This window comes from Mustela nivalis (assembly GCF_964662115.1).
Source record: "Mustela nivalis genome assembly, chromosome: 10".
Lineage (NCBI taxonomy): Eukaryota > Metazoa > Chordata > Mammalia > Carnivora > Mustelidae > Mustela > Mustela nivalis.
In genome coordinates this window covers 91155125-91299303 of record NC_139029.1, presented here as the reverse complement: position 1 = coordinate 91299303, position 144179 = coordinate 91155125, and positions in this window count along the sequence as shown.

Sequence of the window (144179 nt, the reverse complement as noted above, 5' to 3'; positions counted from 1 at the left end):
CTTATTTCACTCAGCATAATCTCTTCCAGTCCCGTCCATGTTGCTACAAAAGTTGGGTATTCATCCTTTCTGACGGCGGCATAATACTCCATAGTTTATATGGACCCCATCTGCCTTATACATTCGTCCGCCGGAGGGCATCTTGGTTCTTTCCATAGTTTGGCGACCGTGGCCATTGCTGCTATAAACATTGTGGTACAGATGGCCCTTCTTTTCACGACATCTGTATCTTTGGGGTAAATACCCAGGAGTGCAATGGCAGGGTCATAGGGAAGTTCTATTTTTAATTTCTTGAGGAAGCTCCACACTGTTCTCCAAGGAGGCTGCACCAACTTGCATTCCCACCAACAGTGGAAGAGGGTTCCCCTTTCTCCACATCCCCTCCAACACATGTTGTTTCCTGTTTTGTTAATTTTGGCCATTCTAACTGGTGTAAGGTGATATCTCAATGTGGTTTTAACTTGAATCTCCCCGAGGGCTAGTGATGATGAACATTTTTTCATGAGTCTGATAGCCAATTGTATGTCTTGATTGGAGAAGTGTCTGTTCATATCTTCTGCCCATTTTTTGATATGTTTGCCCGTTTCGTGTGTGTTGAGTTTGAGGAGTTCATTATAGATCCTAGATATCAACCTTTTGTCTGTACTGTCATTTGCAAATATCGTCTCCCATTCCGTGGGTTGCTTCTTTGATTTTTTGACTGTTTCCTTTGCTGTGCAGAAGCTTTTGATTTTTTAAAATAAAGTCATTGGTACACTTGACGAGGATAACCAAAGACTTTTACTAAAAGTAACTGGAATGAATGAACATCTACTTAATACTATGTTAACATTAAAACCTACTTAGCACTATATATCGATGGTAGTTGAAGAAGTAAAAGTAAATGTTTTTTTTGTTAAAGATTTTATTATTTATTTGTTGGAGATAAAGAGAGAGAGCAAGCATTCACAGGCAGGGAGAGATGCAGGCAGAGGGAGAAGCAGGCTTCCCCCCTGAGCGGGGAGCCCGATATGTGACTCGATCCCAGGACCCTGGGCTCATGACCAGAGGCCACGTCAGATACCCAACTGCCTGAGCCACCCAGGTGCCCCAAAGTATAATTTTCAAGCACAGGGTCTCACGTCAGTAGCCAGTGTTGACAACATGATGCTCTTAGCCCGTTGTGATGGAATTTTTCCCGGAGGTTTCGGGCAGGAATGAGGTCTAGGTAAAGGAAGCACCTTTGCAGAAAGGTATAGGCACGAATTGGCAAATGGGGGCGTGGGGTTTGGCGTAGAAGAGGACTCTCCCTGAGACCTGCCTCCAGCCCCCATAACAAGGGGTTCCGGGGCCAGTCACAGGGGAACTGGGTCCTCCGTGTGCCTTTGTTTCTTCATTTGTGAACCAGGAAAAAGGAAAGCTCCCATGAACAAGTGGACTGTGAAGACTAGAAGTGCTAATATGTAGGAAATCATGCGTCTCAAGAACTCTAAGGGACGTCCATGATCTCAGGGAGTTTCCAAACTGACTAAACACCGGACTTTAATAAGAAGATTCCAGACCCCACGTCAGCCCACTGAATCAGAATTGCTAGAAACCAAAAGGACGAGGTTGCATTTGTACTAACTCTCCGAGGCTGTTCTGATACAGTGATGAGTATATGAGTAGGGAACACTGAGTCGTATAACGTTCCTCTAAAACAGCAAAGTGGGAATAGCAGAACGCGGATCTTTTCTGTCGAGTCTCTCCGCCAGAGGAGTAAAGGAGGAGGACTCTGCAATGGAAGGAGACCTGGCCCACCTGACCCCATTTAATCTTCGCGCAGTTTCCATGTTTGATTAGAAAGAGGCCGCCAGGTGAATGGCACGAGGTCAAGTCAAAGGAATCTATCAAGCAGTGCTCCATCTTCTGAAACTTGTTTTTACCTTTCTGAAACTTGAATTTCAGTATAGTTATCTTACAGTGTTAACATAAGTTTCAAGAGTAGAATGTGGTGATTGAACATTTCCATACATTGCTCAGTGCTCATTCGCACAAGTGCACTTGTTGACGCCCTCTGCATTCCCCGATTCCCTGGTCCCCCTCCCCTCTGGCTACCACCAGTTTGTTCTCTCTAGTTAAGAGTCTGTTTCTTGGTTTGTCTGGCGCCCTTTTCTTTTGCTCTGCTTATATATTTTGTTTCTTACGTTCCACATACGAGTGGAATCCTTTGGTATTGAGCTATCTCGGACAGACTTAATTGACTTAGTACAATATACTCTAGATGCCCCTGTCTCATTTCAAATGGCAAGATTTTATTCTTTTCTATGGCTGAGTAATATTCCGTGGTATAAATATACCGCATTGTCTTCACCGGTCATCTATGGACGGACATCTGGGCTCTTTCTAGAATTTGGTTATGCATGCATTCGTGCTTACTAGTGCTTATGTATTTCTGAGAGTAAATATCCCGTAGTAGGACTGTTGGATCGTAGGGGGGTTCTGTTGTTACGTTCTTGAGGAACCTCCATACCATCGTCCACAATGGCTCCCCCGGTTTGTGTGCCCAGCACTAGGGCAAGAGGGTTCCCTTTTCTCCGCAGCCTTGCCCACACTTGTTCTTATGTTTTGGGTTTTAGCCATTCTGACGGGGGTGAGTGCATATCTCATTGGTTCTTTCTGTTGCTTGTTTTTTGTTTGTTTGTTTAAGATTTTACCTGCTTCTTTGAGATAGAGAGTATAAATGGGGAGGAGTCGAAGAAGGGGTAGCAAGCTCCCCACTGAGCAGGGAGTCTGATGTGGGACTCGATGCCAGTGAAACGTGGTCCCTATGACATAATCAGAAGAGCAAGGAAAGCAACGTACACATAGAGGGGTCATCTAGGAGTCAGGGATGTTAAGTTCTTGAGGAACCTCCGTACTGTTTTCTAGAGTGGCTGCACCAGTTTGCATGGGCACCGAGAGTGTCAGAGGGTTCCCCTTTCGCTGTACTCTTGCCACAATCTGTTGTTTCCTGAGTTGTTACCTGTAGGCATTCTGACTGATGTGAGGTGGTATCTCACCGTGGTGTGGTTTGTATTTCCCTGGTATGGCACTCTTACTTTCAACACTCCGTAAAACTGGTGGTGCAAGTACTTTCTATTCAGTGAGGATGTCCTCGTATGCAGGCAGTAGAGAAAGAGTATTGAATATGCAACCCTCACGGAGTCCTCATTCCCTCCCTAGGAGTCCTTTGAAGTGAACTTCCCCGGATGAGAGATGACAGAGGAGACTTTGACTTTCAAACAGCTGGTCACTGTTGAATAGACTTACTGGCATTTGTACGACACAACTCTGGGAGTGGAGTAGGTGGAAAAATAGGATGTAGATAACATCTGTTTCACTGGGCGGGAACAGTAGTATACCAGGTCAGGTTGATACAGAAGGAAAGGGAAAATACAATAATGTCAAAAGTTTGAGGTCGAGAGATCCCTTCACACTGACAAACTGAAGGGGAGAAGTTTGGCAAGCTCATAGGGAACCAAACATGTCCACGGACTTTCGGTATAATGCTCAGCCCTACGTATACGACCTTCCTAAACGGCAGACAGGCCTATAGGCGCACAGGTGCACATGCAGAAAAGAAAAGAAATACCACAGAGAGCTAAACACAGAAACATGTCCTCCCGGTAGGGTACGTAGAGCCTAAAGGTGATGGAGACTCAGTGTAACTGTGACGATGAGAACCAAGCACATGTCCATGAGCATGTGTCCCGATCCTCCAAATGACCATGATAGGGAGAGCTTAGAGCATCCAATGTCAATAACCCACAAGTTCATAGTGGTTGTCCGAACCAAAAACTTTAATGACATAGAAGGGGGACAGAATGTTCTTTTCCACAGTGCAGTGCCGTCCAATACACATTGTATAGATATCCAAACATCAGAATTCTTCCAATGTACAAACACAGATAGGGTTAGGAGATACCACAGGGAGCAGTAAAAGATGGCAACATGTTAGAGAAAGTGGTTAAGAGGAGAGGCTCGTCACCCATCCTCAGGGTCCACCACGTACCAGATTCCCAATTTCAGAAAGCAAAGCATGTGTCTTGCTGTGAACAGATCAATCTGATAGGTACTCTATAGCAATGCAACCAAAGCTGCTCTCACAGGAGTGGTGATGGGCACACTGGACCTTCTTGGTCTCCGGGTAGGCTAGCCGGGACACATGCAGCATTAACCATGGAGTGTCCTGGCCCAAGGCACAGGCTGAATTGAATCAGGAGGAACTGACCAGACAACTTCAGAATGTAGGCCATTAAGCTAGACATGTGGCCTGTCCCCTACAAAAAAGGAAATGTCACCACCACCGGAGACAGCCACCTAACGGTGAGGAGATATTTTGGGTTCTGAAGGAGTAAGAAAATACAGCAACACATTCTTGTCGTCCTTTGGAACCCAACCTATCTCTCCTCCATGTTGCTGTCTCTTATTTGTGGTGACAGGGATTTGTGAAGACAGACAGACCGGTCATCTGGTTCAATGGTCCACATCCTGAAGGTGTCTGATAACTCCCTCGTGCTCAAATTCAGGCTGAACGTCTCCAGGAAGAACACGATGTAGTCAATGCTGTGTGCTTCTGGCATAGTCCAGTTGGTGGCCCAGAATGTCCAGTGTGACATGTGGCCTCTTCCCGTGGTGCTGCTGACTCTGGTTCTCTGCAGGATGGAATTGAGAGCAGCAAGACTGAAGGTCTCTGGAAACGGGGGTGTGATGTAGGCAGGCATTGGTCTCCTGAGGGGTTTATCACAACTGGAGCTGAAGGGCAAGAAACTCTCTCCTCCAATGGGTCTCTTGCAGTAAAAATCATCGAGAATGGCTTGGGATTGTGATGTGGATTCTCAGCAAAGTGTCTCTCCCGTGCTCTCTTTGGGCTTTAACTTGATGTGCTGCTTTAGATTTCCTTTCATCCAGTGGAAAAAGAAGGGGTTTTAGGATGAAGTTTCAGGATGGGGTTTTCATTCACAGAGGCCTCTCTTTTCTTAGTTTCTGCAGTCTTTGGCATCTGAGAGAGGAAGAGTGAGAGAAATCAAATGTGAGTCTTGGTCAGATGCTACTGGTGGCTGAGCCTGGAGGGGTGGTGGCCAGGTGACAGAGGGCAGGAGCAAGCTGAAGGCCTCTCCAGAGGAGCAGCTGCAGGGGGAGCTGCACCCAGGCAGAGGGGGAGTTGAGAGCCCCAAGTCAGAAGTCATACCTTCACGAAACCGATAGGCAGCCTGTGTTGGAGGATGCAGGGGCCCCTGGGCTCCCCCAGCAGGGGGCTAGTGATGTCCCAGCTCAAAGCTGCTGTGAGCTTTTGCCAGATCCCAACTACCTCCTCCTCTGCAGCCACTTCCCCCTTGAGCCCCTCCATCAGAAGCCAAGTGATGGCTTGCCGACGCCTCCCGGGGAGGTGGGCACCTAGCACGCACCACGCGCGTTCCGAGACAGGCTGCTGCAGGAAGCAGGGGACCCGTGGCAGCCAAACACATCCCCTTTTCACCCTTGTCCCAGTCTTCTGAAAAGGAGGCCAGGCTTTGGAATGAATCCTAGATTGGGAGAGCCCACAGGGGCCTATGAGTATCTCCAACTTCTTTTCTGCCCTGTGCAGAGGAGGAGCTGTGGCCCCAGGGGCTAAGGACCCCCGAAAGCCATGTGACCTGTGACTGAAAAGCCTGGGCTGAAAGCCAGGCTCAGGCCCTGTGCAAACCTGTGGTGGGGAGGGAGAGGACAGCCCCTGATCTGCAGGTGTGGGCAGGCAGTAGATACTGATGGTCACTTTTGGCCTCCCAGGAACAAGCCCAAAGGTGCTGAGGGAAGAGCCCGGGGAGGAGAAACCCCAAGGGGAATTCACAAAGGACAGCCTGGGTGTTATCAGGGATACTTCATTTTCCCTCAGGGACAACAAGGGTCTCTGAATGTTATCTCACACAGGATAGACCTTGGGGCATTTGTAGGAATAGTCTGAGTAGGTATAAGCTTCAGCAAAGTGTAAAGGGCACATGGAGAAGGATTCATGTTGGCTTTCTAGATTCTCATCCCTTCTTCCCCCAACTTTCCATAAGCGTAGAGCCTCTCATGGATTCCAGGGGTGTTCTGATGGGCCTGCAAATGGATAGATAGGAGAAGGAGTCCTGAGATTGTTTCCTGAGATGTTGTATAATGACACCATAGGATTCTTTTCTTTCAATCTGTCGTGGACCTGTCGGGGAGCTGGCAAGTCCTCGTAGTGACTTTGTGAACCATGGTTTTGATTGCCACAGGAAGCAAGAAACCTGAAATTCCTCAACCTCGATCAGGGAAGGGATCATGTTTTAGACACTGGGTTTCCAGGCAATATTCCTTCCTCATTGTATCGTGTATGATAGGGGCTGAGGAGAAGCTTGACCCACCAGCTGGGTCCCAGGTGAGGGTTCTGTGTCCACCTAGCTCAGATTTCCTGAACGTCCCAAGAGGAGAGTGCATGTGGCAGTGACTCATTGAGACCTCGGACCTGGGAGGAGGAGGCTTGGAATTGGAGAAGCAGGGAAGGAGGGCAAGGAAGCCAAGAAAGCGTGTGGTTTCTGGCAGAGCTCTAAGTGTTTGATGGGTGTAATAATGCTGCTCTGCTGAGGAGGGCCATGGGGCCTGCTTCGCCATGGGCGTGGAGAGAGGGGAGAGGGAATCCCAGGGCAGCCCCGGCAGGAACACAGCAGAGTTGAGCTGCATCCCGGTGATGGAGACCAAGGGCCGGCAGGGTGGCAGCCCCCATGCGAAACCGGGGAAGCACCAGCTGTGGGAATGGCCGAAGGAGGGAGAGCAAGTGAAGAGACAGTGTGTGTTTGGTCGGGGGTGTTGGAGGGGTGGAGCTCTAATCAGCAGGAGAACAGTAGGAGTCCATGCCCCAAGCGCCAAAGGCATGATTACCTCTGGGCCCTAAGCTTGAAGACCAGGGAATCTGCATGCCAGTCTCCACTGGCCAAACTGCAGTATTCTCTTGGGAATCTTCTGTTTCATGACACGGAGGGCTTTCATGTGGCCATGGATTTGACAGCCATGCTGTCTGTCCCTCGAGTCCTCACCAGCATCACGCTCCAGCTTGGGAGGGTTCTTCATGCACATGGAAGCATCCAAAGCCAGTTCTGCAAGGAAAAGCACATCGACAGGATCCGCTGTGATTCATGATCTTTCTGGACCTCCACCTCCATTGATGTCAAAGAAGGACAGTGGCCAGAATGAGAAAGGCCGTCTGACAGATCACAGGCCCGTGGACACAGTTTGATTACTTCCGGTTTTGGCTCTCTCTCTCATACTCAAGTAAGGCTCACTGGGCCAGGAGGCCAACGGGTTCCCAATGGACAAAAGTGAAAGCACGAGAAACGATCGGTAAAAAGAAACAGTTCTGGGAAAGAGAAGTTTCCACACACAAGGAAATTGTGCTGGAAAGAGGCTGTACTCTTGTCGAGAAGAGACTGTAGAGCGCAGCAAAGTCTAGGTTGCAGGGAAGCCTTTCGGGGTCAACCAGGGAAGAGCACACTGGGGAATGCATACAACATGCATCAACATGGCCAGCGTTTCATACCTGTGCACTACGTATAATATACACACCGAATAGACAACATGTGTGTGACCTAAGATAGAAATGTCTGTGTCTGTATGTATATATGTATGTATAAGGGAGTCAGTGATTAATGAGGGATTTGCGGACAGGCCCAGAGCATTCTACCCCCGCTCTGCTCAGCTGCATCGAGCAAAAGAAAAGACACGGAATGCAAAAGAACGAGAAAAGCAGTGGTGAGAAACAGGTGACCATGGACATGTTCCATGGGGGAGTCGGTGGGAACAAGTCAGAGTAAAAGCATCTGCCCCAGCGTGTAATTGTGTATTCACCCCCAGCTGATAGGATGAAACCTAATCCCCCAGTGTGATGGTATGATGGGGTGAGCCTTTGGGAGGCAGCTCCTCCCCTAGAAGGGATTCGCGCCCTATAAAAGAGACCTCACGGGGTTCCGTCGCCTCTCTGCACTGTGAGGACAGAGCCAGAAGGCAGCCACCTCTGAGCCAGGAAGGCAGTGTCACCAGGCCCCGAATGTGTCCCTGATTGATGGTGGTTCTGGCGCGCCTCCGGAACGGTGAGATACCGATTTCTGTTGTTAAGAAGTCAGCCTGTCTGAGGCATTTTTGTTATTATAAGCAGAGCGGACCAAGGAGCTGGCATGGAGCTTTTTTTCTTGCTCAGGCCTCCATGGGAGGTGAGTCACAGAGAGAGGGAGGGGGCCAGCGGGTCGGGGCAGGACGGTGGGCGCCAAGGAGAAGTGACAGGCCGCAGGGAGAAGACAGTAAGGAGGGTGAGTGCTAAGGCCCTGGTCCGCGCTGGGCTTCCCCGAGCACTCACTGAGCTCTTTCTCCAAGGCCCTCCCTGGTGCCACAGTGCTGCTACTGATGTGGCCTCCCCCTGGGAACGGCATCTCCTCAATTCTCAGGGAGGTCAGCTCCTGACCGAGGAGCCCCAAGGCACCCCAGGCTCCAGGAAGGGACTCTGAGTGCTGGTGGGGAAGGAAGACAGGATGCAGAGGAGGGTGGAAACGCTCAGTCTTCAGGACATCTGAGCAGAGGTGGATCCTGAGGAGCAGGAGGCTGGGCATGAGGCCCCGGAGATGAAGGGAGCAGATGGACTAGATGGAGGACCCGAAGAGAGAGTGACCTGTATACTTCATGGGGTAAAGTGGACCCTTCTCAGCTTAGAAAAGGAAAAAACAAAAATCAGTAGTACGCGGTGTTGCGAGGCCAGTATTTCTACAGTGTCTGTGAGCACCGAACAGGGCAGATGGGCTTGACGATGCTGAAGGAGAGAAAACTGGGCGCATGAGCCTTTCTGAGAAAGGCAGGCAGGATGGGGTCCGGCGATAGTAGATCTGCCTAAAACTGCTCTTCCCCACATGAAACAATGCCCTGACACCATTTCCAAGAGTTGAAACCCCACAGGCATCTGAGGATTCGATGTGACAAATTCATACATATTGTCATGCAATTTTGTTGCATCAGGGCCCCTATGAATTGTATTTCATGTTCCCAAGAACAATGAGACGGAGACCCCATTTTTTGTGGTTTTCAGTAAGCGGACTGAAGGGAAAATGCATGAGAAGAGGCGGAAGTTGGCCAGTTATACAGCCAGGAAGTGGCAAGGCCAGTACCTGGTTCAGAGCTGATACTGAACACCAGGCTCTTGCTCACCTTGCTGTATTGCAGCATCGTGGGGGCTCAACCTCATCCCATTGCTACCTGTAGCCACAAGTCTGTGATGACCAACACAGGGTCTAGAGCTTCCTAGTCACCTTCCCTCTCACCTCGGAGCAGTGGCGGTTGGTCCCCAGAACCCATGTTGGTGCCCAGGCTCCCGATGGCAGAGGAGAGGCTGAGCCTGGCTCTGTTGTCACCACGGTCCAAATGCTGGTCCAGCTGCAGTTGCAGGGAATCAGCCACCGGGGTGCTTGGCTGTGTCTGTGCCCCGGAACTTTGCACCTGTGCTCTTGGGAAAGTCAAGTTTCCACTGGATGGCCCTTGGTGACAGGGAGACTGCATCGGAGCTGAAGCGAGAAGAGATTTCAATGGGATCCATCCCAGGGCTCCTTAGCGGAGTGCTCTCAGAACACCCATGTCTGATGCCCCCGCCCCTCTGTGAGACCACCCTGGGAGCAGGTACAAAGGCAGGCATCATGGCTATGAAGGAGATGTCCCCATTGTCTCTGAGCCTGTGGATGCTGTGTTGGCAGGTGACCAGGCTGCAGAGTCCCTGAGGTGAAAATCACCCCCTGACTCCGCAGGGCCTTCGGATGGGCCCAGTAGCTCACGCCTATCATTCTGTTCATAGTAACCTTGGTGTGAGAGCCTAGAGAGAAGTTCCTGGAGAGTTCTCAGGGCTTGGGAGAAGGAGTTGTCCATGTGTAGTGGCAACAAAGAACGGGGGAAGAAGTTCAGCCTCGAGGCTTCAGGTACCCCTAGAAGAGGGAGTTGCGGAAAGGTAGCACGGGCCAACTTATGGGGCCTTTTCCCAGCTCTGAAGCCTTTTGAAGCTTCTCATCTGCAATTTCTGTCTGCCCTTCCGTCCGTCCACTCATCTGGATTCTATTGCCCCTTGGAGAATGCTAAATAACCGTGTGTTTCATTTGTGCCTCCCAAATTGCTGTAATGCTGAGGATGCCTGGTCTCTTTGGCCCTCGGGGAGGACGGGGAAACTCGGGAGAAGGTAGTCCTAGGGCGGAAAGGCTGTTACTGTCCAAGTAAGGTTGAGGGACAAAACATTTCTTAGGCAGTTTCACTGTACCATATTGATCCAATAAGGAACATCATGGACTCCTTGCTGGCCCTAGCACATGTTTTGTTCAGCAGAGAAAGTCTCCTAACAGGGCCAATTTTTCTCCCAGAAGGGAGGTCCAGAAAATAGCCTGAGCGGGAAGAGACGGGAAGTGGATTTTGGCCTGCGCCCCTGTGTGAGCGTGGCCGGAAGGGGGTCACACTCAGCAGGCTCCACGTTTCTGAAGATCCTGGAGAGGGAAACAACTCTTTGCTTTGCCCCTGAATGATGCCCGTAGCCACGTAAGGTGCACAGGCTGCTGCTCATTTAGAGGGCATTATGCCACCAAGAGTGGACACGTGACAGAAACCGTATCCAAGCTGGGAAAATATCACTGATGCTGCACAGAGGGTGAAAAGCCCACCATCCACGGGGGAGGAAAAGCGGGACTAGAGCTTTGGCTTCACTGAATCCATGGGACAGGGGACAGACAGGACTGGGTGCTCAGGATCTTCCATGTAAATGCTCCAGAGGAAGGCCAACACCCGGGGAGAATGAAATTTGAGCTCAGCAGAAACAGCACAGACGCTGCCCATAGGGAGCAGCCGCATAGCAGTGTGGAGACCAGAGAGCTTGCAAGAAGATACACAGGACGTACAAGTGGCCATAGAATTTCTTGGGTCTAAAAAGTCTCTTCTTGGAAATAAGAGGCCTGTTACCAAGATGCCTCCAGGTGAGAGAGCGGTGGCTGAGGTTTTGTCCCTTTCTCTCCATTTCTCCTCTCTCACCTTACTTGGTCCCAACAGCCTGCTGCTTGTGAGGGGGCAGGGGACACAGGAATAGTGTGGGACAGAAGGAAAGGAAACTTGTCTGACCCACATGATGCCTTTTCTTTTGAAGTAGGCTCCACATCCAGTGTGGATCAGAACGTGGGTCTTGAACTCAGAACCCTGAGAGGAGGACCCGAGCGCAGATCAAGAGCTGGAGGCTTAACCCCCGGGTGTCCCAGTGTTTTGAAAATAAAATCCAAGAGCATATTCAAACCAGTATGGGTCTACAGGGCCTGTTGGCAGGGATGCATCTCTCAGCCTATTTATGTTGTTGTATACAGAGAAGACAGGCTTCCTGGGACCCTCCCTTCCCAGGAAGTTTGTGCCCCTCACAATGGGGTTACTTACCATCTACATCCAGACCCTCGAAGGTTTCCTCCTTGTCACGTGTAGATGAGGCACTTGTACAAGGCCTCCAGGTGTCTGGCAGGTGATGGCCAATTGAAGAAGTCAAATGACATTCATCCAGAGAGTCCTGTGGGACGTCATTCTCTTCTACCACGGGCAGCTCCGTGCAGAGCCTCGAGTTACAGGGAGGACTGGAGATGCAACAGGAAGGCTGAGTCAACATGGAGTCCCAGTGGTTTAGGGCAGCGGGGAGGACGGTGTGGTCACAGAGAACAAACGGGAAGTCCCCATCAGGGGAGAGGAGCCATTCTGCCTCCCTCTGGGGAAGGGTGTGGATGAAGCAGGGATAGATCAGGGAAGGAGAGAGGGAACCAGAGCAAGAGGTGGTCAGAGCATGGCCAAAATGGGAGTTTAAAGGAAGAGAGTCTGAACCTCCCCAGTGCACCACCGTCCCAAAACAAACAGCACACTCAGAAAACAAGAAAAGCAGCACCAGCACTTTGGCCTACGTCTTGTTGAAATTTGCAGAAAGGAGCAAGACCACCCCAGGCTATGGCAGCATTGGAGATTCCTAGAATGCTTGTGTGTCCCACGAATTTTATTTTTTTCTAAACAGTTGTCTTGCCATGAATTCCTACCCACGTCATAATGCAAAAGCAGCAGAGGTAGATGGCATCTTTGGCCTGATTTGGATCAAAGCGTGACCGTGAGAAGGCAAGAAGTCCAGTGTGCTTAATATACTTGCATCAGGGGACTGCAGACTCCAGGCTTGGGAGGGATTGAGAAAGGGGCTTATAGTAGTGCCCCCGAAAAGCAGAAACCATTGCTAATGGCCCGTTTTGTGCATGTGAGAATGGGTGAGAGAGGCATATTTAGCAATTTCTAGATTTGCCTAGATCACCAGATGTCACCATTGAATTAAAGCCCATGAATCTTCAGAGTTACCTGGGGCATATCGGGTCTTGGTCTTCTACCTCCAAAAGATCATTGTGATTTTCTACAACTAAAGAGAGACAGGGCCAGTCACATTAAACGGAATGGCATCGGTACGTTAAAATAAAATATCCGCTGCAGCTAACACTCGGGCATAATTTTCCTTAATGGGGCAGAGGGTAGTGTGAGAGAAACCCTCCAGGAGGCCTCCGGGAGTGCCTTGGTAATGTGTCACGGTTTGCTTTCCTTAGGCCTCGGGCACGAGCTCCCTGATGTGGTGGGGCCACATGGAAAGAGTCTGTGTAGAGTGAAACGTGTGTTTTACCATGGATTCTGGGGGAGAGCTTGTCTGAGTTTTAAAAACGTACTGCGTCCTTCTCACCTTACCTTATCTCATGAGATGCTCTAGGTGTGATGGTTGAAAGGCATTTAGACATAGAGACCAGACTGATGGATTGAATCTGCAAACCCTCAAATCAAGAGGAATCTTGTGTGTACAATTCCTTCGAGTACACAGACGTGGGAGCCATGCAAGGGGAGGGGGAATGGCCGGGCTCAGCCTTGCTCAGGGAACCATTCAAGCAAGCTGATGGCAGAGGTGTGGATGTCCTGATACGGCTGTGATGACTCACTGAATCAGAGCAGTCAAACCAGGGAAACGACAAAGCCAAAGATGCAGGTAAAGCTGACAGCATCTTTGAAAAGGGACAAAGAAAACAAGGTCCATTGTATGGGTATAAAAACGAGAGCTCTGGAGATGAGGAGAGACAGTTAATGGAAATCAGGAGCAAAGACACCTGCGGCGTTGCATCACAAATGAGTGTGGGTTGTGATATCTACCTTGACTCCAATGTCCTAACCTATATCAGAAGACATAAGCAGAGCCTGGGATGAGGAATGAAGGGTGGGTCTGTGCCTCACGTGATATCTGTGCTGTAAAGACTGGCCTAGCGCCTGACTGGGATCCCTATATCTACCCAACTCCTACACAGCAATGGCACATCTCAGCGTAAGCAGAGGTTGGAATAGCAAACATAAGGGGTCAGCGAGGGAGTCGAGTTGGAGCTTTCTCAGCTTGACAACGGAGGACTCACTAGCTACTTCCAGAGCAGAAGAACTGTCCATATCATCGAAGGAGTTTCTGTCAGCCCTCGTAGAGGTCCCATGCAGGTCAGCCAGGTCACGAAAGGCTGAGTGAGTCAAATAGCATTGATCCAGGGAGTCCCATGGGGGATCCTGCTCTTCCAGCTCTGGCAGACACAGACTGGGCCTGGGAGGGTGGGGAGATCAGAACATGAAAACAAGAAAAGGAGTCACCCCATAAAACTACGCTTTCAGATGGGAGGCCGAGAAGTAGAGTCATAAGAAAGGAGCACAGCCACTACTCACCGCAGAAACTACCCTGCTGTTTCAGGGACAGAGTATGGCTGCTAGGGGGAAGTACAGATAGCCAGAGAACAGAAGGATCTCAGGGTAGAGGCGACAGATCTAAGCTTCTGAGCATCAAACTCTGAACCATGGTGGAATAGAAGTCGAGGCTCAGAGTATACATCGACCATTTTAAAGGTGGCTTCGACACTTTTGCATAAATTCTGTGGCTGTTACGTTTAGGGACCTAGTGAACACAGGATGCCTTTTCAAAGGCATCCTCAGCCTGGAGCGATCTCGTGTCCTCAGTGCCTCTTTCTCTAAGTACGGTGACGTGATATGACGTGACGTGACATGTTTCCTAGGTATTCTTTTTCTACAGTGTATCCTTAATGCGGTAAGACCGCGGAGGGAGACACAGCTCTGCCCCTCTCTGTGGATTTAGTGAAAGAAGAGAAGAGGGCAATGCTGAGAATCCCACCGACTAGTCAATTCATGCAGGTCAAGTGACTGCAGGTGACTGAAATGGAGGAGTCCAAAAGGAAAGGAGACGTGTAACACAGGGAAGACACACATCATGGTTCAAGGAGAGGGTTTGTGTTTGGAGAAGGGATGAAAGTGATAGGTTTGTCAGTTTCTATTTGTTCCTTAAAATAGTCCTTCAATTCACCACTGAAGGAAGGCAAGGTTCTTCAGAATTACCTGGGGCCTAGGGGGTCTTGGTCCTCTTCCTCAAAAAGATCATTAGGACTTCCTAGAAATTCAGACAGACAGGGCCAGTCACTTTGCACAGATCACCACTTGTACATTAAAACCAAGCATCGACTACAACTACCATATGGGGAGAATAATCCTTAGCGGGGCAGAGGAAGGCATGGAAGAAGTCCTCCAGGAGGCCTCAGGGAGTGTCTTGGGAATTTGCCACAGCGTGCGTTCCGCAGCCTTTGGGCCCGAGCTCCCCGTAGTGGTCAGGCCACAGACAAAGGGTCTCTGTACAGAGTGACACATGTGTTTTCCTACAGGTACTGGGGAACAGCCTCCCTCGATTCTAAAACCTTATTGCAAACTTCTCTCATTACCTCACCCCATGAGATACTCTAGGTGTGATGGTTTAAGGACATTTAGACAGAGACCAGACTGACGGATCAAATCTGCAAACCCACAAGCCGAACGGAATCTTTTGTGTACAATCCTTTGCGCTCCACAGACATAGGAGCCGTGCACGGGGAGAGGCAAAGCCCAGGCTCCGCTTTACTCGCGGGAAGCATCTAAGCCAGCTGATGGCAGAGGTGTTGATGGCCTCATACAGCAACGTTGACTCCGTGAAGACAGCCAACACAGAGCACACAGACAGTGGGGATGAGAGCAGTCAAACCAGGGAAAGGACAAATCCCCAGACCTAGGAAAGGCTGATGGCATCTCTGGACGGGCACGACAATTCAAGGGACATTGTATGGGAATGAAAAGGAGAGCATGGCAGATGAGGAGAGACATTTAATGGAAATGAGGAACGAAGACAGACACCTCAGCTTACGCAGCCGAAGGGAGTGTGAGTTGTCACATCTGCCTTGATTGCAATGTCCTAACTTCTGTCAGAAGCCCTAAGCAGGGCCTGGGATGAGGATCAAAGGGCAGGTGCATTTCTCAGCTGAGGTCTTTGCTGAAAAGGGTATCCCAGAGCCTGACTCTGATCCCCATGTCTACCGGGCTCCTACACAGCGGTGACACCTGTCAGCATAAGCGGAGGCTGGGATAGCAAACCTAGTGGGTCGGCCTGGTGGTCGATTTGGGGCTTTGTCAGCTGCACCATGGTGGACTCACTAGCTACTGCCAGAGCAGAAGAGTTGTCAATGTCATCAAATGAGTTTATGCCAGTCCTCGTAGAGGTCCCTTGCAGGTCAGCCAGGTCAGGAAGGGCCGAGTAAGTCAGATAGCCTCCATCCAGTGAGTCTCCTTGGGCGTCCTGCTCTTCCAACTCTGGAAGCTTTCTGCTGGGCCTGGGAGGGTTGGAAGATCTGACCGTGAAATCAAGGAAAGGAGACACCCCAGTATCCTACCTTTGTTAATGGGAGGCCGAGTAGTAGAGTCGTGAGAAAGGAATGCCTCCCCGCAGAAACTACCCTCCTGTTTCAGGGGCAGGGTATGACTGCTAGGGGGATGTACATATAGCCAGACAACAGAAGGGTCTCAGGGTAGAGGCTACAGATCTAAGCTTCTGAGTAACAAACTGAAGGATGGTAGAATAGAAGTCGTGGCTCAGAGTATGCATCGAGGGTTTGAAAGGTGGCTTCGACACTTTTGCATAAATTTTGTGGCTGTTACCTTCAGGGACATAGTGAACCCAGGATGCCTTTTCAAATGCATCCTCAGCCTCGAGCGATCTCGTGACCTCAGTGCCTCTTTCTCTAACTACTGTGACGTGACGTGACGTGATATGTTTCCTAGGTATTCTTTTTCTACAGTGTATCCTCAATGTGGTAAGACCGAGGAGGGAGACACAGCTCTGCCTCTCTCTGTGGATTTAGTAAAAGAAGAGAAGAGGGCAATGCTGAGAATCCCACTGACTAGTCAATTCATGCAGGTCAAATGACTGCAGGTGTCTGAAATGGAGGAGTCCATTAATGAACGGAGACGTGTAACACAGGGAAGACACACGTCGTGGTTCAACGAGATGATTTGTGATTGGAGGAGGGATGAAAGAGATAGGTTTGTCAGTTTCTAATTGTTCCTTGAAATACAGTCCTTCAATTCACCCCTAAAAGAAGCCAAGTTTCTTCAGAGTTACCTGCGGCATAGTGGGTCTTGGCCTTCTTCCTCCTCATGATTCAGTTGATATTCTGGAAAGAAATACAGTCAGCACCAGTGAGTAATAAGATCCCCTCTTTCCATTAGTAATCCAGTGTCTGATGCAATCCAGGTATTCAGGTATGCATAATGTGGGGACAGATTTAGTGAAAGTAATATTGGAAGGTGCCCTCCCGCATTCCCTTGTGGTTACTGCCTGGATTTCGGAGACTGAGCCATCGTGTACGAGATCATCATGACAGTGTCCCCCGTCGGAAATCGGTGTACACACTTTAACTTCTCTGTCCTCACAGATTCTGGGAAGTAAGCCTCCCTCTGTCCTACAAGGAGTACTGCAGTATTCAGCCTCTCTCATCAGAGGCCGAGTTGCGGAAGCCTTCGTGGCACTTTTACACTGAGCCTGAAGAGATGGAAGGCAACTACAAACCCTCAACTTCATGTGAGTCTTTGGGGCTGCACAGCATGTTGCCCCAGTTCATGTGGGGTTGGGGGGAATGCTAAGGCTCAGCTGTGCTTCTGGAAACACACGAACAAGGTATCAGTGGAAGTGCTTGTGGTGGGTTTTTGGAGAACCGTTTTGGAAGGCAAGCCATCCTAAAGGACTAGAGAATGGGGCTAAGAAGAGCAAAACCAGTTAACCTTGGACAAGAATGGCAATTGACTGCTTCAGGCTTGGGTTCCTCAAGGACCTGGCTCAGAGATGAAATGGACAGGTTATTAAAGGTGAGAAAAGAAATTTCATCCAAATGAGGTCTGACAGATACCTTCTCTTGTCCTCTTGCTGAGGTGAGTTGAGTGTGTGGTGCCTGACGTGGGCCCCGGGACCCGATGGAGAAGCCAGGGAGACATGGGCATGCCCTGGGAGTAGGAAGAGAGCAACGTCCCCAGACCCACCTGATGTCTGGGCTTAAAACTCAGTTCTAGAGCCCAGCTAAGGGCAGTATGTCTCTCCCAGGCCTGCCCACAGGGATGACCTCTCTGGGCACAGCAGAGGTCCGGGGTACAAAGAATAGGTGATCTGTGTGGGAGTCGTGTTCAGTTGGAGCTTTATCACCTTGACAATGGAGTACTCACTGGCCACTTGCAGAGAGGAACAGACTTGTGGGTTCTCCGGTGAGAAGATGGCGGAGCTCCTGTAAGGCCAGTAGGAGTCAGACATGTCGGGAAGCACTGAGTATGTCAGGTAGCGTTCATCCGGAGTGTCCCGTGAGGTGTCCTGCTCTAGCAGCTGTGTGGTGAGCCTGCAGGGTGGGGAAAACTGAACATTAACCTCAGAGGGATCTGAATGCTATGTCCTGTCTGGCTTTGACAGAAAGCAGAAGGGAGTGGTCCGGAAAGCAGAGAGGTTGAGCCATGAAAGAGAGAGAGAGAAATCTTCTTGTGTTTGTGCGACAAGGTGTGATTGTCACAGGGGTAGCAGATAGGAAGGACAATAAGTGCTCGCTATACAAGCCACCAAACTTGTGAAGAGACTGAATGATCTCTGTGCCGTCCAGCCATGACTCACTACGTACAGAGTCCCAGCATGGCGGCTTTCCCAACCCTTCATTCAAATGGCTTTGAGTTCGGCACGTAGTGGCCAAGCGGCGGCTGCTCCGGGGGTTAGGAGGCCGTCCCCGGGACCTCGGGCCGCAAAGGCCTCTTTCTCTCAATATTGTGGCGCGATAGAGGATGTTGTCTCGTGGCTATGATATTTTCATGCTATGCACACATGTCAGCATGCTAAATCGAACAGGCAGAAAGTAGACATGCAGGTCTGTCTAGAGCACAAAGTGGAGAATGAGTGAGGACAGTGAACCCTCTGACGTATTAGTTCTGACTTCGGGTTCCTCAACTAGAGAAGTACTTCAGAAACTGGGAGCAATCCAAGTAACACAATGAAGACCGAAAACGTGGTGAAAACGGATCATTTCTCATTGACCCAATGGGTAAGAGAGCTCTCTCTATCGAGCACTTTCTGCTTTTCCCTGGTTGCCACTTTGGAATTCATAGCCCCTAAGTATTCAGAATTACCTAGGGGCAACGGAGTCCTGGCCTTTCAGCCCCTCCTGATCCATTTGGTTGTCTGCAAATAAACAGAGAGGAGTTACAGTTAGAAGATTCCCCTTCACAGATGCCCACTCCTATGTCCCATGTAGCTCAGGGCAGAGCTACAAGCAGCGTAATTACAGGCAAGTGTGAGACAAATCATCCCACAGAGCTTAGGTAGGGCCCTGTCCACTGGGATTGCTCTCTTGAGTCATTCGACAAATGTCCCTGACGTGCCAGGCCATCCTCACAGCATCCTGTCTTGAGTCTGTGCAAACAACAAACCGATTCTTCTTCCCTGAGATTGTGGGGGAAGCAGTCCCTGGCTGCTTCCTAGAGGGTTGTTGCGGTATTTAGGCTTTTTCCACCTGAAATGCTGTAGGTCAGTGGTGTAACGGAATCAGCCATTGAGATTAAAGGAATGAATGAAATCTATCCAGCATCAAACCAGAATAATCTTCGAAGCTGCAAAGAAACGGGCTGTGTATGGGGTAGGGAAGTTTCAGGATCCTGCCTTGCTTCAGAGAAACATACACTGTACGATACTCAGTGTTGTTTCTTCTTCTCCTGCTTCTTCTTCTTCGTCATCGCTGTCGTCGTCGTCCCCCTCGTGGTCGTAATTTTCTGTAAAGAAATCCAGAATTGTCCCTTCAGCTATTTCCCACATCACTGCTCTAAGCCCTGCGGCTCCAATGGCCCGAGAGACAGAAGTGACTTTGCACAACTAGGGAGTCTTCTGAGTTGAGGGCAGTGTCATTAGGAATTGCTGTGACCTGGGTTTCTGATCCATCAGAAAGGTGTCTCTGATTTGGAGGATCAGCACCACTGAACCTGGGCAACTATTTCTACGGTCTCTTGTTGTCCATATCAGGGGATGCTCGTCCAGGGTCAATCTTGACTTCGGCAAATCGTGTCGTGCAGCATGCCCCCAGTCCCACCGCACACACAGACTCTGTGCATTCACGGCTGTCACACGGAGCCTCTTCCTTGTCTTCATGACAGGACCACCCCCTGTCCCCCATCCCTCCACCGGGGATTTCATGGATAGCCATGTGGGCTTTGGTGTCTTCAAGGGGACTCTGTCTATGAAAAGTGTTCCAGTCTCAACTGGGTTCCCACCTCCAAGTCCTACTGCATCCAGTACCTCATCCAACTCCACACTGTCAGGGCCTTTCTTTTAGGTGTGAAGTGCGTTCAGTAATTTTCCCATCTGGTGACTACAGTGGCAACAAGTTTGTTTGAAGTACATACCAGATGAGGGAACAGCTATGGAGAAAGGAAAACTCACTCTCTCCCCTAGGCTTAATACAGACCGGGCTGAGTCTGGGAAGCTCCCACTTCTGCAGGGATCCTTGCAGGCTAACAAGGATCCCTCCTGTCACATTCCCCTTTCCGGGCTCTAACACTGGCCGATGCTTCCTCCTACCCGAAAGGCTGTGTCCCCTCAGGGAGGCAGCAGACAGGTGGACCAGGGCGACGTGCCCCCCCGAGCATTGCTCCTCTCTGCTACCACCTCCCAGTCCTGGTCCTCTCAGGGCCCCACGTGCGATGGGGAACCCAGGACAGCCGCTGCCAAGAGTGTGAGGGCAGGCGGGGCGTCTCTTGGCAGCCCAGGGACTCGGAGCAGCACAGTGCAGTCAGGGGTCTGTGGCCATCTCACCTGGGCTGAGCTTTCGGGCAAGGCACTTGGCCAGCCTGCGTCCCTCAGCCAGTTGCCCTCGCAAGCCCTGCCCTTGGGGATGCTCAGCGCCATCATGGATGAGGAGGGCTTCCAGGTGCTGAACGAGCAGCTGGGAAACCTCTTCCCCTTCCCGCAGCTTCTTATATAAGCGGGTCAGTTCTTTCGCCTGATCTTGAATCAACAGATGACATACCTTAAGTTGGGAGAACACAGAGAATGTTCTAAAATGCAAAGGTGTGAACAATAGATAAGAGCTTTCATAGAGATTTCTAGCAGAATTTCCCAATGAGCCCTCAAAGCTGGATTCTGGCCTGTGTGGTGACGTGTCTGTGGCAGAGAAAGTAGAAGGTTAATCCAGCCTTCCTCTGGATCAGAGTGTGCTCCTGTTCATGCCCTGGACATCCCGTGTATCTTTCCTCCTGACCTCCAGAGCTCGCTTCAGAGACATGCCCCTTCAGCTGCTCACTTGGGGCACACGCATTTCCCTGGAAAACTCCCTAGGGGGCAGCGTGCCGTGAATGGACACAGTGCCAGACCCAGAAGCGTGGACAGTTTGGCTGGTGTTAACTGGTGTGCCAGGAGAATGGCAGCGTCCAAAAGACAGCATTTGTGGGAAGAGAGGATGGCAGGCTGTCGTCAGCCAGGGCTGACCATGTGAAAGGTAAAGCATGTGTTGGTCTCGTAAGCTTGTTCATGTGCTCGCTGTGCCAAAGGTCACAAATGGTCCCTTGCCCCTTGAATTTGGTGATGTTGATATCCTTTTTTAAAAAGTTTTTAATTTTTAATTTATTCTTTAGCCTAACAGTCTTCATTATTTTTCACCACACCCAGTGCTCCATGCAATCCGTGCCCTCTTTAATATCCACCACCTGGTACCGCAACCTCCCACCCCTTCGCCACTTCAATCCCCTCAGATTGAATTCCTTTTTTAAAAAAAGAGAGAATGAGGCTCTGAGTCACTGGAGTCCATCGTTTACCAATCACTGTGGTCTAAATCGTCTTAGATATGTCTGTATAATGTGCCTGCCATGACGGTTTCTGCCCTTCTCTGGGCCCAGACTTGTTGCTGCCACCAGTCAGAGGGGCCCACGGCATCCCTCCAGCCTCCCACACAGGGCCCTCCTTACCTGAGCTTCTCAGGCAACGTGTCTGCCCGCTTGCCTTTCTCACACAGCACCTTCTCCCCCAGCACGGATTTGATGAGGTCGCTCGACTTTTCACACTCTGAGAAACAGAGATGCCTGCCTCAGTGGAAAGCTGGACATGCTGCTATGCCCGCTGCTTTCAAGGGAGGAGGCAGGCTGCACCCTAGGACAAATAGAACCTGGCAACCGGGCCGTGTGCTGGGAGCTCCACGCCTCATTGCGGAGTGTCCCAACTGCTAGACACTGGATCGCTCCCCGTTTTTGAGGCCAGGAAAGAGCAGTCCCGAGATAGAGAGAGGAGCTCCACTCCATGATTAACTGGTATTTGGCAGAGTCAGAATTCGTATCCCCCGACAAGCCGCAATCTTGGCCACACTAGCAAGCCTCGCTGCCTCTTCATTGAACACTAAGGAGGGACCTTAAGTAAAGCCCCCAGGATGCCAGGACCAGCGGGCATCCCCTGAGCTGGGATTTCTATACTGCACAAGTGTCTCAATGGTAAAGCATCAGCCAGATACACCAGTGTACACTAGAAGGCAGGAACCCAGAGAGACGTGAAAGGAACATGGCCAAATCCTAATCACATTTATGGAAGTAGAAGCAGTAGAATTATGAACAGAGTTTACATGCTTCCAGGCTTTGCTATGAGTGCTGTACGAGAATTTCCTCAGTATTCATTGTGACTGAGAGAAGTAGACCGCAGGACGGTAGTAGTCTAAGAGACAGGGAAACTGAGGCACAGGAAGATTAGGCAGCAGGGATTTGAGTCCAGGCGGACTGACCCAGAGCCCATGCTCTTCATCCCTCTGCTGAGTTACCTCCACCCCAAGCCCTTGGGTGGTAACTGTTTTCATCATCTTCACAACTGGCTTCCCTCAGTTAGGTTATCAGTTAGGTTTATCAGGAAAGTTGTAGACAAAACTTGGCTTGTCCTTCCATGAAAGGTCATCATCTCTTCACTTTCCTAAAGAGCAGGTTTCAATTCATTCTTTTTGCCGCCTCAGTTGTTTTCAATTCCCTTCTGTATGGAAGGCAAAGTGTGAGCAAATGGCAAAAATTCAGCCTCAGGACTCCTTCCCGTCATTGGGTTGTGCGCGTGCCCCGATCTCTGGGTTCCTTCTGTCTCTGAAGCCCCGTCCTCATGAACAGGTAGCTGAGCTCCCCAATTCAGCCTGCCTGTGGGAGAGGGCCTAGCGCACCCAGTGGCTTGGGCGGTGTCTGGGGCTGGTGTCCCCCTCTCACCCTCATTCTCACTTGGCCAAGCATCTGGTGGCCTCGGCCTGGGCCTGCTGACTTTGGCGCGTCACTGAAGGTTCTCCAGCTCAGGGGTAGAGAGAGGAGGTCGCACAGATTGTCTTATGTTCCCCCAAATGCTGTCAGCCTTACCACCGGGCTTCAGATGTCCTGCGTGGACTTGGAAGCAAAAAGCATAAGCACGGGTTCCCTCTCACCTGGGGAGTCCCTGTGTGGATGGCGTCCCTCATGGATACCGCAGTTTCGGGGAAGGCAGGCCCCACTTCCTTCTCCTTGACAGCACGTAGTGTCACCCGCTGTAGTCCTCCCTCCTCCCCACGACCCCGGTGCCGCCTTGACCATCAGCATATTTCCTCAGTGCAGCCAGCTCGGTGCTTTGCCGGTGGGACACCCGAGAGCCGAGACCTGATGGAGTTCCTTAGTCCTACGGCAACTGAGATGAAGGACTGCTACAGGACAGACAGGGTCCTCACAAGACCAGTCATCTCTGGGTCTGCCCCAGGAGTCAAGAACTGGGATGGAAACTCTAAGCCACCCTATAGGTCACTGCTAACATGGGGAGGATGCTAACATACTTGTCTTTGGTTTTCCCATCCTCAGCTAACAGAGGGCAAATTCCCACTTCACCTTTCACGGACTGTGGTCAGAATGAAATTTGTGTTGTCACTGGAAATGGGGGAGAGAGCATCTGGAGAGGCTTTGCATTTCTCAGAAGGAGAACACAGAGCTATGGCTTTGGGGACCAAGACTTGGCAGGACTTACTGTATTTCCGCAGTTGGTTGGCCAGGGAGTAGGCCGTCGCTTCGGATACAAGGAATTTTTCCTTGAGGTCTAGGAAGTCCTGGGTGGATTTTTCCAGCTGTGACCGAAGCTGCCAGTTGACTTCCTGGAGGCTGCTTTCTGCCCCTGCCTCGGACAGAGGGCCAGGATGGGCTGCCATGGCGACCCGTGGCAGTAGAGATAGAACTGGGGACCAAAAAGCAGAAACCCAGACTCACGGTGGGTTAAAAACCAGTGACGCCAAGTTGGTTTAATCAGGACTGAGGGGTGAGGTTACAGGAATCCTTTACTTACTGTTGGGAACAATTGGAGCAACAGCCCACAGTACTTGAGAGACAACCAAGGTTCAAGATGCCAGAGGTGGGAGCCAAAGGCACTGCTCGTATCTCCGACTCCAACCGGAAGGACCGAGGGAGCACCCAGAATGCCAGCTACTGGTCTGCACCAGCACTAACTGAATAGAATGTCCAGGGTGTCAGTGGAACCTGGGGAGCCCCTGCCTTCCAGTTGCCGAGGGGCCATGCTGATACACAAGGCTGCCTGGTCTCCCGTGAAGGTGACCGTTGATGGGGCCCACCCCTCAGTGGTCACTGTCAGTCGTTGTCTACCCTTGTGCTGATTCCACAGTTTCCCTCTCTTTCCAAAACAGTGTCTCAGCATAGTGCTCATTATTCGTTCCCTTATGTGTGTAGAATAACGTCAGGCAGAAATAGCGTCCCACGGAGTTTTCTTTGTTCTTTTTCTTTCTCTTTAATTCTTGGAGAGAGAAGGGGGGCATGGGTAGAGGGAGAGTATGTGATAAGGGGCTCGGTGTCAGAACCCGTGAGACCTTGACCCGATCCTAAACCAAGAGTCAGATGCTCAACCAAAGGAACTACTCAGGCGCCCTTCGCAACAGGTGTTCTTAGGGGCTCTCCTGAACTCATCCCACTTCTCAACAGCGGTTCAACAGATCTTAAGGCTTTTCTAGTGAGGGAAATGTCTAAAGTCAAAGCCTATCTGGATGTTCTTCTCCAGGTCTTCTCTAGGTTTTTTTCTCTAGCCATTAAAATACAAGAGAAACATGCTAGCAGTTTAGCCATCTTTAGTTGCTTTGTATTTGAAAAGGTTTTCAAAGTATTCGGCCTTCCTCCATTTACAATACTTTCTTAGCATGTATGTAGTAAATAAAGCTTTTTTTTACAGCAAAAACTAAACAAAAGAAAGCAGAAAACAAGGATGAAAGAGCCCCAGACAGATGAAAATAAAAAGCCCCCAGGAAAACAGCAAACAGAACCCAGACTTAGTGTATGCAATGAATCTTGCAAACTGTTTCTGGGGCCCCTGGGGGCTCATCTGGTTAAGCGACTGCCTTTGGCTTGGTGGTGATCCCAGAGGCCCGGGACCAAGTGAGGCATCAGGCTCCCAGCTCCATGGGGAGTCCGCTTCTCCCTCTGGCCTTCTCCCCTCTCGTACTCTTTCTCACTGTCTGTGGCACGCTCCGCTCCCCTCCAATACATAAATAGATAAAGTCTTACAAAAGGAGGAAAAGAAAGGGAAGAAAACGGTTTCCTGTCCCAAGTCTGTCAGTATTCTTCTTACTGCAAGTCTGTGTTAGGTAGACTTGTTTTCCCATTAGGTGCACATTTCATTTCCGTTTCCTTAGCTATTTACCTAAGAGTGGGATTGCTGCGTCATACGGAACCCCGTGTTTAACTTTTTGAGCAACTGCCAGCCTCTTTTCCAAAGCAGAACAGGGACACCCTTTTACATTCCCACCAGGAATATGTAAGAATTCCATTTCTCTACAAGCTTCCCGACACATGTATTGATTGTCTCTTTGCTTGAAGTCATGGTAGTGGGGCTGACGTGGGATCTCACTGTGCTTTAGATGTGTATTTCCCTAGGGACTAATGAAATTGAGCATCTTTTCCTGTGTTCATTGTTGCAATGGTATTGTCCTTTTGAGAAAGTCTACTCAAGCTCCGTTCCCCATTCCTATATTGGCTGTCTTTTTACCAACTGCTGAGTTATAGGAGGGTTCTTTACATGCATTGTAGATAGCAGACCCCACTTTTCACTTCACTTCCTCGATAGTGACCCTTGAACCAAAAAGCTTTTAAGATGATGAATTCTAGTTTATCTGTTTATTGTTGGGTTGCTGGTGTGGTTTTGCAACCAGCTTCCAACCCCAAATCATGAAGATGTAGAAGTCTGTGTTCCTCAAAACATGGCTTTTGAAAGAGAGCTTGCCTGCCTTTTAGTAGTTGCTGGACATTATTTAGTAATGCCTGTTGAGTGTTGATTGATATTTCTCTCAATGGATAGTCTTGCGCCTGTTTTCCCACCTGTGGAGCGTGCCAAGGCCTGTAACAGAGATTTTGGAAATGATATCTGTGAACATCCTGGCTTAGATTCAGGGGTGAATCCTGGTTCTGCAGTGGAGCTGGTCTTAAACTCAAGCACATTTGTACAAATTGCTCAGGCCGTTTCGAGCTGAGTCGTTGTTGATCTTTCTGTGGAACACCTGTGTGCTAGTCCAGATTGTGTAGGGCCAGAGTGGACTTTCTCAGTGGCCTCCACACGGAGAAGACTGCCAGGATTGGACCTCGTCAAGACTTTCATCTCGGGTCTACTGGAATGGAAAGTAGACCTGCTTCAGGGTTTTGGGAACGTTGTTCCACGCAAGTTGGTTCCTCTCCTTTTTTTTTTTTTTTTCTTTAATGTGTACATGATTTCTTTCTGGAAAAGGGGAAAGGATATTTATTTCCAAACAGCCTGTCTGTTCTTTGTCAGTGGTCTGTCTGTGCTTTTGAAAACGTGTCAAGGAGAATTCCAGGTCAACTATCTTCTATGCAAAAAGTATAGTTCCTGTACAGTATCAGGTGATCATACTTAATATTAGGAACTATCTTGTAACTCAGATGGTATTGTTTCCTGATGAGAAAAAAAAAAAAACAAAGAACACCAAGCTTCCCAAGATCTTTGTCACAGGTCCCAGGTCACAGCTGTAGTGAAGTGAGGAGCGAGCATTCGAAACCTTTTCTCAGGCACCTGTTTGGCTCAGACAGATCAGCATGCAAGTCTTAATCCCTGTTCAAGTCTGGATTTCAGGACTGGAACCCCATGTTGGGTCCTGCTTAAAAAAAAAAAAAAAAAAAAGAAAGAAAGAAAAAAAGAAAAGAAAAGAAAAAAGAAACCAGTGTAGCCGGTATCCCATTGGGTTTTCCTATGCTTATGAAGCAATTACCATATGCTATGGTATCTCGTTGTATACTGATTTCTTTCCCTCACGGCTAAAGAGTTGTGTCTCTTCGTGGGCTAGTATTAGAACCAGTGGTACGTCTTGTTTTGTGAAGTTTCATTTCGAGTCTTTTGGCCATTTCTTTTATTCTTTTGATGATCTTCTCAGACTAGATGATACCCAATTCTGGAAAAAAGTCCTTTGTCAGAGAGAAACATGCTTCTATACTGGGCCTTCCATTTATATTCTCTTGAGGTTGAGATGAAGATAAATAAATTCATTTTCGTATCCCCAGAAATGATGCATTGCCTCTTTTGACCTTGCAAATCATATGGTTGATTTTGGGGGGAAATATCAAAACCACTTATTGAGTTTCAGGGTATGAAAGGTTGTTTTTGTATTTTAAAGTGTTTCTACAGGGACGCTGAGATATAATTTCCATGCAGTAAAGTGTATGTAATTAAAGTCCTACGTCTATTAAGTTTGAGCATATAGATGCATCACCCCGGTAGTGGAGGCATCTATCGCCCCCACAAGTTTCCTTGTCCTTCTAGCATTTCCTCCCTCCCATTTGCACGTCAGGAAAGCATTGATTGGCTTTCTGTTACAGTAGAATTATTTGCAATTTCCAAGGTTTTCTCTTAACACCATCGTATGCTATGTAAATTATTTTGTTTTGATGTTTTCTGGCTCTGAGGTATTATCAGAGCAAAAGAACATGTCTTCCCATAGTGTTATGTAAGCGACGAGATTACTCTGCGAAACCGCATAGTATTCCATGAGCTGGATATGTCACAATTTGTGGTGGTCATTCCTCTGTGGATGGAGATGAATGACAATTAGAAATAGTCAGTAGCTTTTTGGGAATGTACCGTTTCTTTTTTCATTTGAGTGGAATGGGGGTGGTCTATGGTAGGTATAGGTTTAATATTTTGAAGAATTTCTGGACTGTTAGGGTGCCTGGGTGACTGAGTGAGTTAAGCATCTGACATGGATTCTGGCTCAAGTCATGATCTCATTGGTGGCGAGACAGAGCCCCAGGTAGGGCTCTATGGTCAGTGGGAGTCTACTTGAGCTTCTGTGCCTCTCCCTCTCTCTCTGCCCCTCCCTCCACTCACTTTTAGTTGCTCAGTCTTTAGTCAATCAAAGATACAAAAAAATAAGAATTTCCAAACTATTTCTGCAGTGGTTGTAGAATTTAAAATTCCCATGCGCAGTGTATGAGAAATCATAGCAAGGAGGTGACTTTGCTCCTTGCTATGACTCCTTGCTATGGCTCAGAATGGAGATTCCATTCATTTTTGCCATTTTCATTGACAGATAGTGGTTTAAATTTCCATTTTCCTAATAACTAATGATGTAGGTCGTGCGCTATTCTTCCATTTCTTCCATGTGTATTCTTTGCTAAAGTGTTTTTACAAATCTTTGAATCCATTTTATTGTATGTCCTTTTTGAAAGGTTTTATTTATTTATTTGCAAGAGAGGGAAGGGGAGCAAGAGCAGGGCTGTTGGGTAGGGTGAGGAGGCCAGAGGGAGAGGAGAAGCACTCACCCTGCTCAGCGGGAAGAGTGATGGAGGGGTCGGGGGTTAGACCCCACGACCCTGAGATGGTGACCTGAGCCAGAGGCAGCCACTTCACCAACTGAGGCACCCAGGCCCTTTTCTTTGACCCGTTTAAAATTGGATTGTTTGTCTTCTTCCTATTGACTTTCTTTTTTAAAAAAAATTAATTAATTTATTTTCAGCATAACCGTATTCATTATTTTTTCACCACACCCAGTGCTCCATGCTATCCGTGTCCTCTATAATACCCACCATCTTGTACCCTGACCTCCCACGCCCCCTGCCCCTTTAAACCCCTCAGATTGTTTTTTAGAGTCCGTAGTCTCTCATGATTCACCTTCCCTTCCAATTTACCCCAACTCCCTTCTCCTCTCTAACTCCCCATGTCCTCCATGCTTTTTGTTATGCTCCACAAATAAGTGAAAAACCATATGATAATTGACTCTCTTTGCTTGACTTTTTTCACTCAGACTTTTGAGCGTTCATTCAGTGTTCTCTTAGGAGACCTTCAGCAGGTATGGAAATTACACCTAGTTTCTCTCTATGTGTGACATGGCTTGGGTTCTCTCACCAATGTCTTCTGAAACACCAATGTTTTAAATTGTGATACAGTCCAGTTGATCAATTTGTTCTTTCATTAGTGAGAATTTTGGTATCATATCTAAGAAAACAATGGCCAGGGCCTCCTGGGTGACTCAGTTGGTGAAGTGTCTGCCTTTGGCTCAGGACATGATTCCAGGGTCTGGGAACCAGCCCTGCATTGGGCTCCTTGTTCAGCAGGGAGCTTGCGCTTCCCTTTCCCAGTGCTTCTACCCTGTTTGTGCTCTCTCACTCTGCTCCATAAATAAATAAAATCTTAACAAAAAAGAAGAAGAAAAAAGGAATAGAAATGCTTCTCAGCAACATCTGGCATTGTCTTTTGTACAGAATCACACTCATTCGTGCAAAATGGTCCCTGGTTTGGCATACATTGCCCTGCAGACTAGTCACATTGATGACCGTTTTATGGGCTTATGAACCGTGCATGTGTCTTCTTTGGGAACATGTGTATCCGAGTCTTATGCTCGCTTTGTATTAGCAGCGTGTTCCTTCTGCCCATTCAGTGAGTTCAAGGTACCCTTATGTCTTGCGTATGGGAGTCCTCATTGGGTATTTATCTGCAAATATTGTCTCTTTATCAGTGTCTTCTCTGTTTCTTTTCTCAGTGGTAATGTTGGATGCAGCAAGGTTGTTCATCTTAAGTTTTCTTGTTACATATTTTACTCTTGCTCCAGTGACAGAACTCTTCACTAAATGCAAAGTCCTGACCATTTTCTGTTGCGTAATCATCTTGAATGATTGCTATGGCTCTTCTCCTTAAGTCTGTGGCCATTTTGAGTTCATGGCTGCGAAAGGGGTGGTTTTCAACAACCACTGTAGGGGAAGTTTGTCCTGATAGGGGCAAGAGAACCGTGAGGTAACTTGTGGTCCTGAGTTAGTCTCCCCCAGGCCAGGAAAGGGGATGTCACCCTCCTGTACCTCTTCATGGGCATCTGAGTGCCTTTGGGGAGGAGAGTTAGGTGGTCCTAGTGGTCATATTCGGCACTTACACCCCATTCTCTCAGACTGGCTAACTGGGTACAAAGTAGCTCCAGGAGCCCGGGGCATCCTAGTCAGAGGTGTCTTTAGGAGCACAGACACACTGAGAGCCAGAGAGGATTACATGGAAAGGATAAAAGAGAACCCCGGGGATGTGGTATGGTTTACTATAGGGTCTTCCTTCAGTGGGGTGGGAAATAGGACTCCCACACACCAGCAACTCAGGAAACATGCCCAGAGGAAGTAGGGCAGATGGAAGGCAATTCCCAGAGTTTGATCTATTTTTGCCAACATGAAAATCATGATATGTGCCTGGATATCAAATGTGTATGAAAGGACACATGGCGGGCTCAACTCTTCACCTCAGAGACCTCATGTTGGTGATGGAGACTAGCTAAAAAACAAAAACGAAGACACACACAGAAAAATCAAAACACAAAAAAAACAAATAAAAGAAATAAATAGGTGCGTGCATCAGGAATCCAGAAATACCCCCTAGCCCCCCTCCCCTCCCAGGAAGGAAAGGATGTGGTCAGGATGATGGGAGGCTCAGTTACTAAAGCGGCTGCCTTTAGCTCAGGTCATGATTGCAGGATCCTGGGATCAAGCCTCACATGGAGACCTTCCTTGGCAGAGAGCCTGCTTCTCTCTCTCTCCCTCGGCCTGACACTCTGCTTACTTGTGCTATCTGTCTGCCAAAAAAGTAAATAAAACCTTTTAAAAAATAAAGACAGGAAGGAAGGAAGGAAGGAGGGAAGAAAGACAGTCAGACAGACAGAAAGAAAGAACAAAAGAAAGAATGAAAGAACGAAAGAACGAAAGGAAGAAAGAAAGAAAGAAAGAATGGGGAAGCTTGGTCCTTGCAGTTCAAGAGCCATTCTGAGCCTGTGGGGAATCCTAATTATTGGTCTGCATTTCCCAAGAGAAACCCAGAGACCCTACCATTTTAGTATTTGCTGGGTTTTCCATGTGCACTCAGAAGTGCACTGGCTGAATAAAGTTGGCACACTAAGAACAGAAGGAGACCAAGAAACAGAATGTTCCCTGGATGCACCACATTATTGTCTGCCCTCACTGCAGTCTCACTGGAAATGGGAAAGGGCAATTGAAATCCCTGGTATTCAACACAGGTTTGGAAAAAAAAAAAATGGAAGGTTTGGGTTCACAGTTTAAATTACTGTATTCTCAGTTTGAATCTGAAGGCAAGTGGAAACCCTGTTGAACATTTTCTGACTTCTGTGGTGGAGATAAGGGCTAACACAGAAAACAGCTCTACACATCAGAGTAACTTTGGTAACTTAGTATCTTTCCATTGACATGGTTTTCTTTCAATCTTCTGATCCCATGGTCTCCTGCTTGAGTCTAGACATATTTGTGCAACGAAGATGATGTCAATACCATACGTAAAATCTGTACCCCCGAATGTCACAGTGCTCATACCTAATGGTACATCGGGTCCATTTCTAAGTGCCTGTAGCTACGTTATGGCTGACTCCAAAGGCAGCCCATTGTACCATGTGTAGACTTCTCTCTGGCCCCACCTCCAGGGTCAGCAGTACCTCAGAGCTGTCTCCATTCCTGCGGAAGGATGTAGGTCAGGTAGAGAAATGGAGGGTGGTCTAGGCAACAGGAACAGGAAAGTAGGCCCCTAAGCTGGTTGATTCCAGAGAGGACAATTGCATTGTTGTTGGTTTTGTTTAGAAGTTTTTATTTATTTTTTCATTTCCTTTCAGTGTTCCAAAATTCATTGTTTATGTACCACACCCGGTGCTTCATGCAATACGTAGCCTCCATAATACCCACCACCAGGCTCACCCAGTGTTTTTAAAAAGCATGTAATTTCCTTATTTGAGAGAGAGTGCTTGAGAGAGCAGGAGTGGTGGCCAGGGGGAGGGTGGGTGAGAAGGACAAGCAGAGTCACCACTGAGCAGGGAGCTCGACATGGGACCTATCCGAGGACCCTGGGATCCTGACCTGAGCCAGAGATTGAACTTAAACAAATGAGCCTCCCAGGTATCACTTGAAATAATTAAAAAAAAAATTTGCTGCACTTAACATGCAGCATGTATTAGTTTCATGTCAAATGTTGGTGTTGATTTTTATGTCTTCTTTTTTAAGATCTTCTTTCCTCCTTTCTTTCTTTCTTTCTTTTTCTCTTTCTTTCTTTGCTTATTGTGTATAAGAAGGTTGCTGGGCATTGGGAGAGGGAGAAAGAAGGCAGATAGAAAGAAAGAGTAAGAGAAGGAAAGGAAGAAGGAAGGAAGGAGGGAAGGGAGGATGGAAGGAAAAAAAGAAAGGGAGAAAGAGAAGGGAGAGAGGGAGGAAGAGAGAAAATGAAAAGGTAAGAATGGAAGGAAGGAGGAAGGGAGAGGGGAAGTATGGTGGAAGGGAGAAACAGAAAGAAAAGGATAGAAAGAGAGAGAGAGAGAAAGAGAAAGAAAGAGAGAAAGAAGAAAGAGGAAGTACCCAGGTCAGTTTTCCTTGTGAACATCTAGTGAAGATCCTGTTCGGACAACCCGGAAGCTAGTGAGCCCTGGGAAGGCCCCTCTCTGGCATGCGCTCAAGAGGGTGTATCTGATGTGTGTAGAACTATTTAAGGAACCAAATTTAGAATCCATTGATTAATACGGCCACATTTCCTAGAAGTGGTCACATCAGCTGTGCAAGCATGGCCATGGGAAATCACCCCCAAAGAGCTCCATGGTGTGCACCTGGGTGGCTCAGTGGTTAAGTGTCTGCTTTTGGTTCAGGTCAGGATCTCAGGGTCCTGGGATCGAGCCCCACATCAGCCTCCCTGCTTAGTGGAATGCCTGCTTCTCCTTCTGCCATGCCTCCTGCTTGTGTTCCCTCTCTCGCTGTGTGTCTTTTTCTGTCAAATACATAAACAAAAGTTAAAAGAAGAAAACTCAGAGATAATACATTCTTGTCTGGGTCAGAGCGTGTCATCCTGTGGGAAGCAGGTTCCTGCAGTTAGTGTTGCCGGGATCTCAGGTGCTTTGCTGGTACCTCAGAATTTGACCCTTGAAAATGTGAGTAAACTTGATATTGCGTATGATTTATGATTTGGGGGACCGGTTTAGGAATACACCCCTTTATGTCATTCCCATATTTGTTGGATGTGTTCTTATGGAATGCTCTGAAGTTCTTGCAGTAATTTGCATCGGCCACAGTTAAAGCAGGATAATGTGTGCACAGAGTGACTGGTGGATCATGGATTTTGGGGCCGTGATGGCCAAATCTGTTGCTGAGGTAGCTTCCAAAACCATGTATCATGCCTTTGCATGTGCCTCTTTGCAACTCGAAAAGCCCCAAGGCATATTGGCCTGCTCCTTTGTGGACCTTGCCATCAATTCCCTGGAGGTTCAGGAGCATAAGAGCTCTCAATCTCTTCTTTAAGTTTGGATTTATGTAGTTGACAGTGACAGAGAGAGAGAGAATTGAAGGAGGGGAGCAGCAAGGGAGAGGGAGAAGCAGGCTCCGTGCTGAGCAGGGAGCACAATGCAGGGCTCGATCCCAGGACCCAGGGGTCATGATGTCAGCTGAGGCCAGACGCTTAACTGAGCCGCACAGGCACCCCCTCAGCTCTTACTAAATCCCAAACCTCATCTTTCGTAACTCAGTATCTTGTTTGGTACAATTTCCACAGGCAGGGTCTGCAACTCAGGGGCACTTCTTGGAAAGCAGCAGAGGGAACAGGGTCTGGTGCTCTCACAGGAGAAATGACTCCTAATCAGCAGACAGATCTGTCACCTGAAAATAAGGCAGAGCGCGCACAGATGTGAGAACCACCAGATAAGGAGATGAAACCATTTATTTTAATAGTTTTCCATCACTTGAAAATGAAAAATAGATCAATGGAAAATATGAACAAGGCCCTATGTATCTTTAAGAGAGGAAAACGACGATGTGTGAAAGGCAGTGTACTGCAAGCGATTGACAGCATTAGAAGATGCAGAGTAAGACTATTGATAGGACCGTATTGACTCTGTAGGTCTCTCTGTAGTATTGCAGTAGGAACTACAGTAAATCATCCATACATGCACACAGGGGCTTTTCCCATGAGGTCTTTACTCGCCTACAGCAGTGTTTTATACTTTTCAGCAAACAAGTCTTACTTCTCCTACAATGAACTGATGCCTGAAATTTTTACTGTTTTTGGTGCTACTGTAAGTGGCATTGCTTTCTTAATTTCCTGCTCAGTTTGTTCCGTGGTTGTGCATAGAAACACAAGTGATTTTTGTATAGCTGCTACCCTGCAACCTTATGGAATGTGTGTATGGACTCTAATATGCTTGTGTGTGGATGCTTTGAAAATTTTCTGTATTTAAGCATGTCCTTTGTAAGTAGAGATGCAGGTTGACCCTTGAAGAATTGCAGGGTTAAGGGTGCTGACCCTCAAAGAGAAAAGCTCTGTGTTTAAGTTTTGACATGCCATGACTGAGGTAGTAAGAGTCACCTCTTACTACCTTAGTGAAGACGTAAGGAGATGATTACGTGCTCTTGTGCAAGTCTGTGGACTCTAGACTGTATCCATCAAACAAAGTAAGCAAGAGGAAAGAAATGTTATAAGGACAATCATAAGGAAGAGAACACATTTTTAGAGTAGTATGCTTAGTTGAAAAAAAATGCACCTGTACGTGCACCTGTACTTGCGGTTCCAACCTGCGGTGTAAAAGGTCAACTGTGGTTTTGTTCCTTCCTTCCCACAAGTCTTTTTTCTCACTTTCCATTTTGAAAGATATTCTGGCCGAGTCTAGAATTCTGTCCCTCTGCCTGGGGACACGCCTGCATTTTGCCCGCAGGGAAGAGCAGCGACAGATGCGAGGTCCCCTCAGGCCTGGAGTCTTGGATCAGCACTCATAGGGATAGAAAGAGTAGCGGGAGCCCTTGCTCTTTGCACACCGACTCCTACTGGAAGGAACGCAGTGTCCCCAGAGGCCCCTGTACAGAATGCTCAGGGCTTTGGAGCTGCCCCAAGCAAGAGGCCAGAGGCCATCTCTCCCTCTCACTTTCCCAACTTCTCTTCTCTCTTGCCTTCCACACTCCATGTTGCCAACTCATCCCCCCCATCCTCCTGCTCCTTGTCAGCATTCCAAGGACATGCCTCTCCCTGCCACCAGCATCCCAGGCTGAGGCTGTGGAGCTCTTCTGGGTGGGGAGCTCAGTGCTGTTCCAAGACTTGCCCTCTCGCTGTTTCTCCCATGCTTGCTTGAATCTAAATCAGCTGCCTGTCCCAGACTTCTAAACGTTTTTGCCAACAAGAAAATAGTGGATGGGCATCTGGGTGGCTCAGTGGGTTAAGCCTCTGCCTTCGGCTCAGGTCATGATGTCCGGGTCCTGGGATCGAGTACCACATCAGGCTCTGTGCTCGGCAGGGAGCCTACTTCCTCCTCTCTCTCTCTCTCTCTCTCTCTGCCTGCCTCTCTGCCTACTTGTGATTTCTGTCTCTCAAATAAACAAATAAAATCTTTTAAAAAAAGAAGAGTAGAAAGAAAATAGTGGAGGTTGTGTGTGTGCTTGTGCGTGTGTCTGCGTGTTGCCTTGGAAATCATAAGGTGCTGGATCAGGAATCTGGAGTTCCTCCCTCAGGAATGGATAGGGGAATGATCTTGGTCCTTGCAGATCAAGAGCCATTCTGAGCCCTGAGAGAATTCTAAATGTTGGCTGACACTTCCCAAGATCAACCCAGATGGCCTATACTTTGGGCATTTGTTGGGGTTCCTGTGTGTGGTCAGAAGTCCCCTGGCCAACCAAAGGTGGCACACTAAGTACAGAAGTAGACCAAGAAGGAGAATATTCCCTGGAAGACCACATTACTCTCCTCCCTTACGGCAGTCTCTCTCTGAAAATGGGAAGGGGCACTCAAAAGACCTTGCATTCAGTAGAGGATGGGGAGAAAAAAGTGTATCGTTGGGGTAACAGTTCAAGTTACTGTATCCTTAGACTCTATGTGAGGCCATGTGGAAACGCTACTGAACAGTTTCTGAACAGTTTCGTGGGCTATGCCCAAGGGTAGGAGGGGTTAATGGAGACTGCGATTACACAACTCGGTGTAATTGAGCACCGTAATATCTTTTCCTCTTCACATGGTTTTTCTTCCATTTTGTCTGAGGCCAGGCATGAATCTAAACATATGTGTAAGAAGTTCATATCAGAAAAGGTGTACAAAGCCCACAAGCCTTAATTGGGCGGTACTATATCCTCATGGTGCTCTAGGCGGTCTTCAGACTGTACGTAGCCACATCATGGCTGACTGTGAATGCAGTCCCTTTCTGGGTATGTGTGTTCTTGGTGTAGGCTCTCCCCCGCCCCAGCCCACAGGTTAAGCGGTCCCTCTGAGCTGGGTGTGTCTCTGGGGGAAGCATGTTGTTCCAGTAGGTAAGAAGGGGAAATGGGGGGATGGGGATCCAGCAACAAGAAAGCATGCTCATAAGTGGGTGGGTTGTAGAAAGAAAGGAGCATGCTATTTCCTCTAACAATATGCATAGCTCTCTGTCAGAAATCTGGCCCTGATGAAAGAGCAATGCTGGGAGAAACCGGTGTACCCTTTGTCAGGAAATACTTGAATTCCTGCTGATCTATCCGCTGTGCCTAAAAACTCCCCCTAGACAACTTGGGGAAGAGAGGAGAAACTGTGTTCCTTTTAGGTGTTATGATTTCCCTTCAGCGGGGTTGGCCAGGGAAAGAAATCTATTCAGGGTGAGAATCTGGGAGAAGATACTTTCAAACGATATATCCGATGAAGGGCTAGTATCCATAATCTAGAAAGAACTTATCAAACTCAACAGCCAAAGGACAAATAATCCCATCAAGGAATGGGCAGAGGATGTGAACAGACTTTTCTCAAAGTGGACATCCAGATGGCCATCAGGCACATGCTTAAGGGCTCCACGTCACTCAGCATCAGGGAAACTCAAATCCAAGCCAGAATGTGATCCACCTCACACCAGTCAGAATGGCTAAAAAAGAAACAAGTCAGGAAATGATGGATGCTGGCCAGGATGTGGAGAACGGGGCACCCTCCCACGGGTTTGGTGAGAATGCAATCTGGTGCAGCCACTCTGGAAAACAGCATGGAGGTTCTTCAAAAAGTTGAAAATAGAGCTACCCTGTGACCTAGCAATCACACTCCTGGGTATTCACCCTAAAGATAAAAATGTCGTGATCTCAAGGGGCATGTGCACCTGAATGTTTATAGCAGCAGTCCTCACAATAGTGAAACTAGGAAAGAACCTTGATGCCCATCAACAGATGAATGGAAGAGGAAGAGTTGGTATTTGTATGTATATTTGTGTATACACACACACACAGATACACACACACACACACACACACACACACACACACACACACACACACATACACATACCCGCACCATGGAATACTATGCAGCCATCAAAAGAAATGAAATCTTGCCATTTGCCAGGACATGGATGGAACTAGACGGTATTATTTTGAGCAAAATAAGTCAGTCAGAGAACGACAGTTATTATATGATCTCCCTGATAGAAGGTTCTTGAGAGGCAGTGTGGGTGGGTTTGGGGAGTAGGGAAGGAAAGAATGAAACAAGATGGGATCAGGAGGGAGTCCAACCATAAGAGACTCTTAATCTCACAAAAGAAACTGAGGGTTGCAGGGATGAGGGTTGCAGGGAGAGGGTGGTTGGGTGATGGACATAGGGGAGGGCATGTGCCATAGTGAGTGCTGTGAAGTCTGTAAACCTGGCGATCAGAGACCTGTATCTCTGGGACTAATAGTACATTGTATGTTAAAAAAAAATAAAAAATAAAAAATAAATATTAAAAAAGGATAAGGGACCTGAATGGATATCTTTCCACAGGATCATGGAAAAGCAAGTCAAAACCACAGTGAAATATTATTATGTCACAGTTAATATTGCTACTATAGGAGAGAAAAAAGAAAACCAGTGTTGGCAAGGTTATGGGGACCATGGAACCCTTGTGCACTGGTAGAAAGGTAAACTGATACAGCCATTTTTTTTTCTCAAAAAAGAATGAAACTATAATTACCCTGTGATGCAGCAATCCCAGTTTGGGGTGTATATCCAAAGGAAATGAAACAGGATTTCAAAGAGACATCCGCACCCCATGTTCACTTCAGCATTGTGCACTGTTGCCAAGACACTGAAACAACCTAAGTGTTGCATGGGTGAAGATTATGTGGGTCATGGACATGAAAAGTCTAGCGAAAAGAATATAGTCAATGATATTGTAATACCACGGTATAGTGAGAGATGATGATTACACTTACTGTGTAATACTGAGTAGTGTATGTAATTGTCAAATAACTGTGCCGTTCACCTGAAACTAATATAAGGTTGTATGTGCATTATACTTTAATGTTAGAGAAAATGTGAATGTTATTTGGTTATGGAAAAGAAGGAAATTCTGCTATTTGTGTCAACATGGATGTAACTGCAGGACATTATATTCAGTGAAAAAAGTCAGAAAGAGAAAGACAAATACTGAGTGCTATCATCTATCCATGGACTTAATAAAAATAAAGAAGTCAACTCACAGAAACAAAGAGTAGGATGATGGTTACCAGTGGCTGGGACGTGGGGCACATGGAGAGATATTGGTGTAAGGAGAAGAACATTCAGTTATAAGATGAATAAGTTATGAGGGTCTAAGGTATAGCATGGTGACTGTAGTTATAATACTGTATTATGCTCTCGAAACTTGCTAAGGAAATAGATCTTAAGCTTGCTTACCAAAAAAAAAAAAAAAAAAAAAAAAAAGGAAGGGAAGAAAGAAAAATGTTCAGGTGATTGTGAGGTGATGTGCTCATTAATTTGCTTGCAGTAATCATTTTATAAGGAATATGTACTATAAGTCATCAGATTGTACACTTTCAATATATGTAGTTTTATGTGCTTATTATACCTGAAAAAATCTGGGAAAAATATTTGCAATGGTAAATACGAGGTTATGAGAATTTTGCCACCCTTCACTATAACTAATAAAAGTAATGCTTCTAGTTGGTAAAGCATGCAAGCAACCGACCAGACAGGTGCAATAGGCGGAGCCCTCCCTTGTTACCTTTTCCCTTCTCCAAGCCCTCCTCCAGGCCCACAGCTTGCCCCGCCCATCGCACCCTCCTGGCCAATAGCCAGCCGGCGGCCAGGCCGGAAGTGATGTGGACAGCCGCCAAGGTTTGGGCCTCCTGTGGCTTCTGAGGCCTCACTGGGAGCGGGGCGTGGAAAACTAGCTCTAGAAAATGAAAGCTGTAATAGTAGGAAGAAGAACAACGACCGAAAGCCTGGTGGAATAACGCGAAGGGTAGAAGCTGGGAATCAGAGCCCAAATTGTAAGAGAACAAATGGAGAAGACAGATAGCGCCCGAAGGTGTGTGTGGTAGGTCCAGGTGTGAGGAAGACGGTTTGCAGCGGCACAAGAGATGGGATGCAGGTGTCCCGCTCAGCAGGGGGACGGCGTGGGGACCAGCATCCCACGGGGTCGTGGGAAGAGGGAGGGAGCGAAGGGAGGGCCTGAAAGGAGACCCCAAGAGCCCGCGGAGTCCTGGATGCCTTGGCGGCGCCAGGCGCCATGAACCCTGGGAGCTCGGCCTTTGGCCCCGATTCCTGAGGAATGCAGTGGGGGCCCCATACAGTTCAATAGGGCGGGGTGGTGAGCTCTTGAGACTGACTGATCCCTGAAGCAAATATAGCGTTTCCTTCTGCAGCCTGTCCTCTTGCCGCCCACTCAAGCTCCCGGTTCTATGATAGCACGTGGCTGTCGTTTGCCTGATTTGATTTTTGAGCTCAGTGTCTGCTGAGCTGATGCACTTAGACAAGGAGGAGGAGTCCAGCGTGGCAGCTTGGGGCTAGAGACGGCAGAGAGCACCAGTGCCTGCCTCTGGTTGGGTCATCAGAGAGCTCACTCTTCTTTTATGGGGAGGGCTGGAGCTCTCAGCCCAGCTGGGAGCTAATCCCAGGCCTTCTTAAGCTATACTGTGCTACACGTTCTCTCTTAGCTAGCTTCTTTCCTAACTTATCCTCAGTGGCTATTTTGTTTTTATTCTTCTGTCATGTTTAAAAGATTTTCTTCATTTACTTGAGGCAGAGAGCGAGACGGAGCCCCAGAGCAAGCCTGCAAACAGCGGGCATAGGCCAAGGGCAAGGGCAAGGGAGAGAATCTGAAGAGGTCCTTTCACTGGGCCCTGTGGGGACCCCGAGATCATGACCTGAACAGAGCCATGAGTAGGAGGCTTAACTGGATCAGCCTGCAGGGGCTGCATATTTTTAAACATTTTGTCAAGATTTTACGTTGAAGTGATCTCTGTACCCAACGTGTGGCTCCAGCTCTCAACCCTGAGATCCAGAGCAGTCTCTGTGTCAGCCAGGGCTGGGGAAATCTGCCCGAACACCGAGGTTCATGTTCGTTACTAATGGCATGGGTAGAAAGGGTCTTTTTATTATTTCATTTTATTTAAATGTATATTATATTATTTATTTTATTTTATCTCAATTTTATTACTTTTATTTTATTTCAATTTTAATTTGTTTCTGTTTTAGGATTAAAACAACTTCTGTGTTTCCAGAGCCTGGGCATCCCATAGACAGTATCACCTTTATTGCTGATGCTGGGTTTTGAGAGCTGTTCATTCCTGGGACGTGGGTGTTCATTCCTTTCTGTAGAATTTCCAGGAACACATTTCTCATTGACCTCGCTAGCTTTTTTATTCCTTGCGGACAGAAAGTGACACACCCAGTGTGTACACACTCAGAGGCCGTTTCCTAGGATCTGGAGTTTGGGGAGGTGATGTGGGGGGAGCCTGGAAAAGAGGCGGGGTTTGATCTCTACTGAACACTATTAGCACTGGCAATTCTATGATTGTAGTCAAGACGTCATAGTCATTTTCCTAGGAAGAGAGACGGTGTTTGGTTTGTGGGTTGCGTTGTGACCTTGTTTTTGTCTGTCCTGAGCAATATTGTCAGATGGCCTGGTTTTGTCTTGTTTTATCAAGGTCTCCAAGCAGCTTTGTCGGAGGTTGATATTCTGCAAGCATGATTATTTACTTACAAGCATGAGAAAATACAGAAAATACAGGCTGGGAGTGTCCGTTGCGGTGTGAGAGGCTGGCCTTGTTCGTTGTCTCTAGAAATCCCTAAAGCAGAAGAAAAAAAGAGAGAGCTCGGATCTTAACAGTTGTAGCTGTAGCTGCAAACCTGATGGGAAAGTATGACTTTGGCTGTGTCTTGAGATTCCTGTGTCTCAGTTTCTCGATTCACAATGGCTCAAAGGGACTTGTTCCTGCATGGGTTGTCCCAGGTGTGAAATCGACAGGGGAGGAAGGTTGATAAGAGCCAGAGGCCCGGATGGTGGTACACAGCGCTTTCGTGGATTCCCACCCCTCCGGGGCTATCGGGTCAAGAACGGCAGGCACAGGCATGTGCTCTCCTGTCCAGCCTGGGTCCTCCAATCACCTATGGCTTCATTATATTTACATGGTGGTTTCAGTCCCCCAGTGGGGTCAGATTGCAATGACAGGTCCAGGAAGAACTGGGTTAGGGCCCGGCCTGCCCTTACTGACCAGTGGGTTGAGTTCCTTAGATGACTGGAGACAACGTCAGCTGAGACCACCTTAGCTATGACCCATACTCTGTGAGACAGGAAAAGAAAAGACACTGCTCAGCCCGATGCATTTGCCATCTCGAGGCCTTCCTGCTCTCCCATCTTGAGGGTGTACTTACTGTAGATCACCCGGATTGTAAGCCAACTGAGTATAACCTGTAGGGGTGTAGAATTGTGACAAAAGCATATTCCAGGGGAAATTCCTTCTGGCCATTTTTGTTTTCAGGGTGGAATCTCGATTGACCGGTGTCCCCTGATATTCAGAGGTGGGTTTCTGGAGGGGGAGTGAGGAGCCTGGACAGGGGAGTTTGCAGCCAAGGCCTGGCTGGGGGCTCTGCTGCTGTCAGCTGGTGGGGGAAATTCTCCTAATTTCTGTGGGCCTCAGTTTCCCCATGTGTAAATTACAGTTGATATTCAAATTCTCCCAAGTCCCTTCCTGCTCCAGTGTCTGCACGTGCACGAGGGACTGAGGTGCCTGTTATGGAGTCCTGGGGACTGGAGCCGGGACCTGACTTGGTCCCTTCTCTGTGTGTCTCCCACAGGAGCCTGGGCTGAGTCCACACTGAAGACAGAGAATGGAGAGAGGAGCTGGAAGACAGGATATCAGCAAGTCTGGAAGACGAGAATATCGCAAAGAAGAACAAGGCCATGGTGGTGCAGGTGGTTGCCCGAGGAGGGAAGAATAAGCCCAGGCGGAGTCCAGAAAACTGAAGGGAAACCGAGGAATGCATGAGGCAGCATGAGCTGAGGGGGATGACTCGGAGAGTCACACAGTCCACAGTGAGCCCGTGCCCCTGGGGCGGGGCCCCACAGGATGGATCGGGATTCGCTTGTACTGCTGGAGAACTGTACCAGTTCCCAGAGGAGGAGGAGGTGCCCACGAGCTTCACCCTTGGAGCCGCCCTTACGGTGGATGTTTCCAGGTAAGTGTGGGCCTAGGGGGATCAGGGGCATTTGAATTAGAGTTGCAGAGGTCCACCTTTCCTGCAGACTATTGTTGTAAGGTCAGAAACGACCACAGTAGGGGGCTCTTGCCTCTGAGACAGTGATACCAATAATATTCTTTGGAATGTATTGTGGTAAAGGGCTTTATGCACTATATATTTTGTCCATATATATGTTCAGGGTCTCATTTTTCCTTAGTCTTAGTCCTTAGTGTTAAGAGCGTGGAATTCTGACATCAAGAGGATTTCACTGGGGAGGTCAAGCAGTGAGTGGGAGAATGCAAACAAGATCTTGTAGCATGTGGGTGTCTCAGTTCCTTGAGAGTCTGCCTTCTGCTCATGTCCTAATCCCAGGTCCCCGGGATCAAGTCTCATGGTGAGGGGGCGGGACAGGGGGCTCCCTGCTCAGCAAAAGGGCACAGGGGTAGGCCAAGCACCCGAATCCTAATGACAGGGTGGGCCTTTGAGAAGACTCCAAGAGGGCAGTCCCTTCTTCATCAGAGCGCACCGCAAGGGCATGTCACGGGACATCGAGCGTGTTGCGGCTCCTCTTTAAGGAAGGGGATTTGTTGCCTTCTGGGAGAAAGCAGAGCATTCCTGCAGGACATTCGGTCTAGGACTGCAGTTGAGATTTGAGATTTTCGACCACTTCTGTTGGATCGGGGAAGGGATCTTTCTGAGAGCTTCCGCAGTGCTTGGCTTGGTCGTTGGAGCCGTGAATACAGAGGTCAATACAACATCATTGCAACTGTCACAGGGCTTTCTGTCGAGTAAGCAGAAGTGATGAGAAGCGGGGGTGGGGTGAGTTCCTGGGAGGAAGTGGCCAGTGCTGTCTGGGGCATGATGTCAGTGGTTGTTCCAGTCTCTCACGGTGTTTTTGACCTACCTTGGCCCCGGGACCCTAGACTGGGACCAGATTTCCGCTCCTTGGGATACTGCCTGCCAACACCTGGGTTCCAAGGTGGCCCAAAGCAGCCGACACTTCCCAGGTCTCCGGAGGAAACTGCTGGTATCAGTACCTCCCGCCTCTGACTTGGCCAGCTGGAGAAATCGAGGCAAGTTCACAAAGTCTAATAGGGGTGTCCTTGTCCTAACGATCAGTGATGTTGTGCCTTTGTGTCTGAGAACTTCCGTGCTTTCCAGACTTCAGTATTCTCTCTCCATATAAAAATCCTGTAAATAGGGGCGCCCGGGTGGCTCAGTCGTTGAGCCTCTGCCTTCAGTTCAGGTCTTGATCCCAGGTTCCTGGGATGGAACCCCACCTCGGGCTCCCTCCTCAGTGGGGAGCCTGCTTCCCCCTCACCCACTGGCCGGGCTTGTGTTCCCTCTGTCACTGTGTCTCTCTCTGACAAATAATGTAATTGAAGGCTTCCAGAAATGTGCATAGTGGCCATATTGTAGATCAAGTAACTAAAAACAACAGAGAGGCCTGGAAACGATTGCTGGGGTAAATTAAAGGCAATCTAAATGAATAGAAAGACATCTATCCCATGCATAGATTAGGAGACTCCAGGTGATTGGAATACCAAATGAGTTTCATTCGGACTCACATGGGAGAAGACACATTGGGGGCAAATGTGCAAGCTAATTCTAAAAATGTATATGCACATCGAGGTACTGAGACTAGCAAGATGGCCATGAAGCCTTAAACTGGAGAAATCCACTCCATGTCAAAGCTCATCATGAAGCTATGGTCATTAAAGCACTACGTTATGGTATAAGTAATCACAATGTATATATATATAGGAACAAGAGGGACTATTGAGTACAAAATTTCCCCATACACATATACAATGTTTAAACTTTTTTTTGGATTATTTCTAAGTCATCTCTATATCCAACATGGGGTGCAAACCCACAACTCTGCAGACAAAGGTCGCTTGCTGCACCTATTGAGCCACCCAGGAACCCTGGGTGTTTGTTTGATTTTTTTTTAATTATTTATTTATTTTCAGAAAAACAGTATTCATTATTTTTTCACCACACCCAGTGCTCCATGCAATCCGTGCCCTCTATAATACCCACCACCTGGTACCCCCACGCCCCCGCCACTTCAAACCCCTCAGATTGTTTTTCAGAGTCCATAGTCTCTCATGATTCACCTCCCCTTCCAGTTTAGCCCAACTCCCTTCTCCTCTCTAACACCCCTTGTCCTCCATGATATTTGTTATGCTCCACAAATAAGTGAAACCATATGATAATTGACTCTCTCTGCTTGCCTTATTTCACTCAGCATAATCTCTTCCATTCCCGTCCATGTTGCTACAAAAGTTGGGTATTCATCCTTTCTGACGGCGGCATAATACTCCATAGTTTATATGGACCCCATCTGCCTTATACATTCGTCCGCCGGAGGGCATCTTGGTTCTTTCCATAGTTTGGCCACCGTGGCCATTGCTGCTATAAACATTGTGGTACAGATGGCCCTTCTTTTCACGACATCTGTATCTTTGGGGTAAATACCCAGGAGTGCAATGGCAGGGTCATAGGGAAGTTCTATTTTTAATTTCTTGAGGAAGCTCCACACTGTTCTCCAAGGAGGCTGCACCAACTTGCATTCCCACCAACAGTGGAAGAGGGTTCCCCTTTCTCCACATCCCCTCCAACACATGTTGTTTCCTGTTTTGTTAATTTTGGCCATTCTAACTGGTGTAAGGTGATATCTCAATGTGGTTTTAACTTGAATCTCCCCGAGGGCTAGTGATGATGAACATTTTTTCATGAGTCTGATAGCCATTTGTATGTCTTGATTGGAGAAGTGTCTGTTCATATCTTCTGCCCATTTTTTGATATGTTTGCCTGTTTCGTGTGTGTTGAGTTTGAGGAGTTCATTATAGATCCTAGATATCAACCTTTTGTCTGTACTGTCATTTGCAAATATCGTCTCCCATTCCGTGGGTTGCCTCTTTGATTTTTTGACTGTTTCCTTTGCTGTGCAGAAGCTTTTGATTTTTTTAAAATAAAGTCATTGGTACACTTGACGAGGATAACCAAAGACTTTTACTAAAAGTAACTGGAATGAATGAACATCTATTTAATGCTATGTTAACATTAAAACCTACTTAGCACTATATATCGATGGTAGTTGAAGAAGTAAAAGTAGATGTTTTTTTTGTTAAAGATTTTATTATTTATTTGTTGGAGATAAAGAGAGAGAACAAGCAATCACAGGCAGGGAGAGATGCAGGCAGAGGGAGAAGCAGGCTTCCCCCCTGAGCGGGGAGCCCGATATGTGACTCGATCCCAGGACCCTGGGCTCATGACCAGAGGCCACGTCAGATACCCAACTGCCTGAGCCACCCAGGTGCCCCAAAGTATAATTTTCAAGCACAGGGTCTCACGTCAGTAGCCAGTGTTGACAACATGATGCTCTTAGCCCGTTGTGATGGAATTTTTCCCGGAGGTTTTGGGCAGGAATGAGGTCTAGGTAAAGGAAGCACCTTTGCAGAAAGGTATAGGCACGAATTGGCAAATGGGGGCGTGGGGTTTGGCGTAGAAGAGGACTCTCCCTGAGACCTGCCTCCAGCCCCCATAACAAGGGGTTCCGGGGCCAGTCACAGGGGAACTGGGTCCTCCGTGTGCCTTTGTTTCTTCATTTGTGAACCAGGAAAAAGGAAAGCTCCCATGAACAAGTGGACTGTGAAGACTAGAAGTGCTAATATGTAGGAAATCATGCGTCTCAAGAACTCTAAGGGACGTCCATGATCTCAGGGAGTTTCCAAACTGACTAAACACCGGACTTTAATAAGAAGATTCCAGACCCCACGTCAGCCCACTGAATCAGAATTGCTAGAAACCAAAAGGACGAGGTTGCATTTGTACTAACTCTCCGAGGCTGTTCTGATACAGTGATGAGTATATGAGTAGGGAACACTGAGTCGTATAACGTTCCTCTAAAACAGCAAAGTGGGAATAGCAGAACGCGGATCTTTTCTGTCGAGTCTCTCCGCCAGAGGAGTAAAGGAGGAGGACTCTGCAATGGAAGGAGACCTGGCCCACCTGACCCCATTTAATCTTCGCGCAGTTTCCATGTTTGATTAGAAACAGGCCGCCAGGTGAATGGCACGAGGTCAAGTCAAAGGAATCTATCAAGCAGTGCTCCATCTTCTGAAACTTGTTTTTACCTTTCTGAAACTTGAATTTCAGTATAGTTATCTTACAGTGTTAACATAAGTTTCAAGAGTAGAATGTGGTGATTGAACATTTCCATACATTGCTCAGTGCTCATTCGCACAAGTGCACTTGTTGACGCCCTCTGCATTCCCCGATTCCCTGGTCCCCCTCCCCTCTGGCTACCACCAGTTTGTTCTCTCTAGTTAAGAGTCTGTTTCTTGGTTTGTCTGGCGCCCTTTTCTTTTGCTCTGCTTATATATTTTGTTTCTTACGTTCCACATACGAGTGGAATCCTTTGGTATTGAGCTATCTCGGACAGACTTAATTGACTTAGTACAATATACTCTAGATGCCCCTGTCTCATTTCAAATGGCAAGATTTTATTCTTTTCTATGGCTGAGTAATATTCCGTGGTATAAATATACCGCATTGTCTTCACCGGTCATCTATGGACGGACATCTGGGCTCTTTCCAGAATTTGGTTATGCATGTATTCGTGCTTACTAGTGCTTATGTATTTCTGAGAGTAAATATCCCGTAGTAGGACTGTTGGATCGTAGGGGGGTTCTGTTGTTACGTTCTTGAGGAACCTCCATACCATCGTCCACAATGGCTCCCCCGGTTTGTGTGCCCAGCACTAGGGCAAGAGGGTTCCCTTTTCTCCGCAGCCTTGCCCACACTTGTTGTTTCTTATGTTTTGGGTTTTAGCCATTCTGACGGGGGTGAGTGCATATCTCATTGGTTCTTTCTGTTGCTTGTTTTTTGTTTGTTTGTTTGTTTAAGATTTTACCTGCTTCTTTGAGATAGAGAGTATAAATGGGGAGGAGTCGAAGAAGGGGTAGCAAGCTCCCCACTGAGCAGGGAGTCTGATGTGGGACTCGATGCCAGTGAAACGTGGTCCCTATGACATAATCAGAAGAGCAAGGAAAGCAACGTACACATAGAGGGGTCATCTAGGAGTCAGGGATGTTAAGTTCTTGAGGAACCTCCGTACTGTTTTCTAGAGTGGCTGCACCAGTTTGCATGGGCACCGAGAGTGTCAGAGGGTTCCCCTTTCGCTGTACTCTTGCCACAATCTGTTGTTTCCTGAGTTGTTACCTGTAGGCATTCTGACTGATGTGAGGTGGTATCTCACCGTGGTGTGGTTTGTATTTCCCTGGTATGGCACTCTCACTTTCAACACTCCGTAAAACTGGTGGTGCAAGTACTTTCTATTCAGTGAGGATGTCCTCGTATGCAGGCAGTAGAGAAAGAGTATTGAATATGCAACCCTCACGGAGTCCTCATTCCCTCCCTAGGAGTCCTTTGAAGTGAACTTCCCCGGATGAGAGATGACAGAGGAGGCTTTGACTTTCAAACAGCTGGTCACTGTTGAATAGACTTACTGGCATTTGTAGGACACAACTCTGGGAGTGGAGTAGGTGGGAAAAATAGGATGTAAATAACATCTGTTTCACTGGGCGGGAACAGTAGTATACCAGGTCAGGTTGATACAGAAGGAAAGGGAAAATACAATAATGTCAAAAGTTTGAGGTCGAGAGATCCCTACACACTGACAAACTGAAGGGGAGAAGTTTGGCAAGCTCATAGGGAACCAAACATGTCCACGGACTTTCGGTGTAATGCTCAGCCCTACGTATACGACCTTCCTAAACGGCAGACAGGCCTATAGGCGCACAGGTGCGCATGCAGAAAAGAAAAGAAGTACCACAGAGAGCTAAACACAGAAACATGTCCTCCCGGTAGGGTACGTAGAGCCTAAAGTTGATGGAGACTCAGTATAACTGTGACGATGAGAACCAAGCACATGTCCATGAGCATGTGTCCCGATCCTCCAAATCACCATGATAGGGAGAGCTTAGAGCATCCAATGTCAATAACCCACAAGTTCATAGTGGTTGTCCGAACCAAAAACTTTAATGACATAGAAGGGGGTCAGAATGTTCTTTTCCACAGTGCAGTGCCGTCCAATACACATTGTATAGATATCCAAACATCAGAATTCTTCCAATGTACAAACAGAGATAGGGTTAGGAGATACCACAGGGAGCAGTAAAAGATGGCAACATGTTAGAGAAAGTGGTTAAGAGGAGAGGCTCGTCACCCATCCTCAGGGTCCACCACGTACCAGATTCCCAATTTCAGAAAGCAAAGCATGTGTCTTGCTGTGAACAGATCAATCTGATAGGTACTCTATAGCAATGCAACCAAAGCTGCTCTCACAGGAGTGGTGATGGGCACACTGGACCTTCTTGGTCTCCGGGTAGGCTAGCCGGGACACATGCAGCATTAACCATGGAGTGTCCTGGCCCAAGGCACAGGCTGAATTTAATCAGGAGGAACTGATCAGACAACTTCAGAATGTAGGCCATTAAGCTAGACATGTGGCCTGTCCCCTACAAACAAGGAAATGTCACCACCACCGGAGACAGCCACCTAACGGTGAGGAGATATTTTGGGTTCTGAAGGAGTAAGAAAATACAGCAACACATTCTTGTCGTCCTTTGGAACCCAACCTATCTCTCCTCCATGTTGCCGTCTCTTTTTTGTGGTGACAGGGATTTGTGAAGACAGACAGACCGGTCATCTGGTTCAATGGTCCACATCCTGAAGGTGTCTGATAACTCCCTCGTGCTCAAATTCAGGCTGAACGTCTCCAGGAAGAACACGGTGTAGTCAATGCTGTGTGCTTCTGGCATAGCCCAGTTGGTGGCCCAGAATGTCCAGTGTGACATGTGGCCTCTTCCCGTGGTGCTGCTGACTCTGGTTCTCTGCAGGATGGAATTGAGAGCAGCAAGACTGAAGGTCTCTGGAAACGGGGGTGTGATCTAGGCAGGCATTGGTCTCCTGAGGGGTTTATCACAACTGGAGCTGAAGGGCAAGAAACTCTCTCCTCCAATGGGTCTCTTGCAGTAAAAATCATCGAGAATGGCTTGGGATTGTGATGTGGATTCTCAGCAAAGTGTCTCTCCCGTGCTCTCTTTGGGCTTTAACTTGATGTGCTGCTTTAGATGTCCTTTCATCCAGTGGAAAATGGAGGGGTTTTAGGATGAAGTTTCAGGATGGGGTTTTCATTCACAGAGGCCTCTCTTTTCTTAGTTTCTGCAGTCTTTGGCATCTGAGAGAGGAAGAGTGAGAGAAATCAAATGTGAGTCTTGGTCAGATGCTACTGGTGGCTGAGCCTGGAGGGGTGGTGGCCAGGTGCCAGAGGGCAGGAGCAAGCGGAAGGACTCTCCAGAGGAGCAGCTGCAGGGGGAGCTGCACCCAGGCAGAGGGGGAGTTGAGAGCCCCAAGTCAGAAGTCATACCTTCACGAAACCGATAGGCAGCCTGTGTTGGAGGATGCAGGGGCCCCTGGGCTCCCCCAGCAGGGGGCTAGTGATGTCCCAGCTCAAAGCTGCTGTGAGCTTTTGCCAGATCCCAACTACCTCCTCCTCTGCAGCCACTTCCCCCTTGAGCCCCTCCATCAGAAGCCAAGTGATGGCTTGCCGATGCCTCCCGGGGAGGTGGGCACCTAGCACGCACCACGCGCGTTTTGAGACAGGCTGCTGCAGGAAGCAGGGGACCCGTGGCAGCCAAACACATCCCCTTTTCACCCTTGTCCCAGTCTTCTGAAAAGGAGGCCAGGCTTTGGAATGAGTCCTAGATTGGGAGAGCCCACAGGGGCCTATGAGTATCTCCAACTTCTTTTCTGCCCTGTGCAGAGGAGGAGCTGTGGCCCCAGGGGCTAAGGACCCCCGAAAGCCATGTGACCGGTGACTGAAAAGCCTGGGCTGAAAGCCAGGCTCAGGCCCTGTGCAAACCTGTGGTGGGGAGGGAGAGGACAGCCCCTGATCTGCAGGTGTTGGCAGGCAGTAGATACTGATGGTCACTTTTGGCCTCCCAGGAACAAGCCCAAAGGTGCTGAGGGAAGAGCCCGGGGAGGAGAAACCCCAAGGGGAATTCACAAAGGACAGCCTGGGTGTTATCAGGGACACTTCATTTTCCCTCAGGGACAACAAGGGTCTCTGAATGTTATCTCACACAGGATAGACCTTGGGGCATTTGTAGGAATAGTCTGAGTAGGTATAAGCTTCAGCAAAGTGTAAAGGGCACATGGAGAAGCATTCATGTTTGCTTTCTAGATTCTCATCCCTTCTTTCCCCAACTTTCCATAAGCGTAGAGCCTCTCATGGATTCCAGGGGTGTTCTGATGGGCCTGCAAATGGATAGATAGGAGAAGGAGTCCTGAGATTGTTTCCTGAGATGTTGTATAATGACACCATAGGATTCTTTTCTTTCAATCTGTCGTGGACCTGTCGGGGAGCTGGCAAGTCCTCGTAGTGACTTTGTGAACCATGGTTTTGATTGCCACAGGAAGCAAGAAACCTGAAATTCCTCAACCTCGATCAGGGAAGGGATCATGTTTTAGACACTGGGTTTCCAGGCAATATTCCTTCCTCATTGTATCGTGTATGATAGGGGCTGAGGAGAAGCTTGACCCACCAGCTGGGTCCCAGGTGAGGGTTCTGTGTCCACCTAGCTCAGATTTCCTGAACGTCCCAAGAGGAGAGTGCATGTGGCAGTGACTCATTGAGACCTCGGACCTGGGAGGAGGAGGCTTGGAATTGGAGAAGCAGGGAAGGAGGGCAAGGAAGCCAAGAAAGCGTGTGGTTTCTGGCAGCGCTCTAAGTGTTTGATGGGTGTAATAATGCTGCTCTGCTGAGGAGGGCCGTGGGGCCTGCTTCGCCATGGGCGTGGAGAGAGGGGAGAGGGAATCCCAGGACAGCCCCGGCAGGAACACAGCAGAGTTGAGCTGCATCCCGGTGATGGAGACCAAGGGCCGGCAGGGTGGCAGCCCCCATGCGAAACCGGGGAAGCACCAGCTGTGGGAATGGCCGAAGGAGGGAGAGCAAGTGAAGAGACAGTGTGTGTTTGGTCGGGGGTGTTGGGGGAGTGGAGCTCTAATCAGCAGGAGAACAGTAGGAGTCCATGCCCCAAGCGCCAAAGGCATGATTACCTCTGGGCCCTAAGCTTGAAGACCAGGGAATCTGCATGCCAGTCTCCACTGGCCAAACTGCAGTATTCTCTTGGGAATCTTCTGTTTCATGACACGGAGGGCTTTCATGTGGCCATGGATTTGACAGCCATGCTGTCTGTCCCTCGAGTCCTCACCAGCATCACGCTCCAGCTTGGGAGGGTTCTTCATGCACATGGAAGCATCCAAAGCCAGTTCTGCAAGGAAAAGCACATCGACAGGATCCGCTGTGATTCATGATCTTTCTGGACCTCCACCTCCATTGATGTCAAAGAAGGACAGTGGCCAGAATGAGAAAGGCCGTCTGACAGATCACAGGCCCGTGGACACAGTTTGATTACTTCCGGTTTTGGCTCTCTCTCTCATACTCAAGTAAGGCTCACTGGGCCAGGAGGCCAACAGGTTCCCAATGGACAAAAGTGAAAGCACGAGAAACGATCGGTAAAAAGAAACAGTTCTGGGAAAGAGAAGTTTCCACACACAAGGAAATTGTGCTGGAAAGAGGCTGTACTCTTGTCGAGAAGAGACTGTAGAGCGCAGCAAAGTCTAGGTTGCAGGGAAGCCTTTCGGGGTCAACCAGGGAAGAGCACACTGGGGAATGCATACAACATGCATCAACATGGCCAGCGTTTCATACCTGTGCACTACGTATAATATACACACCGAATAGACAACATGTGTGTGACCTAAGATAGAAATGTCTGTGTCTGTATGTATATATGTATGTATAAGGGAGTCAGTGATTAACGAGGGATTTGCGGACAGGCCCAGAGCATTCTACCCCCGCTCTGCTCAGCTGCATCGAGTAAAAGAAAAGACACGGAATCCAAAAGAACGAGAAAAGCAGTGGTGAGAAACAGGTGACCATGGACATGTTCCATGGGGGAGTCGGTGGGAACAAGTCAGAGTAAAAGTATCTGCCCCAGCGTGTAATTGTGTATTCACCCCCAGCTGGTAGGATGAAACCTAATCCCCCAGTGTGATGGTATGATGGGGTGAGCCTTTGGGAGGCAGCTCCTCCCCTAGAAGGGATTCGCGCCCTATAAAAGAGACCTCACAGGGTTCCGTCGCCTCTCTGCACTGTGAGGACAGAGCCAGAAGGCAGCCACTTCTGAGCCAGGAAGGCAGTGTCACCAGGCCCCGAATGTGTCCCTGTTTGATGGTGGTTCTGGCGCGCCTCCGGAACGGTGAGATACCGATTTCTGTTGTTAAGAACTCAGCCTGTCTGAGGCATTTTTGTTATTATAAGCAGAGCGGACCAAGGAGCTGGCATGGAGCTTTTTTTCTTGCTCAGGCCTCCATGGGACGTGAGTCACAGAGAGAGGGAGGGGGCCAGCGGGTCGGGGCAGGACGGTGGGCGCCAAGGAGAAGTGACAGGCCGCAGGGAGAAGACAGTAAGGAGGGTGAGTGCTAAGGCCCTGGTCCGCGCTGGGCTTCCCCGAGCACTCACTGAGCTCTTTCTCCAGGGCCCTCCCTGGTGCCACAGTGCTGCTACTGATGTGGCCTCCCCCTGGGAACGGCATCTCCTCAATTCTCAGGGAGGTCAGCTCCTGACCGAGGAGCCCCAAGGCACCCCAGGCTCCAGGAAGGGACTCTGAGTGCTGGTGGGGAAGGAAGACAGGATGCAGAGGAGGGTGGAAACGCTCAGTCTTCAGGACATCTGAGCAGAGGTGGATCCTGAGGAGCAGGAGGCTGGGCATGAGGCCCCGGAGATGAAGGGAGCAGATGGACTAGATGGAGGACCCGAAGAGAGAGTGACCTGTATACTTCATGGGGTAAAGTGGACCCTTCTCAGCTTAGAAAAGGAAAAAACAAAAATCAGTAGTACGCGGTGTTGCGAGGCCAGTATTTCTACAGTGTCTGTGAGCACCGAACAGGGCAGATGGGCTTGACGATGCTGAAGGAGAGAAAACTGGGCGCATGAGCCTTTCTGAGAAAGGCAGGCAGGATGGGGTCCGGGGATAGTAGATCTGCCTAAAACTGCTCTTCCCCACATGAAACAATGCCCTGACACCATTTCCAAGAGTTGAAACCCCACAGGCATCTGAGGATTCGATGTGACAAATTCATACATATTGTCATGCAATTTTGTTGCATCAGGGCCCCTATGAATTGTATTTCATGTTCCCAAGAACAATGAGATGGAGACCCCATTTTTTGTGGTTTTCAGTAAGCGGACTGAAGGGAAAATGCATGAGAAGAGGCCGAAGTTGGCCAGTTATACAGCCAGGAAGTGGCAAGGCCAGTACCTGGTTCAGAGCTGATACTGAACACCAGGCTCTTGCTCACCTTGCTGTATTGCAGCATCGTGGGGGCTCAACCTCATCCCATTGCTACCTGTAGCCACAAGTCTGTGATGACCAACACAGGGTCTAGAGCTTCCTAGTCACCTTCCCTCTCACCTCGGAGCAGTGGCGGTTGGTCCCCAGAACCCATGTTGGTGCCCAGGCTCCCGATGGCAGAGGAGAGGCTGAGCCTGGCTCTGTTGTCACCACGGTCCAAATGCTGGTCCAGCTGCAGTTGCAGGGAATCAGCCACCGGGGTGCTTGGCTGTGTCTGTGCCCCGGAACTTTGCACCTGTGCTCTTGGGAAAGTCAAGTTTCCACTGGATGGCCCTTGGTGACAGGGAGACTGCATCGGAGCTGAAGCGAGAAGAGATTTCAATGGGATCCATCCCAGGGCTCCTTAGCTGAGTGCTCTCAGAACACCCATGTCTGATGCCCCCGCCCCTCTGTGAGACCACCCTGGGAGCAGGTACAAAGGCAGGCATCATGGCTATGAAGGAGATGTCCCCATTGTCTCTGAGCCTGTGGATGCTGTGTTGGCAGGTGACCAGGCTGCAGAGTCCCTGAGGTGAAAATCACCACCCTGACTCCGCAGGGCCTTCGGATGGGCCCAGTAGCTCATGCCTATCATTCTGTTCATAGTAACCTTGGTGTGAGAGCCTAGAGAGAAGTTCCTGGAGAGTTCTCAGGGCTTGGGAGAAGGAGTTGTCCATGTGTAGTGGCAACAAAGAACGGGGGAAGAAGTTCAGCCTCGAGGCTTCAGGTACCCCTAGAAGAGGGAGTTGCGGAAAGGTAGCACGGGCCAACTTATGGGGCCTTTTCCCAGCTCTGAAGCCTTTTGAAGCTTCTCATCTGCAATTTCTGTCTGCCCTTCCGTCCGTCCACTCATCTGGATTCTATTGCCCCTTGGAGAATGCTAAATAACCGTGTGTTTCATTTGTGCCTCCCAAATTGCTGTAATGCTGAGGATGCCTGGTCTCTTTGGCCCTCGGGGAGGACGGGGAAACTCGGGAGAAGGTAGTCCTAGGGCGGAAAGGCTGTTACTGTCCACGTAAGGTTGAGGGACAAAACATTTCTTAGGCAGTTTCACTGTACCGTATTGATCCAATAAGGAACATCATGGACTCCTTGCTGGCCCTAGCACATGTTTTGTTCAGCAGAGAAAGTCTCCTAACAGGGCCAATTTTTCTCCCAGAAGGGAGGTCCAGAAAATAGCCTGAGCGGGAAGAGACGGGAAGTGGATTTTGGCCTGCGCCCCTGTGTGAGCGTGGCCGGAAGGGGGTCACACTCAGCAGGCTCCACGTTTCTGAAGATCCTGGAGAGGGAAACAACTCTTTGCTTTGCCCCTGAATGATGCCCGTAGCCACGTAAGGTGCACAGGCTGCTGCTCATTTAGAGGGCATTATGCCACCAAGAGTGGACACGTGACAGAAACCGTATCCAAGCTGGGAAAATATCACTGATGCTGCACAGAGGGTGAAAAGCCCACCATCCACGGGGGAGGAAAAGCGGGACTAGAGCTTTGGCTTCACTGAATCCATGGGACAGGGGACAGACAGGACTGGGTGCTCAGGATCTTCCATGTAAATGCTCCAGAGGAAGGCCAACACCTGGGGAGAATGAAATTTGAGCTCAGCAGAAACAGCACAGACGCTGCCCATAGGGAGCAGCCGCATAGCAGTGTGGAGACCAGAGAGCTTGCAAGAAGATACACAGGACGTACAAGTGGCCATAGAATTTCTTGGGTCTAAAAAGTCTCTTCTTGGAAATAAGAGGCCTGTTACCAAGATGCCTCCAGGTGAGAGAGCGGTGGCTGAGGTTTTGTCCCTTTCTCTCCATTTCTCCTCTCTCACCTTACTTGGTCCCAACAGCCTGCTGCTTGTGAGGGGGCAGGTGACACAGGAATAGTGTGGGACAGAAGGAAAGGAAACTTGTCTGACCCACATGATGCCTTTTCTTTTGAAGTAGGCTCCACATCCAGTGTGGATCAGAACGTGGGGCTTGAACTCAGAACCCTGAGAGGAGGACCTGAGCGCAGATCAAGAGCTGGAGGCTTAACCCCCGGGTGTCCCAGTGTTTTGAAAATAAAATCCAAGAGCATATTCAAACCAGTATGGGTCTACAGGGCCTGTTGGCAGGGATGCATCTCTCAGCCTATTTATGTTGTTGTATACAGAGAAGACAGGCTTCCTGGGACCCTCCCTTCCCAGGAAGTTTGTGCCCCTCACAATGGGGTTACTTACCATCTACATCCAGACCCTCGAAGGTTTCCTCCTTGTCACGTGTAGATGAGGCACTTGTACAAGGCCTCCAGGTGTCTGGCAGGTGATGGCCAATTGAAGAAGTCAAATGACATTCATCCAGAGAGTCCTGTGGGACGTCATTCTCTTCTACCACGGGCAGCTCCGTGCAGAGCCTCGAGTTACAGGGAGGACTGGAGATGCAACAGGAAGGCTGAGTCAACATGGAGTCCCAGTGGTTTAGGGCAGCGGGGAGGACGGTGTGGTCACAGCGAACAAACGGGAAGTCCCCATCAGGGGAGAGGAGCCATTCTGCCTCCCTCTGGGGAAGGGTGTGGATGAAGCAGGGATAGATCAGGGAAGGAGAGAGGGAACCAGAGCAAGAGGTGGTCAGAGCATGGCCAAAATGGGAGTTTAAAGGAAGAGAGTCTGAACCTCCCCGGTGCACCACCGTCCCAAAACAAACAGCACACTCAGAAAACAAGAAAAGCAGCACCAGCACTTTGGCCTACGTCTTGTTGAAATTTGCAGAAAGGAGCAAGACCACCCCAGGCTATGGCAGCATTGGAGATTCCTAGAATGCTTGTGTGTCCCACGAATTTTATTTTTTTTCTAAACAGTTGTCTTGCCATGAATTCCTACCCACGTCATAATGCAAAAGCAGCAGAGGTAGATGGCATCTTTGGCCTGATTTGGATCAAAGCGTGACCGTGAGAAGGCAAGAAGTCCAGTGTGCTTAATATACTTGCATCAGGGGACTGCAGACTCCAGGCTTGGGAGGGATTGAGAAAGGGGCTTATAGTAGTGCCCCAGAAAAGCAGAAACCATTGCTAATGGCCCGTTTTGTGCATGTGAGAATGGGTGAGAGAGGCATATTTAGCAATTTCTAGATTTGCCTAGATCACCAGATGTCACCATTGAATTAAAGCCCATGAATCTTCAGAGTTACCTGGGGCATATCGGGTCTTGGTCTTCTACCTCCAAAAGATCATTGTGATTTTCTACAACTAAAGAGAGACAGGGCCAGTCACATTAAACGGAATGGCATCGGTACGTTAAAATAAAATATCCGCTGCAGCTAACACTCGGGCATAATTTTCCTTAATGGGGCAGAGGGTAGTGTGAGAGAAACCCTCCAGGAGGCCTCCGGGAGTGCCTTGGTAATGTGTCACGGTTTGCTTTCCTTAGGCCTCGGGCACGAGCTCCCTGATGTGGTGGGGCCACATGGAAAGAGTCTGTGTAGAGTGAAACGTGTGTTTTACCATGGATTCTGGGGGAGAGCTTGTCTGAGTTTTAAAAACGTACTGCGTCCTTCTCACCTTACCTTATCTCATGAGATGCTCTAGGTGTGATGGTTGAAAGGCATTTAGACATAGAGACCAGACTGATGGATTGAATCTGCAAACCCTCAAATCAAGAGGAATCTTGTGTGTACAATTCCTTCGAGTACACAGACGTGGGAGCCATGCAAGGGGAGGGGGAATGGCCGGGCTCAGCCTTGCTCAGGGAACCATTCAAGCAAGCTGATGGCAGAGGTGTGGATGTCCTGATACGGCTGTGATGACTCACTGAATCAGAGCAGTCAAACCAGGGAAACGACAAAGCCAAAGATGCAGGTAAAGCTGACAGCATCTTTGAAAAGGGACAAAGAAAACAAGGTCCATTGTATGGGTATAAAAACGAGAGCCCTGGAGATGAGGAGAGACAGTTAATGGAAATCAGGAGCAAAGACACCTGCGGCGTTGCATCACAAATGAGTGTGGGTTGTGACATCTACCTTGACTCCAATGTCCTAACCTATATCAGAAGACATAAGCAGAGCCTGGGATGAGGAATGAAGGGTGGGTCTGTGCCTCACGTGATATCTGTGCTGTAAAGACTGGCCTAGCGCCTGACTGGGATCCCTATATCTACCCAACTCCTACACAGCAATGGCACATCTCAGCGTAAGCAGAGGTTGGAATAGCAAACATAAGGGGTCAGCGAGGGAGTCGAGTTGGAGCTTTCTCAGCTTGACAACGGAGGACTCACTTGCTACTTCCAGAGCAGAAGAACTGTCCATATCATCGAAGGAGTTTCTGTCAGCCCTCGTAGAGGTCCCATGCAGGTCAGCCAGGTCACGAAAGGCTGAGTGAGTCAAATAGCATTGATCCAGGGAGTCCCATGGGGGATCCTGCTCTTCCAGCTCTGGCAGACACAGACTGGGCCTGGGAGGGTGGGGAGATCAGAACATGAAAACAAGAAAAGGAGACACCCCATAAAACTACGCTTTCAGATGGGAGGCCGAGAAGTAGAGTCATAAGAAAGGAGCACAGCCACTACTCACCGCAGAAACTACCCTGCTGTTTCAGGGACAGAGTATGGCTGCTAGGGGGAAGTACAGATAGCCAGAGAACAGAAGGATCTCAGGGTAGAGGCGACAGATCTAAGCTTCTGAGCATCAAACTCTGAACCATGGTGGAATAGAAGTCGAGGCTCAGAGTATACATCGACCATTTTAAAGGTGGCTTCGACACTTTTGCATAAATTCTGTGGCTGTTACGTTTAGGGACCTAGTGAACACAGGATGCCTTTTCAAAGGCATCCTCAGCCTGGAGCGATCTCGTGTCCTCAGTGCCTCTTTCTCTAAGTACGGTGACGTGATATGACGTGACGTGACATGTTTCCTAGGTATTCTTTTTCTACAGTGTATCCTTAATGCGGTAAGACCGCGGAGGGAGACACAGCTCTGCCCCTCTCTGTGGATTTAGTGAAAGAAGAGAAGAGGGCAATGCTGAGAATCCCACCGACTAGTCAATTCATGCAGGTCAAGTGACTGCAGGTGACTGAAATGGAGGAGTCCAAAAGGAAAGGAGACGTGTAACACAGGGAAGACACACATCATGGTTCAAGGAGAGGGTTTGTGTTTGGAGAAGGGATGAAAGTGATAGGTTTGTCAGTTTCTATTTGTTCCTTAAAATAGTCCTTCAATTCACCACTGAAGGAAGGCAAGGTTCTTCAGAATTACCTGGGGCCTAGGGGGTCTTGGTCCTCTTCCTCAAAAAGATCATTAGGACTTCCTAGAAATGCAGACAGACAGGGCCAGTCACTTTGCACAGATCACCACTTGTACATTAAAACCAAGCATTGACTACAACTACCATATGGGGAGAATAATCCTTAGCGGGGCAGAGGAAGGCATGGAAGAAATCCTCCAGGAGGCCTCAGGGAGTGTCTTGGGAATTTGCCACAGCGTGCGTTCCGCAGCCTTCGGGCCCGAGCTCCCCGTAGTGGTCAGGCCACAGACAAAGGGTCTCTGTACAGAGTGACACATGTGTTTTCCTACAGGTACTGGGGAACAGCCTCCCTCGATTCTAAAACCTTATTGCAAACTTCTCTCATTACCTCACCCCATGAGATACTCTAGGTGTGATGGTTTAAGGACATTTAGACAGAGACCAGACTGACGGATCAAATCTGCAAACCCACAAGCCGAACGGAATCTTTTGTGTACAATCCTTTGCGCTCCACAGACATAGGAGCCGTGCACGGGGAGAGGCAAAGCCCAGGCTCCGCTTTACTCGCGGGAAGCATCTAAGCCAGCTGATGGCAGAGGTGTTGATGGCCTCATACAGCAACGTTGACTCCGTGAAGACAGCCAACACAGAGCACACAGACAGTGGGGATGAGAGCAGTCAAACCAGGGAAAGGACAAATCCCCAGACCTAGGAAAGGCTGATGGCATCTCTGGACGGGCACGACAATTCAAGGGACATTGTATGGGAATGAAAAGGAGAGCATGGCAGATGAGGAGAGACATTTAATGGAAATGAGGAACGAAGACAGACACCTCAGCTTACGCAGCCGAAGGGAGTGTGAGTTGTCACATCTGCCTTGATTGCAATGTCCTAACTTCTGTCAGAAGCCCTAAGCAGGGCCTGGGATGAGGATCAAAGGGCAGGTGCATTTCTCAGCTGAGGTCTTTGCTGAAAAGGGTATCCCAGAGCCTGACTCTGATCCCCATGTCTACCGGGCTCCTACACAGCGGTGACACCTGTCAGCATAAGCGGAGGCTGGGATAGCAAACCTAGTGGGTCGGCCTGGTGGTCGATTTGGGGCTTTGTCAGCTGCACCATGGTGGACTCACTAGCTACTGCCAGAGCAGAAGAGTTGTCAATGTCATCAAATGAGTTTATGCCAGTCCTCGTAGAGGTCCCTTGCAGGTCAGCCAGGTCAGGAAGGGCCGAGTAAGTCAGATAGCCTCCATCCAGTGAGTCTCCTTGGGCGTCCTGCTCTTCCACCTCTGGAAGCTTTCTGCTGGGCCTGGGAGGGTTGGAAGATCTGACCGTGAAATCAAGGAAAGGAGACACCCCAGTATCCTACCTTTGTTAATGGGAGGCCGAGTAGTAGAGTCGTGAGAAAGGAATGCCTCCCCGCAGAAACTACCCTCCTGTTTCAGGGGCAGGGTATGACTGCTAGGGGGATGTACATATAGCCAGACAACAGAAGGGTCTCAGGGTAGAGGCTACAGATCTAAGCTTCTGAGTAACAAACTGAAGGATGGTAGAATAGAAGTCGTGGCTCAGAGTATGCATCGAGGGTTTGAAAGGTGGCTTCGACACTTTTGCATAAATTTTGTGGCTGTTACCTTCAGGGACCTAGTGAACCCAGGATGCCTTTTCAAATGCATCCTCAGCCTCGAGCGATCTCGTGACCTCAGTGCCTCTTTCTCTAACTACTGTGACGTGACGTGACGTGATATGTTTCCTAGGTATTCTTTTTCTACAGTGTATCCTCAATGTGGTAAGACCGAGGAGGGAGACACAGCTCTGCCTCTCTCTGTGGATTTAGTAAAAGAAGAGAAGAGGGCAATGCTGAGAATCCCACTGACTAGTCAATTCATGCAGGTCAAATGACTGCAGGTGTCTGAAATGGAGGAGTCCATTAATGAACGGAGACGTGTAACACAGGGAAGACACACGTCGTGGTTCAACGAGATGATTTGTGATTGGAGGAGGGATGAAAGAGATAGGTTTGTGCGTTTCTAATTGTTCCTTGAAATACAGTCCTTCAATTCACCCCTAAAAGAAGCCAAGTTTCTTCAGAGTTACCTGCGGCATAGTGGGTCTTGGCCTTCTTCCTCCTCATGATTCAGTTGATATTCTGGAAAGAAATACAGTCAGCACCAGTGAGTTATAAGATCCCCTCTTTCCATTAGTAATCCAGTGTCTGATGCAATCCAGGTATTCAGGTATGCATAATGTGGGGACAGATTTAGTGAAAGTAATATTGGAAGGTGCCCTCCCGCATTCCCTTGTGGTTACTGCCTGGATTTCGGAGACTGAGCCATCGTGTACGAGATCATCATGACAGTGTCCCCCGTCGGAAATCGGTGTACACACTTTAACTTCTCTGTCCTCACAGATTCTGGGAAGTAAGCCTCCCTCTGTCCTACAAGGAGTACTGCAGTATTCAGCCTCTCTCATCAGAGGCCGAGTTGCGGAAGCCTTCGTGGCACTTTTACACTGAGCCTGAAGAGATGGAAGGCAACTACAAACCCTCAACTTCATGTGAGTCTTTGGGGCTGCACAGAATGTTGCCCCAGTTCATGTGGGGTTGGGGGGAATGCTAAGGCTCAGCTGTGCTTCTGGAAACACACGAACAAGGTATCAGTGGAAGTGCTTGTGGTGGGTTTTTGGAGAACCGTTTTGGAAGGCAAGCCATCCTAAAGGACTAGAGAATGGGGCTGAGAAGAGCAAAACCAGTTAACCTTGGACAAGAATGGCAATTGACTGCTTCAGGCTTGGGTTCCTCAAGGACCTGGCTCAGAGATGAAATGGACAGGTTATTAAAGGTGAGAAAAGAAATTTCATCCAAATGAGGTCTGACAGATACCTTCTCTTGTCCTCTTGCTGAGGTGAGTTGAGTGTGTGGTGCCTGACGTGGGCCCCGGGACCCGATGGAGAAGCCAGGGAGACATGGGCATGCCCTGGGAGTAGGAAGAGAGCAACGTCCCCAGACCCACCTGATGTCTGGGCTTAAAACTCAGTTCTAGAGCCCAGCTAAGGGCAGTATGTCTCTCCCAGGCCTGCCCACAGGGATGACCTCTCTGGGCACAGCAGAGGTCCGGGGTACAAAGAATAGGTGATCTGTGTGGGAGTCGTGTTCAGTTGGAGCTTTATCACCTTGACAATGGAGTACTCACTGGCCACTTGCAGAGAGGAACAGACTTGTGGGTTCTCCGGTGAGAAGATGGCGGAGCTCCTGTAAGGCCAGTAGGAGTCAGACATGTCGGGAAGCACTGAGTATGTCAGGTAGCGTTCATCCGGAGTGTCCCGTGAGGTGTCCTGCTCTAGCAGCTGTGTGGTGAGCCTGCAGGGTGGGGAAAACTGAACATTAACCTCAGAGGGATCTGAATGCTATGTCCTGTCTGGCTTTGACAGAAAGCAGAAGGGAGTGGTACGGAAAGCAGAGAGGTTGAGCCATGAAAGAGAGAGAGAGAAATCTTCTTGTGTTTGTGCGACAAGGTGTGATTGTCACAGGGGTAGCAGATAGGAAGGACAATAAGTGCTCGCTATACAAGCCACCAAACTTGTGAAGAGACTGAATGATCTCTGTGCCGTCCAGCCATGACTCACTACGTACAGAGTCCCAGCATGGCGGCTTTCCCAACCCTTCATTCAAATGGCTTTGAGTTCGGCACGTAGTGGCCAAGCGGCGGCTGCTCCGGGGGTTAGGAGGCCGTCCCCGGGACCTCGGGCCGCAAAGGCCTCTTTCTCTCAATATTGTGGCGCGATAGAGGATGTAGTCTCGTGGCTATGATATTTTCATGCTATGCACACATGTCAGCATGCTAAATCGAACAGGCAGAAAGTAGACATGCAGGTCTGTCTAGAGCACAAAGTGGAGAATGAGTGAGGACAGTGAACCCTCTGACGTATTAGTTCTGACTTCGGGTTCCTCAACTAGAGAAGTACTTCAGAAACTGGGAGCAATCCAAGTAACACAATGAAGACCGAAAACGTGGTGAAAACGGATCATTTCTCATTGACCCAATGGGTAAGAGAGCTCTCTCTATCGAGCACTTTCTGCTTTTCCCTGGTTGCCACTTTGGAATTCATAGCCCCTAAGTATTCAGAATTACCTAGGGGCAACGGAGTCCTGGCCTTTCAGCCCCTCCTGATCCATTTGGTTGTCTGCAAATAAACAGAGAGGAGTTACAGTTAGAAGATTCCCCTTCACAGATGCCCACTCCTATGTCCCATGTAGCTCAGGGCAGAGCTACAAGCAGCGTAATTACAGGCAAGTGTGAGACAAATCATCCCACAGAGCTTAGGTAGGGCCCTGTCACTGGGATTGCTCTCTTGAGTCATTCGACAAATGTCCCTGACGTGCCAGGCCATCCTCACAGCATCCTGTCTTGAGTCTGTGCAAACAACAAACCGATTCTTCTTCCCTGAGATTGTGGGGGAAGCAGTCCCTGGCTGCTTCCTAGAGGGTTGTTGCGGTATTTAGGCTTTTTCCACCTGAAATGCTGTAGGTCAGTGGTTTAACGGAATCAGGCATTGAGATTAAAGGAATGAATGAAATCTATCCAGCATCAAACCAGAATAATCTTCGAAGCTGCAAAGAAACGGGCTGTGTATGGGGTAGGGAAGTTTCAGGATCCTGCCTTGCTTCAGAGAAACATACACTGTACGATACTCAGTGTTGTTTCTTCTTCTCCTGCTTCTTCTTCTTCGTCATCGCTGTCGTCGTCGTCCCCCTCGTGGTCGTAATTTTCTGTAAAGAAATCCAGAATTGTCCCTTCAGCTATTTCCCACATCACTGCTCTAAGCCCTGCGGCTCCAATGGCCCGAGAGACAGAAGTGACTTTGCACAACTAGGGAGTCTTCTGAGTTGAGGGCAGTGTCATTAGGAATTGCTGTGACCTGGGTTTCTGATCCATCAGAAAGGTGTCTCTGATTTGGAGGATCAGCACCACTGAACCTGGGCAACTATTTCTACGGTCTCTTGTTGTCCATATCAGGGGATGCTCGTCCAGGGTCAATCTTGACTTCGGCAAATCGTGTCGTGCAGCATGCCCCCAGTCCCACCGCACGCACAGACTCTGTGCATTCACGGCTGTCACACGGAGCCTCTTCCTTGTCTTCATGACAGGACCACCCCCTGTCCCCCATCCCTCCACCGGGGATTTCATGGATAGCCATGTGGGCTTTGGTGTCTTCAAGGGGACTCTGTCTATGAAAAGTGTTCCAGTCTCAACTGGGTTCCCACCTCCAAGTCCTACTGCATCCAGTACCTCATCCAACTCCACACTGTCAGGGCCTTTCTTTTAGGTGTGAAGTGCGTTCAGTAATTTTCCCATCTGGTGACTACAGTGGCAACAAGTTTGTTTGAAGTACATACCAAATGAGGGAACAGCTATGGAGAAAGGAAAACTCACTCTCTCCCCTAGGCTTAATACAGACCGGGCTGAGTCTGGGAAGCTCCCACTTCTGCAGGGATCCTTGCAGGCTAACAAGGATCCCTCCTGTCACATTCCCCTTTCCGGGCTCTAACACTGGCCGATGCTTCCTCCTACCCGAAAGGCTGTGTCCCCTCAGGGAGGCAGCAGACAGGTGGACCAGGGCGACGTGCCCCCCCGAGCATTGCTCCTCTCTGCTACCACCTCCCAGTCCTGGTCCTCTCAGGGCCCCACGTGCGATGGGGAACCCAGGACAGCCGCTACCAAGAGTGTGAGGGCAGGCGGGGCGTCTCTTGGCAGCCCAGGGACTCGGAGCAGCACAGTGCAGTCAGGGGTCTGTGGCCATCTCACCTGGGCTGAGCTTTCGGGCAAGGCACTTGGCCAGCCTGCGTCCCTCAGCCAGTTGCCCTCGCAAGCCCTGCCCTTGGGGATGCTCAGCGCCATCATGGATGAGGAGGGCTTCCAGGTGCTGAACGAGCAGCTGGGAAACCTCTTCCCCTTCCCGCAGCTTCTTATATAAGCGGGTCAGTTCTTTCGCCTGATCTTGAATCAACAGATGACATACCCTAAGTTGGGAGAACACAGAGAATGTTCTAAAATGCAAAGGTGTGAACAATAGATAAGAGCTTTCATAGAGATTTCTAGCAGAATTTCCCAATGAGCCCTCAAAGCTGGATTCTGGCCTGTGTGGTGACGTGTCTGTGGCAGAGAAAGTAGAAGGTTAATCCAGCCTTCCTCTGGATCAGAGTGTGCTCCTGTTCATGCCCTGGACATCCCGTGTATCTTTCCTCCTGACCTCCAGAGCTCGCTTCAGAGACATGCCCCTTCAGCTGCTCACTTGGGGCACACGCAATTCCCTGGAAAACTCCCTAGGGGGCAGCGTGCCGTGAATGGACACAGTGCCAGACCCAGAAGCGTGGACAGTTTGGCTGGTGTTAACTGGTGTGCCAGGAGAATGGCAGCGTCCAAAAGACAGCATTTGTGGGAAGAGAGGATGGCAGGCTGTCGTCAGCCAGGGCTGACCATGTGAAAGGTAAAGCAAGTGTTGGTCTCGTTAGATTGTTCATGTGCTCGCTGTGCCAAAGGTCACAAATGGTCCCTTGCCCCTTGAATTTGGTGATGTTGATATCCTTTTTTAAAAAGGTTTTAATTTTTAATTTATTCTTTAGCCTAACAGTCTTCATTATTTTTTCACCACACCCAGTGCTCCATGCAATCCGTGCCCTCTTTAATACCCACCACCTGGTACCGCAACCTCCCACCCCTTCGCCACTTCAATCCCCTCAGATTGAATTCCTTTTTTAAAAAAAAGAGAGAATGAGGCTCTGAGTCACTGGAGTCCATCGTTTACCAATCACTGTGGTCTAAATCGTCTTAGATATGTCTGTATAATGTGCCTGCCATGACGGTTTCTGCCCTTCTCTGGGCCCAGACTTGTTGCTGCCACCAGTCAGAGGGGCCCACGGCATCCCTCCAGCCTCCCACACAGGGCCCTCCTTACCTGAGCTTCTCAGGCAACGTGTCTGCCCGCTTGCCTTTCTCACACAGCACCTTCTCCCCCAGCATGGATTTGATGAGGTCGCTCGACTTTTCACACTCTGAGAAACAGAGATGCCTGCCTCAGTGGAAAGCTGGACATGCTGCTATGCCCGCTGCTTTCAAGGGAGGAGGCAGGCTGCACCCTAGGACAAATAGAACCTGGCAACCGGGCCGTGTGCTGGGAGCTCCACGCCTCATTGCGGAGTGTCCCAACTGCTAGACACTGGATCGCTCCCCGTTTTTGAGGCCAGGAAAGAGCAGTCCCGAGATAGAGAGAGGAGCTCCACTCCATGATTAACTGGTATTTGGCAGAGTCAGAATTCGTATCCCCCGACAAGCCGCAATCTTGACCACACTAGCAAGCCTCGCTGCCTCTTCATTGAACACTAAGGAGGGACCTTAAGTAAAGCCCCCAGGATGCCAGGACCAACAGGCATCCCCTGAGCTGGGATTTCTATACTGCACAAGTGTCTCAATGGTAAAGCGTCAGCCAGATACACCAGTGTACACTAGAAGGCAGGAACCCAGAGAGACGTGAAAGGAACATGGCCCAATCCTAATCACATTTATGGAAGTAGAAGCAGTAGAATTATGAACAGAGTTTACATGCTTCCAGGCTTTGCTATGAGTGCTGTACGAGAATTTCCTCAGTATTCATTGTGACTGAGAGAAGTAGACCGCAGGACGGTAGTAGTCTAAGAGACAGGGAAACTGAGGCACAGGAAGATTAGGCAGCAGGGATTTGAGTCCAGGCGGACTGACCCAGAGCCCATGCTCTTCATCCCTCTGCTGAGTTACCTCCACCCCAAGCCCTTGGGTGGTAACTGTTTTCATCATCTTCACAACTGGCTTCCCTCAGTTAGGTTATCAGTTAGGTTTATCAGGAAAGTTGTAGACAAAACTTGGCTTGTCCTTCCATGAAAGGTCATCATCTCTTCACTTTCCTAAAGAGCAGGTTTCAATTCATTCTTTTTGCCGCCTCAGTTGTTTTCAATTCCCTTCTGTATGGAAGGCAAAGTGTGAGCAAATGGCAAAAATTCAGCCTCAGGACTCCTTCCCGTCATTGGGTTGTGCGCGTGCCCCGATCTCTGGGTTCCTTCTGTCTCTGAAGCCCCGTCCTCATGAACAGGCAGCTGAGCTCCCCAATTCAGCCTGCCTGTGGGAGAGGGCCTAGCGCACCCAGTGGCTTGGGCGGTGTCTGGGGCTGGTGTCCCCCTCTCACCCTCATTCTCACTTGGCCAAGCATCTGGTGGCCTCGGCCTGGGCCTGCTGACTTTGGCGCGTCACTGAAGGTTCTCCAGCTCAGGGGTAGAGAGAGGAGGTCGCACAGATTGTCTTATGTTCCCTCAAATGCTGCCAGCCTTACCACCGGGCTTCAGATGTCCTGCGTGGGCTTGGAAGGGAAAAGCATAAGCACGGGTTCCCTCTCACCTGGGGAGTCCCTGTGTGGATGGCGTCCCTCATGGATACCGCAGTTTCGGGGAAGGCAGGCCCCACTTCCTTCTCCTTGACAGCACGTAGTGTCACCCGCTGTAGTCCTCCCTCCTCCCCACGACCCCGGTGCCGCCTTGACCATCAGCATATTTCCTCAGTGCAGCCAGCTCGGTGCTTTGCCGGTGGGACACCCGAGAGCCGAGACCTGATGGAGTTCCTTAGTCCTACGGCAACTGAGATGAAGGACTGCTACAGGACAGACAGGGTCCTCACAAGACCAGTCATCTCTGGGTCTGCCCCAGGAGTCAAGAACTGGGATGGAAACTCTAAGCCACCCTATAGGTCACTGCTAACATGGGGAGGATGCTAACATACTTGTCTTTGGTTTTCCCATCCTCAGCTAACAGAGGGCAAATTCCCACTTCACCTTTCACGGACTGTGGTCAGAATGAAATTTGTGTTGTCACTGGAAATGGGGGAGAGAGCATCTGGAGAGGCTTTGCATTTCTCAGAAGGAGAACACAGAGCTATGGCTTTGGGGACCAAGACTTGGCAGGACTTACTGTATTTCCGCAGTTGGTTGGCCAGGGAGTAGGCCGTCGCTTCGGATACAAGGAATTTTTCCTTGAGGTCTAGGAAGTCCTGGGTGGATTTTTCCAGCTGTGACCGAAGCTGCCAGTTGACTTCCTGGAGGCTGCTTTCTGCCCCTGCCTCGGACAGAGGGCCAGGATGGGCTGCCATGGCGACCCGTGGCAGTAGAGATAGAACTGGGGACCAAAAAGCAGAAACCCAGACTCACGGTGGGTTAAAAACCAGTGACGCCAAGTTGGTTTAATCAGGACTGAGGGGTGAGGTTACAGGAATCCTTTACTTACTGTTGGGAACAATTGGAGCAACAGCCCACAGTACTTGAGAGACAACCAAGGTTCAAGATGCCAGAGGTGGGAGCCAAAGGCACTGCTCGTATCTCCGACTCCAACCGGAAGGACCGAGGGAGCACCCAGAATGCCAGCTACTGGTCTGCACCAGCACTAACTGAATAGAATGTCCAGGGTGTCAGTGGAACCTGGGGAGCCCCTGCCTTCCAGTTGCCGAGGGGCCATGCTGATACACAAGGCTGCCTGGTCTCCCGTGAAGGTGACCGCTGATGGGGCCCACCCCTCAGTGGTCACTGTTAGTCGTTGTCTACCCTTGTGCTGATTCCACAGTTTCCCTCTCTTTCCAAAACAGTGTCTCAGCATAGTGCTCATTATTCGTTCCCTTATGTGTGTAGAATAATGTCAGGCAGAAATAGCGTCCCACGGAGTTTTCTTTGTTCTTTTTCTTTCTCTTTAATTCTTGGAGAGAGAAGGGGGGCATGGGTAGAGGGAGAGTATGTGATAAGGGGCTCGGTGTCAGAACCCGTGAGACCTTGACCCGATCCTAAACCAAGAGTCAGATGCTCAACCAAAGGAACTACTCAGGCGCCCTTCGCAACAGGTGTTCTTAGGGGCTCTCCTGAACTCCTCCCACTTCTCAACAGCAGTTCAACAGATCTTAAGGCTTTTCTAGTGAGGGAAATGTCTAAAGTCAAAGCCTATCTGGATGTTCTTCTCCAGGTCTTCTCTAGGTTTTTTTCTCTAGCCATTAAAATACAAGAGAAACATGCTAGCAGTTTAGCCATCTTTAGTTGCTTTGTATTTGAAAAGGTTTTCAAAGTATTCGGCCTTCCTCCATTTACAATGCTTTCTTAGCATGTATGTAGTAAATAAAGCTTTTTTTTACAGCAAAAACTAAACAAAAGAAAGCAGAAAACAAGGATGAAAGAGCCCCAGACAGATGAAAATAAAAAGCCCCCAGGAAAACAGCAAACAGAACCCAGACTTAGTGTATGCAATGAATCTTGCAAACTGTTTCTGGGGCCCCTGGGGGCTCATCTGGTTAAGCGACTGCCTTTGGCTCTGGTGGTGATCCCAGAGGCTCAGGACCAAGTGAGGCATCAGGCTCCCAGCTCCATGGGGAGTCCGCTTCTCCCTCTGGCCTTCTCCCCTCTTGTGCTCTTTCTCACTGTCTGTGGCACGCTCCGCTCCCCTCCAATACATAAATAGATAAAGTCTTACAAAAGGAGGAAAAGAAAGGAAGGAAAACGGTTTCCTGTCCCAAGTCTGTCAGTATTCTTCTTACTGCAAGTCTGTGTTAGGTAGACTTGTTTTCCCATTAGGTGCACATTTCATTTCCGTTTCCTTAGCTATTTACCTAAGAGTGGGATTGCTGCGTCATACGGGACCCTGTGTTTAACTTTTTGAGCAACTGCCAGCCTCTTTTCCAAAGCAGAACAGGGACACCCTTTTACATTCCCACCAGGAATATGTAAGAATTCCATTTCTCTACAAGCTTCCCGACACATGTATTGATTGTCTCTTTGCTTGAAGTCATGGTAGTGGGGCTGACGTGGGATCTCACTGTGCTTTAGATGTGTATTTCCCTAGGGACTAATGAAATTGAGCATCTTTTCCTGTGTTCATTGTTGCAATGGTATTGTCCTTTTGAGAAAGTCTACTCAAGCTCCGTTCCCCATTCCTATATTGGCTGTCTTTTTACCAACTGCTTAGTTATAGGAGGGTTCTTTACATGCATTGTAGATAGCAGACCCCACTTTTCACTTCACTTCCTCGATAGTGACCCATGAAACAAAAAGCTTTTAAGATGATGGATTCTAGTTTATCTGTTTATTTTTGGGTTGCTGGTGTGGTTTTGCAAGCAGCTTCCAACCCCAAATCATGAAGATGTAGAAGTCTGTGTTCCTCAAAACATGGCTTTTGAAAGAGAGCTTGCCTGCATTTTAGTAGTTGCTGGACATTATTTAGTAATGCCTGTTGAGTGTTGATTGATATTTCTCTCAATGGATAGTCTTGCGCCTGTTTTCCCACCTGTGGAGCGTGCCAAGGCCTGTAACAGAGATTTTGGAAATGATATCTGTGAACATCCTGGCTTAGATTCAGGGGTGAATCCTGGTTCTGCAGTGGAGCTGGTCTTAAACTCAAGCACATTTTTACAAATTGCTCAGGCCGTTTCGAGCTGAGTCGTTGTTGATCTTTCTGAGGAACACTTGTGTGCTAGTCCAGATCGTGTAGGGCCAGAGTGGACTTTCTCAGTGGCCTCCACACGGAGAAGACTGCCAGGATTGGACCTCGTCAAGACTTTCATCTCGGGTCTACTGGAATGGAAAGTAGACCTGCTTCAGGGTTTTGGGAACGTTGTTCCATGCAAGTTGGTTCCTCTCCTTTTTTTTTTTTTTTTTTGCTTTAATGTGTACATGATTTCTTTCTGGAAAAGGGGAAAGGATATTTATTTCCAAACAGCCTGTCTGTTCTTTGTCAGTGGTCTGTCTGTGCTTTTGAAAACGTGTCAAGGAGAATTCCAGGTCAACTATCTTCTATGCAAAAAGTATAGTTCCTGTACAGTATCAGGTGATCATACTTAATATTAGGAACTATCTTGTAACTCAGATGGTATCGTTTCCTGATGAGAAAAAAAAAAATACAAAGAACACCAAGCTTCCCAAGATCTTTGTCACAGGTCCCAGGTCACAGCTGTAGTGAAGTGAGGAGCGAGCATTCGAAACCTTTTCTGGAGGCACCTGTTTGGCTCAGACAGATCAGCATGCAAGTCTTAATCCCTGTTCAAGTCTGGATTTCAGGACTGGAACCCCATGTTGGGTCCTGCTTAAAAAAAAAAAAAAAAGAAAAAAAGAAAAAGAAAAGAAAAGAAAAAAGAAACCAGTGTAGCCGGTATCCCATTGGGTTTTCCTATGCTTATGAAGCAATTACCATATGCTATGGTATCTCGTTCTATACTGATTTCTTTCCCTCACGGCTAAAGAGTTGTGTCTCTTCGTGGGCTAGTATTAGAACCAGTGGTACGTCTTGTTTTGTGAAGTTTCATTTCGAGTCTTTTGGCCATTTCTTTTATTCTTTTGATGATCTTCTCAGACTAGATGATACCCAATTCTGGAAAAAAGTCCTTTGTCAGAGAGAAACATGCTTCTATACTGGGCCTTCCATTTATATTCTCTTGAGGTTGAGATGAAGATAAATAAATTCATTTTCGTATCCCCAGAAATGATGCATTGCCTCTTTTGACCTTGCAAATCATATGGTTGATTTTGGGGGGAAATATCAAAACCACTTATTGAGTTTCAGGGTATGAAAGGTTGTTTTTGTATTTTAAAGTGTTTCTACAGGGACGCTGAGATATAATTTCCATGCAGTAAAGTGTATGTAATTAAAGTCCTACGTCTATTAAGTTTGAGCATATAGATGCATCACCCCGGTAGTGGAGGCATCTATCGCCCCCACAAGTTTCCTTGTCCTTCTAGCATTTCCTCCCTCCCATTTGCACGTCAGGAAAGCATTGATTGGCTTTCTGTTACAGTAGAATTATTTGCAATTTCCAAGGTTTTCTCTTAACACCATCGTATGCTATGTAAATTATTTTGTTTTGATGTTTTCTGGCTCTGAGGTATTATCAGAGCAAAAGAACATGTCTTCCCATAGTGTTATGTAAGCGACGAGATTACTCTGTGAAACCGCATAGTATTCCATGAGCTGGATATGTCACAATTTGTGGTGGTCATTCCTCTGTGGATGGAGATGAATGACAATTAGAAATAGTCAGTAGCTTTTTGGGAATGTACCGTTTCTTTTTTCATTTGAGTGGAATGGGGGTGGTCTATGGTAGGTATAGGTTTAATATTTTGAAGAATTTCTGGACTGTTAGGGTGCCTGGGTGACTGAGTGAGTTAAGCATCTGACATGGATTCTGGCTCAAGTCATGATCTCATTGGTGGCGAGACAGAGCCCCAGGTAGGGCTCTATGGTCAGTGGGAGTCTACTTGAGCTTCTGTGCCTCTCCCTCTCTCTCTGCCCCTCCCTCCACTCACTTTTAGTTGCTCAGTCTTTAGTCAATCAAAGATACAAAAAAATAAGAATTTCCAAACTATTTCTGCAGTGGTTGTAGAATTTAAAATTCCCATGCGCAGTGTATGAGAAATCATAGCAAGGAGGTGACTTTGCTCCTTGCTATGACTCCTTGCTATGGCTCAGAAGGGAGATTCCATTCATTTTTGCCATTTTCATTGACAGATAGTGGTTTAAATTTCCATTTTCCTAATAACTAATGATGTAGGTCGTGCGCTATTCTTCCATTTCTTCCATGTGTATTCTTTGCTAAAGTGTTTTTACAAATCTTTGAATCCATTTTATTGTATGTCCTTTTTGAAAGGTTTTATTTATTTATTTGCAAGAGAGGGAAGGGGAGCAAGAGCAGGGCTGTTGGGTAGGGTGAGGAGGCCAGAGGGAGAGGAGAAGCACACACCCTGCTCAGCGGGAAGAGTGATGGAGGGGTCGGGGGTTAGACCCCACGACCCTGAGATGGTGACCTGAGCCAGAGGCAGCCACTTCACCAACTGAGGCACCCAGGCCCTTTTCTTTGACCCGTTTAAAATTGGATTGTTTGTCTTCTTCCTATTGACTTTCTTTTTTAAAAAAAATTAATTAATTTATTTTCAGCATAACCGTATTCATTATTTTTTCACCACACCCAGTGCTCCATGCTATCCGTGCCCTCTATAATACCCACCATCTTGTACCCCGACCTCCCACGCCCCCTGCCCCTTTAAACCCCTCAGATTGGTTTTTAGAGTCCGTAGTCTCTCATGATTCACCTTCCCTTCCAATTTACCCCAACTCCCTTCTCCTCTCTAACTCCCCATGTCCTCCATGCTTTTTGTTATGCTCCACAAATAAGTGAAAAACCATATGATAATTGACTCTCTTTGCTTGACTTTTTTCACTCAGACTTTTGAGCGTTCATTCAGTGTTCTCTTAGGAGACCTTCAGCAGGTATGGAAATTACACCTAGTTTCTCTCTATGTGTGACATGGCTTGGGTTCTCTCACCAATGTCTTCTGAAACACCAATGTTTTAAATTGTGATACAGTCCAGTTGACCAATTTGTTCTTTCATTAGTGAGAATTTTGGTATCATATCTAAGAAAACAATGGCCAGGGCCTCCTGGGTGACTCAGTTGGTGAAGTGTCTGCCTTTGGCTCAGGACATGATTCCAGGGTCTGGGAACCAGCCCTGCATTGGGCTCCTTGTTCAGCAGGGAGCTTGCTCTTCCCTTTCCCAGTGCTTCTACCCTGTTTGTGCTCTCTCACTCTGCTCCATAAATAAATAAAATCTTAAAAAAAAAAAGAAGAAAAAAGGAATAGAAATGCTTCTCAGCAACATCTGGCATTGTCTTTTGTACAGAATCACACTCATTCGTGCAAAATGGTCCCTGGTTTGGCATACATTGCCCTGCAGACTAGTCACATTGATGACCGTTTTATGGGCTTATGAACCGTGCATGTGTCTTCTTTGGGAACATGTGTATCCGAGTCTTATGCTCGCTTTGTATTAGCAGCGTGTTCCTTCTGCCCATTCAGTGAGTTCAAAGTACCCTTATGTCTTGCGTATGGGAGTCCTCATTGGGTATTTATCTGCAAATATTGTCTCTTTATCAGTGTCTTCTCTGTTCCTTTTCTCAGTGGTAATGTTGGATGCAGCAAGGTTGTTCATCTTAAGTTTTCTTGTTACATATTTTACTCTTGCTCCAGTGACAGAACTCTTCACTAAATGCAAAGTCCTGACCATTTTCTGTTGCGTAATCATCTTGAATGATTGCTATGGCTCTTCTCCTTAAGTCTGTGGCCATTTTGAGTTCATGGCTGCGAAAGGGGTGGTTTTCAACAACCACTGTAGGGGAAGTTTGTCCTGATAGGGGCAAGAGAACCGTGAGGTAGCTTGTGGTCCTGAGTTAGTCTCCCCCAGGCCAGGAAAGGGGATGTCACCCTCCTGTACCTCTTCATGGGCATCTGAGTGCCTTTGGGGAGGAGAGTTAGGTGGTCCTAGTGGTCATATTCGGCACTTACACCCCATTCTCTCAGACTGGGTAACTGGGTACAAAGTAGCTCCAGGAGCCCGGGGCGTCCTAGTCAGAGGTGTCTTTAGGAGCACAGACAAACTGAGAGCCAGAGAGGATTACATGGAAAGGATAAAAGAGAACCCCGGGGATGTGGTATGGTTTACTATAGGGTCTTCCTTCAGTGGGTTGGGAAATAGGACTCCCACACACCAGCAACTCAGGAAACATGCCCAGAGGAAGTAGGGCAGATGGAAGGCAATTCCCAGAGTTTGATCTATTTTTGCCAACATGAAAGTCATGATATGTGCCTGGATATCAAATGTGTATGAAAGGACACATGGCGGGCTCAACTCTTCACCTCAGAGACCTCACGTTGGTGATGGAGACTAGCTAAAAAACAAAAACAAAGACACACACAGAAAAATCAAAACGCAAAAAAACAAATAAAAGAAATAAATAGGTGCGTGCATCAGGAATCCAGAAATACCCCCGTGCCCCCCTCCCCTCCCAGGAAGGAAAGGATGTGGTCAGGATGATGGGAGGCTCAGTTACTAAAGCGGCTGCCTTTAGCTCAGGTCATGATTGCAGGATCCTGGGATCAAGCCTCACATGGAGACCTTCCTTGGCAGAGAGCCTGCTTCTCTCTCGCTCCCTCGGCCTGACACTCTGCTTACTTGTGCTATCTGTCTGCCAAAAAAGTAAATAAAACCTTTTAAAAAATAAAGACAGGAAGGAAGGAAGGAAGAAAGACAGTCAGACAGACAGAAAGAAAGAACAAAAGAAAGAATGAAAGAACGAAAGAAAGAAAGAACGAAAGAAAGAAAGAAAGAACGAAAGAAAGAAAGAAAGAACGAAAGAAAGAAAGAAAGAACGAAAGAAAGAAAGAAAGAACGAAAGAAAGAAAGAAAGAACGAAAGAAAGAAAGAAAGAACGAAAGAAAGAAAGAAAGAACGAAAGAAAGAAAGAAAGAACGAAAGAAAGAAAGAAAGAACGAAAGAAAGAAAGAAAGAACGAAAGAAAGAAAGAAAGAACGAAAGAAAGAAAGAACGAAAGAAAGAAAGAACGAACGAAAGAAAGAAAGAAAGAACGAAAGAAAGAAAGAACGAAAGAAAGAAAGAAAGAACGAAAGAAAGAAAGAAAGAAAGAAAGAACGAAAGAAAGAAAGAAAGAACGAAAGAACGAAAGAAAGAAAGAACGAAAGAAAGAACGAAAGAAAGAAAGAACGAAAGAAAGAAAGAAAGAAAGAACGAAAGAAAGAACGAAAGAAAGAAAGAACGAAAGAAAGAAAGAAAGAAAGAAAGAACGAAAGAAAGAAAGAACGAAAGAAAGAAAGAAAGAAAGAACGAAAGAAAGAAAGAACGAAAGAAAGAAAGAACGAAAGAAAGAAAGAAAGAACGAAAGAAAGAAAGAAAGAACGAAAGAAAGAAAGAAAGAACGAAAGAAAGAAAGAAAGAACGAAAGAAAGAAAGAAAGAACGAAAGAAAGAAAGAAAGAACGAAAGAAAGAAAGAAAGAACGAAAGAAAGAAAGAAAGAACGAAAGAAAGAAAGAAAGAACGAAAGAAAGAAAGAACGAAAGAAAGAAAGAAAGAACGAAAGAAAGAAAGAACGAACGAAAGAAAGAAAGAACGAACGAAAGAAAGAAAGAACGAAAGAAAGAAAGAACGAACGAAAGAAAGAAAGAACGAAAGAAAGAAAGAAAGAACGAAAGAAAGAAAGAAAGAACGAAAGAAAGAAAGAAAGAACGAAAGAAAGAAAGAACGAAAGAACGAAAGAACGAAAGAAAGAACGAAAGAAAGAAAGAACGAAAGAAAGAAAGAACGAAAGAAAGAAAGAACGAAAGAAAGAACGAAAGAAAGAACGAAAGAACGAAAGAAAGAACGAAAGAAAGAAAGAAAGAACGAAAGAAAGAACGAAAGAAAGAAAGAACGAAAGAAAGAAAGAACGAAAGAAAGAAAGAAAGAACGAAAGAAAGAAAGAAAGAACGAAAGAAAGAAAGAAAGAACGAAAGAAAGAAAGAAAGAACGAAAGAACGAACGAAAGAACGAAAGAAAGAACGAAAGAACGAACGAAAGAACGAACGAAAGAACGAACGAAAGAAAGAAAGAACGAACGAAAGAACGAACGAAAGAAAGAAAGAACGAAAGAAAGAACGAAAGAAAGAACGAAAGAAAGAAAGAAAGAACGAAAGAAAGAACGAAAGAAAGAACGAAAGAAAGAACGAAAGAACGAAAGAACGAAAGAAAGAAAGAACGAAAGAAAGAAAGAAAGAACGAAAGAAAGAAAGAAAGAACGAAAGAAAGAAAGAAAGAACGAAAGAAAGAAAGAAAGAAAGAACGAAAGAAAGAACGAAAGAAAGAACGAAAGAAAGAACGAAAGAAAGAACGAACGAAAGAACGAACGAAAGAACGAAAGAAAGAACGAACGAAAGAACGAAAGAAAGAAAGAACGAAAGAAAGAACGAAAGAAAGAAAGAACGAAAGAAAGAACGAAAGAAAGAACGAAAGAAAGAAAGAACGAAAGAAAGAAAGAACGAAAGAAAGAACGAAAGAAAGAAAGAAAGAACGAAAGAAAGAAAGAAAGAACGAAAGAAAGAAAGAAAGAACGAACGAACGAAAGAAAGAACGAAAGAAAGAAAGAAAGAAAGAAAGAAAGAAAGAAAGGAAAGAAAGAAAAGAAAGAAAGGGGAAGCTTGGTCCTTGCAGTTCAAGAGCCATTCTGAGCCTTTGGGGAGTCCTAATTATTGGTCTGCATTTCCCAAGAGAAACCCAGAGACCCTACCATTTTAGTATTTGCTGGGTTTTCCATGTGCACTCAGAAGTGCACTGGCTGAATAAAGTTGGCACACTAAGAACAGAAGGAGACCAAGAAACAGAATGTTCCCTGGATGCACCACATTATTGTCTGCCCTCACTGCAGTCTCACTGGAAATGGGAAAGGGCAATTGAAATCCCTGGTATTCAACACAGGTTTGGAAAAAAAAAAATGGAAGGTTTGGGTTCACAGTTTAAATTACTGTATTCTCAGTTTGAATCTGAAGGCAAGTGGAAACCCTGTTGAACATTTTCTGACTTCTGTGGTGGAGATAAGGGCTAACACAGAAAACAGCTCTACACATCAGAGTAACTTTGGTAACTTAGTATCTTTCCATTGACATGGTTTTCTTTCAATCTTCTGATCCCATGGTCTCCTGCTTGAGTCTAGACATATTTGTGCAACGAAGATGATGTCAATACCATACGTAAAATCTGTACCCCCGAATGTCACAGTGCTCATACCTAATGGTACATCGGGTCCATTTCTAAGTGCCTGTAGCTACGTTATGGCTGACTCCAAAGGCAGCCCATTGTACCATGTGTAGACTTCTCTCTGGCCCCACCTCCAGGGTCAGCAGTACCTCAGAGCTGTCTCCATTCCTGCGGAAGGATGTAGGTCAGGTAGAGAAATGGAGGGTGGTCTAGGCAACAGGAACAGGAAAGTAGGCCCCTAAGCTGGTTGATTCCAGAGAGGACAATTGCATTGTTGTTGGTTTTGTTTAGAAGTTTTTATTTATTTTTTCATTTCCTTTCAGTGTTCCAAAATTCATTGTTTATGTACCACACCCGGTACTTCATGCAATACGTAGCCTCCATAAAACCCACCGCCAGGCTCACCCAGTGTTTTTAAAAAGCATGTAATTTCCTTATTTGAGAGAGAGTGCTTGAGAGAGCAGGAGTGGTGGCCAGGGGGAGGGTGGGTGAGAAGGACAAGCAGAGTCACCACTGAGCAGGGAGCTCGACATGGGACCTATCCGAGGACCCTGGGATCCTGACCTGAGCCAGAGATTGAACTTAAACAAATGAGCCTCCCAGGTATCACTTGAAATAATTAAAAAAAAATTTGCTGCACTTAACATGCAGCATGTATTAGTTTCATGTCAAATGTTGGTGTTGATTTTTATGTCTTCTTTTTTAAGATCTTCTTTCCTCCTTTCTTTCTTTCTTTCTTTTTCTCTTTCTTTCTTTGCTTATTGTGTATAAGAAGGTTGCTGGGCATTGGGAGAGGGAGAAAGAAGGCAGATAGAAAGAAAGAGTAAGAGAAGGAAAGGAAGAAGGAAGGAAGGAGGGAAGGGAGGATGGAAGGAAAAAAAGAAAGGGAGAAAGAGAAGGGAGAGAGGGAGGAAGAGAGAAAATGAAAAGGTAAGAATGGAAGGAAGGAGGAAGGGAGAGGGGAAGTATGGTGGAAGGGAGAAACAGAAAGAAAAGGACAGAAAGAGAGAGAGAGAGAAAGAGAAAGAAAGAGAGAAAGAAGGAAGTACCCAGGTCAGTTTTCATTGTGAACATCTAGTGAAGATCCTGTTCGGACAACCCGGAAGCTAGTGAGCCCTGGGAAGGCCCCTCTCTGGCATGCGCTCAAGAGGGTGTATCTGATGTGTGTAGAACTATTTAAGGAACCAAATTTAGAATCCATTGATTAATACGGCCGCATTTCCTAGAAGTGGTCACATCAGCTGTGCAAGCATGGCCATGGGAAATCACCCCCAAAGAGCTCCATGGTGTGCACCTGGGTGGCTCAGTGGTTAAGTGTCTGCTTTTGGTTCAGGTCAGGATCTCAGGGTCCTGGGATCGAGCCCCCACATCAGCCTCCCTGCATAGTGGAATGCCTGCTTCTCCTTCTGCCATGCCTCCTGCTTGTGTTCCCTCTCTCGCTGTGTGTCTTTTTCTGTCAAATACATAAACAAAAGTTAAAAGAAGAAAACTCAGAGATAATGCATTCTTGTCTGGGTCAGAGCGTGTCATCCTGTGGGAAGCAGGTTCCTGCAGTTAGTGTTGCCGGGATCTCAGGTGCTTTGCTGGTACCTCAGAATTTGACCCTTGAAAATGTGAGTAAACTTGATATTGCGTATGATTTATGATTTGGGGGACCGGTTTAGGAATACACCCCTTTATGTCATTCCCATATTTGTTGGATGTGTTCTTATGGAATGCTCTGAAGTTCTTGCAGTAATTTGCATCGGCCACAGTTAAAGCAGGATAATGTGTGCACAGAGTGACTGGTGGATCATGGATTTTGGGGCCGTGATGGCCAAATCTGTTGCTGAGGTAGCTTCCAAAACCATGTATCATGCCTTTGCATGTGCCTCTTTGCAACTCGAAAAGCCACAAGGCATATTGGCCTGCTCCTTTGTGGACCTTGCCATCAATTCCCTGGAGGTTCAGGAGCATAAGAGCTCTCAATCTCTTCTTTAAGTTTTGATTTATGTAGTTGACAGTGACAGAGAGAGAGAGAATTGAAGGAGGGGAGCAGCAAGGGAGAGGGAGAAGCAGGCTCCGTGCTGAGCAGGGAGCACAATGCAGGGCTCGATCCCAGGACCCAGGGGTCATGATGTCAGCTGAGGCCAGACGCTTAACTGACTGAGCCGCACAGGCACCCCCTCAGCTCTTACTAAATCCCAAACCTCATCTTTCGTAACTCAGTATCTTGTTTGGTACAATTTCCACAGGCAGGGTCTGCAACTCGGGGGCACTTCTTGGAAAGCAGCAGAGGGAACAGGGTCTGGTGCTCTCACAGGAGAAATGACTCCTAATCAGCAGACAGATCTGTCACCTGAAAATAAGGCAGAGCGCGCACAGATGTGAGAACCACCAGATAAGGAGATGAAACCATTTATTTTAATAGTTTTCCATCACTTGAAAATGAAAAATAGATCAATGGAAAATATGAACAAGGCCCTATGTATCTTTAAGAGAGGAAAACGACGATGTGTGAAAGGCAGTGTACTGCAAGCGATTGACAGCATTAGAAGATGCAGAGTAAGACTATTGATAGGACCGTATTGACTCTGTAGGTCTCTCTGTAGTATTGCAGTAGGAACTACAGTAAATCATCCATACATGCACACAGGGGCTTTTCCCATGAGGTCTTTACTCGCCTACAGCAGTGTTTTATACTTTTCAGCAAACAAGTCTTACTTCTCCTACAATGAACTGATGCCTGAATATTTTACTGTTTTTGGTGCTACTGTAAGTGGCATTGCTTTCTTAATTTCCTGCTCAGTTTGTTCCGTGGTTGTGCATAGAAACACAAGTGGTTTTTGTATAGCTGCTACCCTGCAACCTTATGGAATGTGTGTATGGACTCTAATATGCTTGTGTGTGGATGCTTTGAAAATTTTCTGTATTTAAGCATGTCCTTTGTAAGTAGAGATGCAGGTTGACCCTTGAAGAATTGCAGGGTTAAGGGTGCTGACCCTCAAAGAGAAAAGCTCTGTGTTTAAGTTTTGACATGCCATGACTGAGGTAGTAAGAGTCACCTCTTACTACCTTACTGAAGACGTAAGGAGATGATTACGTGCTCTTGTGCAAGTCTGTGGACTCTAGACTGTATCCATCAAACAAAGTAAGCAAGAGGAAAGAAATGTTATAAGGACAATCATAAGGAAGAGAACACATTTTTAGAGTAGTATGCTTAGTTGAAAAAAAATGCACCTGTACGTGCACCTGTACTTGCGGTTCCAACCTGCGGTGTAAAAGGTCAACTGTGGTTTTGTTCCTTCCTTCCCACAAGTCTTTTTTCTCACTTTCCATTTTGAAAGATATTCTGGCCGAGTCTAGAATTCTGTCCCTCTGCCTGGGGACACGCCTGCATTTTGCCCGCAGGGAAGAGCAGCGACAGATGCGAGGTCCCCTCAGGCCTGGAGTCTTGGATCAGCACTCATAGGGATAGAAAGAGTAGCGGGAGCCCTTGCTCTTTGCACACCGACTCCTACTGGAAGGAACGCAGTGTCCCCAGAGGCCCCTGTACAGAATGCTCAGGGCTTTGGAGCTGCCCCAAGCAAGAGGCCAGAGGCCATCTCTCCCTCTCACTTTCCCAACTTCTCTTCTCTCTTGCCTTCCACACTCCATGTTGCCAACTCATCCCCCCCATCCTCCTGCTCCTTGTCAGCATTCCAAGGACATGCCTCTCCCTGCCACCAGCATCCCAGGCTGAGGCTGTGGAGCTCTTCTGGGTGGGGAGCTCAGTGCTGTTTCAAGACTTGCCCTCTCGCTGTTTCTCCCATGCTTGCTTGAATCTAAATCAGCTGCCTGTCCCAGACTTCTAAACGTTTTTGCCAACCAGAAAATAGTGGATGGGCATCTGGGTGGCTCAGTGGGTTAAGCCTCTGCCTTCGGCTCAGGTCATGATGTCCGGGTCCTGGGATCGAGTACCACATCAGGCTCTGTGCTCGGCAGGGAGCCTACTTCCTCCTCTCTCTCTCTCTCTCTCTGCCTGCCTCTCTGCCTACTTGTGATCTCTGTCTCTCAAATAAACAAATAAAATCTTTTAAAAAAAGAAGAGTAAAAAGAAAATAGTGGAGGTTGTGTGTGTGCTTGTGCGTGTGTCTGCGTGTTGCCTTGGAAATCATAAGGTGCTGGATCAGGAATCTGGAGTTCCTCCCTCAGGAATGGATAGGGGAATGATCTTGGTCCTTGCAGATCAAGAGCCATTCTGAGCCCTGAGAGAATTCTAAATGTTGGCTGACACTTCCCAAGATCAACCCAGACGGCCTATACTTTGGGCATTTGTTGGGGTTCCTGTGTGTGGTCAGAAGTCCCCTGGCCAACCAAAGGTGGCACACTAAGTACAGAAGTAGACCAAGAAGGAGAATATTCCCTGGAAGACCACATTACTCTCCTCCCTTACGGCAGTCTCTCTCTGAAAATGGGAAGGGGCACTCAAAAGACCTTGCATTCAGTAGAGGATGGGGAGAAAAAAGTGTATCGTTGGGGTAACAGTTCAAGTTACTGTATCCTTAGACTCTATGTGAGGCCATGTGGAAACGCTACTGAACAGTTTCGTGGGCTATGCCCAAGGGTAGGAGGGGTTAATGGAGACTGCGATTACACAACTCAGTGTAATTGAGCACCGTAATATCTTTTCCTCTTCACATGGTTTTTCTTCCATTTTGTCTGAGGCCAGGCATGAATCTAAACATATGTGTAAGAAGTTCATATCAGAAAAGGTGTACAAAGCCCACAAGCCTTAATTGGGCGGTACTATATCCTCATGGTGCTCTAGGCGGTCTTCAGACTGTACGTAGCCACATCATGGCTGACTGTGAATGCAGTCCCTTTCTGGGTATGTGTGTTCTTGGTGTAGGCTCTCCCCCGCCCCAGCCCACAGGTTAAGCGGTCCCTCTGAGCTGGGTGTGTCTCTGGGGGAAGCATGTTGTTCCAGTAGGTAAGAAGGGGAAATGGGGGGATGGGGATCCAGCAACAAGAAAGCATGCTCATAAGTGGGTGGGTTGTAGAAAGAAAGGAGCATGCTATTTCCTCTAACAATATGCATAGCTCTCTGTCAGAAATCTGGCCCTGATGAAAGAGCAATGCTGGGAGAAACCGGTGTACCCTTTGTCAGGAAATACTTGAATTCCTGCTGATCTATCCGCTGTGCCTAAAAACTCCCCCTAGACAACTTGGGGAAGAGAGGAGAAACTGTGTTCCTTTTAGGTGTTATGATTTCCCTTCAGCGGGGTTGGCCAGGGAAAGAAATCTATTCAGGGTGAGAATCTGGGAGAAGATACTTTCAAACGATATATCCGATGAAGGGCTAGTATCCATAATCTAGAAAGAACTTATCAAACTCAACAGCCAAAGGACAAATAATCCCATCAAGGAATGGGCAGAGGATGTGAACAGACTTTTCTCAAAGTGGACATCCAGATGGCCAACAGGCACATGCTTAAGGGCTCCACGTCACTCAGCATCAGGGAAACTCAAATCCAAGCCAGAATGTGATCCACCTCACACCAGTCAGAATGGCTAAAAAAGAAACAAGTCAGGAAATGATGGATGCTGGCCAGGATGTGGAGAACGGGGCACCCTCCCACGGGTTTGGTGAGAATGCAATCTGGTGCAGCCACTCTGGAAAACAGCATGGAGGTTCTTCAAAAAGTTGAAAATAGAGCTACCCTGTGACCTAGCAATCACACTCCTGGGTATTCACCCTAAAGATAAAAATGTCGTGATCTCAAGGGGCATGTGCACCTGAATGTTTATAGCAGCAGTCCTCACAATAGTGAAACTAGGAAAGAACCTTGATGCCCATCAACAGATGAATGGAAGAGGAAGAGTTGGTATTTGTATGTATATTTGTGTATACACACACACACAGATACACACACACACACACACACACACACACACACACACACACACACATACACATACCCGCACCATGGAATACTATGCAGCCATCAAAAGAAATGAAATCTTGCCATTTGCCAGGACATGGATGGAACTAGACGGTATTATTTTGAGCAAAATAAGTCAGTCAGAGAACGACAGTTATTATATGATCTCCCTGATAGAAGGTTCTTGAGAGGCAGTGTGGGTGGGTTTGGGGAGTAGGGAAGGAAAGAATGAAACAAGATGGGATCAGGAGGGAGTCCAACCATAAGAGACTCTTAATCTCACAAAAGAAACTGAGGGTTGCAGGGATGAGGGTTGCAGGGAGAGGGTGGTTGGGTGATGGACATAGGGGAGGGCATGTGCCATAGTGAGTGCTGTGAAGTCTGTAAACCTGGCAATCAGAGACCTGTATCTCTGGGACTAATAGTACATTGTATGTTAAAAAAAAATAAAAAATAAAAAATAAATATTAAAAATGGATAAAGGACCTGAATGGATATCTTTCCACAGGATCATGGAAATGCAAGTCAAAACCACAGTGAAATATTATTATGTCACAGTTAATATTGCTACTATAGGAGAGAAAAAAGAAAACCAGTGTTGGCAAGGTTATGGGGACCATGGAACCCTTGTGCACTGGTAGAAAGGTAAACTGATACAGCCATTTTTTTTTTCTCAAAAAAGAATGAAACTATAATTACCCTGTGATGCAGCAATCCCAGTTTGGGGTGTATATCCAAAGGAAATGAAACAGGATTTCAAAGAGACATCTGCACCCCATGTTCACTTCAGCATTGTGCACTGTTGCCAAGACACTGAAACAACCTAAGTGTTGCATGGGTGAAGATTATGTGGGTCATGGACATGAAAAGTCTAGCGAAAAGAATATAGTCAATGATATTGTAATACCACGGTATAGTGAGAGATGATGATTACACTTACTGTGTAATACTGAGTAGTGTATGTAAATGTCAAATAACTGTGCCATACACCTGAAACTAATATAAGATTGTATGTGCATTATACTTTAATGTTAGAGAAAATGTGAATGTTATTTGGTTATGGAAAAGAAGGAAATTCTGCTATTTGTGTCAACATGGATGTAACTGCAGGACATTATATTCAGTGAAAAAAGTCAGAAAGAGAAAGACAAATACTGAGTGCTATCATCTATCCATGGACTTAATAAAAATAAAGAAGTCAACTCACAGAAACAAAGAGTAGGATGATGGTTACCAGTGGCTGGGACGTGGGGCACATGGAGAGATATTGGTGTAAGGAGAAGAACATTCAGTTATAAGATGAATAAGTTATGAGGGTCTAAGGTATAGCATGGTGACTGTAGTTATAATACTGTATTATGCTCTCGAAACTTGCTAAGGAAATAGATCTTAAGCTTGCTTACCAAAAAAAAAAAAAAAAAAAAAAAAAGGAAGGGAAGAAAGAAAAATGTTCAGGTGATTGTGAGGTTATGTGCTCATTAATTTGCTTGCAGTAATCATTTTATAAGGAATATGTACTATAAGTCATCAGATTGTACACTTTCAATATATGTAGTTTTATGTGCTTATTATACCTGAAAAAATCTGGGAAAAATATTTGCAATGGTAAATACGAGGTTATGAGAATTTTGCCACCCTTCACTATAACTAATAAAAGTAATGCTTCTAGTTGGTAAAGCATGCAAGCAACCGACCAGACAGGTGCAATAGGCGGAGCCCTCCCTTGTTACCTTTTCCCTTCTCCAAGCCCTCCTCCAGGCCCACAGCTTGCCCCGCCCATCGCACCCTCCTGGCCAATAGCCAGCCGGCGGCCAGGCCGGAAGTGATGTGGACAGCCGCCAAGGTTTGGGCCTCCTGTGGCTTCTGAGGCCTCACTGGGAGCGGGGCGTGGAAAACTAGCTCTAGAAAATGAAAGCTGTAATAGTAGGAAGAAGAACAACGACCAAAAGCCTGGTGGAATAACGCGAAGGGTAGAAGCTGGGAATCAGAGCCCAAATTGTAAGAGAACAAATGGAGAAGACAGATAGCGCCCGAAGATGTGTGTGGTAGGTCCAGGTGTGAGGAAGACGGTTTGCAGCGGCACAAGAGATGGGATGCAGGTGTCCCGCTCAGCAGGGGGACGGCGTGGGGACCAGCATCCCACGGGGTCGTGGGAAGAGGGAGGGAGCGAAGGGAGGGCCTGAAAGGAGACCCCAAGAGCCCGCGGAGTCCTGGATGCCTTGGCGGCGCCAGGCGCCATGAACCCTGGGAGCTCGGCCTTTGGCCCCGATTCCTGAGGAATGCAGTGGGGGCCCCATACAGTTCAATAGGGCGGGGTGGTGAGCTCTTGAGACTGACTGATCCCTGAAGCAAATATAGCGTTTCCTTCTGCAGCCTGTCCTCTTGCCGCCCACTCAAGCTCCCGGTTCTATGATAGCAAGTGGCTGTCGTTTGCCTGATTTGATTTTTGAGCTCAGTGTCTGCTGAGCTGATGCACTTAGACAAGGAGGAGGAGTCCAGCGTGGCAGCTTGGGGCTAGAGACGGCAGAGAGCACCAGTGCCTGCCTCTGGTTGGGTCATCAGAGAGCTCACTCTTCTTTTATGGGGAGGGCTGGAGCTCTCAGCCCAGCTGGGAGCTAATCCCAGGCCTTCTTAAGCTATACTGTGCTACACGTTCTCTCTTAGCTAGCTTCTTTCCTAACTTATCCTCAGTGGCTATTTTGTTTTTATTCTTCTGTCATGTTTAAAAGATTTTCTTCATTTACTTGAGGCAGAGAGCGAGACGGAGCCCCAGAGCAAGCCTGCAAACAGCGGGCATAGGCCAAGGGCAAGGGCAAGGGAGAGAATCTGAAGAGGTCCTTTCACTGGGCCCTGTGGGGACCCCGAGATCATGACCTGAACAGAACCATGAGTAGGAGGCTTAACTGGATCAGCCTGCAGGGGCTGCATATTTTTAAACATTTTGTCAAGATTTTACGTTGAAGTGATCTCTGTACCCAACGTGTGGCTCCAGCTCTCAACCCTGAGATCCAGAGCAGTCTCTGTGTCAGCCAGGGCTGGGGAAATCTGCCCGAACACCGAGGTTCATGTTCGTTACTAATGGCATGGGTAGAAAGGGTCTTTTTATTATTTCATTTTATTTAAATGTATATTATATTATTTATTTTATTTTATCTCAATTTTATTACTTTTATTTTATTTCAATTTTAATTTGTTTCTGTTTTAGGATTAAAACAACTTCTGTGTTTCCAGAGCCTGGGCATCCCATAGACAGTATCACCTTTATTGCTGATGCTGGGTTTTGAGAGCTGTTCATTCCTGGGACGTGGGTGTTCATTCCTTTCTGTTGAATTTCCAGGAACACATTTCTCATTGACCTCGCTAGCTTTTTTATTCCTTGCGGACAGAAAGTGACACACCCAGTGTGTACACACTCAGAGGCCGTTTCCTAGGATCTGGAGTTTGGGGAGGTGATGTGGGGGGAGCCTGGAAAAGAGGCGGGGTTTGATCTCTACTGAACACTATTAGCACTGGCAATTCTATGATTGTAGTCAAGACGTCATAGTCATTTTCCTAGGAAGAGAGACGGTGTTTGGTTTGTGGGTTGCGTTGTGACCTTGTTTTTGTCTGTCCTGAGCAATATTGTCAGATGGCCTTGTTTTGTCTTGTTTTATCAAGATCTCCAAGCAGCTTTGTCGGAGGTTGATATTCTGCAAGCATGATTATTTACTTACAAGCATGAGAAAATACAGAAAATACAGGCTGGGAGTGTCCGTTGCGGTGTGAGAGGCTGGCCTTGTTCGTTGTCTCTAGAAATCCCTAAAGCAGAAGAAAAAAAGAGAGAGCTCGGATCTTAACAGTTGTAGCTGTAGCTGCAAACCTGATGGGAAAGTATGACTTTGGCTGTGTCTTGAGATTCCTGTGTCTCAGTTTCTCGATTCACAATGGCTCAAAGGGACTTGTTCCTGCATGGGTTGTCCCAGGTGTGAAATCGACAGGGGAGGAAGGTTGATAAGAGCCAGAGGCCCGGATGGTGGTACACAGCGCTTTCGTGGATTCCCACCCCTCCGGGGCTATCGGGTCAAGAACGGCAGGCACAGGCATGTGCTCTGCTGTCCAGCCTGGGTCCTCCAATCACCTATGGCTTCGTTATATTTACATGGTGGTTTCAGTCCCCCAGTGGGGTCAGATTGCAATGACAGGTCCAGGAAGAACTGGGTTAGGGCCCGGCCTGCCCTTACTGACCAGTAGGTTGAGTTCCTTAGATGACTGGAGACAATGTCAGCTGAGACCACCTTAGCTATGACCCATACTCTGTGAGACAGGAAAAGAAAAGACACTGCTCAGCCCGATGCATTTGCCATCTCGAGGCCTTCCTGCTCTCCCATCTTGAGGGTGTACTTACTGTAGATCACCCGGATTGTAAGCCAACTGAGTATAACCTGTAGGGGTGTAGAATTGTGACAAAAGCATATTCCAGGGGAAATTCCTTCTGGCCATTTTTGTTTTCAGGGTGGAATCTCGATTGACCAGTGTCCCCTGATATTCAGAGGTGGGTTTCTGGAGGGGGAGTGAGGAGCCTGGACAGGGGAGTTTGCAGCCAAGGCCTGGCTGGGGGCTCTGCTGCTGTCAGCTGGTGGGGGAAATTCTCCTAATTTCTGTGGGCCTCAGTTTCCCCATGTGTAAATTACAGTTGATATTCAAATTCTCCCAATTCCCTTCCTGCTCCAGTGTCTGCACGTGCACGAGGGACTGAGGTGCCTGTTATGGAGTCCTGGGGACTGGAGCCGGGACCTGACTTGGTCCCTTCTCTGTGTGTCTCCCACAGGAGCCTGGGCTGAGTCCACACTGAAGACAGAGAATGGAGAGAGGAGCTGGAAGACAGGATATCAGCAAGTCTGGAAGACGAGAATATCGCAAAGAAGAACAAGGCCATGGTGGTGCAGGTGGTTGCCCGAGGAGGGAAGAATAAGCCCAGGCGGAGTCCAGAAAACTGAAGGGAATGCATGAGGCAGCATGAGCTGAGGGGGATGACTCGGAGAGTCCCACAGTCCACAGTGAGCCCGTGCCCCTGGGGCGGGGCCCCACAGGATGGATCGGGATTCGCTTGTACTGCTGGAGAACTGTACCAGTTCCCAGAGGAGGAGGAGGTGCCCACGAGCTTCACCCTTGGAGCCGCCCTTACGGTGGATGTTTCCAGGTAAGTGTGGGCCTAGGGGGATCAGGGGCATTTGAATTAGAGTTGCAGAGGTCCACCTTTCCTGCAGACTATTGTTGTAAGGTCAGAAACGACCACAGTAGGGGGCTCTTGCCTCTGAGACAGTGATACCAATAATATTCTTTGGAATGTATTGTGGTAAAGGGCTTTATGCACTATATATTTTGTCTATATATATGTTCAGGGTCTCATTTTTCCTTAGTCTTAGTCCTTAGTGTTAAGAGCGTGGAATTCTGACATCAAGAGGATTTCACTGGGGAGGTCAAGCAGTGAGTGGGAGAATGCAAACAAGATCTTGTAGCATGTGGGTGTCTCAGTTCCTTGAGAGTCTGCCTTCTGCTCATGTCCTAATCCCAGGTCCCCGGGATCAAGTCTCATGGTGAGGGGGCGGGACAGGGGGCTCCCTGCTCAGCAAAAGGGCGCAGGGGTAGGCCAAGCACCCGAATCCTAATGACAGGGTGGGCCTTTGAGAAGACTCCAAGAGGGCAGTCCCTTCTTCATCAGAGCGCACCGCAAGGGCATGTCACGGGACATCGAGCGTGTTGCGGCTCCTCTTTAAGGAAGGGGATTTGTTGCCTTCTGGGAGAAAGCAGAGAGCATTCCTGCAGGACATTCGGTCTAGGACTGCAGTTGAGATTTGAGATTTTCGACCACTTCTGTTGGATCGGGGAAGGGATCTTTCTGAGAGCTTCCGCAGTGCTTGGTTTGGTCCTTGGAGCCGTGAATACAGAGGTCAATACAACATCATTGCAACTGTCACAGGGCTTTCTGTCGAGTAAGCAGAAGTGATGAGAAGCGGGGGTGGGGTGAGTTCCTGGGAGGAAGTGGCCAGTGCTGTCTGGGGCATGATGTCAGTGGTTGTTCCAGTCTCTCACGGTGTTTTTGACCTACCTTGGCCCAGGGACCCTAGACTGGGACCAGATTTCCGCTCCTTGGGATACTGCCTGCCAACACCTGGGTTCCAAGGTGGCCCAAAGCAGCCGACACTTCCCAGGTCTCCGGAGGAAACTGCTGGTATCAGTACCTCCCGCCTCTGACTTGGCCAGCTGGAGAAATCGAGGCAAGTTCACAAAGTCTAATAGGGGTGTCCTTGTCCTAACGATCAGTGATGTTGTGCCTTTGTGTCTGAGAACTTCCGTGCTTTCCAGACTTCAGTATTCTCTCTCCATATAAAAATCCTGTAAATAGGGGCGCCCGGGTGGCTCAGTCGTTGAGCCTCTGCCTTCAGTTCAGGTCTTGATCCCAGGTTCCTGGGATGGAACCCCACCTCGGGCTCCCTCCTCAGTGGGGAGCCTGCTTCCCCCTCACCCACTGGCCGGGCTTGTGTTCCCTCTGTCACTGTGTCTCTCTCTGACAAATAATGTAATTGAAGGCTTCCAGAAATGTGCATAGTGGCCATATTGTAGATCAAGTAACTAAAAACAACAGAGAGGCCTGGAAACGATTGCTGGGGTAAATTAAAGGCAATCTAAATGAATAGAAAGACATCTATCCCATGCATAGATTAGGAGACTCCAGGTGATTGGAATACCAAATGAGTTTCATTCGGACTCACATGGGAGAAGACACATTGGGGGCAAATGTGCAAGCTAATCCTAAAAATGTATATGCACATCGAGGTACTGAGACTAGCAAGATGGCCATGAAGCCTTAAACTGGAGAAATCCACTCCATGTCAAAGCTCATCATGAAGCTATGGTCATTAAAGCACTACGTTATGGTATAAGGAATCACAATGTATATATATATAGGAACAAGAGGGACTATTGAGTACAAAATTTCCCCATACACATATACAATGTTTAAACTTTTTTTTGGATTATTTCTAAGTCATCTCTACATCCAACATGGGGTGCAAACCCACAACTCTGCAGACAAAGGTCGCTTGCTGCACCTATTGAGCCACCCAGGAACCCTGGGTGTTTGTTTGATTTTTTTTTTAATTATTTATTTATTTTCAGAAAAACAGTATTCATTATTTTTTCACCACACCCAGTGCTCCATGCAATCCGTGCCCTCTATAATACCCACCACCTGGTACCCCCACGCCCCCGCCACTTCAAACCCCTCAGATTGTTTTTCAGAGTCCATAGTCTCTCATGATTCACCTCCCCTTCCAGTTTAGCCCAACTCCCTTCTCCTCTCTAACACCCCTTGTCCTCCATGATATTTGTTATGCTCCACAAATAAGTGAAACCATATGATAATTGACTCTCTCTGCTTGCCTATTTCACTCAGCATAATCTCTTCCAGTCCCGTCCATGTTGCTACAAAAGTTGGGTATTCATCCTTTCTGACGGCGGCATAATACTCCATAGTTTATATGGACCCCATCTGCCTTATACATTCGTCCGCCGGAGGGCATCTTGGTTCTTTCCATAGTTTGGCCACCGTGGCCATTGCTGCTATAAACATTGTGGTACAGATGGCCCTTCTTTTCACGACATCTGTATCTTTGGGGTAAATACCCAGGAGTGCAATGGCAGGGTCATAGGGAAGTTCTATTTTTAATTTCTTGAGGAATCTCCACACTGTTCTCCAAGGAGGCTGCACCAACTTGCATTCCCACCAACAGTGGAAGAGGGTTCCCCTTTCTCCACATCCCCTCCAACACATGTTGTTTCCTGTTTTGTTAATTTTGGCCATTCTAACTGGTGTAAGGTGATATCTCAATGTGGTTTTAACTTGAATCTCCCCGAGGGCTAGTGATGATGAACATTTTTTCATGAGTCTGATAGCCATTTGTATGTCTTGATTGGAGAAGTGTCTGTTCATATCTTCTGCCCATTTTTTGATATGTTTGCCTGTTTCGTGTGTGTTGAGTTTGAGGAGTTCATTATAGATCCTAGATATCAACCTTTTGTCTGTACTGTCATTTGCAAATATCGTCTCCCATTCCGTGGGTTGCCTCTTTGATTTTTTGACTGTTTCCTTTGCTGTGCAGAAGCTTTTGATTTTTTTAAAATAAAGTCATTGGTACACTTGACGAGGATAACCAAAGACTTTTACTAAAAGTAACTGGAATGAATGAACATCTACTTAATACTATGTTAACATTAAAACCTACTTAGCACTATATATCGATGGTAGTTGAAGAAGTAAAAGTAAATGTTTTTTTTGTTAAAGATTTTATTATTTATTTGTTGGAGATAAAGAGAGAGAGCAAGCATTCACAGGCAGGGAGAGATGCAGGCAGAGGGAGAAGCAGGCTTCCCCCCTGAGCGGGGAGCCCGATATGTGACTCGATCCCAGGACCCTGGGCTCATGACCAGAGGCCACGTCAGATACCCGACTGCCTGAGCCACCCAGGTGCCCCAAAGCATAATTTTCAAGCACAGGGTCTCACGTCAGTAGCCAGTGTTGACAACATGATGCTCTTAGCCCGTTGTGATGGAATTTTTCCCGGAGGTTTCGGGCAGGAATGAGGTCTAGGTAAAGGAAGCACCTTTGCAGAAAGGTATAGGCACGAATTGGCAAATGGGGGCGTGGGGTTTGGCGTAGAAGAGGACTCTCCCTGAGACCTGCCTCCAGCCCCCATAACAAGGGGTTCCGGGGCCAGTCACAGGGGAACTGGGTCCTCCGTGTGCCTTTGTTTCTTCATTTGTGAACCAGGAAAAAGGAAAGCTCCCATGAACAAGTGGACTGTGAAGACTAGAAGTGCTAATATGTAGGAAATCATGCGTCTCAAGAACTCTAAGGGACGTCCATGATCTCAGGGAGTTTCCAAACTGACTAAACACCGGACTTTAATAAGAAGATTCCAGACCCCACGTCAGCCCACTGAATCAGAATTGCTAGAAACCAAAAGGACGAGGTTGCATTTGTACTAACTCTCCGAGGCTGTTCTGATACAGTGATGAGTATATGAGTAGGGAACACTGAGTCGTATAACGTTCCTCTAAAACAGCAAAGTGGGAATAGCAGAACGCGGATCTTTTCTGTCGAGTCTCTCCGCCAGAGGAGTAAAGGAGGAGGACTCTGCAATGGAAGGAGACCTGGCCCACCTGACCCCATTTAATCTTCGCGCAGTTTCCATGTTTGATTAGAAACAGGCCGCCAGGTGAATGGCACGAGGTCAAGTCAAAGGAATCTATCAAGCAGTGCTCCATCTTCTGAAACTTGTTTTTACCTTTCTGAAACTTGAATTTCAGTATAGTTATCTTACAGTGTTAACATAAGTTTCAAGAGTAGAATGTGGTGATTGAACATTTCCATAACATTGCTCAGTGCTCATTCGCACAAGTGCACTTGTTGACGCCCTCTGCATTCCCCGATTCCCTGGTCCCCCTCCCCTCTGGCTACCACCAGTTTGTTCTCTCTAGTTAAGAGTCTGTTTCTTGGTTTGTCTGGCGCCCTTTTCTTTTGCTCTGCTTATATATTTTGTTTCTTACGTTCCAAATACGAGTGGAATCCTTTGGTATTGAGCTATCTCGGACAGACTTAATTGACTTAGTACAATATACTCTAGATGCCCCTGTCTCATTTCAAATGGCAAGATTTTATTCTTTTCTATGGCTGAGTAATATTCCGTGGTATAAATATACCGCATTGTCTTCACCGGTCATCTATGGACGGACATCTGGGCTCTTTCCAGAATTTGGTTATGCATGTATTCGTGCTTACTAGTGCTTATGTATTTCTGAGAGTAAATATCCCGTAGTAGGACTGTTGGATCGTAGGGGGGTTCTGTTGTTACGTTCTTGAGGAACCTCCATACCATCGTCCACAATGGCTCCCCCGGTTTGTGTGCCCAGCACTAGGGCAAGAGGGTTCCCTTTTCTCCGCAGCCTTGCCCACACTTGTTGTTTCTTATGTTTTGGGTTTTAGCCATTCTGACGGGGGTGAGTGCATATCTCATTGGTTCTTTCTGTTGCTTGTTTTTTGTTTGTTTGTTTGTTTGTTTAAGATTTTACCTGCTTCTTTGAGATAGAGAGTATAAATGGGGAGGAGTCGAAGAAGGGGTAGCAAGCTCCCCACTGAGCAGGGAGTCTGATGTGGGACTCGATGCCAGTGAAACGTGGTCCCTATGACATAATCAGAAGAGCAAGGAAAGCAACGTACACATAGAGGGGTCATCTAGGAGTCAGGGATGTTAAGTTCTTGAGGAACCTCCGTACTGTTTTCTAGAGTGGCTGCACCAGTTTGCATGGGCACCGAGAGTGTCAGAGGGTTCCCCTTTCGCTGTACTCTTGCCACAATCTGTTGTTTCCTGAGTTGTTACCTGTAGGCATTCTGACTGATGTGAGGTGGTATCTCACCGTGGTGTGGTTTGTATTTCCCTGGTATGGCACTCTTACTTTCAACACTCCGTAAAACTGGTGGTGCAAGTACTTTCTATTCAGTGAGGATGTCCTCGTATGCAGGCAGTAGAGAAAGAGTATTGAATATGCAACCCTCACGGAGTCCTCATTCCCTCCCTAGGAGTCCTTTGAAGTGAACTTCCCCGGATGAGAGATGACAGAGGAGGCTTTGACTTTCAAACAGCTGGTCACTGTTGAATAGACTTACTGGCATTTGTAGGACACAACTCTGGGAGTGGAGTAGGTGGGAAAAATAGGATGTAAATAACATCTGTTTCACTGGGCGGGAACAGTAGTATACCAGGTCAGGTTGATACAGAAGGAAAGGGAAAATACAATAATGTCAAAAGTTTGAGGTCGAGAGATCCCTTCACACTGACAAACTGAAGGGGAGAAGTTTGGCAAGCTCATAGGGAACCAAACATGTCCACGGACTTTCGGTGTAATGCTCAGCCCTACGTATACGACCTTTTTAAACGGCAGACAGGCCTATAGGCGCACAGGTGCACATGCAGAAAAGAAAAGAAATACCACAGAGAGCTAAACACAGAAACATGTCCTCTCGGTAGGGTACGTAGAGCCTAAAGGTGATGGAGACTCAGTATAACTGTGACGATGAGAACCAAGCACATGTCCATGAGCATGTATCCCGATCCTCCAAATCACCATGATAGGGAGAGCTTAGAGCATCCAATGTCAATAACCCACAAGTTCATAGTGGTTGTCCGAACCAAAAACTTTAATGACATAGAAGGGGGACAGAATGTTCTTTTCCACAGTGCAGTGCCGTCCAACACACATTGTATAGATATCCAAACATCAGAATTCTTCCAATGTACAAACAGAGATAGGGTTAGGAGATACCACAGGGAGCAGTAAAAGATGGCAACATGTTAGAGAAAGTGGTTAAGAGGAGAGGCTCGTCACCCATCCTCAGGGTCCACCACGTACCAGATTCCCAATTTCAGAAAGCAAAGCATGTGTCTTGCTGTGAACAGATCAATCTGATAGGTACTCTATAGCAATGCAACCAAAGCTGCTCTCACAGGAGTGGTGATGGGCACACTGGACCTTCTTGGTCTCCGGGTAGGCTAGCCGGGACACATGCAGCATTAACCATGGAGTGTCCTGGCCCAAGGCACAGGCTGAATTTAATCAGGAGGAACTGATCAGACAACTTCAGAATGTAGGCCATTAAGCTAGACATGTGGCCTGTCCCCTACAAACAAGGAAATGTCACCACCACCGGAGACAGCCACCTAACGGTGAGGAGATATTTTGGGTTCTGAAGGAGTAAGAAAATACAGCAACACATTCTTGTCGTCCTTTGGAACCCAACCTATCTCTCCTCCATGTTGCCGTCTCTTATTTGTGGTGACAGGGATTTGTGAAGACAGACAGACCGGTCATCTGGTTCAATGGTCCACATCCTGAAGGTGTCTGATAACTCCCTCGTGCTCAAATTCAGGCTGAACGTCTCCAGGAAGAACACGGTGTAGTCAATGCTGTGTGCTTCTGGCATAGCCCAGTTGGTGGCCCAGAATGTCCAGTGTGACATGTGGCCTCTTCCCGTGGTGCTGCTGACTCTGGTTCTCTGCAGGATGGAATTGAGAGCAGCAAGACTGAAGGTCTCTGGAAACGGGGGTGTGATCTAGGCAGGCATTGGTCTCCTGAGGGGTTTATCACAACTGGAGCTGAAGGGCAAGAAACTCTCTCCTCCAATGGGTCTCTTGCAGTAAAAATCATCGAGAATGGCTTGGGATTGTGATGTGGATTCTCAGCAAAGTGTCTCTCCCGTGCTCTCTTTGGGCTTTAACTTGATGTGCTGCTTTAGATGTCCTTTCATCCAGTGGAAAAAGAAGGGGTTTTAGGATGAAGTTTCAGGATGGGGTTTTCATTCACAGAGGCCTCTCTTTTCTTAGTTTCTGCAGTCTTTGGCCTCTGAGAGAGGAAGAGTGAGAGAAATCAAATGTGAGTCTTGGTCAGATGCTACTGGTGGCTGAGCCTGGAGGGGTGGTGGCCAGGTGACAGAGGGCAGGAGCAAGCGGAAGGCCTCTCCAGAGGAGCAGCTGCAGGGGGAGCTGCACCCAGGCAGAGGGGGAGTTGAGAGCCCCAAGTCAGAAGTCATACCTTCACGAAACCGATAGGCAGCCTGTGTTGGAGGATGCAGGGGCCCCTGGGCTCCCCCAGCAGGGGGCTAGTGATGTCCCAGCTCAAAGCTGCTGTGAGCTTTTGCCAGATCCCAACTACCTCCTCCTCTGCAGCCACTTCCCCCTTGAGCCCCTCCATCAGAAGCCAAGTGATGGCTTGCCGACGCCTCCCGGGGAGGTGGGCACCTAGCACGCACCACGCGCGTTCCGAGACAGGCTGCTGCAGGAAGCAGGGGACCCGTGGCAGCCAAACACATCCCCTTTTCACCCTTGTCCCAGTCTTCTGAAAAGGAGGCCAGGCTTTGGAATGAGTCCTAGATTGGGAGAGCCCACAGGGGCCTATGAGTATCTCCAACTTCTTTTCTGCCCTGTGCAGAGGAGGAGCTGTGGCCCCAGGGGCTAAGGACCCCCGAAAGCCATGTGACCTGTGACTGAAAAGCCTGGGCTGAAAGCCAGGCTCAGGCCCTGTGCAAACCTGTGGTGGGGAGGGAGAGGACAGCCCCTGATCTGCAGGTGTGGGCAGGCAGTAGATACTGATGGTCACTTTTGGCCTCCCAGGAACAAGCCCAAAGGTGCTGAGGGAAGAGCCCGGGGAGGAGAAACCCCAAGGGGAATTCGCAAAGGACAGCCTGGGTGTTATCAGGGACACTTCATTTTCCCTCAGGGACAACAAGGGTCTCTGAATGCTATCTCACACAGGATAGACCTTGGGGCATTTGTAGGAATAGTCTGAGTAGGTATAAGCTTCAGCAAAGTGTAAAGGGCACATGGAGAAGGATTCATGTTTGCTTTCTAGATTCTCATCCCTTCTTTCCCCAACGTTCCATAAGCGTAGAGCCTCTCATGGATTCCAGGGGTGTTCTGATGGGCCTGCAAATGGATAGATAGGAGAAGGAGTCCTGAGATTGTTTCCTGAGATGTTGTATAACGACACCATAGGATTCTTTTCTTTCAATCTGTCGTGGACCTGTCGGGGAGCTGGCAAGTCCTCGTAGTGACTTTGTGAACCATGGTTTTGATTGCCACAGGAAGCAAGAAACCTGAAATTCCTCAACCTCGATCAGGGAAGGGATCATGTTTTAGACACTGGGTTTCCAGGCAATATTCCTTCCTCATTGTATCGTGTATGATAGGGGCTGAGGAGAAGCTTGACCCACCAGCTGGGTCCCAGGTGAGGGTTCTGTGTCCACCTAGCTCAGATTTCCTGAACGTCCCAAGAGGAGAGTGCATGTGGCAGTGACTCATTGAGACCTCGGACCTGGGAGGAGGAGGCTTGGAATTGGAGAAGCAGGGAAGGAGGGCAAGGAAGCCAAGAAAGCGTGTGGTTTCTGGCAGAGCTCTAAGTGTTTGATGGGTGTAATAATGCTGCTCTGCTGAGGAGGGCCGTGGGGCCTGCTTCGCCATGGGCGTGGAGAGAGGGGAGAGGGAATCCCAGGACAGCCCCGGCAGGAACACAGCAGAGTTGAGCTGCATCCCGGTGATGGAGACCAAGGGCCGGCAGGGTGGCAGCCCCCATGCGAAACCGGGGAAGCACCAGCTGTGGGAATGGCCGAAGGACGGAGAGCAAGTGAAGAGACAGTGTGTGTTTGGTCGGGGGTGTTGGAGGGGTGGAGCTCTAATCAGCAGGAGAACAGTAGGAGTCCATGCCCCAAGCGCCAAAGGCATGATTACCTCTGGGCCCTAAGCTTGAAGACCAGGGAATCTGCATGCCAGTCTCCACTGGCCAAACTGCAGTATTCTCTTGGGAATCTTCTGTTTCATGACACGGAGGGCTTTCATGTGGCCATGGATTTGACAGCCATGCTGTCTGTCCCTCGAGTCCTCACCAGCATCACGCTCCAGCTTGGGAGGGTTCTTCATGCACATGGAAGCATCCAAAGCCAGTTCTGCAAGGAAAAGCACATCGACAGGATCCGCTGTGATTCATGATCCTTCTGGACCTCCACCTCCATTGATGTCAAAGAAGGACAGTGGCCAGAATGAGAAAGGCCGTCTGACAGATCACAGGCCCGTGGACACAGTTTGATTACTTCCGGTTTTGGCTCTCTCTCTCATACTCAAGTAAGGCTCACTGGGCCAGGAGGCCAACAGGTTCCCAATGGACAAAAGTGAAAGCACGAGAAACGATCGGTAAAAAGAAACACTTCTGGGAAAGAGAAGTTTCCACACACAAGGAAATTGTGCTGGAAAGAGGCTGTACTCTTGTCGAGAAGAGACTGTAGAGCGCAGCAAAGTCTAGGTTGCAGGGAAGCCTTTCGGGGTCAACCAGGGAAGAGCACACTGGGGAATGCATACAACATGCATCAACATGGCCAGCGTTTCATACCTGTGCACTACGTATAATATACACACCGAATAGACAACATGTGTGTGACCTAAGATAGAAATGTCTGTGTCTGTATGTATATATGTATGTATAAGGGAGTCAGTGATTAATGAGGGATTTGCGGACAGGCCCAGAGCATTCTACCCCCGCTCTGCTCAGCTGCATCGAGTAAAAGAAAAGACACGGAATCCAAAAGAACGAGAAAAGCAGTGGTGAGAAACAGGTGACCATGGACATGTTCCATGGGGGAGTCGGTGGGAACAAGTCAGAGTAAAGGCATCTGCCCCAGCGTGTAATTGTGTATTCACCCCCAGCTGATAGGATGAAACCTAATCCCCCAGTGTGATGGTATGATGGGGTGAGCCTTTGGGAGGCAGCTCCTCCCCTAGAAGGGATTCGCGCCCTATAAAAGAGACCTCACAGGGTTCCGTCGCCTCTCTGCACTGTGAGGACAGAGCCAGAAGGCAGCCACCTCTGAGCCAGGAAGGCAGTGTCACCAGGCCCCGAATGTGTCCCTGTTTGATGGTGGTTCTGGCGCGCCTCCGGAACGGTGAGATACCGATTTCTGTTGTTAAGAAGTCAGCCTGTCTGAGCCATTTTTGTTATTATAAGCAGAGCGGACCAAGGAGCTGGCATGGAGCTTTTTTTCTTGCTCAGGCCTCCATGGGACGTGAGTCACAGAGAGAGGGAGGGGGCCAGCGGGTCGGGGCAGGACGGTGGGCGCCAAGGAGAAGTGACAGGCCGCAGGGAGAAGACAGTAAGGAGGGTGAGTGCTAAGGCCCTGGTCCGCGCTGGGCTTCCCCGAGCACTCACTGAGCTCTTTCTCCAGGGCCCTCCCTGGTGCCACAGTGCTGCTACTGATGTGGCCTCCCCCTGGGAACGGCATCTCCTCAATTCTCAGGGAGGTCAGCTCCTGACCGAGGAGCCCCAAGGCACCCCAGGCTCCAGGAAGGGACTCTGAGTGCTGGTGGGGAAGGAAGACAGGATGCAGAGGAGGGTGGAAACGCTCAGTCTTCAGGACATCTGAGCAGAGGTGGATCCTGAGGAGCAGGAGGCTGGGCATGAGGCCCCGGAGATGAAGGGAGCAGATGGACTAGATGGAGGACCCGAAGAGAGAGTGACCTGTATACTTCATGGGGTAAAGTGGACCCTTCTCAGCTTAGAAAAGGAAAAACCAAAAATCAGTAGTACACGGTGTTGCGAGGCCAGTATTTCTACAGTGTCTGTGAGCACCGAACAGGGCAGATGGGCTTGACGATGCTGAAGGAGAGAAAACTGGGCGCATGAGCCTTTCTGAGAAAGGCAGGCAGGATGGGGTCCGGGGATAGTAGATCTGCCTAAAACTGCTCTTCCCCACATGAAACAATGCCCTGACACCATTTCCAAGAGTTGAAACCCCACAGGCATCTGAGGATTCGATGTGACAAATTCATACATATTGTCATGCAATTTTGTTGCATCAGGGCCCCTATGAATTGTATTTCATGTTCCCAAGAACAATGAGACGGAGACCCCATTTTTTGTGGTTTTCAGTAAGCGGACTGAAGGGAAAATGCATGAGAAGAGGCGGAAGTTGGCCAGTTATACAGCCAGGAAGTGGCAAGGCCAGTACCTGGTTCAGAGCTGATACTGAACACCAGGCTCTTGCTCACCTTGCTGTATTGCAGCATCGTGGGGGCTCAACCTCATCCCATTGCTACCTGTAGCCACAAGTCTGTGATGACCAACACAGGGCCTAGAGCTTCCTAGTCACCTTCCCTCTCACCTCGGAGCAGTGGCGGTTGGTCCCCAGAACCCATGTTGGTGCCCAGGCTCCCGATGGCAGAGGAGAGGCTGAGCCTGGCTCTGTTGTCACCACGGTCCAAATGCTGGTCCAGCTGCAGTTGCAGGGAATCAGCCACCGGGGTGCTTGGCTGTGTCTGTGCCCCGGAACTTTGCACCTGTGCTCTTGGGAAAGTCAAGTTTCCACTGGATGGCCCTTGGTGACAGGGAGACTGCATCGGAGCTGAAGCGAGAAGAGATTTCAATGGGATCCATCCCAGGGCTCCTTAGCTGAGTGCTCTCAGAACACCCATGTCTGATGCCCCCGCCCCTCTGTGAGACCACCCTGGGAGCAGGTACAAAGGCAGGCATCATGGCTATGAAGGAGATGTCCCCATTGTCTCTGAGCCTGTGGATGCTGTGTTGGCAGGTGACCAGGCTGCAGAGTCCCTGAGGTGAAAATCACCACCCTGACTCCGCAGGGCCTTCGGATGGGCCCAGTAGCTCATGCCTATCATTCTGTTCATAGTAACCTTGGTGTGAGAGCCTAGAGAGAAGTTCCTGGAGAGGTCTCAGGGCTTGGGAGAAGGAGTTGTCCATGTGTAGTGGCAACAAAGAACGGGGGAAGAAGTTCAGCCTCGAGGCTTCAGGTACCCCTAGAAGAGGGAGTTGCGGAAAGGTAGCACGGGCCAACTTATGGGGCCTTTTCCCAGCTCTGAAGCCTTTTGAAGCTTCTCATCTGCAATTTCTGTCTGCCCTTCCGTCCGTCCACTCATCTGGATTCTATTGCCCCTTGGAGAATGCTAAATAACCGTGTGTTTCATTTGTGCCTCCCAAATTGCTGTAATGCTGAGGATGCCTGGTCTCTTTGGCCCTCGGGGAGGACGGGGAAACTCGGGAGAAGGTAGTCCTAGGGCGGAAAGGCTGTTACTGTCCACGTAAGGTTGAGGGACAAAACATTTCTTAGGCAGTTTCACTGTACCGTATTGATCCAATAAGGAACATCATGGACTCCTTGCTGGCCCTAGCACATGTTTTGTTCAGCAGAGAAAGTCTCCTAACAGGGCCAATTTTTCTCCCAGAAGGGAGGTCCAGAAAATAGCCTGAGCGGGAAGAGACGGGAAGTGGATTTTGGCCTGCGCCCCTGTGTGAGCGTGGCCGGAAGGGGGTCACACTCAGCAGGCTCCACGTTTCTGAAGATCCTGGAGAGGGAAACAACTCTTTGCTTTGCCCCTGAATGATGCCCGTAGCCACGTAAGGTGCACAGGCTGCTGCTCATTTAGAGGGCATTATGCCACCAAGAGTGGACACGTGACAGAAACCGTATCCAAGCTGGGAAAATATCACTGATGCTGCACAGAGGGTGAAAAGCCCACCATCCACGGGGGAGGAAAAGCGGGACTAGAGCTTTGGATTCACTGAATCCATGGGACAGGGGACAGACAGGACTGGGTGCTCAGGATCTTCCATGTAAATGCTCCAGAGGAAGGCCAACACCCGGGGAGAATGAAATTTGAGCTCAGCAGAAACAGCACAGACGCTGCCCATTGGGAGCAGCCGCATAGCAGTGTGGAGACCAGAGAGCTTGCAAGAAGATACACAGGACGTACAAGTGGCCATAGAATTTCTTGGGTCTAAAAAGTCTCTTCTTGGAAATAAGAGGCCTGTTACCAAGATGCCTCCAGGTGAGAGAGCGGTGGCTGAGGTTTTGTCCCTTTCTCTCCATTTCTCCTCTCTCACCTTACTTGGTCCCAACAGCCTGCTGCTTGTGAGGGGGCAGGTGACACAGGAATAGTGTGGGACAGAAGGAAAGGAAACTTGTCTGACCCACATGATGCCTTTTCTTTTGAAGTAGGCTCCACATCCAGTGTGGATCAGAACGTGGGGCTTGAACTCAGAACCCTGAGAGGAGGACCTGAGCGCAGATCAAGAGCTGGAGGCTTAACCCCCGGGTGTCCCAGTGTTTTGAAAATAAAATCCAAGAGCATATTCAAACCAGTATGGGTCTACAGGGCCTGTTGGCAGGGATGCATCTCTCAGCCTATTTATGTTGTTGTATACAGAGAAGACAGGCTTCCTGGGACCCTCCCTTCCCAGGAAGTTTGTGCCCCTCACAATGGGGTTACTTACCATCTACATCCAGACCCTCGAAGGTTTCCTCCTTGTCACGTGTAGATGAGGCACTTGTACAAGGCCTCCAGGTGTCTGGCAGGTGATGGCCAATTGAAGAAGTCAAATGACATTCATCCAGAGAGTCCTGTGGGACGTCATTCTCTTCTACCACGGGCAGCTCCGTGCAGAGCCTCGAGTTACAGGGAGGACTGGAGATGCAACAGGAAGGCTGAGTCAACATGGAGTCCCAGTGGTTTAGGGCAGCGGGGAGGACGGTGTGGTCACAGAGAACAAACGGGAAGTCCCCATCAGGGGAGAGGAGCCATTCTGCCTCCCTCTGGGGAAGGGTGTGGATGAAGCAGGGATAGATCAGGGAAGGAGAGAGGGAACCAGAGCAAGAGGTGGTCAGAGCATGGCCAAAATGGGAGTTTAAAGGAAGAGAGTCTGAACCTCCCCGGTGCACCACCGTCTCAAAACAAACAGCACACTCAGAAAACAAGAAAAGCAGCACCAGCACTTTGGCCTACGTCTTGTTGAAATTTGCAGAAAGGAGCAAGACCACCCCAGGCTATGGCAGCATTGGAGATTCCTAGAATGCTTGTGTGTCCCACGAATTTTATTTTTTTTCTAAACAGTTGTCTTGCCATGAATTCCTACCCACGTCATAATGCAAAAGCAGCAGAGGTAGATGGCATCTTTGGCCTGATTTGGATCAAAGCGTGACCGTGAGAAGGCAAGAAGTCCAGTGTGCTTAATATACTTGCATCAGGGGACTGCAGACTCCAGGCTTGGGAGGGATTGAGAAAGGGGCTTATAGTAGTGCCCCAGAAAAGCAGAAACCATTGCTAATGGCCCGTTTTGTGCATGTGAGAATGGGTGAGAGAGGCATATTTAGCAATTTCTAGATTTGCCTAGATCACCAGATGTCACCATTGAATTAAAGCCCATGAATCTTCAGAGTTACCTGGGGCATATCGGGTCTTGGTCTTCTACCTCCAAAAGATCATTGTGATTTTCTACAACTAAAGAGAGACAGGGCCAGTCACATTAAACGGAATGGCATCGGTACATTAAAATAAAATATCCGCTGCAGCTAACACTCGGGCATAATTTTCCTTAATGGGGCAGAGGGTAGTGTGAGAGAAACCCTCCAGGAGGCCTCCGGGAGTGCCTTGGTAATGTGTCACGGTTTGCTTTCCTTAGGCCTCGGGCATGAGCTCCCTGATGTGGTGGGGCCACATGGAAAGAGTCTGTGTAGAGTGAAACGTGTGTTTTACCATGGATTCTGGGGGAGAGCTTGTCTGAGCTTTAAAAACGTACTGCGTTCTTCTCACCTTACCTTATCTCATGAGATGCTCTAGGTGTGATGGTTGAAAGGCATTTAGACATAGAGACCAGACTGATGGATTGAATCTGCAAACCCTCAAATCAAGAGGAATCTTGTGTGTACAATTCCTTCGAGTACACAGATGTGGGAGCCATGCATGGGGAGGGGGAATGGCCGGGCTCAGCCTTGCTCAGGGAACCATTCAAGCAAGCTGATGGCAGAGGTGTGGATGTCCTGATACGGCTGTGATGACTCACTGAATCAGAGCAGTCAAACCAGGGAAACGACAAAGCCAAAGATGCAGGTAAAGCTGACAGCATCTTTGAAAAGGGACAAAGAAAACAAGGTCCATTGTATGGGTATAAAAACGAGAGCTCTGGAGATGAGGAGAGACAGTTAATGGAAATCAGGAGTAAAGACACCTGCGGTGTTGCATCACAAATGAGTGTGGGTTGTGATATCTACCTTGACTCCAATGTCCTAACGTATATCAGAAGACATAAGCAGAGCCTGGGATGAGGAATGAAGGGCGGGTCTGTGCCTCACGTGATATCTGTGCTGTAAAGACTGGCCTAGCGCCTGACTGGGATCCCTATATCTACCCAACTCCTACACAGCAATGGCACATCTCAGCGTAAGCAGAGGTTGGAATAGCAAACATAAGGGGTCAGCGAGGGAGTCGAGTTGGAGCTTTCTCAGCTTGACAACGGAGGACTCACTAGCTACTTCCAGAGCAGAAGAACTGTCCATATCACCGAAGGAGTTTCTGTCAGCCCTCGTAGAGGTCCCATGCAGGTCAGCCAGGTCACGAAAGGCTGAGTGAGTCAAATAGAATTGATCCAGGGAGTCCCATGGGGGATCCTGCTCTTCCACCTCTGGCAGACACAGACTGGGCCTGGGAGGGTGGGGAGATCAGAACATGAAAACAAGAAAAGGAGACACCCCATAAAACTACGCTTTCAGATGGGAGGCCGAGAAGTAGAGTCATAAGAAAGGAGCACAGCCACTACTCACCGCAGAAACTACCCTGCTGTTTCAGGGACAGAGTATGGCTGCTAGGGGGAAGTACAGATAGCCAGAGAACAGAAGGATCTCAGGGTAGAGGCGACAGATCTAAGCTTCTGAGCATCAAACTCTGAACCATGGTGGAATAGAAGTCGAGGCTCAGAGTATACATCGACCATTTTAAAGGTGGCTTCGACACTTTTGCATAAATTCTGTGGCTGTTACGTTTAGGGACCTAGTGAACACAGGATGCCTTTTCAAAGGCATCCTCAGCCTGGAGCGATCTCGTGTCCTCAGTGCCTCTTTCTCTAAGTACGGTGACGTGATATGACGTGACGTGACATGTTTCCTAGGTATTCTTTTTCTACAGTGTATCCTTAATGCGGTAAGACCGCGGAGGGAGACACAGCTCTGCCCCTCTCTGTGGATTTAGTGAAAGAAGAGAAGAGGGCAATGCTGAGAATCCCACCGACTAGTCAATTCATGCAGGTCAAGTGACTGCAGGTGACTGAAATGGAGGAGTCCAAAAGGAAAGGAGACGTGTAACACAGGGAAGACACACATCATGGTTCAAGGAGAGGGTTTGTGTTTGGAGAAGGGATGAAAGTGATAGGTTTGTCAGTTTCTATTTGTTCCTTAAAATAGTCCTTCAATTCACCACTGAAGGAAGGCAAGGTTCTTCAGAATTACCTGGGGCCTAGGGGGTCTTGGTCCTCTTCCTCAAAAAGATCATTAGGACTTCCTAGAAATGCAGACAGACAGGGCCAGTCACTTTGCACAGATCACCACTTGTACATTAAAACCAAGCATCGACTACAACTACCATATGGGGAGAATAATCCTTAGCGGGGCAGAGGAAGGCATGGAAGAAGTCCTCCAGGAGGCCTCAGGGAGTGTCTTGGGAATTTGCCACAGCGTGCGTTCCGCAGCCTTTGGGCCCGAGCTCCCCGTAGTGGTCAGGCCACAGACAAAGGGTCTCTGTACAGAGTGACACATGTGTTTTCCTACAGGTACTGGGGAACAGCCTCCCTCGATTCTAAAACCTTATTGCAAACTTCTCTCATTACCTCACCCCATGAGATACTCTAGGTGTGATGGTTTAAGGACATTTAGACAGAGACCAGACTGACGGATCAAATCTGCAAACCCACAAGCCGAACGGAATCTTTTGTGTACAATCCTTTGCGCTCCACAGACATAGGAGCCGTGCACGGGGAGAGGCAAAGCCCAGGCTCCGCTTTACTCGCGGGAAGCATCTAAGCCAGCTGATGGCAGAGGTGTTGATGGCCTCATACAGCAACGTTGACTCCGTGAAGACAGCCAACACAGAGCACACAGACAGTGGGGATGAGAGCAGTCAAACCAGGGAAAGGACAAATCCCCAGACCTAGGAAAGGCTGATGGCATCTCTGGACGGGCACGACAATTCAAGGGACATTGTATGGGAATGAAAAGGAGAGCATGGCAGATGAGGAGAGACATTTAATGGAAATGAGGAACGAAGACAGACACCTCAGCTTACGCAGCCGAAGGGAGTGTGAGTTGTCACATCTGCCTTGATTGCAATGTCCTAACTTCTGTCAGAAGCCCTAAGCAGGGCCTGGGATGAGGATCAAAGGGCAGGTGCATTTCTCAGCTGAGGTCTTTGCTGAAAAGGGTATCCCAGAGCCTGACTCTGATCCCCATGTCTACCGGGCTCCTACACAGCGGTGACACCTGTCAGCATAAGTGGAGGCTGGGATAGCAAACCTAGTGGGTCGACCTGGTGGTCGATTTGGGGCTTTGTCAGCTGCACCATGGTGGACTCACTAGCTACTGCCAGAGCAGAAGAGTTGTCAATGTCATCAAACGAGTTTATGCCAGCCCTCGTAGAGGTCCCTTGCAGGTCAGCCAGGTCAGGAAGGGCCGAGTAAGTCAGATAGCCTCCATCCAGTGAGTCTCCTTGGGCGTCCTGCTCTTCCACCTCTGGAAGCTTTCTGCTGGGCCTGGGAGGGTTGGAAGATCTGACCGTGAAATCAAGGAAAGGAGACACCCCAGTATCCTACCGCTGTTAATGGGAGGCCGAGTAGTAGAGTCGTGAGAAAGGAACGCCTCCCCGCAGAAACTACCCTCCTGTTTCAGGGGCAGGGTATGACTGCTAGGGGGATGTACATATAGCCAGACAACAGAAGGGTCTCAGGGTAGAGGCTACAGATCTAAGCTTCTGAGTAACAAACTGAAGGATGGTAGAATAGAAGTCGTGGCTCAGAGTATGCATCGAGGGTTTGAAAGGTGGCTTCGACACTTTTGCATAAATTTTGTGGCTGTTACCTTCAGGGACCTAGTGAACCCAGGATGCCTTTTCAAATGCATCCTCAGCCTCGAGCGATCTCGTGACCTCAGTGCCTCTTTCTCTAACTACTGTGACGTGACGTGACGTGATATGTTTCCTAGGTATTCTTTTTCTACAGTGTATCCTCAATGTGGTAAGACCGAGGAGGGAGACACAGCTCTGCCTCTCTCTGTGGATTTAGTAAAAAAAGAGAAGAGGGCAATGCTGAGAATCCCACTGACTAGTCAATTCATGCAGGTCAAATGACTGCAGGTGTCTGAAATGGAGGAGTCCATTAATGAACGGAGACGTGTAACACAGGGAAGACACACGTCGTGGTTCAACGAGATGATTTGTGATTGGAGGAGGGATGAAAGAGATAGGTTTGTCAGTTTCTAATTGTTCCTTGAAATACAGTCCTTCAATTCACCCCTAAAAGAAGCCAAGTTTCTTCAGAGTTACCTGCGGCATAGTGGGTCTTGGCCTTCTTCCTCCTCATGATTCAGTTGATATTCTGGAAAGAAATACAGTCAGCACCAGTGAGTAATAAGATCCCCTCTTTCCATTAGTAATCCAGTGTCTGATGCAATCCAGGTATTCAGGTATGCATAATGTGGGGACAGATTTAGTGAAAGTAATATTGGAAGGTGCCCTCCCGCATTCCCTTGTGGTTACTGCCTGGATTTCGGACCTGAGCCATTGTGTACGAGATCATCATGACAGTGTCCCCCGTCGGAAATCGGTGTACACACTTTAACTTCTCTGTCCTCACAGATTCTGGGAAGTAAGCCTCCCTCTGTCCTACAAGGAGTACTGCAGTATTCAGCCTCTCTCATCAGAGGCCGAGTTGCGGAAGCCTTCGTGGCACTTTTACACTGAGCCTGAAGAGATGGAAGGCAACTACAAACCCTCAACTTCATGTGAGTCTTTGGGGCTGCACAGAATGTTGCCCCAGTTCATGTGGGGTTGGGGGGAATGCTAAGGCTCAGCTGTGCTTCTGGAAACACACGAACACGGTATCAGTGGAAGTGCTTGTGGTGGGTTTTTGGAGAACCGTTTTGGAAGGCAAGCCATCCTAAAGGACTAGAGAATGGGGCTGAGAAGAGCAAAACCAGTTAACCTTGGACAAGAATGGCAATTGACTGCTTCAGGCTTGGGTTCCTCAAGGACCTGGCTCAGAGATGAAATGGACAGGTTATTAAAGGTGAGAAAAGAAATTTCATCCAAATGAGGTCTGACAGATACCTTCTCTTGTCCTCTTGCTGAGGTGAGTTGAGTGTGTGGTGCCTGACGTGGGCCCCGGGACCCGATGGAGAAGCCAGGGAGACATGGGCATGCCCTGGGAGTAGGAAGAGAGCAACGTCCCCAGACCCACCTGATGTCTGGGCTTAAAACTCAGTTCTAGAGCCCAGCTAAGGGCAGTATGTCTCTCCCAGGCCTGCCCACAGGGATGACCTCTCTGGGCACAGCAGAGGTCCGGGGTACAAAGAATAGGTGATCTGTGTGGGAGTCGTGTTCAGTTGGAGCTTTATCACCTTGACAATGGAGTACTCACTGGCCACTTGCAGAGTGGAACAGACTTGTGGGTTCTCCGGTGAGAAGATGGCGGAGCTCCTGTAAGGCCAGTAGGAGTCAGACATGTCGGGAAGCACTGAGTATGTCAGGTAGCGTTCATCCGGAGTGTCCCGTGAGGTGTCCTGCTCTAGCAGCTGTGTGGTGAGCCTGCAGGGTGGGGAAAACTGAACATTAACCTCAGAGGGATCTGAATGCTATGTCCTGTCTGGCTTTGACAGAAAGCAGAAGGGAGTGGTCTGGAAAGCAGAGAGGTTGAGCCATGAAAGAGAGAGAGAGAAATCTTCTTGTGTTTGTGCGACAAGGTGTGATTGTCACAGGGGTAGCAGATAGGAAGGACAATAAGTGCTCGCTATACAAGCCACCAAACTTGTGAAGAGACTGAATGATCTCTGTGCCGTCCAGCCATGACTCACTACGTACAGAGTCCCAGCATGGCGGCTTTCCCAACCCTTCATTCAAATGGCTTTGAGTTCGGCACGTAGTGGCCAAGCGGCGGCTGCTCCGGGGGTTAGGAGGCCGTCCCCGGGACCTCGGGCCGCAAAGGCCTCTTTCTCTCAATATTGTGGCGCGATAGAGGATGTTGTCTCGTGGCTATGATATTTTCATGCTATGCACACATGTCAGCATGCTAAATCGAACAGGCAGAAAGTAGACACGCAGGTCTGTCTAGAGCACAAAGTGGAGAATGAGTGAGGACAGTGAACCCTCTGACGTATTAGTTCTGACTTCAGGTTCCTCAACTAGAGAAGTACTTCAGAAACTGGGAGCAATCCAAGTAACACAATGAAGACCGAAAACGTGGTGAAAACGGATCATTTCTCATTGACCCAATGGGTAAGAGAGCTCTCTCTATCGAGCACTTTCTGCTTTTCCCTGGTTGCCACTTTGGAATTCATAGCCCCTAAGTATTCAGAATTACCTAGGGGCAACGGAGTCCTGGCCTTTCAGCCCCTCCTGATCCATTTGGTTGTCTGCAAATAAACAGAGAGGAGTTACAGTTAGAAGATTCCCCTTCACAGATGCCCACTCCTATGTCCCATGTAGCTCAGGGCAGAGCTACAAGCAGCGTAATTACAGGCAAGTGTGAGACAAATCATCCCACAGAGCTTAGGTAGGGCCCTGTCCACTGGGATTGCTCTCTTGAGTCATTCGACAAATGTCCCTGACGTGCCAGGCCATCCTCACAGCATCCTGTCTTGAGTCTGTGCAAACAACAAACCGATTCTTCTTCCCTGAGATTGTGGGGGAAGCAGTCCCTGGCTGCTTCCTAGAGGGTTGTTGCGGTATTTAGGCTTTTTCCACCTGAAATGCTGTAGGTCAGTGGTTTAACGGAATCAGCCATTGAGATTAAAGGAATGAATGAAATCTATCCAGCATCAAACCAGAATAATCTTCCAAGCTGCAAAGAAACGGGCTGTGTATGGGGTAGGGAAGTTTCAGGACCCTGCCTTGCTTCAGAGAAACATACACTGTACGATACTCAGTGTTGTTTCTTCTTCTCCTGCTTCTTCTTCTTCGTCATCGCTGTCGTCGTCGTCCCCCTCGTGGTCGTAATTTTCTGTAAAGAAATCCAGAATTGTCCCTTCAGCTATTTCCCACATCACTGCTCTAAGCCCTGCGGCTCCAATGGCCCGAGAGACAGAAGTGACTTTGCACAACTAGGGAGTCTTCTGAGTTGAGGGCAGTGTCATTAGGAATTGCTGTGACCTGGGTTTCTGATCCATCAGAAAGGTGTCTCTGATTTGGAGGATCAGCACCACTGAACCTGGGCAACTATTTCTACGGTCTCTTGTTGTCCATATCAGGGGATGCTCGTCCAGGGTCAATCTTGACTTCGGCAAATCGTGTCGTGCAGCATGCCCCCAGTCCCACCGCACGCACAGACTCTGTGCATTCACGGCTGTCACACGGAGCCTCTTCCTTGTCTTCATGACAGGACCACCCCCTGTCCCCCATCCCTCCACCGGGGATTTCATGGATAGCCATGTGGGCTTTGGTGTCTTCAAGGGGACTCTGTCTATGAAAAGTGTTCCAGTCTCAACTGGGTTCCCACCTCCAAGTCCTACTGCATCCAGTACCTCATCCAACTCCACACTGTCAGGGCCTTTCTTTTAGGTGTGAAGTGCGTTCAGTAATTTTCCCATCTGGTGACTACAGTGGCAACAAGTTTGTTTGAAGTACATACCAGATGAGGGAACAGCTATGGAGAAAGGAAAACTCACTCTCTCCCCTAGGCTTAATACAGACCGGGCTGAGTCTGGGAAGCTCCCACTTCTGCAGGGATCCTTGCACGCTAACAAGGATCCCTCCTGTCACATTCCCCTTTCCGGGCTCTAACACTGGCCGATGCTTCCTCCTACCCGAAAGGCTGTGTCCCCTCAGGGAGGCAGCAGACAGGTGGACCAGGGCGACGTGCCCCCCTGAGCATTGCTCCTCTCTGCTACCACCTCCCAGTCCTGGTCCTCTCAGGGCCCCACGTGCGATGGGGAACCCAGGACAGCCGCTGCCAAGAGTGTGAGGGCAGGCGGGGCGTCTCTTGGCAGCCCAGGGACTCGGAGCAGCACAGTGCAGTCAGGGGTCTGTGGCCATCTCACCTGGGCTGAGCTTTCGGGCAAGGCACTTGGCCAGCCTGCGTCCCTCAGCCAGTTGCCCTCGCAAGCCCTGCCCTTGGGGATGCTCAGCGCCATCATGGATGAGGAGGGCTTCCAGGTGCTGAACGAGCAGCTGGGAAACCTCTTCCCCTTCCCGCAGCTTCTTATATAAGCGGGTCAGTTCTTTCGCCTGATCTTGCATCAACAGATGACATACCCTAAGTTGGGAGAACACAGAGAATGTTCTAAAATGCAAAGGTGTGAACAATAGATAAGAGCTTTCATAGAGATTTCTAGCAGAATTTCCCAATGAGCCCTCAAAGCTGGATTCTGGCCTGTGTGGTGACGTGTCTGTGGCAGAGAAAGTAGAAGGTTAATCCAGCCTTCCTCTGGATCAGAGTGTGCTCCTGTTCATGCCCTGGACATCCCGTGTATCTTTCCTCCTGACCTCCAGAGCTCGCTTCAGAGACATGCCCCTTCAGCTGCTCACTCGGGGCACACGCATTTCCCTGGAAAACTCCCTAGGGGGCAGCGTGCCGTGAATGGACACAGTGCCAGACCCAGAAGCGTGGACAGTTTGGCTGGTGTTAACTGGTGTGCCAGGAGAATGGCAGCGTCCAAAAGACAGCATTTGTGGGAAGAGAGGATGGCAGACTGTCGTCAGCCAGGGCTGACCATGTGAAAGGTAAAGCAAGTGTTGGTCTCGTAAGATTGTTCATGTGCTCGCTGTGCCAAAGGTCACAAATGGTCCCTTGCCCCTTGAATTTGGTGATGTTGATATCCTTTTTTAAAAAGTTTTTAATTTTTAATTTATTCTTTAGCCTAACAGTCTTCATTATTTTTTCACCACACCCAGTGCTCCATGCAATCCGTGCCCTCTTTAATACCCACCACCTGGTACCGCAACCTCCCACCCCTTCGCCACTTCAATCCCCTCAGATTGAATTCCTTTTTTAAAAAAAAGAGAGAATGAGGCTCTGAGTCACTGGAGTCCATCGTTTACCAATCACTGTGGTCTAAATCGTCTTAGATATGTCTGTATAATGTGCCTGCCATGACGGTTTCTGCCCTTCTCTGGGCCCAGACTTGTTGCTGCCACCAGTCAGAGGGGCCCACGGCATCCCTCCAGCCTCCCACACAGGGCCCTCCTTACCTGAGCTTCTCAGGCAACGTGTCTGCCCGCTTGCCTTTCTCACACAGCACCTTCTCCCCCAGCACGGATTTGATGAGGTCGCTCGACTTTTCACGCTCTGAGAAACAGAGATGCCTGCCTCAGTGGAAAGCTGGACATGCTGCTATGCCCGCTGCTTTCAAGGGAGGAGGCAGGCTGCACCCTAGGACAAATAGAACCTGGCAACCGGGCCGTGTGCTGGGAGCTCCACGCCTCATTGCGGAGTGTCCCAACTGCTAGACACTGGATCGCTCCCCGTTTTTGAGGCCAGGAAAGAGCAGTCCCGAGATAGAGAGAGGAGCTCCACTCCATGATTAACTGGTATTTGGCAGAGTCAGAATTCGTATCCCCCGAAAAGCCGCAATCTTGGCCACACTAGCAAGCCTCGCTGCCTCTTCATTGAACACTAAGGAGGGACCTTAAGTAAAGCCCCCAGGATGCCAGGACCAACGGGCATCCCCTGAGCTGGGATTTCTATACTGCAAAAGTGTCTCAATGGTAAAGCATCAGCCAGATACACCAGTGTACACTAGAAGGCAGGAACCCAGAGAGACGTGAAAGGAACATGGCCCAATCCTAATCACATTTATGGAAGTAGAAGCAGTAGAATTATGAACAGAGTTTACATGCTTCCAGGCTTTGCTATGAGTGCTGTACGAGAATTTCCTCAGTATTCATTGTGACTGAGAGAAGTAGACCGCAGGACGGTAGTAGTCTAAGAGACAGGGAAACTGAGGCACAGGAAGATTAGGCAGCAGGGATTTGAGTCCAGGCGGACTGACCCAGAGCCCATGCTCTTCATCCCTCTGCTGAGTTACCTCCACCCCAAGCCCTTGGGTGGTAACTGTTTTCATCATCTTCACAACTGGCTTCCCTCAGTTAGGTTATCAGTTAGGTTTATCAGGAAAGTTGTAGACAAAACTTGGCTTGTCCTTCCATGAAAGGTCATCATCTCTTCACTTTCCTAAAGAGCAGGTTTCAATTCATTCTTTTTGCCGCCTCAGTTGTTTTCAATTCCCTTCTGTATGGAAGGCAAAGTGTGAGCAAATGGCAAAAATTCAGCCTCAGGACTCCTTCCCGTCATTGGGTTGTGCGCGTGCCCCGATCTCTGGGTTCCTTCTGTCTCTGAAGCCCCGTCCTCATGAACAGGCAGCTGAGCTCCCCAATTCAGCCTGCCTGTGGGAGAGGGCCTAGCGCACCCAGTGGCTTGGGCGGTGTCTGGGGCTGGTGTCCCCCTCTCACCCTCATTCTCACTTGGCCAAGCATCTGGTGGCCTCGGCCTGGGCCTGCTGACTTTGGCGCGTCACTGAAGGTTCTCCAGCTCAGGGGTAGAGAGAGGAGGTCGCACAGATTGTCTTATGTTCCCTCAAATGCTGCCAGCCTTACCACCGGGCTTCAGATGTCCTGCGTGGGCTTGGAAGGGAAAAGCATAAGCACGGGTTCCCTCTCACCTGGGGAGTCCCTGTGTGGATGGCGTCCCTCATGGATAACCGCAGTTTCGGGGAAGGCAGGCCCCACTTCCTTCTCCTTGACAGCACGTAGTGTCACCCGCTGTAGTCCTCCCTCCTCCCCACGACCCCGGTGCCGCCTTGACCATCAGCATATTTCCTCAGTGCAGCCAGCTCGGTGCTTTGCCGGTGGGACACCCGAGAGCCAAGACCTGATGGAGTTCCTTAGTCCTACGGCAACTGAGATGAAGGACTGCTACAGGACAGACAGGGTCCTCACAAGACCAGTCATCTCTGGGTCTGCCCCAGGAGTCAAGAACTGGGATGGAAACTCTAAGCCACCCTATAGGTCACTGCTAACATGGGGAGGATGCTAACATACTTGTCTTTGGTTTTCCCATCCTCAGCTAACAGAGGGCAAATTCCCACTTCACCTTTCACGGACTGTGGTCAGAATGAAATTTGTGTTGTCACTGGAAATGGGGGAGAGAGCATCTGGAGAGGCTTTGCATTTCTCAGAAGGAGAACACAGAGCTATGGCTTTGGGGACCAAGACTTGGCAGGACTTACTGTGTTTCCGCAGTTGGTTGGCCAGGGAGTAGGCCGTCGCTTCGGATACAAGGAATTTTTCCTTGAGGTCTAGGAAGTCCTGGGTGGATTTTTCCAGCTGTGACCGAAGCTGCCAGTTGACTTCCTGGAGGCTGCTTTCTGCCCCTGCCTCGGACAGAGGGCCAGGATGGGCTGCCATGGCGACCCGTGGCAGTAGAGATAGAACTGGGGACCAAAAAGCAGAAACCCAGACTCACGGTGGGTTAAAAACCAGTGACGCCAAGTTGGTTTAATCAGGACTGAGGGGTGAGGTTACAGGAATCCTTTACTTACTGTTGGGAACAATTGGAGCAACAGCCCACAGTACTTGAGAGACAACCAAGGTTCAAGATGCCAGAGGTGGGAGCCAAAGGCACTGCTCGTATCTCCGACTCCAACCGGAATGACCGAGGGAGCACCCAGAATGCCAGCTACTGGTCTGCACCAGCACTAACTGAATAGAATGTCCAGGGTGTCAGTGGAACCTGGGGAGCCCCTGCCTTCCAGTTGCCGAGGGGCCATGCTGATACACAAGGCTGCCTGGTCTCCCGTGAAGGTGACCGCTGATGGGGCCCACCCCTCAGTGGTCACTGTCAGTCGTTGTCTACCCTTGTGCTGATTCCACAGTTTCCCTCTCTTTCCAAAACAGTGTCTCAGCATAGTGCTCATTATTCGTTCCCTTATGTGTGTAGAATAACGTCAGGCAGAAATAGCGTCCCACGGAGTTTCCTTTGTTCTTTTTCTTTCTCTTTAATTCTTGGAGAGAGAAGGGGGGCATGGGTAGAGGGAGAGTATGTGATAAGGGGCTCGGTGTCAGAACCCGTGAGACCTTGACCCGATCCTAAACCAAGAGTCAGATGCTCAACCAAAGGAACTACTCAGGCGCCCTTCGCAACAGGTGTTCTTAGGGGCTCTCCTGAACTCATCCCACTTCTCAACAGCGGTTCAACAGATCTTAAGGCTTTTCTAGTGAGGGAAATGTCTAAAGTCAAAGCCTATCTGGATGTTCTTCTCCAGGTCTTCTCTAGGTTTTTTTCTCTAGCCATTAAAATACAAGAGAAACATGCTAGCAGTTTAGCCATCTTTAGTTGCTTTGTATTTGAAAAGGTTTTCAAAGTATTCGGCCTTCCTCCATTTACAATACTTTCTTAGCATGTATGTAGTAAATAAAGCTTTTTTTTACAGCAAAAACTAAACAAAAGAAAGCAGAAAACAAGGATGAAAGAGCCCCAGACAGATGAAAATAAAAAGCCCCCAGGAAAACAGCAAACAGAACCCAGACTTAGTGTATGCAATGAATCTTGCAAACTGTTTCTGGGGCCCCTGGGGGCTCATCTGGTTAAGCGACTGCCTTTGGCTTGGTGGTGATCCCAGAGGCCCGGGACCAAGTGAGGCATCAGGCTCCCAGCTCCATGGGGAGTCCGCTTCTCCCTCTGGCCTTCTCCCCTCTCGTGCTCTTTCTCACTGTCTGTGGCACGCTCCGCTCCCCTCCAATACATAAATAGATAAAGTCTTACAAAAGGAGGAAAAGAAAGGGAAGAAAACGGTTTCCTGTCCCAAGTCTGTCAGTATTCTTCTTACTGCAAGTCTGTGTTAGGTAGACTTGTTTTCCCATTAAGTGCACATTTCATTTCCGTTTCCTTAGCTATTTACCTAAGAGTGGGATTGCTGCGTCATACGGGACCCTGTGTTTAACTTTTTGAGCAACTGCCAGCCTCTTTTCCAAAGCAGAACAGGGACACCCTTTTACATTCCCACCAGGAATATGTAAGAATTCCATTTCTCTACAAGCTTCCCGACACATGTATTGATTGTCTCTTTGCTTGAAGTCATGGTAGTGGGGCTGACGTGGGATCTCACTGTGCTTTAGATGTGTATTTCCCTAGGGACTAATGAAATTGAGCATCTTTTCATGTGTTCATTGTTGCAATGGTATTGTCCTTTTGAGAAAGTCTACTCAAGCTCCGTTCCCCATTCCTATATTGGCTGTCTTTTTACCAACTGCTGAGTTATAGGAGGGTTCTTTACATGCATTGTAGATAGCAGACCCCACTTTTCACTTCACTTCCTCGATAGTGACCCTTGAACCAAAAAGCTTTTAAGATGATGAATTCTAGTTTATCTGTTTATTGTTGGGTTGCTGGTGTGGTTTTGCAACCAGCTTCCAACCCCAAATCATGAAGATGTAGAAGTCTGTGTTCCTCAAAACATGGCTTTTGAAAGAGAGCTTGCCTGCCTTTTAGTAGTTGCTGGACATTATTTAGTAATGCCTGTTGAGTGTTGATTGATATTTCTCTCAATGGATAGTCTTGCGCCTGTTTTCCCACCTGTGGAGCGTGCCAAGGCCTGTAACAGAGATTTTGGAAATGATATCTGTGAACATCCTGGCTTAGATTCAGGGGTGAATCCTGGTTCTGCAGTGGAGCTGGTCTTAAACTCAAGCACATTTGTACAAATTGCTCAGGCCGTTTCGAGCTGAGTCGTTGTTGATCTTTCTGAGGAACACTTGTGTGCTAGTCCAGATCGTGTAGGGCCAGAGTGGACTTTCTCAGTGGCCTCCACACGGAGAAGACTGCCAGGATTGGACCTCGTCAAGACTTTCATCTCGGGTCTACTGGAATGGAAAGTAGACCTGCTTCAGGGTTTTGGGAACGTTGTTCCATGCAAGTTGGTTCCTCTCCTTTTTTTTTTTTTTTTCTTTAATGTGTACATGATTTCTTTCTGGAAAAGGGGAAAGGATATTTATTTCCAAACAGCCTGTCTGTTCTTTGTCAGTGGTCTGTCTGTGCTTTTGAAAACGTGTCAAGGAGAATTCCAGGTCAACTATCTTCTATGCAAAAAGTATAGTTCCTGTACAGTATCAGGTGATCATACTTAATATTAGGAACTATCTTGTAACTCAGATGGTATCGTTTCCTGATGAGAAAAAAAAAAATACAAAGAACACCAAGCTTCCCAAGATCTTTGTCACAGGTCCCAGGTCACAGCTGTAGTGAAGTGAGGAGCGAGCATTCGAAACCTTTTCTGGAGGCACCTGTTTGGCTCAGACAGATCAGCATGCAAGTCTTAATCCCTGTTCAAGTCTGGATTTCAGGACTGGAACCCCATGTTGGGTCCTGCTTAAAAAAAAAAAAAAAAGAAAAAAAGAAAAAGAAAAGAAAAGAAAAAAGAAACCAGTGTAGCCGGTATCCCATTGGGTTTTCCTATGCTTATGAAGCAATTACCATATGCTATGGTATCTCGTTGTATACTGATTTCTTTCCCTCACGGCTAAAGAGTTGTGTCTCTTCGTGGGCTAGTATTAGAACCAGTGGTACGTCTTGTTTTGTGAAGTTTCATTTCGAGTCTTTTGGCCATTTCTTTTATTCTTTTGATGATCTTCTCAGACTAGATGATACCCAATTCTGGAAAAAAGTCCTTTGTCAGAGAGAAACATGCTTCTATACTGGGCCTTCCATTTATATTCTCTTGAGGTTGAGATGAAGATAAATAAATTCATTTTCGTATCCCCAGAAATGATGCATTGCCTCTTTTGACCTTGCAAATCATATGGTTGATTTTGGGGGGAAATATCAAAACCACTTATTGAGTTTCAGGGTATGAAAGGTTGTTTTTGTATTTTAAAGTGTTTCTACAGGGACGCTGAGATATAATTTCCATGCAGTAAAGTGTATGTAATTAAAGTCCTACGTCTATTAAGTTTGAGCATATATATGCATCACCCCGGTAGTGGAGGCATCTATCGCCCCCACAAGTTTCCTTGTCCTTCTAGCATTTCCTCCCTCCCATTTGCACGTCAGGAAAGCATTGATTGGCTTTCTGTTACAGTAGAATTATTTGTAATTTCTAAGGTTTTCTCTTAACACCATCGTATGCTATGTAAATTATTTTGTTTTGATGTTTTCTGGCTCTGAGGTATTATCAGAGCAAAAGAACATGTCTTCCCATAGTGTTATGTAAGCGACGAGATTACTCTGCGAAACCGCATAGTATTCCATGAGCTGGATATGTCACAATTTGTGGTGGTCATTCCTCTGTGGATGGAGATGAATGACAATTAGAAATAGTCAGTAGCTTTTTGGGAATGTACCGTTTCTTTTTTCATTTGAGTGGAATGGGGGTGGTCTATGGTAGGTATAGGTTTAATATTTTGAAGAATTTCTGGACTGTTAGGGTGCCTGGGTGACTGAGTGAGTTAAGCATCTGACATGGATTCTGGCTCAAGTCATGATCTCATTGGTGGCGAGACAGAGCCCCAGGTAGGGCTCTATGGTCAGTGGGAGTCTACTTGAGCTTCTGTGCCTCTCCCTCTCTCTCTGCCCCTCCCTCCACTCACTTTTAGTCGCTCAGTCTTTAGTCAATCAAAGATACAAAAAAATAAGAATTTCCAAACTATTTCTGCAGTGGTTGTAGAATTTAAAATTCCCATGCGCAGTGTATGAGAAATCATAGCAAGGAGGTGACTTTGCTCCTTGCTATGACTCCTTGCTATGGCTCAGAATGGAGATTCCATTCATTTTTGCCATTTTCATTGACAGATAGTGGTTTAAATTTCCATTTTCCTAATAACTAATGATGTAGGTCGTGCGCTATTCTTCCATTTCTTCCATGTGTATTCTTTGCTAAAGTGTTTTTACAAATCTTTGAATCCATTTTATTGTATGTCCTTTTTGAAAGGTTTTATTTATTTATTTGCAAGAGAGGGAAGGGGAGCAAGAGCAGGGCTGTTGGGTAGGGTGAGGAGGCCAGAGGGAGAGGAGAAGCACTCACCCTGCTCAGCGGGAAGAGTGATGGAGGGGTCGGGGGTTAGACCCCACGACCCTGAGATGGTGACCTGAGCCAGAGGCAGCCACTTCACCAACTGAGGCACCCAGGCCCTTTTCTTTGACCCGTTTAAAATTGGATTGTTTGTCTTCTTCCTATTGACTTTCTTTTTTAAAAAAAATTAATTAATTTATTTTCAGCATAACCGTATTCATTATTTTTTCACCACACCCAGTGCTCCATGCTATCCGTGCCCTCTATAATACCCACCATCTTGTACCCCGACCTCCCACGCCCCCTGCCCCTTTAAACCCCTCAGATTGTTTTTTAGAGTCCGTAGTCTCTCATGATTCACCTTCCCTTCCAATTTACCCCAACTCCCTTCTCCTCTCTAACTCCCCATGTCCTCCATGCTTTTTGTTATGCTCCACAAATAAGTGAAAAACCATATGATAATTGACTCTCTTTGCTTGACTTTTTTCACTCAGACTTTTGAGCGTTCATTCAGTGTTCTCTTAGGAGACCTTCAGCAGGTATGGAAATTACACCTAGTTTCTCTCTATGTGTGACATGGCTTCGGTTCTCTCACCAATGTCTTCTGAAACACCAATGTTTTAAATTGTGATACAGTCCAGTTGATCACTTTGTTCTTTCATTAGTGAGAATTTTGGTATCATATCTAAGAAAACAATGGCCAGGGCCTCCTGGGTGACTCAGTTGGTGAAGTGTCTGCCTTTGGCTCAGGACATGATTCCAGGGTCTGGGAACCAGCCCTGCATTGGGCTCCTTGTTCAGCAGGGAGCTTGCTCTTCCCTTTCCCAGTGCTTCTACCCTGTTTGTGCTCTCTCACTCTGCTCCATAAATAAATAAAATCTTAAAAAAAAAAAAAGAAGAAAAAAGGAATAGAAATGCTTCTCAGCAACATCTGGCATTGTCTTTTGTACAGAATCACACTCATTCGTGCAAAATGGTCCCTGGTTTGGCATACATTGCCCTGCAGACTAGTCACATTGATGACCGTTTTATGGGCTTATGAACCGTGCATGTGTCTTCTTTGGGAACATGTGTATCCGAGTCTTATGCTCGCTTTGTATTAGCAGCGTGTTCCTTCTGCCCATTCAGTGAGTTCAAGGTACCCTTATGTCTTGCGTATGGGAGTCCTCATTGGGTATTTATCTGCAAATATTGTCTCTTTATCAGTGTCTTCTCTGTTCCTTTTCTCAGTGGTAATGTTGGATGCAGCAAGGTTGTTCATCTTAAGTTTTCTTGTTACATATTTTACTCTTGCTCCAGTGACAGAACTCTTCACTAAATGCAAAGTCCTGACCATTTTCTGTTGCGTAATCATCTTGAATGATTGCTATGGCTCTTCTCCTTAAGTCTGTGGCCATTTTGAGTTCATGGCTGCGAAAGGGGTGGTTTTCAACAACCACTGTAGGGGAAGTTTGTCCTGATAGGGGCAAGAGAACCGTGAGGTAACTTGTGGTCCTGAGTTAGTCTCCCCCAGGCCAGGAAAGGGGATGTCACCCTCCTGTACCTCTTCATGGGCATCTGAGTGCCTTTGGGGAGGAGAGTTAGGTGGTCCTAGTGGTCATATTCGGCACTTACACCCCATTCTCTCAGACTGGGTAACTGGGTACAAAGTAGCTCCAGGAGCCCGGGGCGTCCTAGTCAGAGGTGTCTTTAGGAGCACAGACACACTGAGAGCCAGAGAGGATTACATGGAAAGGATAAAAGAGAACCCCGGGGATGTGGTATGGTTTACTATAGGGTCTTCCTTCAGTGGGGTGGGAAATAGGACTCCCACACACCAGCAACTCAGGAAACATGCCCAGAGGAAGTAGGGCAGATGGAAGGCAATTCCCAGAGTTTGATCTATTTTTGCCAACATGAAAATCATGATATGTGCCTGGATATCAAATGTGTATGAAAGGACACATGGCGGGCTCAACTCTTCACCTCAGAGACCTCACGTTGGTGATGGAGACTAGCTAAAAAACAAAAACAAAGACACACACAGAAAAATCAAAACACAAAAAAAACAAATAAAAGAAATAAATAGGTGCGTGCATCAGGAATCCAGAAATACCCCCGTGCCCCCCTCCCCTCCCAGGAAGGAAAGGATGTGGTCAGGATGATGGGAGGCTCAGTTACTAAAGCGGCTGCCTTTAGCTCAGGTCATGATTGCAGGATCCTGGGATCAAGCCTCACATGGAGACCTTCCTTGGCAGAGAGCCTGCTTCTCTCTCGTTCCCACGGCCTGACACTCTGCTTACTTGTGCTATCTGTCTGCCAAAAAAGTAAATAAAACCTTTTAAAAAATAAAGACAGGAAGGAAGGAAGGAAGAAAGAGAGTCAGACAGACAGAAAGAAATAACAAAAGAAAGAATGAAAGAACGAAAGAACGAAAGGAAGAAAGGAAGAAAGAAAGAATGGGGAAGCTTGGTCCTTGCAGTTCAAGAGCCATTCTGAGCCTATGGGGAATCCTAATTATTGGTCTGCATTTCCCAAGAGAAACCCAGAGACCCTACCATTTTAGTATTTGCTGGGTTTTCCATGTGCACTCAGAAGTGCACTGGCTGAATAAAGTTGGCACACTAAGAACAGAAGGAGACCAAGAAACAGAATGTTCCCTGGATGCACCACATTATTGTCTGCCCTCACTGCAGTCTCACTGGAAATGGGAAAGGGCAATTGAAATCCCTGGTATTCAACACAGGTTTGGAAAAAAAAAAAAATGGAAGGTTTGGGTTCACAGTTTAAATTACTGTATTCTCAGTTTGAATCTGAAGGCAAGTGGAAACCCTGTTGAACATTTTCTGACTTCTGTGGTGGAGATAAGGGCTAACACAGAAAACAGCTCTACACATCAGAGTAACTTTGGTAACTTAGTATCTTTCCATTGACATGGTTTTCTTTCAATCTTCTGATCCCATGGTCTCCTGCTTGAGTCTAGACATATTTGTGCAACGAAGATGATGTCAATACCATACGTAAAATCTGTACCCCCGAATGTCACAGTGCTCATACCTAATGGTACATCGGGTCCATTTCTAAGTGCCTGTAGCTACGTTATGGCTGACTCCAAAGGCAGCCCATTGTACCATGTGTAGACTTCTCTCTGGCCCCACCTCCAGGGTCAGCAGTACCTCAGAGCTGTCTCCATTCCTGCGGAAGGATGTAGGTCAGGTAGAGAAATGGAGGGTGGTCTAGGCAACAGGAACAGGAAAGTAGGCCCCTAAGCTGGTTGATTCCAGAGAGGACAATTGCATTGTGGTTGGTTTTGTTTAGAAGTTTTTATTTATTTTTTCATTTCCTTTCAGTGTTCCAAAATTCATTGTTTATGTACCACACCCGGTGCTTCATGCAATACGTAGCCTCCATAATACCCACCGCCAGGCTCACCCAGTGTTTTTAAAAAGCATGTAATTTCCTTATTTGAGAGAGAGTGCTTGAGAGAGCAGGAGTGGTGGCCAGGGGGAGGGTGGGTGAGAAGGACAAGCAGAGTCACCACTGAGCAGGGAGCTCGACATGGGACCTATCCGAGGACCCTGGGATCCTGACCTGAGCCAGAGATTGAACTTAAACAAATGAGCCTCCCAGGTATCACTTGAAATAATTAAAAAAAAATTTGCTGCACTTAACATGCAGCATGTATTAGTTTCATGTCAAATGTTGGTGTTGATTTTTATGTCTTCTTTTTTAAGATCTTCTTTCCTCCTTTCTTTCTTTCTTTCTTTCTTTTTCTCTTTCTTTCTTTGCTTATTGTGTATAAGAAGGTTGCTGGGCATTGGGAGAGGGAGAAAGAAGGCAGATAGAAAGAAAGAGTAAGAGAAGGAAAGGAAGAAGGAAGGAAGGAGGGAAGGGAGGATGGAAGGAAAAAAAGAAAGGGAGAAAGAGAAGGGAGAGAGGGAGGAAGAGAGAAAATGAAAAGGTAAGAATGGAAGGAAGGAGGAAGGGAGAGGGGAAGTATGGTGGAAGGGAGAAACAGAAAGAAAAGGACAGAAAGAGAGAGAGAGAGAAAGAGAAAGAAAGAGAGAAAGAAGAAAGAGGAAGTACCCAGGTCAGTTTTCCTTGTGAACATCTAGTGAAGATCCTGTTCGGACAACCCGGAAGCTAGTGAGCCCTGGGAAGGCCCCTCTCTGGCATGCGCTCAAGAGGGTGTATCTGATGTGTGTAGAACTATTTAAGGAACCAAATTTAGAATCCATTGATTAATACGGCCGCATTTCCTAGAAGTGGTCACATCAGCTGTGCAAGCATGGCCATGGGAAATCACCCCCAAAGAGCTCCATGGTGTGCACCTGGGTGGCTCAGTGGTTAAGTGTCTGCTTTTGGTTCAGGTCAGGATCTCAGGGTCCTGGGATCGAGCCCCCACATCAGCCTCCCTGCATAGTGGAATGCCTGCTTCTCCTTCTGCCATGCCTCCTGCTTGTGTTCCCTCTCTCGCTGTGTGTCTTTTTCTGTCAAATACATAAACAAAAGTTAAAAGAAGAAAACTCAGAGATAATGCATTCTTGTCTGGGTCAGAGCGTGTCATCCTGTGGGAAGCAGGTTCCTGCAGTTAGTGTTGCCGGGATCTCAGGTGCTTTGCTGGCTGGTACCTCAGAATTTGACCCTTGAAAATGTGAGTAAACTTGATATTGCGTATGATTTATGATTTGGGGGACCGGTTTAGGAATACACCCCTTTATGTCATTCCCATATTTGTTGGATGTGTTCTTATGGAATGCTCTGAAGTTCTTGCAGTAATTTGCATCGGCCACAATTAAAGCAGGATAATGTGTGCACAGAGTGACTGGTGGATCATGGATTTTGGGGCCGTGATGGCCAAATCTGTTGCTGAGGTAGCTTCCAAAACCATGTATCATGCCTTTGCATGTGCCTCTTTGCAACTCGAAAAGCCCCAAGGCATATTGGCCTGCTCCTTTGTGGACCTTGCCATCAATTCCCTGGAGGTTCAGGAGCATAAGAGCTCTCAATCTCTTCTTTAAGTTTTGATTTATGTAGTTGACAGTGACAGAGAGAGAGAGAATTGAAGGAGGGGAGCAGCAAGGGAGAGGGAGAAGCAGGCTCCGTGCTGAGCAGGGAGCACAATGCAGGGCTCGATCCCAGGACCCAGGGGTCATGATGTCAGCTGAGGCCAGACGCTTAACTGACTGAGCCGCACAGGCACCCCCTCAGCTCTTACTAAATCCCAAACCTCATCTTTCGTAACTCAGTATCTTGTTTGGTACAATTTCCACAGGCAGGGTCTGCAACTCGGGGGCACTTCTTGGAAAGCAGCAGAGGGAACAGGGTCTGGTGCTCTCACAGGAGAAATGACTCCTAATCAGCAGACAGATCTGTCACCTGAAAATAAGGCAGAGCGCGCACAGATGTGAGAACCACCAGATAAGGAGATGAAACCATTTATTTTAATAGTTTTCCATCACTTGAAAATGAAAAATAGATCAATGGAAAATATGAACAAGGCCCTATGTATCTTTAAGAGAGGAAAACGACGATGTGTGAAAGGCAGTGTACTGCAAGCGATTGACAGCATTAGAAGATGCAGAGTAAGACTATTGATAGGACCGTATTGACTCTGTAGGTCTCTCTGTAGTATTGCAGTAGGAACTACAGTAAATCATCCATACATGCACACAGGGGCTTTTCCCATGAGGTCTTTACTCGCCTACAGCAGTGTTTTATACTTTTCAGCAAACAAGTCTTACTTCTCCTACAATGAACTGATGCCTGAATATTTTACTGTTTTTGGTGCTACTGTAAGTGGCATTGCTTTCTTAATTTCCTGCTCAGTTTGTTCCGTGGTTGTGCATAGAAACACAAGTGGTTTTTGTATAGCTGCTACCCTGCAACCTTATGGAATGTGTGTATGGACTCTAATATGCTTGTGTGTGGATGCTTTGAAAATTTTCTGTATTTAAGCATGTCCTTTGTAAGTAGAGATGCAGGTTGACCCTTGAAGAATTGCAGGGTTAAGGGTGCTGACCCTCAAAGAGAAAAGCTCTGTGTTTAAGTTTTGACATGCCATGACTGAGGTAGTAAGAGTCACCTCTTACTACCTTACTGAAGACGTAAGGAGATGATTACGTGCTCTTGTGCAAGTCTGTGGACTCTAGACTGTATCCATCAAACAAAGTAAGCAAGAGGAAAGAAATGTTATAAGGACAATCATAAGGAAGAGAACACATTTTTAGAGTAGTATGCTTAGTTGAAAAAAAATGCACCTGTACGTGCACCTGTACTTGCGGTTCCAACCTGCGGTGTAAAAGGTCAACTGTGGTTTTGTTCCTTCCTTCCCACAAGTCTTTTTTCTCACTTTCCATTTTGAAAGATATTCTGGCCGAGTCTAGAATTCTGTCCCTCTGCCTGGGGACACGCCTGCATTTTGCCCGCAGGGAAGAGCAGCGACAGATGCGAGGTCCCCTCAGGCCTGGAGTCTTGGATCAGCACTCATAGGGATAGAAAGAGTAGCGGGAGCCCTTGCTCTTTGCACACCGACTCCTACTGGAAGGAACGCAGTGTCCCCAGAGGCCCCTGTACAGAATGCTCAGGGCTTTGGAGCTGCCCCAAGCAAGAGGCCAGAGGCCATCTCTCCCTCTCACTTTCCCAACTTCTCTTCTCTCTTGCCTTCCACACTCCATGTTGCCAACTCATCCCCCCCATCCTCCTGCTCCTTGTCAGCATTCCAAGGACATGCCTCTCCCTGCCACCAGCATCCCAGGCTGAGGCTGTGGAGCTCTTCTGGGTGGGGAGCTCAGTGCTGTTTCAAGACTTGCCCTCTCGCTGTTTCTCCCATGCTTGCTTGAATCTAAATCAGCTGCCTGTCCCAGACTTCTAAACGTTTTTGCCAACCAGAAAATAGTGGATGGGCATCTGGGTGGCTCAGTGGGTTAAGCCTCTGCCTTCGGCTCAGGTCATGATGTCCGGGTCCTGGGATCGAGTACCACATCAGGCTCTGTGCTCGGCAGGGAGCCTACTTCCTCCTCTCTCTCTCTCTCTCTCTGCCTGCCTCTCTGCCTACTTGTGATCTCTGTCTCTCAAATAAACAAATAAAATCTTTTAAAAAAAGAAGAGTAAAAAGAAAATAGTGGAGGTTGTGTGTGTGCTTGTGCGTGTGTCTGCGTGTTGCCTTGGAAATCATAAGGTGCTGGATCAGGAATCTGGAGTTCCTCCCTCAGGAATGGATAGGGGAATGATCTTGGTCCTTGCAGATCAAGAGCCATTCTGAGCCCTGAGAGAATTCTAAATGTTGGCTGACACTTCCCAAGATCAACCCAGACGGCCTATACTTTGGGCATTTGTTGGGGTTCCTGTGTGTGGTCAGAAGTCCCCTGGCCAACCAAAGGTGGCACACTAAGTACAGAAGTAGACCAAGAAGGAGAATATTCCCTGGAAGACCACATTACTCTCCTCCCTTACGGCAGTCTCTCTCTGAAAATGGGAAGGGGCACTCAAAAGACCTTGCATTCAGTAGAGGATGGGGAGAAAAAAGTGTATCGTTGGGGTAACAGTTCAAGTTACTGTATCCTTAGACTCTATGTGAGGCCATGTGGAAACGCTACTGAACAGTTTCGTGGGCTATGCCCAAGGGTAGGAGGGGTTAATGGAGACTGCGATTACACAACTCAGTGTAATTGAGCACCGTAATATCTTTTCCTCTTCACATGGTTTTTCTTCCATTTTGTCTGAGGCCAGGCATGAATCTAAACATATGTGTAAGAAGTTCATATCAGAAAAGGTGTACAAAGCCCACAAGCCTTAATTGGGCGGTACTATATCCTCATGGTGCTCTAGGCGGTCTTCAGACTGTACGTAGCCACATCATGGCTGACTGTGAATGCAGTCCCTTTCTGGGTATGTGTGTTCTTGGTGTAGGCTCTCCCCCGCCCCAGCCCACAGGTTAAGCGGTCCCTCTGAGCTGGGTGTGTCTCTGGGGGAAGCATGTTGTTCCAGTAGGTAAGAAGGGGAAATGGGGGGATGGGGATCCAGCAACAAGAAAGCATGCTCATAAGTGGGTGGGTTGTAGAAAGAAAGGAGCATGCTATTTCCTCTAACAATATGCATAGCTCTCTGTCAGAAATCTGGCCCTGATGAAAGAGCAATGCTGGGAGAAACCGGTGTACCCTTTGTCAGGAAATACTTGAATTCCTGCTGATCTATCCGCTGTGCCTAAAAACTCCCCCTAGACAACTTGGGGAAGAGAGGAGAAACTGTGTTCCTTTTAGGTGTTATGATTTCCCTTCAGCGGGGTTGGCCAGGGAAAGAAATCTATTCAGGGTGAGAATCTGGGAGAAGATACTTTCAAACGATATATCCGATGAAGGGCTAGTATCCATAATCTAGAAAGAACTTATCAAACTCAACAGCCAAAGGACAAATAATCCCATCAAGGAATGGGCAGAGGATGTGAACAGACTTTTCTCAAAGTGGACATCCAGATGGCCAACAGGCACATGCTTAAGGGCTCCACGTCACTCAGCATCAGGGAAACTCAAATCCAAGCCAGAATGTGATCCACCTCACACCAGTCAGAATGGCTAAAAAAGAAACAAGTCAGGAAATGATGGATGCTGGCCAGGATGTGGAGAACGGGGCACCCTCCCACGGGTTTGGTGAGAATGCAATCTGGTGCAGCCACTCTGGAAAACAGCATGGAGGTTCTTCAAAAAGTTGAAAATAGAGCTACCCTGTGACCTAGCAATCACACTCCTGGGTATTCACCCTAAAGATAAAAATGTCGTGATCTCAAGGGGCATGTGCACCTGAATGTTTATAGCAGCAGTCCTCACAATAGTGAAACTAGGAAAGAACCTTGATGCCCATCAACAGATGAATGGAAGAGGAAGAGTTGGTATTTGTATGTATATTTGTGTATACACACACACACAGATACACACACACACACACACACACACACACACACACACACACATACACATACCCGCACCATGGAATACTATGCAGCCATCAAAAGAAATGAAATCTTGCCATTTGCCAGGACATGGATGGAACTAGACGGTATTATTTTGAGCAAAATAAGTCAGTCAGAGAACGACAGTTATTATATGATCTCCCTGATAGAAGGTTCTTGAGAGGCAGTGTGGGTGGGTTTGGGGAGTAGGGAAGGAAAGAATGAAACAAGATGGGATCAGGAGGGAGTCCAACCATAAGAGACTCTTAATCTCACAAAAGAAACTGAGGGTTGCAGGGATGAGGGTTGCAGGGAGAGGGTGGTTGGGTGATGGACATAGGGGAGGGCATGTGCCATAGTGAGTGCTGTGAAGTCTGTAAACCTGGCAATCAGAGACCTGTATCTCTGGGACTAATAGTACATTGTATGTTAAAAAAAAATAAAAAATAAAAAATAAATATTAAAAATGGATAAAGGACCTGAATGGATATCTTTCCACAGGGTCATGGAAATGCAAGTCAAAACCACAGTGAAATATTATTATGTCACAGTTAATATTGCTACTATAGGAGAGAAAAAAGAAAACCAGTGTTGGCAAGGTTATGGGGACCATGGAACCCTTGTGCACTGGTAGAAAGGTAAACTGATACAGCCATTTTTTTTTTCTCAAAAAAGAATGAAACTATAATTACCCTGTGATGCAGCAATCCCAGTTTGGGGTGTATATCCAAAGGAAATGAAACAGGATTTCAAAGAGACATCTGCACCCCATGTTCACTTCAGCATTGTGCACTGTTGCCAAGACACTGAAACAACCTAAGTGTTGCATGGGTGAAGATTATGTGGGTCATGGACATGAAAAGTCTAGCGAAAAGAATATAGTCAATGATATTGTAATACCACGGTATAGTGAGAGATGATGATTACACTTACTGTGTAATACTGAGTAGTGTATGTAAATGTCAAATAACTGTGCCATACACCTGAAACTAATATAAGATTGTATGTGCATTATACTTTAATGTTAGAGAAAATGTGAATGTTATTTGGTTATGGAAAAGAAGGAAATTCTGCTATTTGTGTCAACATGGATGTAACTGCAGGACATTATATTCAGTGAAAAAAGTCAGAAAGAGAAAGACAAATACTGAGTGCTATCATCTATCCATGGACTTAATAAAAATAAAGAAGTCAACTCACAGAAACAAAGAGTAGGATGATGGTTACCAGTGGCTGGGACGTGGGGCACATGGAGAGATATTGGTGTAAGGAGAAGAACATTCAGTTATAAGATGAATAAGTTATGAGGGTCTAAGGTATAGCATGGTGACTGTAGTTATAATACTGTATTATGCTCTCGAAACTTGCTAAGGAAATAGATCTTAAGCTTGCTTACCAAAAAAAAAAAAAAAAAAAAAAAAGGAAGGGAAGAAAGAAAAATGTTCAGGTGATTGTGAGGTTATGTGCTCATTAATTTGCTTGCAGTAATCATTTTATAAGGAATATGTACTATAAGTCATCAGATTGTACACTTTCAATATATGTAGTTTTATGTGCTTATTATACCTGAAAAAATCTGGGAAAAATATTTGCAATGGTAAATACGAGGTTATGAGAATTTTGCCACCCTTCACTATAACTAATAAAAGTAATGCTTCTAGTTGGTAAAGCATGCAAGCAACCGACCAGACAGGTGCAATAGGCGGAGCCCTCCCTTGTTACCTTTTCCCTTCTCCAAGCCCTCCTCCAGGCCCACAGCTTGCCCCGCCCATCGCACCCTCCTGGCCAATAGCCAGCCGGCGGCCAGGCCGGAAGTGATGTGGACAGCCGCCAAGGTTTGGGCCTCCTGTGGCTTCTGAGGCCTCACTGGGAGCGGGGCGTGGAAAACTAGCTCTAGAAAATGAAAGCTGTAATAGTAGGAAGAAGAACAACGACCGAAAGCCTGGTGGAATAACGCGAAGGGTAGAAGCTGGGAATCAGAGCCCAAATTGTAAGAGAACAAATGGAGAAGACAGATAGCGCCCGAAGGTGTGTGTGGTAGGTCCAGGTGTGAGGAAGACGGTTTGCAGCGGCACAAGAGATGGGATGCAGGTGTCCCGCTCAGCAGGGGGACGGCGTGGGGACCAGCATCCCACGGGGTCGTGGGAAGAGGGAGGGAGCGAAGGGAGGGCCTGAAAGGAGACCCCAAGAGCCCGCGGAGTCCTGGATGCCTTGGCGGCGCCAGGCGCCATGAACCCTGGGAGCTCGGCCTTTGGCCCCGATTCCTGAGGAATGCAGTGGGGGCCCCAAACAGTTCAATAGGGCGGGGTGGTGAGCTCTTGAGACTGACTGATCCCTGAAGCAAATATAGCGTTTCCTTCTGCAGCCTGTCCTCTTGCCGCCCACTCAAGCTCCCGGTTCTATGATAGCACGTGGCTGTCGTTTGCCTGATTTGATTTTTGAGCTCAGTGTCTGCTGAGCTGATGCACTTAGACAAGGAGGAGGAGTCCAGCGTGGCAGCTTGGGGCTAGAGACGGCAGAGAGCACCAGTGCCTGCCTCTGGTTGGGTCATCAGAGAGCTCACTCTTCTTTTATGGGGAGGGCTGGAGCTCTCAGCCCAGCTGGGAGCTAATCCCAGGCCTTCTTAAGCTATACTGTGCTACACGTTCTCTCTTAGCTAGCTTCTTTCCTAACTTATCCTCAGTGGCTATTTTGTTTTTATTCTTCTGTCATGTTTAAAAGATTTTCTTCATTTACTTGAGGCAGAGAGCGAGACGGAGCCCCAGAGCAAGCCTGCAAACAGCGGGCATAGGCCAAGGGCAAGGGCAAGGGAGAGAATCTGAAGAGGTCCTTTCACTGGGCCCTGTGGGGACCCCGAGATCATGACCTGAACAGAGCCATGAGTAGGAGGCTTAACTGGATCAGCCTGCAGGGGCTGCATATTTTTAAACATTTTGTCAAGATTTTACGTTGAAGTGATCTTTGTACCCAACGTGTGGCTCCAGCTCTCAACCCTGAGATCCAGAGCAGTCTCTGTGTCAGCCAGGGCTGGGGAAATCTGCCCGAACACCGAGGTTCATGTTCGTTACTAATGGCATGGGTAGAAAGGGTCTTTTTATTATTTCATTTTATTTAAATGTATATTATATTATTTATTTTATTTTATCTCAATTTTATTACTTTTATTTTATTTCAATTTTAATTTGTTTCTGTTTTAGGATTAAAACAACTTCTGTGTTTCCAGAGCCTGGGCATCCCATAGACAGTATCACCTTTATTGCTGATGCTGGGTTTTGAGAGCTGTTCATTCCTGGGACGTGGGTGTTCATTCCTTTCTGTTGAATTTCCAGGAACACATTTCTCATTGACCTCGCTAGCTTTTTTATTCCTTGCGGACAGAAAGTGACACACCCAGTGTGTACACACTCAGAGGCCGTTTCCTAGGATCTGGAGTTTGGGGAGGTGATGTGGGGGGAGCCTGGAAAAGAGGCGGGGTTTGATCTCTACTGAACACTATTAGCACTGGCAATTCTATGATTGTAGTCAAGACGTCATAGTCATTTTCCTAGGAAGAGAGACGGTGTTTGGTTTGTGGGTTGCGTTGTGACCTTGTTTTTGTCTGTCCTGAGCAATATTGTCAGATGGCCTGGTTTTGTCTTGTTTTATCAAGGTCTCCAAGCAGCTTTGTCGGAGGTTGATATTCTGCAAGCATGATTATTTACTTACAAGCATGAGAAAATACAGAAAATACAGGCTGGGAGTGTCCGTTGCGGTGTGAGAGGCTGGCCTTGTTCGTTGTCTCTAGAAATCCCTAAAGCAGAAGAAAAAAAGAGAGAGCTCGGATCTTAACAGTTGTAGCTGTAGCTGCAAACCTGATGGGAAAGTATGACTTTGGCTGTGTCTTGAGATTCCTGTGTCTCAGTTTCTCGATTCACAATGGCTCAAAGGGACTTGTTCCTGCATGGGTTGTCCCAGGTGTGAAATCGACAGGGGAGGAAGGTTGATAAGAGCCAGAGGCCCGGATGGTGGTACACAGCGCTTTCGTGGATTCCCACCCCTCCGGGGCTATCGGGTCAAGAACGGCAGGCACAGGCATGTGCTCTGCTGTCCAGCCTGGGTCCTCCAATCACCTATGGCTTCGTTATATTTACATGGTGGTTTCAGTCCCCCAGTGGGGTCAGATTGCAATGACAGGTCCAGGAAGAACTGGGTTAGGGCCCGGCCTGCCCTTACTGACCAGTAGGTTGAGTTCCTTAGATGACTGGAGACAATGTCAGCTGAGACCACCTTAGCTATGACCCATACTCTGTGAGACAGGAAAAGAAAAGACACTGCTCAGCCCGATGCATTTGCCATCTCGAGGCCTTCCTGCTCTCCCATCTTGAGGGTGTACTTACTGTAGATCACCCGGATTGTAAGCCAACTGAGTATAACCTGTAGGGGTGTAGAATTGTGACAAAAGCATATTCCAGGGGAAATTCCTTCTGGCCATTTTTGTTTTCAGGGTGGAATCTCGATTGACCAGTGTCCCCTGATATTCAGAGGTGGGTTTCTGGAGGGGGAGTGAGGAGCCTGGACAGGGGAGTTTGCAGCCAAGGCCTGGCTGGGGGCTCTGCTGCTGTCAGCTGGTGGGGGAAATTCTCCTAATTTCTGTGGGCCTCAGTTTCCCCATGTGTAAATTACAGTTGATATTCAAATTCTCCCAATTCCCTTCCTGCTCCAGTGTCTGCACGTGCACGAGGGACTGAGGTGCCTGTTATGGAGTCCTGGGGACTGGAGCCGGGACCTGACTTGGTCCCTTCTCTGTGTGTCTCCCACAGGAGCCTGGGCTGAGTCCACACTGAAGACAGAGAATGGAGAGAGGAGCTGGAAGACAGGATATCAGCAAGTCTGGAAGACGAGAATATCGCAAAGAAGAACAAGGCCATGGTGGTGCAGGTGGTTGCCCGAGGAGGGAAGAATAAGCCCAGGCGGAGTCCAGAAAACTGAAGGGAATGCATGAGGCAGCATGAGCTGAGGGGGATGACTCGGAGAGTCACACAGTCCACAGTGAGCCCGTGCCCCTGGGGCGGGGCCCCACAGGATGGATCGGGATTCGCTTGTACTGCTGGAGAACTGTACCAGTTCCCAGAGGAGGAGGAGGTGCCCACGAGCTTCACCCTTGGAGCCGCCCTTACGGTGGATGTTTCCAGGTAAGTGTGGGCCTAGGGGGATCAGGGGCATTTGAATTAGAGTTGCAGAGGTCCACCTTTCCTGCAGACTATTGTTGTAAGGTCAGAAACGACCACAGTAGGGGGCTCTTGCCTCTGAGACAGTGATACCAATAATATTCTTTGGAATGTATTGTGGTAAAGGGCTTTATGCACTATATATTTTGTCTATATATATGTTCAGGGTCTCATTTTTCCTTAGTCTTAGTCCTTAGTGTTAAGAGCGTGGAATTCTGACATCAAGAGGATTTCACTGGGGAGGTCAAGCAGTGAGTGGGAGAATGCAAACAAGATCTTGTAGCATGTGGGTGTCTCAGTTCCTTGAGAGTCTGCCTTCTGCTCATGTCCTAATCCCAGGTCCCCGGGATCAAGTCTCATGGTGAGGGGGCGGGACAGGGGGCTCCCTGCTCAGCAAAAGGGCGCAGGGGTAGGCCAAGCACCCGAATCCTAATGACAGGGTGGGCCTTTGAGAAGACTCCAAGAGGGCAGTCCCTTCTTCATCAGAGCGCACCGCAAGGGCATGTCACGGGACATCGAGCGTGTTGCGGCTCCTCTTTAAGGAAGGGGATTTGTTGCCTTCTGGGAGAAAGCAGAGAGCATTCCTGCAGGACATTCGGTCTAGGACTGCAGTTGAGATTTGAGATTTTCGACCACTTCTGTTGGATCGGGGAAGGGATCTTTCTGAGAGCTTCCGCAGTGCTTGGTTTGGTCCTTGGAGCCGTGAATACAGAGGTCAATACAACATCATTGCAACTGTCACAGGGCTTTCTGTCGAGTAAGCAGAAGTGATGAGAAGCGGGGGTGGGGTGAGTTCCTGGGAGGAAGTGGCCAGTGCTGTCTGGGGCATGATGTCAGTGGTTGTTCCAGTCTCTCACGGTGTTTTTGACCTACCTTGGCCCAGGGACCCTAGACTGGGACCAGATTTCCGCTCCTTGGGATACTGCCTGCCAACACCTGGGTTCCAAGGTGGCCCAAAGCAGCCGACACTTCCCAGGTCTCCGGAGGAAACTGCTGGTATCAGTACCTCCCGCCTCTGACTTGGCCAGCTGGAGAAATCGAGGCAAGTTCACAAAGTCTAATAGGGGTGTCCTTGTCCTAACGATCAGTGATGTTGTGCCTTTGTGTCTGAGAACTTCCGTGCTTTCCAGACTTCAGTATTCTCTCTCCATATAAAAATCCTGTAAATAGGGGCGCCCGGGTGGCTCAGTCGTTGAGCCTCTGCCTTCAGTTCAGGTCTTGATCCCAGGTTCCTGGGATGGAACCCCACCTCGGGCTCCCTCCTCAGTGGGGAGCCTGCTTCCCCCTCACCCACTGGCCGGGCTTGTGTTCCCTCTGTCACTGTGTCTCTCTCTGACAAATAATGTAATTGAAGGCTTCCAGAAATGTGCATAGTGGCCATATTGTAGATCAAGTAACTAAAAACAACAGAGAGGCCTGGAAACGATTGCTGGGGTAAATTAAAGGCAATCTAAATGAATAGAAAGACATCTATCCCATGCATAGATTAGGAGACTCCAGGTGATTGGAATACCAAATGAGTTTCATTCGGACTCACATGGGAGAAGACACATTGGGGGCAAATGTGCAAGCTAATCCTAAAAATGTATATGCACATCGAGGTACTGAGACTAGCAAGATGGCCATGAAGCCTTAAACTGGAGAAATCCACTCCATGTCAAAGCTCATCATGAAGCTATGGTCATTAAAGCACTACGTTATGGTATAAGGAATCACAATGTATATATATATAGGAACAAGAGGGACTATTGAGTACAAAATTTCCCCATACACATATACAATGTTTAAACTTTTTTTTGGATTATTTCTAAGTCATCTCTACATCCAACATGGGGTGCAAACCCACAACTCTGCAGACAAAGGTCGCTTGCTGCACCTATTGAGCCACCCAGGAACCCTGGGTGTTTGTTTGATTTTTTTTTTAATTATTTATTTATTTTCAGAAAAACAGTATTCATTATTTTTTCACCACACCCAGTGCTCCATGCAATCCGTGCCCTCTATAATACCCACCACCTGGTACCCCCACGCCCCCGCCACTTCAAACCCCTCAGATTGTTTTTCAGAGTCCATAGTCTCTCATGATTCACCTCCCCTTCCAGTTTAGCCCAACTCCCTTCTCCTCTCTAACACCCCTTGTCCTCCATGATATTTGTTATGCTCCACAAATAAGTGAAACCATATGATAATTGACTCTCTCTGCTTGCCTATTTCACTCAGCATAATCTCTTCCAGTCCCGTCCATGTTGCTACAAAAGTTGGGTATTCATCCTTTCTGACGGTGGCATAATACTCCATAGTTTATATGGACCCCATCTGCCTTATACATTCGTCCGCCGGAGGGCATCTTGGTTCTTTCCATAGTTTGGCCACCGTGGCCATTGCTGCTATAAACATTGTGGTACAGATGGCCCTTCTTTTCACGACATCTGTATCTTTGGGGTAAATACCCAGGAGTGCAATGGCAGGGTCATAGGGAAGTTCTATTTTTAATTTCTTGAGGAATCTCCACACTGTTCTCCAAGGAGGCTGCACCAACTTGCATTCCCACCAACAGTGGAAGAGGGTTCCCCTTTCTCCACATCCCCTCCAACACATGTTGTTTCCTGTTTTGTTAATTTTGGCCATTCTAACTGGTGTAAGGTGATATCTCAATGTGGTTTTAACTTGAATCTCCCCGAGGGCTAGTGATGATGAACATTTTTTCATGAGTCTGATAGCCATTTGTATGTCTTGATTGGAGAAGTGTCTGTTCATATCTTCTGCCCATTTTTTGATATGTTTGCCTGTTTCGTGTGTGTTGAGTTTGAGGAGTTCATTATAGATCCTAGATATCAACCTTTTGTCTGTACTGTCATTTGCAAATATCGTCTCCCATTCCGTGGGTTGCCTCTTTGATTTTTTGACTGTTTCCTTTGCTGTGCAGAAGCTTTTGATTTTTTTAAAATAAAGTCATTGGTACACTTGACGAGGATAACCAAAGACTTTTACTAAAAGTAACTGGAATGAATGAACATCTACTTAATACTATGTTAACATTAAAACCTACTTAGCACTATATATCGATGGTAGTTGAAGAAGTAAAAGTAAATGTTTTTTTTGTTAAAGATTTTATTATTTATTTGTTGGAGATAAAGAGAGAGAGCAAGCATTCACAGGCAGGGAGAGATGCAGGCAGAGGGAGAAGCAGGCTTCCCCCCTGAGCGGGGAGCCCGATATGTGACTCGATCCCAGGACCCTGGGCTCATGACCAGAGGCCACGTCAGATACCCGACTGCCTGAGCCACCCAGGTGCCCCAAAGCATAATTTTCAAGCACAGGGTCTCACGTCAGTAGCCAGTGTTGACAACATGATGCTCTTAGCCCGTTGTGATGGAATTTTTCCCGGAGGTTTCGGGCAGGAATGAGGTCTAGGTAAAGGAAGCACCTTTGCAGAAAGGTATAGGCACGAATTGGCAAATGGGGGCGTGGGGTTTGGCGTAGAAGAGGACTCTCCCTGAGACCTGCCTCCAGCCCCCATAACAAGGGGTTCCGGGGCCAGTCACAGGGGAACTGGGTCCTCCGTGTGCCTTTGTTTCTTCATTTGTGAACCAGGAAAAAGGAAAGCTCCCATGAACAAGTGGACTGTGAAGACTAGAAGTGCTAATATGTAGGAAATCATGCGTCTCAAGAACTCTAAGGGACGTCCATGATCTCAGGGAGTTTCCAAACTGACTAAACACCGGACTTTAATAAGAAGATTCCAGACCCCACGTCAGCCCACTGAATCAGAATTGCTAGAAACCAAAAGGACGAGGTTGCATTTGTACTAACTCTCCGAGGCTGTTCTGATACAGTGATGAGTATATGAGTAGGGAACACTGAGTCGTATAACGTTCCTCTAAAACAGCAAAGTGGGAATAGCAGAACGCGGATCTTTTCTGTCGAGTCTCTCCGCCAGAGGAGTAAAGGAGGAGGACTCTGCAATGGAAGGAGACCTGGCCCACCTGACCCCATTTAATCTTCGCGCAGTTTCCATGTTTGATTAGAAACAGGCCGCCAGGTGAATGGCACGAGGTCAAGTCAAAGGAATCTATCAAGCAGTGCTCCATCTTCTGAAACTTGTTTTTACCTTTCTGAAACTTGAATTTCAGTATAGTTATCTTACAGTGTTAACATAAGTTTCAAGAGTAGAATGTGGTGATTGAACATTTCCATAACATTGCTCAGTGCTCATTCGCACAAGTGCACTTGTTGACGCCCTCTGCATTCCCCGATTCCCTGGTCCCCCTCCCCTCTGGCTACCACCAGTTTGTTCTCTCTAGTTAAGAGTCTGTTTCTTGGTTTGTCTGGCGCCCTTTTCTTTTGCTCTGCTTATATATTTTGTTTCTTACGTTCCAAATACGAGTGGAATCCTTTGGTATTGAGCTATCTCGGACAGACTTAATTGACTTAGTACAATATACTCTAGATGCCCCTGTCTCATTTCAAATGGCAAGATTTTATTCTTTTCTATGGCTGAGTAATATTCCGTGGTATAAATATACCGCATTGTCTTCACCGGTCATCTATGGACGGACATCTGGGCTCTTTCCAGAATTTGGTTATGCATGTATTCGTGCTTACTAGTGCTTATGTATTTCTGAGAGTAAATATCCCGTAGTAGGACTGTTGGATCGTAGGGGGGTTCTGTTGTTACGTTCTTGAGGAACCTCCATACCATCGTCCACAATGGCTCCCCCGGTTTGTGTGCCCAGCACTAGGGCAAGAGGGTTCCCTTTTCTCCGCAGCCTTGCCCACACTTGTTGTTTCTTATGTTTTGGGTTTTAGCCATTCTGACGGGGGTGAGTGCATATCTCATTGGTTCTTTCTGTTGCTTGTTTTTTGTTTGTTTGTTTGTTTGTTTAAGATTTTACCTGCTTCTTTGAGATAGAGAGTATAAATGGGGAGGAGTCGAAGAAGGGGTAGCAAGCTCCCCACTGAGCAGGGAGTCTGATGTGGGACTCGATGCCAGTGAAACGTGGTCCCTATGACATAATCAGAAGAGCAAGGAAAGCAACGTACACATAGAGGGGTCATCTAGGAGTCAGGGATGTTAAGTTCTTGAGGAACCTCCGTACTGTTTTCTAGAGTGGCTGCACCAGTTTGCATGGGCACCGAGAGTGTCAGAGGGTTCCCCTTTCGCTGTACTCTTGCCACAATCTGTTGTTTCCTGAGTTGTTACCTGTAGGCATTCTGACTGATGTGAGGTGGTATCTCACCGTGGTGTGGTTTGTATTTCCCTGGTATGGCACTCTTACTTTCAACACTCCGTAAAACTGGTGGTGCAAGTACTTTCTATTCAGTGAGGATGTCCTCGTATGCAGGCAGTAGAGAAAGAGTATTGAATATGCAACCCTCACGGAGTCCTCATTCCCTCCCTAGGAGTCCTTTGAAGTGAACTTCCCCGGATGAGAGATGACAGAGGAGGCTTTGACTTTCAAACAGCTGGTCACTGTTGAATAGACTTACTGGCATTTGTAGGACACAACTCTGGGAGTGGAGTAGGTGGGAAAAATAGGATGTAAATAACATCTGTTTCACTGGGCGGGAACAGTAGTATACCAGGTCAGGTTGATACAGAAGGAAAGGGAAAATACAATAATGTCAAAAGTTTGAGGTCGAGAGATCCCTTCACACTGACAAACTGAAGGGGAGAAGTTTGGCAAGCTCATAGGGAACCAAACATGTCCACGGACTTTCGGTGTAATGCTCAGCCCTACGTATACGACCTTTTTAAACGGCAGACAGGCCTATAGGCGCACAGGTGCACATGCAGAAAAGAAAAGAAATACCACAGAGAGCTAAACACAGAAACATGTCCTCCCGGTAGGGTACGTAGAGCCTAAAGGTGATGGAGACTCAGTATAACTGTGACGATGAGAACCAAGCACATGTCCATGAGCATGTATCCCGATCCTCCAAATCACCATGATAGGGAGAGCTTAGAGCATCCAATGTCAATAACCCACAAGTTCATAGTGGTTGTCCGAACCAAAAACTTTAATGACATAGAAGGGGGACAGAATGTTCTTTTCCACAGTGCAGTGCCGTCCAACACACATTGTATAGATATCCAAACATCAGAATTCTTCCAATGTACAAACAGAGATAGGGTTAGGAGATACCACAGGGAGCAGTAAAAGATGGCAACATGTTAGAGAAAGTGGTTAAGAGGAGAGGCTCGTCACCCATCCTCAGGGTCCACCACGTACCAGATTCCCAATTTCAGAAAGCAAAGCATGTGTCTTGCTGTGAACAGATCAATCTGATAGGTACTCTATAGCAATGCAACCAAAGCTGCTCTCACAGGAGTGGTGATGGGCACACTGGACCTTCTTGGTCTCCGGGTAGGCTAGCCGGGACACATGCAGCATTAACCATGGAGTGTCCTGGCCCAAGGCACAGGCTGAATTTAATCAGGAGGAACTGATCAGACAACTTCAGAATGTAGGCCATTAAGCTAGACATGTGGCCTGTCCCCTACAAACAAGGAAATGTCACCACCACCGGAGACAGCCACCTAACGGTGAGGAGATATTTTGGGTTCTGAAGGAGTAAGAAAATACAGCAACACATTCTTGTCGTCCTTTGGAACCCAACCTATCTCTCCTCCATGTTGCCGTCTCTTATTTGTGGTGACAGGGATTTGTGAAGACAGACAGACCGGTCATCTGGTTCAATGGTCCACATCCTGAAGGTGTCTGATAACTCCCTCGTGCTCAAATTCAGGCTGAACGTCTCCAGGAAGAACACGGTGTAGTCAATGCTGTGTGCTTCTGGCATAGCCCAGTTGGTGGCCCAGAATGTCCAGTGTGACATGTGGCCTCTTCCCGTGGTGCTGCTGACTCTGGTTCTCTGCAGGATGGAATTGAGAGCAGCAAGACTGAAGGTCTCTGGAAACGGGGGTGTGATCTAGGCAGGCATTGGTCTCCTGAGGGGTTTATCACAACTGGAGCTGAAGGGCAAGAAACTCTCTCCTCCAATGGGTCTCTTGCAGTAAAAATCATCGAGAATGGCTTGGGATTGTGATGTGGATTCTCAGCAAAGTGTCTCTCCCGTGCTCTCTTTGGGCTTTAACTTGATGTGCTGCTTTAGATGTCCTTTCATCCAGTGGAAAAAGAAGGGGTTTTAGGATGAAGTTTCAGGATGGGGTTTTCATTCACAGAGGCCTCTCTTTTCTTAGTTTCTGCAGTCTTTGGCCTCTGAGAGAGGAAGAGTGAGAGAAATCAAATGTGAGTCTTGGTCAGATGCTACTGGTGGCTGAGCCTGGAGGGGTGGTGGCCAGGTGACAGAGGGCAGGAGCAAGCGGAAGGCCTCTCCAGAGGAGCAGCTGCAGGGGGAGCTGCACCCAGGCAGAGGGGGAGTTGAGAGCCCCAAGTCAGAAGTCATACCTTCACGAAACCGATAGGCAGCCTGTGTTGGAGGATGCAGGGGCCCCTGGGCTCCCCCAGCAGGGGGCTAGTGATGTCCCAGCTCAAAGCTGCTGTGAGCTTTTGCCAGATCCCAACTACCTCCTCCTCTGCAGCCACTTCCCCCTTGAGCCCCTCCATCAGAAGCCAAGTGATGGCTTGCCGACGCCTCCCGGGGAGGTGGGCACCTAGCACGCACCACGCGCGTTCCGAGACAGGCTGCTGCAGGAAGCAGGGGACCCGTGGCAGCCAAACACATCCCCTTTTCACCCTTGTCCCAGTCTTCTGAAAAGGAGGCCAGGCTTTGGAATGAGTCCTAGATTGGGAGAGCCCACAGGGGCCTATGAGTATCTCCAACTTCTTTTCTGCCCTGTGCAGAGGAGGAGCTGTGGCCCCAGGGGCTAAGGACCCCCGAAAGCCATGTGACCTGTGACTGAAAAGCCTGGGCTGAAAGCCAGGCTCAGGCCCTGTGCAAACCTGTGGTGGGGAGGGAGAGGACAGCCCCTGATCTGCAGGTGTGGGCAGGCAGTAGATACTGATGGTCACTTTTGGCCTCCCAGGAACAAGCCCAAAGGTGCTGAGGGAAGAGCCCGGGGAGGAGAAACCCCAAGGGGAATTCGCAAAGGACAGCCTGGGTGTTATCAGGGACACTTCATTTTCCCTCAGGGACAACAAGGGTCTCTGAATGCTATCTCACACAGGATAGACCTTGGGGCATTTGTAGGAATAGTCTGAGTAGGTATAAGCTTCAGCAAAGTGTAAAGGGCACATGGAGAAGGATTCATGTTTGCTTTCTAGATTCTCATCCCTTCTTTCCCCAACGTTCCATAAGCGTAGAGCCTCTCATGGATTCCAGGGGTGTTCTGATGGGCCTGCAAATGGATAGATAGGAGAAGGAGTCCTGAGATTGTTTCCTGAGATGTTGTATAACGACACCATAGGATTCTTTTCTTTCAATCTGTCGTGGACCTGTCGGGGAGCTGGCAAGTCCTCGTAGTGACTTTGTGAACCATGGTTTTGATTGCCACAGGAAGCAAGAAACCTGAAATTCCTCAACCTCGATCAGGGAAGGGATCATGTTTTAGACACTGGGTTTCCAGGCAATATTCCTTCCTCATTGTATCGTGTATGATAGGGGCTGAGGAGAAGCTTGACCCACCAGCTGGGTCCCAGGTGAGGGTTCTGTGTCCACCTAGCTCAGATTTCCTGAACGTCCCAAGAGGAGAGTGCATGTGGCAGTGACTCATTGAGACCTCGGACCTGGGAGGAGGAGGCTTGGAATTGGAGAAGCAGGGAAGGAGGGCAAGGAAGCCAAGAAAGCGTGTGGTTTCTGGCAGAGCTCTAAGTGTTTGATGGGTGTAATAATGCTGCTCTGCTGAGGAGGGCCGTGGGGCCTGCTTCGCCATGGGCGTGGAGAGAGGGGAGAGGGAATCCCAGGACAGCCCCGGCAGGAACACAGCAGAGTTGAGCTGCATCCCGGTGATGGAGACCAAGGGCCGGCAGGGTGGCAGCCCCCATGCGAAACCGGGGAAGCACCAGCTGTGGGAATGGCCGAAGGACGGAGAGCAAGTGAAGAGACAGTGTGTGTTTGGTCGGGGGTGTTGGAGGGGTGGAGCTCTAATCAGCAGGAGAACAGTAGGAGTCCATGCCCCAAGCGCCAAAGGCATGATTACCTCTGGGCCCTAAGCTTGAAGACCAGGGAATCTGCATGCCAGTCTCCACTGGCCAAACTGCAGTATTCTCTTGGGAATCTTCTGTTTCATGACACGGAGGGCTTTCATGTGGCCATGGATTTGACAGCCATGCTGTCTGTCCCTCGAGTCCTCACCAGCATCACGCTCCAGCTTGGGAGGGTTCTTCATGCACATGGAAGCATCCAAAGCCAGTTCTGCAAGGAAAAGCACATCGACAGGATCCGCTGTGATTCATGATCCTTCTGGACCTCCACCTCCATTGATGTCAAAGAAGGACAGTGGCCAGAATGAGAAAGGCCGTCTGACAGATCACAGGCCCGTGGACACAGTTTGATTACTTCCGGTTTTGGCTCTCTCTCTCATACTCAAGTAAGGCTCACTGGGCCAGGAGGCCAACAGGTTCCCAATGGACAAAAGTGAAAGCACGAGAAACGATCGGTAAAAAGAAACACTTCTGGGAAAGAGAAGTTTCCACACACAAGGAAATTGTGCTGGAAAGAGGCTGTACTCTTGTCGAGAAGAGACTGTAGAGCGCAGCAAAGTCTAGGTTGCAGGGAAGCCTTTCGGGGTCAACCAGGGAAGAGCACACTGGGGAATGCATACAACATGCATCAACATGGCCAGCGTTTCATACCTGTGCACTACGTATAATATACACACCGAATAGACAACATGTGTGTGACCTAAGATAGAAATGTCTGTGTCTGTATGTATATATGTATGTATAAGGGAGTCAGTGATTAATGAGGGATTTGCGGACAGGCCCAGAGCATTCTACCCCCGCTCTGCTCAGCTGCATCGAGTAAAAGAAAAGACACGGAATCCAAAAGAACGAGAAAAGCAGTGGTGAGAAACAGGTGACCATGGACATGTTCCATGGGGGAGTCGGTGGGAACAAGTCAGAGTAAAGGCATCTGCCCCAGCGTGTAATTGTGTATTCACCCCCAGCTGATAGGATGAAACCTAATCCCCCAGTGTGATGGTATGATGGGGTGAGCCTTTGGGAGGCAGCTCCTCCCCTAGAAGGGATTCGCGCCCTATAAAAGAGACCTCACAGGGTTCCGTCGCCTCTCTGCACTGTGAGGACAGAGCCAGAAGGCAGCCACCTCTGAGCCAGGAAGGCAGTGTCACCAGGCCCCGAATGTGTCCCTGTTTGATGGTGGTTCTGGCGCGCCTCCGGAACGGTGAGATACCGATTTCTGTTGTTAAGAAGTCAGCCTGTCTGAGCCATTTTTGTTATTATAAGCAGAGCGGACCAAGGAGCTGGCATGGAGCTTTTTTTCTTGCTCAGGCCTCCATGGGACGTGAGTCACAGAGAGAGGGAGGGGGCCAGCGGGTCGGGGCAGGACGGTGGGCGCCAAGGAGAAGTGACAGGCCGCAGGGAGAAGACAGTAAGGAGGGTGAGTGCTAAGGCCCTGGTCCGCGCTGGGCTTCCCCGAGCACTCACTGAGCTCTTTCTCCAGGGCCCTCCCTGGTGCCACAGTGCTGCTACTGATGTGGCCTCCCCCTGGGAACGGCATCTCCTCAATTCTCAGGGAGGTCAGCTCCTGACCGAGGAGCCCCAAGGCACCCCAGGCTCCAGGAAGGGACTCTGAGTGCTGGTGGGGAAGGAAGACAGGATGCAGAGGAGGGTGGAAACGCTCAGTCTTCAGGACATCTGAGCAGAGGTGGATCCTGAGGAGCAGGAGGCTGGGCATGAGGCCCCGGAGATGAAGGGAGCAGATGGACTAGATGGAGGACCCGAAGAGAGAGTGACCTGTATACTTCATGGGGTAAAGTGGACCCTTCTCAGCTTAGAAAAGGA